We start from the raw sequence: 144,179 nt of genomic DNA, 5'->3' as shown, positions 1-144,179 counted from the left end.
AGGTTCAGGGACAGATATTGACAGATTGAGAAGAAACAGTAGAGGCTAGAAAGAAAAATAAGTGTTTACAGAAAAATGAGTAGAGCTGAATCCTAAGAAAGATGCTACAGGCTTTTAAAAGAGACTAAGAAAGAACCTTGTTCCCAAATGTAAACAAAAACTCGAGCATAGATGTTGCTCTTAGATTAGGATTAGGATTTCCTAGATGATTGATTAATAAACTCTGCAAATATTACTTTACTTCCTGCATAAAACATGAACTGCAAATAGATGTCTTACAACAGCAGGGGTTTTTTTTGTGCCATAAACCCAAACCAAACCAAAGCAGACTCATACTACAATAACCTTCTTCTCCTGGCAGATATGCACATTATGTTTCCAAAGACTCCTTTTTCTGCAGGTAGGATAAAAAGGCTGACCAATTCTGATAAATCTATTCTCAGTGCTTAAGACATGTAAAACATAAGCTTATGGCCAAATAAAAGGTTAAAAAAAGAAAGGGAAAATAAAAGATCATTTTCTCCCCTCTATAAATCAGAGGAACAACAAGAAAACAGAAAGGAAGAAACCTAAGTGGAAGAAGAAATTACGAACCTGATATAAAAAGAGTGCAGAATATGAATGACACACATCAACATTTCTGGAGTTAGTAACTCAGGACACTCTTATGTGGTCTGTATGTCTATGTTATGTATTCTCTCCTGTGATGCTTCATGTATGCAGCTGAGCTAAGAAATGTCATGACTGTAGGATTGCTTTAAGAGTCATGCAGAAAGTGAACTCTCCATTCCTTCCATTGAAACTTGTCACTTTTACTTTTTGGCCAAAAGTTGCCTAAATGACAGCTTATTACTGTCCCAAATGGTCACTGACAGATTAAAGGTGTTACTGAGCTTGCATTTTTTTTTTTTCTACAAACATCTGGGAGTGGAAAACATTTCTAGATAGTTATGAGGCCACATCTTGATGTTTTTGTTCTTTTTCTATAAAGTGTGTTGACTTAATTGACTACTGTGGGTGACATAATCCTGGTAGACCCACACTGAATGCAATTAACCTGAGTATGGCACAAACTGCCTCCTCTTGCTGTTGATTCTAATTCTAAAAACAGAACCACCTTGGCATGATTTTCAAAAGTGACCTCTATGTTTCACTTATCTGTGCATGTTTAGCTGGGGACAAGGAATTAGGCTTATCTTTCATTTTCTGAATATCCTTTTAATTCTGAACATCAAGTCCTTTAAAGTTTCTCTTGTTGGATACTCAGAATTGCCAGGTGTTTTTGTAAACTGTGGCCCTACTCTCAGTAGATATTCTCTAAGTCCAAGTTATCATCACTCCTTCTAGCTTTGTGGTCACAAAATAAAATTGGTATGACCTAGTTCTCACAAATGTGGCACTTGAGATTTACACCATCTGTAGAACTATCTTTGTACAAAAGAATAGCACATCCAAGATGGATATTTCTGTTAGGGAACTTTTGTGACTGGCAATAATTGGGGGAGGGTTATAAGATTTTGCTGTTTTGTTATATTTTTGTTATTTTGTTAATATTTCTTATTTTGTTATCTATTACTTTTCTTATTTTGTTATCTATTACTTCTATTTAAAAAAGACAAAGTCAGAGTGATTACAAGGTAAAATACTGCTTGACTCATCCTCTGCAGTAATATCATTAGGGACTGAAATGCCAGCTTTAACACAGAAATCTTCATTGCCTCCTGACACTGAGCCACACTACACCTGCCAGTCTCCCAATAGTCAGTTTTCTTGTTTCTTTTTTTAAAACTAAGCTGAAGCATCTAATTAAGTTTAAAATAGAATGGCCCTGGGAAGAACTCTTCTGAAAGCTGCAGTAGAGATAGCAGCTCATCTTCACTGGGAGCTAAGGATCACAATACCACGTTCTTTCATGAAATCAAGAGAGTTTTATGTGAGCAAAAGTGAGACTTTTGCAAAGGCAGCCAGCACAAAGAAGCCATACAACTAAAGAAAAGAATGTGGTATACATACTGAGGAGAAATTAACTTTGGGGGAGAATGAGTGACAGGTAAAATGCAAATGGATGTATGAACAGTATTTGTGCAGTCACAGAGTTCCTAGGCTTGGTTTGGCAACAACATGGTTAAAAGGAGAAGAAAAGTGATTTAATAGGGTTCAACACTATTTTCTGAAAGTTTCAGCTTGACTTAGTGACAAAATCTCCACTGTAGTTATCACAGTCAGTGTAAAATTCTAGGCCCATTTTCCAAAGAAGCCTTCTCCATGAGAAAATGTTAGGACCCAGAAGTAGAAGTTAAGATGAGGAACTGGTGGTTGAGCTTGTGCATGAACTACAAAAATCAGTTTCAACTGCATCCAAAAGGCCTGATCCTCAATGCCTGCAGAACTGCCTGAATTTATTAACTTCAGTCAGCAGCTCATTGAGGGTGAGATTGTGATTTTGAGATGCAGGCCAAAGACAATAAATAGTACGTCTGAAAACTATAGTAGAAGAAAGCCCTAGAATGCAAATACCTTTCCTTCAACTCTGTCTTACCTCTAGTGAAAGAAAAGAGAAGTTTATTGTGTTATATATTGTTTTATTTACACTTTCGTGGCTGTATTAGCTAGGTAGAATAAAATCACTTTCACTTCTAATAGGCTAATATTTGATTTTCATAAAACAAAGATGTTATAGGACACAGAGTACTTTTAAAGCATCCTACAAAAAGAATATTTGATCTCAAAATACCTGTCTATTCAAGTGTTGATTTTGTTGAAACTACAACAGGGTTATGCTCCCTGGAATTTTTTTATTTTCTTTATTATTATTTTTTCCATAGCCGGCAACATTGAAAAAATCAACAGGTTCTTAGAAAATCCTTGAGAGTTAAAAACAATGCACTTCTTTTTGCAATAGGCCTAGACAAGAAACACTTTTTTCCCTCTGGAATTTAACCTGGTATAGAGAAAAAGTACTTAGTAGTAAGAAGAGGAAGCATAACCAAATACTAGTTATCCAATTCCTCCCTTTAAGTTTGGATTTTTGTATTAATATAAGATATATGTAGTGTTTGATATTTCTTCATGAAGATAACATTTCTAAGTGTATAGAAAAAATATCTAGCAGTTACAACGTCTGTTGGGTATAGAGGAGCTGTTCATTGGCAAAGTTGTAATCTCATGCTTTGGTTCCTCAGGTAGCTTTATTAAAAACTAAAGTGTCCTCCTTTTCAACTCCATAACTGTATCAATGATCAAGCATTATTCAGAGAATGTAGAGGAAAGATAAGTATGTACTTTGGAGTGAATGTCAAGAAAAAGTCTTATTAAATCTTAGTTTTGCAGGTATCTTATTAAATCATAGTTTTCCAGGATGGTACCAACAATAAACAGCAAGCGGGGTGGGGAAATGGTGTTTGTCACATTTAGAAACTATCAAGATAAAATCTGCTTTGACAACAACAGGCCTACTTATTTTCTTTGCAGAGTTATACTTGTAAAAGACAGAAAAGGTGCAATTTTAAATTATATTTCCAAGATAGACATATTCAAGAATCTTTACAGGAAGGAGATCCCCCAGCACCTGATAGCCTGTTATTTTCTGTAAAATCTCTATTAAAAAGACAGTCATCTTGCCTGTGTAATATAAATATAATCTTGGCAGAAAATAGTGATTTATTTTTGAAGTGTTTTCCTAAAAAAAAAAAAAATTAAGCATGGAATATGGTAATGCTAAGGGGAAAAGCCCCCAGTGCAATAACTACTATGTTCTTAACACCTAATTTAGTGACTGGGGTAAAGGATAGATGCAGCTGTCCAACATTATTTCAGACTCTGTGGCTTTGACATTCATATTTCAAGTATAAAACTAGTAAATTATTACCCACATAGAGAAAATAATTTCATATATGTCTTTCCCAAATACTTTCTCCTTAGAATTCTTTCTCCCTACTGGCTAGAGATTTGCGATTAGTTCTTTCTCCTGTGTTGGCAATTGACAATGGTGACAGCAATGTTTCCAGTGCCAATATCTCTTCCTTTTTCTTCATAAGGGAGGACTGGGAAATGAGCAAAAGAGAGAATAATATATATAACATAACAACAGAACGTTCTGTTTTCCTTACATCTATTCATGACTTACAGCAATATTATAGACTTCTCTTCTTATGATAGAAATATTTTTTAATAATTCTGCTCCCCAGAGAGAAGTATTATAAGTGAGTTTTTTTCCCATATTTGTGCCTAGACATAAAAGTAAATTGTAGGGGTATGTTTAGCAAATGTACTACCAGAACACTATTAATAACAAATGTTGGGTGTTTAGAGGGAAAAAAGGCATGGTAACTACTCCCAGAGGCTGCTATTAAGATTTTCTTTAACAAAGCATCTCACCTGGAGAGCTTTCAAATGAATTCCTAAAACTAGCAATCTCTCCCTAGCAATTTCTCTAGTAGGAAATACAGACATTGTATAACACCAAAAAGCTAAACCTTTTAAAATTCTGTTTGTTATTATTCTCTGTGCCATTCTCCTTTTAGTTTCTACAAGTTTTCTGGAAATTACTTCCTGTGTGGGAGATGTCCCTCACTTCAGTGTGCTATCAATGTTTACACCCCTGGAGCACTGCGCTTCATGATGATCCAGCTCGGATCAGCCAGGTGCTGCCCTAGATAGCAGTCTTTCCCTGTGGGCACACCCTGGTTTGCAATGCAGGCATGCAACCTACTTTAAAAATTCCCACCCACATACACAGAAACACTCATGGATGTAGCCTTTTCCTTGCTGAAAGCAAGACTTTTAGGAAATACCCTCACTGGAGTATTCACATTTCTACTTGATAAGCAAATCAGTAACAGGGGAGCCTGTAATTTGGTTTTGTGTGGCCTAGCTCTCAGATATGCAGCCAGTAATGTTTTTGTTGTGTTTATGTTTGGGTTTTGAGAGGTTTGTTCACTATACAGTAACTATTCTAAGGTTCTATTTATTAAGCAAACCTCTGCCTCATTGGAATATTCCTCTTCATAAACTTTCCAAAAGGCAACGCAGTTTAACCAAAGTAGAAAGTTGTAGTCCCTTATGGATCATTTATAAAGCAGTGGTATGATATGATGGGCTAACCCTGACTGTATGCCAGGTGCTCACCAGAGCCATTCCATCAGTCCCTTCCTCAACCTGGCAGGTGAGAAAAAATCCAAGAGGCTAATAGGATAAGAACAGGGAAAGATCACTCACCAATTAAAGTCATGTGCAAGACAGACTACACTTGGGGATATCAGTTTAATTTATTACAAATCAAATCAGAGTAAGATAAGGAGAAATAAAAAGAAATTTTGAAAAAACCCAAATTTCCCTCCAATCCTCCCTTTCTCCCAGGATCAACTTCACTTCTAATTTCTCTACTTCCCCAGTGGTGCTGGGGTACAGAGAATGGGAGTTGTGGTTATGTTGTCTCTGCTTCTCCTTCCTCCTCAGGGAGAGGACTCACACTCTTCCCCTGCTCCAGTGGGGGGTCTGTCCTACATGAGACAGTCCTCAACAACTTCTCCACTATGAGTCCTTCCCACAGGCTGCAGTTCTTCACAAGGATCATCCACAGGGTCACAAATCCTGCCAGCAAACCTGCTCCAGCATGGGGTCTTCATGGAGCCAGAGCTCCTGCCAGGAGCCTGCTTCAGCACAGGCTTCCCACAGAGTTACAGCCTCCATTAGGCACATCCACCTGTTCCAGTATGAGCTCATACACGGGCTGCAGTTGTATCTCTGCACCATCATAGACTTCCATGAGCTGCAGGAAGACAGCAGGAGCTGCAGGGAAATGTGCTGCATTGCCTGCAGCACCTCCTGACACTGGTATCTGCAGTGATTTCTCTCACGTATTCTCACTCTTCTTTTTAGCTGCAGTTGTGAATTTTCCCCCTTAAATATGTTCTATCCCAGAGGCATTACCACTGTCTCTGATGGGTCCAGCCTCAGTCAGCAGTGGATCTGTCTTGGAACTGGGTTGCATGGGCTCTGTTAGACGCAGGGGAAGCTTCTGGCAGTCTCACAGAAGCCACCCCTGTAGCCTCCCATGTTTCCAAAACTTTGCTATGCAAACCCAATACATATGATTAGGAAAGTGTTTAAAGATCACATACAGAGCAGAACACAGAACCGTCTTCCTGCAGTTTTGTTTAGACAAATGCGCATAAGAAAACAAAGAAACAAACAAAACCAAAAAGAAAAGAAAAGAAAAGAAAAGAAAAGAAAAGAAAAGAAAAGAAAAGAAAACAAAACAAAACAAAACAAAACAAAACAAAACAAAACAAATAAAAAACCCACAAAAAACCAAAACACAACACCCATATGAAAGGCTGAAAGAGACTTTGATCCTGTGAGCAGAGAATGTAGTCAACCAAAATGCAACAGTAATGTGATTCTTGTTCTACATGTTAATAAAAATGCTTTAAAATTTCTTACAGAAATCTGTGTGAATTTTTGAACCTGAAATTAGGTTTCAGGATAAAATTCAGACTTAAGCTCTGCTGACAGTAAGAAAAAGGGCTGAAAAAAGGCAGTAGCTTAAACAGGACATAGGTAGGATTTAGGCATTCAATGCTTCTGACCTCTCTACAAAGCAATGAATTTTCCTCTACATCATTAATCCTATATAATCCAAATCTCTGTAACAATGCCAATTTTATTGTTTTGATCATTTTCTTGGCAGCAATGTTAGAACTGGTTAGCTACAAATTACTCTGACTGAGCCTCCAAACATGACTATGTTTATGAACTATAAATTATGTTCAAAGCCATGTCACTCCTGCCTTCTCAGAACTATACAAAGTTCATTAAACTGTACATAATATGGTGTTAATGCAATTTCCTTTGATGTCAACAGAGAAAAACACTGGGCATATGCTCATTGCACTGGTAGGGATTTTGATGGACTGGGAACACAGACTGACTGCTGTAGTGCTAGAATGTCTGTCCATGAATTCCAGGGCAAATCAGTAAGAAAAATAGCATGTTGTGTGAGTTCTGAGTCAATAAATGTGCATATTTGGTGTAGTTAGGTTTAACTACTAAATTTAATCCTGGAGAAAAATGAAAGACAGTGGGGATCCGGTGGGAAACTTATGCCATCTTAGTCTCATGTGCTCATTACTTCCTTTATGGTCTGTGGAGAAAAAAAATAAAGCTAAACATTTCAGTATAAATTTAATCTAATCAGTTTTGGACATTTTCTTTAGAATGCTATAATGTTTGCCACAGATAAGCATGTTTCTTTCCATTGGAGCAGCTTTCTGCAGATGTGTACACCCAGTATCATAGACCATTACCAGTGATATTCCCAATGCTCCTGTTGGGAAAGGTAGAGGAGCCTTCAGTCACCTGACTTATGCTGTAGATTCTGACTGGTAACTCTCAGCCTGTGAGGAGACAACCTGTGGAGTGGGATGCTCTAAGTTGTTCTGGTAGAGCCAGGAATTGAGCAACTATCCGTGCTGGTGTTGCCACATCCATTGTTACAGTATTTGAGGCTGTGTATACATTGCTGATTTAAATAATAATTTAAGGTCATGGTCAATTGGTAGCTGTGATCATCAACACTGCCTGAAGGCTGTGTTAAGCCACATGGATCTCTTATTTAGAAAACATAGGAGAGGACAAGATACTTATGCTGAAAAGAAATTGTTAAGAAACCAGATTCCATTCATAAAAAATAGGTTATATGGAAGTATTTTTTTCTCAGTCATCTATACGATTTTTTTTTCTCAAATACCTATCTACAAAGAAGAGAAAATACTGTATTCTTTCCCTCCTTTGTTTGCATACTCTTATGGTAGAAAAATATCTATTGCAATATGCAGTTTCTGGACATGTTCTTGTGTGGGGTTCCTGATCTTGTCTAGGAGAAGAAGGTGATTTAGGAATTATGCTAATTGTATTTTATGGTAATTGACTTCATTGATTCAAGACAAGTTGCATGGTTTCCCAAGGGCAAATATGCCTCACCAACCCAGTAGTCTTCTAGAGTGGAGTGAATACCTCAGTGTATAATGGAAGAACTCCATGTCATCTGTCTGTAAGGTCTTTGACAGGGTTTTCTGCAACATCTAAACTGGAGAGAGAGGAATTTTATGGACAGAGAGTTTGGTGGATGAAGAACTTGTTGAAAGGTTGCATCCAGAATGCAGTGGTTAATTGCTCAATGTCCCAATAGACATCAATGATGATTTTGTTCCATGGGGTCTGCACTGAGACTAGAAGTGTTTGATTTCTTCAAGGACATGGACAGTGGGATCAAGTGCACTCCCAGCAAGTTTCCTGATGACACCAACCTGTGGTGTGCAGATAACATACCTGAAGGACAGGCTGCCATCCAGAGGGACCTGGAAAAACTCAAATATTGGGCCCATGTGAAACTCATGAGGTTGAAAACGACCAAGTGCAAGGTGCTGCACCTGGATTGGAGTAATCCCAAGTATCCACACAGGCTGGGGTATGGACAGCAGCTGGACATGACCTGGCACTGTGCCTGCAGCCCAAAGAGGAAAAACAAACATGTTCTGGGCTGCAGACAAAGAAGTGTGGCCAAGAGTGCCAGGGAGGGTTTTCTGCCCCTCTGCTCCTCTCTGGTGAGACCCCACCTGTAGAGCTGCATCCAGCTTTGGGGCCCTCAAAACAGGAAGGAAACAGACCTATTAGAGCAAGTCCAGAGGAGAGCCACCAAGATGATCAGAAGGCTGGAGCAACTCTCCAATGAAGGCAGGCTGAGACAATTGCATTTGTTCAGCCTGGGGAAGAGAAGGCTCTGGGGAGACCTCATTGAGGCCTTTCAGTACTTCCACTGGGCTTATAAGAAAGATGAAGACTTTTTAGTAATGCCTATTTCAGAAGGACAAGAATTTTTTCAAACTAGAAGAGGATAAATTAAGCCTGGCTATGAGGAAGAAATTTTTTACACTGAAGGTGATGACATGCTGGAATAGGTTGTACAGAGAAGTGGTGGATGCCCCTCCCTGGAAATATTCAAGGTCAGTCTGGGTGGGATTCTGAGTAACCTGATCTAGTTGAAGATATCCCTGCTTATTGCAGGGGGTTGGAATAGGTGGCCTTTTAAGGTCCCTATCAACCCAAAATATTTCATGATTATTCAGAAAAAAGTTCCACATACTATTAGCCAGCATTTGATAATTAACAGGGCTGTCAGATGCTTCCTCCATTACACAGAGAAGGCATGCTTGGAGACTGTAGCAGCCTGTAGAGGTCCTTGAGTTCAATCCCCTCCCATTTAAATGCCAAGCTTTTTCTCCCATCCTTAATTTTACATAAACAAGTTTCCACCAAAACTGTTTCTGACTAAGTTAGGTGAAATGCCTGAGCTTTTCAACACACACCCCAGATGTTGAAACCTATTAGAGCTGTGTTCCATTACCACCTTTGTGTTTCACTTATCTAGAAGGCTGCTGAATTTAATTATATTTTTAACATGGTTTTCTTCTTTACATGAACACTCTGTTCTTAGCAATTGGAAAGGATTTCTGTAATCTAAAAATTCTTCAATGATTGTAAAAAAAAAGCTATTTATTTGATGACTTTGTATGTCCTTCTAGCTACCATCTGCCTGTGTATTGTTTTATTTCCAAAACAAATGATAAACAGATGATATTGTTCCTTCTGCAGTGTTTATTTACATAGGTGGGGCTTGCATTTTAAAACTAAATGCTGTAAGCATCCTGTAATGTACACACTGCTTGGTGGTTGCTGCCAAGTCAGACTATGATTCTTCCAAAGAAACTTAAGTTAAAATAAAATAAAACATTTAACAGATGATTTTAAATACCATGTTTCCTGAATGCTTTAATGTTTCACAGCAGGTCTCAGTACTATAAAAGAGTGTAAAAATTTGTTATTTGCACACGCAAATACGCATAATCAGATATTGATGTTAGAAGGACCACAAAGACACTTTTAATGCATACTTATGGTATGGTGTCTGAAATTATATTGATATACAGCTACTTCACATTTAGATTCCAACCTAGCTATGCAAAAATCTATCATCTGTGTGATCAAGTTCCCTACATCTTGGCCTTGGATACATATGGACATGACCTATCTTACTTATCTGACTTCTAGAACTGGTTAATAAAGGGTAAACACAGTGGATAGAACTTTGGGTCTATAACTTCATCTCTGGTAATGAAATTCAAGGAAAGGAAATAGATAGCCAGTAATATTGGGATTTCTTAATTTCTTCTTTCTGTCCCTGAAAATAACACAGCTGTGAAATTGTGTGTACAAATTGATTTTATAAGTCTAGATACCATGTGGACTATGTCATGCAGAGCTGCAGCAAAGTATTTTATAGCATAGAGTTTATCATATTATATAGCAAGCAGTGTACTTATACAAAATGTCTAAAGGTATGTACACTTAGACTGGGAAATTTGTACTGAATTGCTCTGATCATGAGTGTAAACAAATAATGTTTTTGGAGGGAAATTCATATTTGTTGAAGAAAGGAGCAGTGTTAGCACATGAGGAATTTCTGTGCTACTGTAATATCAATGGTGGGACTTTTTTATTATACTGTGCTATACAGTGATACACTGAATTAAAACTACAACACTGAACAACATGATTACAAAATTTGACATATATCAAATACATGTATTATTTTGGGTTTAGGCTCTATTTAAGATAAATATACTTTTTAAATTTTATTTGTTCCCAAATTTTAAATACTGCGTAAATGGAACCCTTGCAAAAATACTCGTACCAATTCCAGTTCTCTTCCAGCTTTTGTAATTCCCTGCCCTTAATTTCAATACTGCCAAACATTTGCAATTTTTTACCTCTGTTGACTTTCAAATAATCACAATGTACCTTTTTGCACATTTCATATAAACACTTATCAGTTTTTTGCCTGCTTATTTACAGTCTGCCCATAATATTGCAAATTGTGGGCTTACAGTCTGTTCACATTTCAAAATGCAATTTCAGCTCCATCATAATATAGTTCAGTCTCAAATTACCAATTCCTTATGTTTCACTATCAACAAATGGTTGAAAAACAATCAGTCCAATTCCATAAACAATATAACATTCTCCACATCTCCTTTACATAGGCATACACACAAACACACACATTGTTTATGACAATAACTTTTGGTTTATTTCCTTCCAGAAGTTAATAAGAAAAAAATTACAAACTTGATAATTGTGATAAAAATGATTCCCATTGTAACAGCACTCCATCTGATATGGACCATCAAGTCTCGAGATGGCATGGCCACCATTTTTAGCATTCAAATTCCTCTAGAGTGATGGGACACTTTGGTACTCAGCTATTTTCTCAAATATACAGTAGTGTAATGCAGCTGTAAAATGTCTGATCTTTAGTATTCCATTCAAAATATTAACATTTTTTATTAAATAATTATGTGATACTTAGTTAAATAATTTCTTCACTCCACTACACATCCACTATCTAACCATGGTTGTGGGACTACTAACCCACGACCATGAAAATCAATAAAGTAGAAACAGTAACCAGCCTTATCTTTTTAATACCAGATCTGTGTATTCACCCTTATCTTGTCACAGAAATGGTAGCGAGGGTTTGAAGCAAGTTGTATTTTTTAATTAATATTATTATTATTTTGTTATTACTTTTTTCCTTTCCTGAAATATTAATGGACAATGTATTCCTTAGTCCTTCATAAAGAGCACTGCTTCATTTTCTGCAGAGAAGGACCTGGGATTCCTGGTGGAATACAAGTCAACCATAACCCAGCAATACACCCTTGTAGCCAAGAAGCCCAGTGATATCCTGCTCTGCATTAGGAAGAGCATTGCCAGCAGATCAAGGGAGGTGATCCTGCCCCTCCACTCAGACCTTTGTGAGGCCTCGTCTGGAGTTCTATGTCCACCTCTGGGATCCCCAGTTCAAGGAAAAAAGAAGGAACTACTGGAAATGGTCCAAAGGGGGACCACAAATAAAACTAGTGGACTCTAGCATGTCTCTAATGAGAAGAGACTAAAAGAGCAGAGCAGGATTAGCCTGAAGAAGAGAGGTCTGAGAGGGAATCTTATCAATGCAAACAAAAATCTTAAGAGAGGATCAAGAGGATGAGGCTTGAGCTCTTTTCAAAGGTTCTCAATGAGTGACAGGACAAGGGGAAACAGGATCAGTTGGAAACACAGGAAGTTCCATTTGATTTCGGGGAAAAAATTTTTACTGAGTGTGACAGAGGACTCAAACATGATTCCCAAAGAGACCGTACTTGTCCAGAGATATTCAAAACCTGCTTGAATGTGGTCCTGTGAAATTTGCTCTAGGGTGAACCTGCTTTAGCAGGAGGATTGGACTAGATGGTCTGTTCCAGAGGTCTCTTCCAATCAGCCTGTGATTCTGTGATTTTGTTATTCTCTGATTCTGTGATTCATGTGAAGCACAACAACATACTGTTAAAAAGTTATTGCCCCTGAGATGGCCTATTTTCAGCAGCAAATTAAGTGAATTTAGCTTAGGGCTTCTATTAAGCCTGTCAATAGTTAAAGCTTAAGCATCAAAATGAAAGACACTTGTGAAATACTGATAATAGTAGAATCAATGGCAATAACCTCATTGACATAAGTGATGTCAGGTTTTCATCCACTATGACATGCAAAATGGCTTTCATTAAAACTACCATAATTGTAAGGCTGTTGATGATGCCAAGTCTTAAATTCTTTATTCAGTTGGGTTGAAACCCGAAGTAATGACCTAATAACACTAAGTACTTAAGAATCTTGAGTAACAATAAAAATAAAAAATATAGTAGCAAATAATATATTGCATTTACAGCTATACTTTCAGATTTTAGCTACAGGCTATTGTAAGAGTAATGAGAGCCACAAGCAGTAGATTAATGTCCCTATTTCTTGTTAGAATGGTGAAGATACAGACAGATGAACAAGTATCCATAGACTGCTTAAATGATCAGTTTTCCAACAAGCAGACATTCCCTAAGCATGTGTCCTCATTCCAGTGTGCAGACCGTGGGAGCAGAACCTGGAGGGCATTCCAAAAGTTAAACAGGCTCCATGGAATGGCTGATATAACTTTACAGAAACCAGCAGGTGATCTATGATTTGGAATAAGTCCAACATTTCTTATTCATGGGACAGTGGAACTCAGGAACATAGCAATTAATAATTTCTACCTGGAAGGATATCTGAACTGCATGAAAACAAAACATTATTTTATTCTGTTTTTGGATCATGCCTCTGAGGTTATCTAGCAGCTGAGCAGTTGTTTCTTTAGTTTTGATTTCATTTCTGCCCTAACAAATGCAGAAAACAGCTCTTTCCTTCTTTCAGATATGAGTGATAACAAATCATACTCAGGAATGAAAAGTCTAGTTATACTTACCTGAAGATTCTGACATTTAAACTTCTTTTTAAGGACCTAGTGCTGCAGCCCACAGTAGCGTGGTCTCCAGCATGCATGTTCCTTCTTATACAGCAGACTGTGTAGATCTGGTCCTGAAGAGTAGTCAGTTCTCAAGTTTTCTTTGGACCTTCACATTCCTCTTTAAAAGCCACCTCTATGGTAATGCATTAAAAAAAAAAACAAAACAAAACACATTCTGATAGTGGCTATAGAAGGCCAATGGGTTGGTCAGGCAGGACTTGACCTGGATGAAGCTGTTCTGGCTGTCCTGAGTCACCTCCCTGTCCTGCATGTGCCTTAGCAAAGCTTCTAGAAAGATCTGTTCCATGGCCTAGCCAGGCACAGAGGTGAAGCTGACGGGTTAGTAGTTCCCAGGATTCTCCTTTCTACCTTTTTTAAAGATAGGTACAATGTTTCCCTTTTTTCCAGTCACATGGGACTTATCTGACTGCCATGACTTTCCAAAATCATGGAGAGTGCCTTGACAAGTACATCAGCCAATCCCCTCAGGACTCTGGGACACATCCCATCTGGTGCTATAGACTTATGTATATCAGCTGATCATGAATCTGATCTTTTCTTTGAGTGGCAGGGACTTTTCTCCCCCCTCCCCATCCTGCTGTCCATCCACTTGAGCTGGGGGAAGAAAGGGGAAGGTCCAGGGACTTTGACAGTGATGATGTTTGTATTCCCAAGTATCTGTTACATATGATGAAGCCCTGCTTTCCTGGAGATCATGGATTCCCTGCCCATGAGGAAGTAGCGAATTAATGCCTTGTTCTTCTTTTTTTTTGTGTGTCGCTTTTACTTAATCTATTAAACTGTTTTTTATTTCAACTAAAGAGATTTCCTGTGTTTGCTCTTCTGATTCTCTCCCCCATGTCCCTAGAGGGGAGTGAGCAAGCAGTGCTGTGGGGCTGAGCAGCTGGCTAGGGTTAAACCACAACAACTATCTACAGATTTTGCACATAGTGTGTCTGTGATAAAATATCCAATTATTCTTGCTCTTTTTTTGATCCTTAAATAATGTGATGTCTTTAAAATTTAAGGTCTATAGAGCAGGGGGGTTTTGTGAAAGGGTGAGTAAGTATAGTACCATTCCTGTGCCAAGTAATACCCTCTACCACAAGAACAGATTCAGCAGAGTCCCTTGTGAAATAAACAAGTATTTGACAAAATTCAGGTTCTTCCCATCTGTCACATACGTGTCTCTCTGATTTAAATAACAGTGTGTGTGTGCATATATGTTTGTGTAAGTGAAAATTTATGCACACACATACACATGTGTGCACATGCAGACAAATTAGCCTCAATAGAACTGATCCTTGTTGCAAAAATAGTGGTGATAGATGATCATAATAATCTCATAGGAAATCAAGATGTTATCACTCCTAAAACTCTTTGGAAAGTCTTTAGTAAAAGATTTAATTCTCATTTCTCAACCAGAACATTGGCCTACATTCAAAAATGTTTATATATATATATATATACGTATATATGTTTATATATACTTCACTTCTGCAAGTGAGACAAGATACATTTCACTGATAGAGATACATTTCATTTCCTTCTCCAATTGACCCAGGGGCCAACAAGGACAGGTGCTACACTGGACCTGAACAAGAAGGGACTAGTGGGGAATGTGAAGTTCAAGGGTAGCCTTAGCTGCAGTGACCATGAACTGGTGGAGATTGAATCCTTAGGATGGGGAGGAGGGCACACTGTAGCCTCCTAACCCTGGATTTCAGGAAAGTAGACTTTGGTCTTTCAGGGATCTGCTTGGCAGAGTACTGTATGATAAAACTATGAAGGGAATAGAAACCCAAGAAAGCTGTGAGAACCTCATGGAGTTTGACAAGGCCAAGTGCAAGGTCCTGCCCCTGGGTCAGGGGAAATCCCAACTGCATATAAAAGTTGGGCAGAGAATGGAGTGAGAGAGAAGTCCTGAGGAGAAGGACTAGGGTGTGTTGGTGAGAGAGGATTTTGACATGAACTGTGAATATGGACTCACAGCCCAGAAAGACAGCCATGTCCTCAGCTGCATCAAAAAGACCATGGCCAGGAGGACAAGAGAGGTGATTCTCCCCCTTTTCTCCTGTTTATTGGGACCCCAATGGGTATTGCATCCAGCTCTGAGATTCCAAACACAAGAAGGACATGGACCTTCTAGAGCAAGTCCAGAGGAAGGCCGAGAAGGAGATCAGAGGCCTGGAGCACCTCACCTATGAAACTGAGAGAGCTGCTATTGTTCAGCCTGGAGAAAAAAAAGCTCTGAGTAGATATTTTAGCAATCTTTTAATTCCTAAAGGGGGCTAGAAGAAAGCTAGAGAAGGACTTTTTAAAAGAGCATGTAGTGAAGTTATGAGTTTTCTATCCCTGGAAGCATCAGAGAGGGCTTTGAGCAACCTGGTCTAGTGCAAGATTCTCCTGCCATGACAAGGGTGTTGGATCTTTAGGGTCATTTCCAACCCAAACTATTCTATGGTTCTATGATATTTCTTGATATAGAACTATCTTTCCATTAGGTTGAAATCCCTTTACTCTTAGCCATCAAGAAACAACAAATATGAGCATTTCTAGTGCAATTAGTAGGATAAGAAGCTCATAATTTAGTTAAATAACAATTTTTAAATTTTTTTTTTTACAAAGTCACCCTGTCATATCCCATCACACATATCTGTCCAGTAGTAGAAAAGCCTTGCAGAGGCTCCTAGTCATGACCTAATGCAAACGTCATTAGAAACAATAAAGTAGAATGCAACATACCAGAAATAATTCCATCCCTAAGGTATAGCTATCATTTAATGTAACATATGGCTAACAGAATTGGAGTAAAATTCTAATTTTCCCTCTGTTCACTTTGTAGAATAACAGAGACTGAAATGACCTATATTTAGAGAACATGCAGAGTCAAAGTCATTGGTGTTGTTTGTCCGCTTGTGTGAATCAAAATAACATCAGAGCTGCAAGTGATATGGGAAAATGGGTGGAGAAAGGAAAACAAATGGTTTTCAATTTTTCAAATCTGCATTTTAAAAAACTAATGCTATTATCAGTATATGATAAATTTCATCTGTCTCAACTACAAAAAATGGTTTTTTAAATAAGAATGACAATAAAATGGGGTAGTTCTCATCTGAAGTGCATTATATAGATAATTCTTTGGTTCTATTGCCCTCCTGCTATTTGAGATTTCACTTCAGGTTTTTCAATTAAAGATGTACATTGATTGCAAGCTAAATTTACTTTAACATTATGCCTTTCATCTGATTTTATGATAAGTATCGATTTTTATTTAACATCTACTGTTTGGTTTCAATAAAACTAATAATGAATGTTGTTGATGCATGTTATTTATATTACACCTGATTTTTATAGCTTGGAGACTTTGTTGAAGACATGTGCTATGTTAATAAAAATTCTGAGTTGCTCATCCAGTTCAGTTGTCAGGTATGGAAATGTTCCTGTTGTTGCCAAAGCAAGTTTAAGATTACAGCTTTACACTGGAGGGTGCAGGTATTTCAGAAAGAATGTGCCTGTTTATCTGCTGTTTGACTTTTTAAAGTGGCATATTAATCCTCTGCATTTTATTTATTTATTATTTTCTTTTTGCTATACCATAAGACTGCAAAGTCATAGGCACCCTATCGGGAAGGTAGATCATATGGATTTGTGCAGATCCCTTCAGGGGTGTTCTCACTTTACAAGCCTCATTTCACTACACCTATATTGTGCCAGTTGTACATACACACATTTTCTAGCAGCTCAATAACTTTCAGCCTGCATTTGTGGCCATCCAGATGCTAGGAGGAAAATCTGAGGTAAGCAACTCCTCCTGTAGGGCTTGATTTTTGATTTTAGACACACACAGATGATCTAGAAAACCTCTGCTCTGTTTTCCCTTCTATGGTATCTCATGACTGGAGCCAAACACTGTAAAGGACCAGGGATCATCCACAGAAGAGAAGGGTCTAATAGGGTTTGCCCCAGGACAAAGAGATAATTTCTTTCAATCATGATGCTCACAAAGAAATGTAAAGAAGAACATCTCAAGAGATCTCTTGGGTTTGGATTTTCTCAAACCCTAGAGATAAGGTGCCATGACTATATGATTTGACCAAGCAGAATTTTTATCTAGTCTATCCTATACAAATCATGTTACAAAAACATTCTCTGAATCTCAGGTTTTTTTGTCCAGAAGGCCCACATAACTTCATGAGATTCTAAATCATGCTTTCAGTACTCTAATGGGAATCACAAACAATTTTACTGAAATGTTCATCCAATTACAAATAACACATACTGTAAAGGCAAGAACTGCTCATAAAACAAGTTTTGCAAAAAAATCTTAAATCTTTTTTATCTCTTGTAACAAATATAAGACATGCTGGTACAGTGTTCACATATACATAAATTATTTGGTAATCATTTGTTTGAACTATGATTATGCACTGTTTATAAATCAGAAGGTACTATTTGCTTGTCCTAATATAAGAATGCAATTTATTAGACCAGATACCAGAGAATGGCAGCATTTGAACATATGAATTTTCAGGTAAAAGGCACTAATGAAAAATTATTGTTAACTTCAAATTTTACAAAAACCTCAATTTTTAAGCAAAAGTCTCAGAAAAAGATGATCCAAAAATAAGAATAAAATCAATTTTGTTGAAAAAAATTTTGTTAAAAATTCACCATAAACTACATCTAAGTATTTGGTTGACTATAAATATTGATAAAATTATCCCATTAATCTATGGCTGATTGTATGAATCTGTAAGCTTTTTAAAACTGTATTGCTAACAAAGTGGATATTTTCTTTAGAAAAAAACAACATTGCAATAAAATTCTACCCGATGATATAATGAATTTCTTTGAAAGATAAAACTGAGCTTGCCATATCAAACTAATATGGAAAAACAAAATATGTACATATATATACTTTATTTTGCCTTCCTTTTTTTTTCTCCTTTAAGATGATTGACCTGATGGTCACTATTTTCATTATTTTATTCATCTTGGAGGACTGTTCTTCATTTTGAAGTCCTTCTCTGTTTAGAATACAGAGTCCTAGAGGTCACTTAGGAAAAAAGAATCTTTGAACATCCACTATTCACAGACACAGAAATATTAGAACTGTCATTTCTAGAAGTACATATTGACAGAACATTGCTATTTTTTAGTCTAATTTTGTTTTGAGAAACTGTTTAATACAGCAGTGTCTATCAAGTGGATATAGAGGACTAAGTATGAAAGATAATTTGAAAGCACTCTATGTCAGTGTTATGTCAATTACCAATTACAGCATTTTGAAAGCATTCTGAATGACATATGCTCACATTTTTTCAACAGATACTGCAAGCAGAGATATGTATCTGCTAAACTGTTTTTACCTGCATTTCCTTTGAATACAAGTTCATGTAATGATATGTCTTTTTGAGTTTACATGTGCCTGTATGTCCCACTGTATATCTTTTCTGAAAAATATTTTTGAGCTCACTGTCAGATTTGAATAAATAAAGGAAAAAACCATATAAATATAATGATCATGAGTTTTACAGCTTTCTATTAAACCACAGAGAGCATATATTTATAAATGCCTCAGTCACTCAATAGAGCAACACTCACGGCTTACAGGTCACAAACCTGAAAAAAAACAACAAACACTTCATTAGTACCATGCCCACAAAGCAATCTTTTTATAGCTTTTGTGGACATTGTTCTATGGGGAATACTGCATTTGCAATACTCTTGTAACTATAGTCTGTTAAATGCTTCATTCTCAGTTTTACAACAAAAGAAGTAAACAAGTGAAGTGTGCATATATGAGAATAACTTATACAGACATGTAGCGGCATGCATGCACATGTCAAGACAAAACTTGAAGCCAAATTTTTTATGAGTTCCGAATTCGATTCCAGGATTTCTCTATTACTTAAGTGTCACAGATAAGTGTGGTGGCTTTATAATTTCTATTTTTACTATCATAACATTTATTTATGGAAAGACATTATTCCAGAAAAAAGATCAAGTTTACCAAATACCGATCTGCATTATTTCCTCCATATTTTTCTTGGCTTTTTTCTTTTTATTTATTTTTTCTGCTTCAAGGTCATGATCTGATTGTATGGTGTTTGTAAGCACACAAACCAAACATGAAACCACATGAAACATAATATCCAATACAATAGTCTTATGTCAGATTAAAAAAAAAAAAAAACCACAAAAAAAAACCCCAAAACATGTTTGAATTAAGAAAATTAATAATTTATGACTCTTCCAATAGACTCTTCATTTGGCCTTGAATGGCAGGTCAACATAATAAAAGGTATGTGATATTACAAGGGAATATAATCTGATTATTTTTCAACACTGACACTATTCTAGAACAAAAAAAAAATGAGTAGAAGTAGTTTAATTTTAAATCAAACCAGGGAAAATGTGAAATCTCCTCTGCAGTAAAGGAAAAATCCAGGAGGGGTATTTATAAGGTTTTGGATGTCCTAATCCTAACCCTATATAAATAGATACAGGGACATGGAGATATATGTATACACGCACATAAATTTAAAAGATCTTGACAGGCCACTAAATGAATGAGTGTTCAATATTATTAGTGAGTTATCATTATTGTAGATGAAATTCTAGAAAATATTCAAAAATAAATGTTCTCAATTGAGGTGTTTGCATTTAAACACTTCTACAAGTGAAATCACTATGTGACATGCCTTAGTGCCTTTTTTTCTGGTCTATTATTTTAATACTTCAGCAGAGATATGAACTGAGAATCTGGCATTATTATTCAGAAATATTGTTTTAGAGCTATTTATCATCATGATCTTAAAAAGTATTTATGACTCAGCTTCTTTTTCAAGGCCTGATATGTTGTGTTAGGTTCAGCTGAAGACCATGGGAGCAATAAAATACCTACGTACAGTTTAGTGTCTGAGTCCTATTATAATAAACCAATACCTGATAAATAAAGTTTGATTCAGTTGCCACAGAAAAGTATCTAATGCTGTTTGAGATACAATGGAGTATTGCATCCTGACTGTCACTCCAGAGTGATATAGTTGGATATCACAGTCCCTTGAAGAAATAATGTTTTGGTACCTAAACAGGGGTTCTACAGCCTGGAACAGAATCTCACCCCTTACAGCTTGCTAGGATTCACTGCATTATTAGATTTTCAGCACAATATCCTCAAAGATATTGTACTGATCTCTATCAGCCACGCCAGCTTTGTCAAGTGCTAACACCATATGACTTATCTTAGACTAGTTATCCTGTGTGCTGGGATTCATTGCACTACTTCAGATAATAAAATTTTAGACATCTGCATGCAAGCTAGTCACATTAGTGCCAGTAAGTAATTTAAGTACAATTCATCTTACCAACAGAAGAAGTGTCTGAACTAAGGCCTGTGTCTTAGAAGTTCTGGCTTTTATCATTTTACTGCATTGATAGGGTGGCCAACCAATCTGTAGACGTATAAGAGCTGTCATATGGATCCCAGCTACAAAAATATTTTATACTTCAGTGATATATATATATATATATGTATGTATATATGCCTCAGTCCTACTTTTTTCATGCCCAAGAGTATGCCTATGTCAATTGTGGGTCTGAATGCTCAATTCAACAGCAATTATGTTTTCACTGAAATTAGAACCCTAGTTTGAAATTCCTATGCCTCAAAGCTTGGACTGCTAAAATGTCTGTTATACATAGAACCTGGAAGACAAGCACAAAGCAAGGAATAATTGGCTATGTCTCGCTCAGTCGACCAGAGGCAGAATTGATGATGTCTGAGACTGCTAAATAAAAAACCAGGGACCCATCTATCTCTGCTCCTCATGCCAGGTGTCACAAAGTGACTTAAGAAGTTATGTTCCTTAAGGACATACCTCTTCAGAACTGACAAGAGAAAACTGGAGAGAAAACTGAAGTCCTTGACACCTCACCATATACACTGCTTTTTGTTATCTCATTTCATGGCAATGTTGTGAATTTCCGTAACATTCTGTTTCTCTCCCTCTAAAGGCCAAGCCATCAGCTAGACAAGTCAGAATATAAACTAGTTGATAACTACTTGGCCTCAAGGAGAGAGGTTGGTCTTTGACTCACTTTTATTAAGCAGTTTAGGCAAAGAGCCATTTCTGTCTGTAATCCATTGCTTTTTAATGTGGACCAGAACATTAGTAAAACAGCGGCTTCTACCAATCTGCTCTATGAATGAAATGTCTCCAGGGAAAAAGACTGAAAACAATCTTCTGCTTTTTTAAGTCACAGAAGGTTATACTTACAAAATGTTCATGTAATTGCACAAAACATGAGAGTCTAATTTTTCTTTCTCTTTCACTTATGACTTTGCCTGACAACTTTGCTAGCTTCTATGGAAATATTCTCAGCAAATTTCACAAGCTAATTTGTGAAGAGAATCAAAAGGCTGAACAGCATTACAAGAAGCAATCTATTATTTTTTTTTTCAGATATTCTGCTTAAATTTTCAGATGCAACACTTACACCCTGATTCTGCAGATGTATTGCAAATTTGCTTTCTCGTAATTATGAACTGTTAACTAGCAATTGTGCTATGTCAGTTCAAAGCCAATTCTTTAATGAGATCTTGCTGATTCTTATTAGGTATTGTTTTCTGTTACCACAGTTGTGGTCACATTTGTGATCCATATTGTCCACATAAATGATTTCTTGGTCATTTAACTTATTCAATTTATAATACAATTAGAAGAGGTATCATCTTAGTACTTGCAAAACAGTGGGCTCAGATTCCTGGAATTTCTCAGACTTCATTTTGCTACACTTGCTTTCTGCTTTTGCTTAAAGCTGTTCTTCCATCTGTTTCTACCAAAACCCATGTATTTTCAGGTATCAAACAACACATATTTTATTAACTGACATTATATGATATGTTTTTAGCTTGGCACATTCCTTAAAACATAAGAAAATGCATTTTGTAGAAAAGGTCTGAGTAGCTCAGTAGCAAAGTAGCAGCCACTCTATTAAGTACAGAAATGATTCAGTAGACAATAAATACAAGCACACATTTCTTTGTTATCTGGGGATTGGAAGAGCTTCCAGTCTGAGCACACAGATAGAGGAAAAAAAAAATGTTAGGTGAAATAAACTATGTGACAACACGAAAAATACAGAGTTTTTTTTCTTTTCCTAATATGGGATGAATATATGGATTTAAAAAAATAAAAGGCAAAAACCAAAACACTCTGGAAGAAAATGGAAAGTAAGGACTATGTGGAAAAGAAGAAAGATAAGATAATGAAGTTGATGGGAAGAGACTGAGGCAAAGATGAAGCAAAAATACCAAGTCACTGCAGTTCTAGGAAGCTGTCTACAGAAAAAAAAAGTGGCCTCACCTTGGCCTTTCATGAAATTTTGGAACTGACTCAGAGGGTACTGTGCCTTAGATTATACTTGCTGATGTGCCAAACTACCAAATAAACAGTTCCAGTCAGTCTGTATTTTCTACAGGTTACAAACATGCAGCAGAGGGACAGTCCAGAGCGGTTTGCTGTAGAAAATTTGGCCAAAAATGAAATCCAGGAGGGAAGTATAAACATAAAGGAAGTGAGAAGCTCTTCAGAAATTATGTCAGAAAAAAAAGAATATTCTTGGTTTTTTTGTACATAGTTTTGGGTGAGAGTTTTACCTCTCAATGTGCTTAATTTCTATTTTTTAAGTAAAACCTCCCTGATGTGCAAACTTCTTCAATCTATGCAGACAGCCTGAGTATGCTTTCCTTCATTGCCCATGTTTTCAAAATTATTTGGGTGTTGAAGTCTGAATTCATTAAGATTTTGTTCTTTCAAAATTCTGTAAATTCAATTCTAGATGGCCATCTCAATGTTCATTGCACAAAGAAACTCACAAATTAATTGGTTTAGTAATAATCACTACTTGGTCCAGGTGGAAACTTTCTTATTTGAGTTTATTTAAAATATAGTGGGAGCAAGTAGGGTCACTTTCCTTTTGCAACATCCAGAATTTATTTAGATAAAGAAAGATACATATGTTTGAAAAATGTCAAGTCCTGAAAGAAAATACTCTTCATACTGGACTGTAGAACAATTCTCATTTTTTTCTTCCATATCTCTTGTCTGTTCCAAGTAGACAAGTTTTTTTCTCAAGTGTTAACTAGAGACAAAATATGTTCACATTTCTCTCTACATATTATATCCATTAGGATTTGCTTTTTGGAGATGTAGCTTAAGTATTTTAAAACAAAATAAGAACTTCAATATGAATAAAACATACAGTTTCTGAAACCCTTATCTATTAGGCTATGAGAGCGGAAGGAGGTAAAACTTTCTCCTCTGTCACAGTCTAGAAGAGAAAGTGTTTTAGCTATCTAATTCCAGAGTAATATTCAAGGCTAGTGAAACTGGTAGAACCCCAAAGAGCTTTATAAATTAAAATGCATTTCCATCAGCACTCCATATTTCTTGCATAAGATGGCTTATGCTTCTTTAAGTTGTATTTTGTATGTCTCATTTTAAAGTATTTTTTGAGAGCCTGAGTTTGCTGTAAAGAAATTAAGAAACAGAAAGATGTTGAAATTTTGGCTCATTGTTCAAATACCAAATTACCAATTTCTAGTTCTTAGGAACTAGCTGCACAGAAGGTATAGTCAAAAGCATTTACCAATGGTATGATTAGTATAAAGGTTTCTTCATACATGCTGTTCAATACTGCATGTGTATACCGCAAATTTGTATTCAGAATCTTTATTTTCCGTTCATCAGTGTAATAATGTATAAGTCTGTGGTGCTTCTGAATAATTGTGGGTGTTTGTTTAATTTTTTCTAGATAAGGTATAACTAATATAAAAATTATTTTCATTTTTGTGGGGGGGAGAAGCATGTTAGTATCTTACTGAGCAATGTGTGAGCAGCGGGAAAATGACAGAATAAATATCAGGAGAGTTCATTTTTGTGTGTTCCAAGGGAAAGAAATTACAAAATTCTCTGTCCCTTGCTACTAAAGAAGTGTGCAAAATAGTGCATCAGAAGGCAGCTTCAGAAACAGCAGGAATTGAGGTACAAATGGAAACAAGAGATGAGAAGAAAGACATGAATGATTGCCCTGTAGACAAACGCGGTAGCAAAGCCAAACAGGAGAGATCAGGACAAAAAAAAAAATCTAAGGAACAAATATGGGATGATAAACATCTAATCTAAGATTCTCATGTGTAATACTAGTGTTGATCTCAGAAGTAAAGAAAACTTTAATATGCTGTTTCATATGATTTGTATTAACTTTACAAGGCTAGTACTCTCTGGCAAAGTTACAAATTAATACTTAAAATACTTTAAAATAGTTTTAATATTTACACTATTCTTATCTATCTAGACACTAGTAGAAGACATGAATTATAAAAGTATTAAAATTTGAGCTACTGACTCAGAGTTTGGGGCTATTGGGAATGGGTGATATTGCAAATTAGCACTTGAATATTCTTTTCTCTGTCACTTTTGTTTTTTCTTGCTTTCTTAAAGATTTGAGTACATAACTGTAGAACATTATCTAAAGTATGCCAGTTGAACAAGTTTTTAAAAAGTATATGCTTCTGTGTGACATACAGCTGTTAGCTTTTGACTCAAATCTGCTACATGACTGCTTCACACTTCATTCTTCTATGATATAAGTGCCATTCTCCTTAGAAAAATGAAGTTTCATGTCTACATTCTGCAAGAAATTTCACTGAGTTGGACTCCTATGCTCACATAAAGCCAAAGATCTGATGAATGCCTTGGTTAAGGAAATAGCTTTGGAGCTGGAAGAGGGAAGTTTAAGTATTCATATGAAAGAGCTTGGTTCTTTGGGAACTCTTCCTCAAGCCACTTGGTCTTGTCAGGGTTATCAAGGTTTTAGGTTAACTGTCAGAGTTATCAACATTTTAGGGGTTTTTAATGTCATATAAACCCTGTATATGACTGAAATGATCATACCTTTTATTCAATGACAGTACTATTTCTACAGATATAAGCATTTTCCATAAGCAGAAAATATCTTCTAGTTGTGAGGCTTCATTACTGAGCATACAGCTCAGACTGCATCTGGTAAAAAAACTACTTGCTTCACAGGATTACTGTGAAGAAATTATCCCCACAAAATATTACTTTGTTGCAAAGACTGAGAAAAACTTATGAGTGTTTAAACTTCACTATATAGCCAGAATAACTCTCAAATATCCTTTCAAGACAAGGCTCTTGGGATATAGCCGGGCTAGGAGCTCATAGCTCCATGAATTCATTGGCAACACCTTCTGAAGCACGGGGGAAGAGGCTATTTCAAAACTAGGATAAACACAACGTTGCCACTAGATCTTCACCAGAACATATTGCTCCTGAGGGAATCAGGCAATCAATATTCAAGCTAACCACTTTCATAAGTAACAATTCTTGAAGATTCTAGGGTTTTGGCAGTGCTCCTGTAATGCCTTGCTTATTACACTGATTACTAGAAAACGCTTCTTTGCTGCCTTGGGTATCAACTGTATACGTGGACTCTGAAGACTCTGAGGGATTTTCACAGTCCAGGTGGACAGTATGCTTCAAGAACCTGAAATGGGTCCTAGGGAGCTGGAAATTTGTAAAGGCTCCACCCTCTCTGTTTGATTATTTGTCTATCCCTTGGGTAAGGACCAGTTAGTAATTAAAAAAAGGACTAAAAGGACTTATCTAGGAATATAAAATCCACTGACATGCCTACCACTGCAATAAAAAGAAGATGAGTACAGAGCACAGGTCAACCTGGGAGGATACTTCCACATATTTTTCCAGTGTTCAAGTCTCTGCAACACAAGAACTCCTTGACCCAAAAGTTGTTTTCATGTTTTCAGTAATCCTCAGTGAATTTCTTCTGTATGAACTTGTTCAGTCTCTCTCAAAATGCATAAAAACATTCACTATCTTGTAACAGGGAATTTTGTACTTAGACAACACATTTTGTAAAGAATCTAGTAATTCCTAATGCAGATCAGGTTGAAAAAATAAGAAAATAGATAAAAAAATATTTATTCACAAAAACACTTCTGATGTTTTGTTACACATCATGGTAGCAAAATAGGCAAGAAAAGGAAGGAAAACCACTGTTAATTTACTATATTTAGATAATAAGGAAGCTCTTGCTTGCAAAATTTCTGAAAAAAATAATAAATATATTTTTTTAATATGTTCATTTCAGAGAAAGCACCATTCTGAGGGAGAAAGTCTCCCATTCAGAGTCCTTCCATTTGTCTGCATTTATTTTTCCCCAAAGCAAGTTTTCTTCTTACATTTCTCTGAGACACCCCACCCATTTACTTAACTGAAATCTGCATCACTTTCAAACTCTCTTAAAAAGGTGACTATTCCTTTTTTAGAAAAGGCATCACCTCCTTGACTTGACTTACCATTTAACCTTAAGTTATAAAACTCCTCCTCTTTGTGACATGACATGCTTACATGTTCAATTATTACTCTAATTCTGGCTCTTATTTCTTATTTGCAAAGGTAAACCCACACATTCTCTTTCTGGTCTTCATCTGACATTAGGCATGAGTGTTTGGGTTGATGGCATCATTTATCAAGCTTGCTGTAGAAAAATTTAAAATGCATTTTGAGTGGACTTTAATACCTAGGCGTACAGACTGTTCACCCTCTCTGTTACAGCATCACACTGAAGGACTTTAAATTCTTCCACTTGGATTAAAATTTTCCCTAGCACCATTAGAAAAGGGTTAAGATCTTAGTTTTTAGGTTCATGGCTAAATCTCCAGCTGCTGTGTAGTAACTTGGTCATAACCTGGTCTGTTATTAAGTCATTCACACTGATAGTGAGAATATCAATGTTTTCTTTTTAGCCTGTGCATTCAAAATAAATTGATCAGAAATGTAAAACAGCATATTCTGGAGCATAGAAGGACCATTTCTTGATTGAGTTAGAAAAAATGCATCTCTGTTACATTATAATTCCATCCCCTGCTTTTCTTCTCTTTTCAATATTACTTATCAAAATCATAAAACAAGAGAAGTGAAAACATGTGGAAATTGCATAAAGGAAGGTCCTGCCAAGGAGAAACATTAAAAAACTTTATTAATATTATCACTTTAAATTAAATACCAGAAGATATTATTCTTGTTCTATTTCTAGAGTCCCATACTGTTGTAATCAGATCTCTAAAGTCCCATACCTCCTTGGTGTATTCTTATGGCTGTGGATCTTCACAGCACAGACTCTTTCTTCTGCATGTTGTTCTGTCTCAATTCAGAGCTCCTGCAAAGCTCTCCCTAACTGGCTAACCCACACTCTTTTATCCCAGTTATCTTCATTGGTCACAGCTGCAGCCCAATTAAGGACATCACAGCTGCAGCCCATCAAGGGAAACCAGGACCTCTGGGGCAAAGCCTCTATACAGATATTCAAATACAATACATGCATTTTGCTAGGACTCAAAGGCCACCTCTACTATAAGATGATTTAGATATTTTTAAGTCTTCCATACCATTAAAGTCTTCCATTCCATTCTCATTACTAAAGAGCTCTATTAAGCCTTGCTCAGGAGAACTGAAACTAAGAATATAAAATGTTCAAAACAGGATCTGGATGTACAGTGATCTGCATGGCAGTAACATCTGTTAGAGTACAGTGACGTGATTTGTTTTCAGTTGGCAACAATACTGACATGTGAAGTGTGTGGTCCTTGCATACAAGTTCATGTGAAAAAATACATCCCCTCCTCCAAAGACTGATTCTGAGGAAACAGTGCACCCACAACCATTCTCATTACTTTTTTCACAATCATAAGGTTGTTCTTTCCACTATACATATCATAGAAGTCTATGAATTTTAACCAGAAAAACAATGAGAATAAAATATGAATAAAAGGTCTCCAGAACTTGAAGACTTGTTTGGAAACTGTGGCACTTCATCTGTATTCAGTGAGAACCCAGCAAAAATTAGCAGAGCTAAAGAAGAACATTTTTCCTTTTGATACTAGATATTGGCCAAGTCTTTAAGAAATTTCTACTGAAATAAAATATCTCTTACACTCATAAGTAATAAAACCTTAAGTAAGGATTTATCTTGAGCAGTCATGGTGCTATATGATCATGAGTATACATACAGATTTCCAGGATATGTTAATGTTATCAGTATCTGAAAATCCCCTAACTGAGGAAATATAAACTAAAATATTATGAAAATGAAAATCATTGTAGCTATTTCAGGTAACACCAACAAGTACACTCAGCAATGCTCTTAGTAAAAATGATTACTTTAAGTGAAAGTTTAAGTGGAAGCAACTACCACTTGAATAATGCATGATTTGGGTAATTGTGTAGAATCAGTCTTTCATTGTTGAAAGTAATTTAAACATGTGGTATAAAATATGTAAAAACCGATTGAAATTACTGGAATGTAGAGCAACCTGATGATTTTCAGACTCAAAATAAATATATAAATCATTAAATATGAAACATTACATTTTTCATATTATAAATATGATATTTTATTGACGCATCAAAGAAAAAGACCAGAAACTATTATATAAAAATAATAAAACCCTTTTTAATGCAAATTACACAAGTAAGTCATATTCCATATAAAACAGATTAATGTGTTGTGCAGAAATGTAAAATCTAAATGCCTGGAAGATTTTTATTCCCCACATATTTTATAACAAGAGACAGAGGAAAACAGATTTCATAATATGTTCTCAATTTTATTTGATACAAATTATTGTTAATTTATTGCACAAATTATTGTACAATAAGCAAAATCTCATCTATTTTTTTGATAAATCCTTTGATATTTCTACACTGAATCTGATCTTCTTTAGTTGAATTTGATCTACACGTGTAGAATCTCTGCATAACAAATCTCTTAAGGATAAGAGATATCCAAAGAGAGAAAATTTGTTCTTTACACAGGGTTATTGATTTCTAATATAACCCCGCTGGTCTTAATTGCCTTTTTATAATTCTCTTCCTAACATTTTCAGGAGAAAATTGCTCACTTTCTTCAGAGTTGTGGGTCTCATCTAATTCAGGATATTTTGTGATTATATTTAGTATACATATGTGTTCCAATATTATATAAATACATTCTACCAATATACTAGAATACTCCCCATCCTTTGCTGGATCCACAGGATTGCATAGTGTCAGGAGAAGAGAAAAATGGCTGAGGTACTAACTGCAATCTTTGTCTCAATCTTTAATTCCAGAACCAGTTGTCCTCAGGATACCCAGCTCCCAAAGCTGGGAGTTAGTGGCCCTACAGTCCAGGAGGAGGAAATGGCTAGTGCTAATCTGCTATTCAAATTAGACAACCATCCAACTATGAGCCTGAATGGGGCGAATCCAAGAGTAATGAAGGAGCTGTCATTTATCAGCAGTCCTGGTTATCTAGAGAAATTGCCCAGAGAGGTTGTTGAGTCTCTGGAAGTGTTCAAAATATGTGTGAATGTGACACTTAGGGATATGGCTTAGGGGTGATTATGGTGGTGTGAGGTTGGCAGTTCGATTAGATGATATTGAAAGTCCCTTCCAACCTTGATTATTCTGGAATTTTGTGAAAAATGAAATATGAATAATTTTTTTTGGTCATGTAGCAGAATACAATATAGGTATATTTAGAGAAATTAGACTATATTTTGAGTAAATGAAGTTTGTTGTGCACGTCTTTCTTTGTTTGGGGTTTTGTTTTTCCCAAAGGGAGTTTTATAATCCTATCTCTCCAAGATGTGAGCTTCACATTTAGATATGAGTTTCTTCTGTCTGTTTGTGTATAATAAACCAAGATTTTCAGCTACTAAAACCTTGCAATTAATTAATTTGGTTGTTTAGGATTTTTGGAATTCAGGCCATCACTTTAAATTTGTAAATGCTAATTTAGGATACTAATTGCAGGCATTTATTTCTAAAAGCAGTTAAAATTTTCTAAAACAAAAAGGTAGGCAACTAGGGATCATGCACTTATGTTAGATATTTTTGTCCACTGTCTATGGAGGAAAGTCAGTCCTTGTTACCTGTTCTTCTAATTAGCTGAATGTCTTTCACTGAGTCTATAGGCAACAAAATGACAATAGTACATTTTGTTCTTTCAGTGTGCTCATCTTCTGTCTAAGAGGTACAGCAGGAGAGAGTTCTTGTCCAAGCACTTGCACATTTTCTAGAGCATTTAAAATTTCTGGAGTATTTGTCTCTGAAGCAGAAATCTCACCGTTTGAACTCTAGGCAGTTTGCTCACACAAACTCAAAGAAATATATCCCAATCTGTACAGATTTGAAATCACCTCCCCATTGGCAAAAGATATCTCGCCTGTCATGCCATGAAATACCTTGCATAGAAAGTTTTTTTACCTTTCAGATGCAGGTGAGCTATATCTGTCAAGACAGCAAGCTAGTCTGCCAGACTAAATCTCTCCAGAAGGTAGTGGGTGGAGCTGTGAGATTCTTATCTATCATCTCAGAGTTAATTTTATTTTTTCTGTTTTTAAGTCCAGCTATAACCTAATGTAAAATGCAGCCGTGCCTAAACCTAAGATCCTTTTGCCCCTGCGACAGATTTCCTGTGGCTAGGTCCTCATTTTATTCTGTATTTCTGGTATGTCTTGCTATATAGTCTCAAGAGGAAAGTTGGCATTAGATTTGTCCAAGGTGTACCTTTATTTGGAAATACTCTCTTCAAATGTGGGTTTAACCTTTTCTATGCCCATCTTGCAATCCCCATAAATCAGTAGTCATTTATGCAAAAAGCTTATTAGTATGCTCCTCTTTCTGGCAGACATTAGCCAGACCAAATGCAAAGTGGATAAAGCACCTCTCACTTCATATTAATTTACTTTATAGTCAATAGAAATCTGCAGGACATGATGCTTATGACATTCTGCAGATGTGCAAAGGGAGCTGATCAGTCTTTCTCTTCCTGACAAATTAAAACTTTAAAGCAGCCTTTTTCTTGTACTACTCATCAGTCATTTCCAGAGAAGAGCCATTTGGTTAACTTGTGAAATGGCTGAGAGGAATTTCTGCATCAAAACAGTCAGGGGAGGTGATTCAGTCAGGAAGTAATGAAGCTCTATGACTAAATATTTCTTTTTTTTTTGTATCTTTACAACTGAAGGAGCAAAGCTAGAATGAAAGGGTAGTCCAGGTAAGATTACAGAAAGGCTGATAAATAAAAATAAAATAAAAAAATTCTCAAACTAGCTCTTAAATTAAGCAGATAGCATTATTCTCTGTCAGTCCTCAGAGATCAGAGACACTGAATTTATTTTGATTACTTCTTGGGTGATCAGGCATATGAACTTTTAGAAAGATGGTAAAATTTCAATGCAGTAGTATCTTAATGGGCAGGAATTTAATACTCTGAATTCCTGACAAATTTTCAATTTCAATTTTTTGTGCTCAGTCCAAGAAATAACTTCACCTTCTTCAAGTGATTGCATGCATTTTCCAGTAAATTTATGGTTATCAGTCAGAAAGAAAAAAAAGAAAAAAAAAGATGCATTAAACCTGCAGAATTTTTCAAGCACAGTCATCAAGTTTCCACTTCTATTATCTGAACTTCTGTGGATTTCCATGTAGGAAGAAGTGATCAAATCATTGATTACTATGTACATCCTACTTAAATTTATGCTTAAAGTTCATTCTTTAAGTATATGGCAGTTTTAAGACAAGCTTACAGTCGAACTTCAAAATGTTGTCGAGCATTAATCATTTGGCGAAAAACAACTGGAACTGCTCGGTTATTTTAGTAATATACATCTTGAATCAAGTATTTTAAGCCATATTAATTTATACCATCTTTTACCTCTGAAAAGGTACACTCCTTTATTGGTAGCTATATTTGGTGCTAGAAATTGAATTTCCAAGAAAAAAGATCGAGCATAAATTCTTGTAGCAGCTGCCCAGGTGCACTTGGATGGACGAAACATATTCCAACTGGCTCTAATGGACCCACTGCAGGACACAGCTGATGTCTTTGGCCAAGACAGTGGCTCCTTGGAGAAAATGTATTTAAGAAAAGGAAAAATGTTGGTGGGACTTTGGCTCTTGATGAAGGCTAGCCTGCCACAGTTCTTTGTGTTTACTTTTTCACACATTGATGCAAAAAAAGAATACATGTCATCCCTTATTTTTCTTTTACACTTAGCTATTAAGTTTTAATTCATATAGACATACTTTCCTTTTATGCTGTTTTCACTCATTTACAAGTTATGAAACTTCTTCAAAATTAATTTTAAATAGAAAACTTACAGTGTTAGATAAATGTAAATTGCAAACATTTACAGTTTTTGAACAGCTCTAAAAGAATCTGATAACCTTACACTTACAGGAAACTGACAGCACAACACTAATTCTAAAACAAAACTGTTTTCCAAGCTCTTTTTTTTTTTTTTTTTGATAACTGTATATAAAGATAAATTTATCTGAATTTAACAGTCTAGGATTACTTTATTACTTTCAAGAGAGTACTAATTGCACAAATTATCCCTGAGCTAAAAGTGTATGCTCACTATACAAAAACAGAATAATTCATACTTTGCTGAACAGCAAGGTCCTCAAAATACATTTGCAACATCACAATATACTGAAAAAATCCTGCCTTACTTTCAATTCCTATTCTAAAACTGCAGTGAAAAAAATGTTTGCCAGAAGGTGAAAAATAAGCTTCTGCTTCCTTTTCAGTTGAAACTTGAAGTATAAAGGCAGGGGTACAAGGGTGATCAGGGAATGGATAACTTTTCATGCAAAGAAGGAGGATAAGCAAGGTAGGTGGCAAGTGAATATGAACTCTTAAGAGGCTTGCTGTATAAACACTTAAAGGAAGGGAACTGACTCAGGGAAAAGCTTTTATTTATAATTATTTTTTTGGCTACAAAAGACAAGGTCACTATGAGATCTATGTGAGGCTCTGGAGTAGTTTTCCACCATAAATAAATTTTAAAACAAAATATAAAAATAGTAATTAACATGCTATCTGAATTGTATATAAAAAGATCTATATTCTAGAAGATGCATGTTAAAAGCAAAGCTTTGACTTGGTAGTTCAAAGATTTCAACTCTGCTTTTGTTTATTGTGCTGTTTTGGTTTTTTTGCATCAGGAGTTTTTCATGTACACTGGCACACATTCAGTTATAGTGAATATGGCACTGTAGTGGGTTAAGCCTGACTGGATGACAGGCACCCACCAAAGCTGCTCCATCACTCCCTTTCTCAGATGGATAGGGGAGAGAAAATATAACAAAGGTTCAGGGGTTGAGATAAGGACTGAGAGGCATTACTCACCAAATACCATCAAAAGCAAAAAAGACACAAATTGGGGAAATAAGCTGAATTTATTACTAACCAAAATCAGAGGAGGATTATAAGAAGTAAAATAAATCTTAAAAATATTTTTCCTTTACTTCTCCCTCCTTCCCAGGTTCTACCTTCTCCCCCTCAGCAGCTCAGGGAGACAGGGAGTGGGATTACAGTCAGTTCATCACATATTGTTTGTTGTCCTGCTGCTCAGGGAGACCTAATGTGGTGTTCCTCCTACTGGAGGCAGTCTTCCAGAAACTCCTTTAATGTGAGTCAATCCCACAGGCAACAATTCTCCATGAACTGCTCCAGTGTGGGTCACTTTTCCATGAGGTGTGGTCCTTCAAGCCCAGCCTGCTTCAGTGAGGGTATCCCTGGGGTCACCAGTCCTACCAATAAACCTGGCTCAATGTGGACTCTTCTCTCCACAGGGCTGCCTTCTCCAGCACAGGCTTCCCATGTGTTCACAGCATACTTTCAGGCATGGGTCTCCTCCACAGTCTGCAGGTGAATCTCTGCATTTCCATGAATGTGTCAGGGAGACTGCCTGCTTCTCCATGGGCTTCTCCATGGGCTACAGAGGAATCTCATCTCTGGCAGCTGGAGCACCTCCTCCTCCTCCTGTGCTGACCTTGGTGTCTGCACGGCTGCTCCAGTCATGCATTCTCAGCCTGCTCTTCTCGACTGTAATTAAAAATTATAACAGCAGAATATTTTTTTTTCCTTCTTAAATATCTGTCTTATCTATCACAGAGATGGTACTGTCATTCCTTATTGGCTTGGTATTGGCCAGCAGCGTGTCCGTCCTTGAGCTGGCTGGCATTGGCTCTGCTGGATGTGGGTGAAAGCATCTGGCAACTTCTCACAGAAAACAAACCTTTTCCCTCTCTGCTACCAATACCCGGCCACACAAGACCAATACAGAAACCAAAGAGAAGGGGTTCTGTGTGTGGCCTTAATTAATTTTTAAAACAGATTATTTCGTTCTTAACAAAGGTTGTTCTCCATTCAGTCTCAGATTAGTATGCAAATTGCATTACACATTTTTTTTTTAACTGAAACCACAATGCCTTAATTTAACTAAATGTCAGGAAAATAGATTTATTTTCCTGGAAGGAAGATGGATAATTAAATCTTTCATGAAAATGATTAAGTCTTATTGAAAAAAAACTAGTGCAAAACATTCAATTGTAATTGATTGAAAGAGTGCTGTACTAAGAGACTATAGATCAAAACATTTGGCATTCACAAGTGAGATGGGCCAAAGAAGAAAAAAATAGTACTTAGACAAGAGGTAGACATCCACATATAGTAAGTCAACTGTACTCTTTTGTGAGTCTTCAAGAGCATGACAGCAAATATCATTAGGAATGACACTGCCAAATCAACATGTCCTTATAATTCCAGTTTTCATCATGCGGGGTTTCTATTACCATTTCCCCTAAAACAGATATAAAAACAGGAGGAAAAAAAACAAAACTAATAAAAAATTATAATTGTCATGATCTCACTCATAACTCCTATTAAAAAGCCTTCTTGCTTCTATGGCATAGTAAGAATATACTGATTCGCTTATTCTCCTTTTATCCCCTTCTTTGCCTTTGCTGTTGGGCAGTGTCAGGCTACTGCTGCTCTGGGAGTTAGCTTACAAAGGCTGCTTTATTGCTCTTCACTGAACACCTTCCCACAGGGACCTTTAGTGTCACCTCGGTAATGCAACTAGCTGCCCCCAGTCCAGTGCCTGGAATACAACATTTATTTTCACCTTTGATTTTATTTCATAGTCTCATGATGTCAGAAGACATTTGCAAAAGCTTGGCTTGAATTCTCATTTTTGTTATGTTGTGTATTCTGACTGACATAATTTAAAGTTTAGGTGGTGGAAAGAAGGAAAAGAGAGGGAGTCTGAAAAAAAAAAGTACAGATATGTTTTCAAAAAATAACTATGATTACTTTTAAGTTTGACATGTATTTAGTTAAACTAATAGTATTCAGACTGGTTCTAAACAAAGCACAAGTTATAGTGCCCAAGGCAAAAAGCATATCAGTTCCCTCATTATTGCACATTGAGATCGAAGCAGAACTAAGTAAGGGTAGCATAGAGGCATCCTTTTGAATTTAATTCTGAGTACAATCTGTATCGCTTTTAAACCACTGAATTTAAACCACACACATGGGAACCTAGCATTGGATTGAAACTGGATAAAACACAGATAGGCATAAATATTCTTAGATAAGTCTTTGGATCAGTTGCAATCAGTTCCTTGATCATGCCAGAAGGCAGATATTGGAATTGTTTTTGATTTGGAGGCTGATATTTATAAAGATCTCCAATTGAATTAAAGATGATAGAGTAGTTCTCTTTATCATGCAAGATATTAATTTGAAACTCGTAAAAGGAAGAAGCTTCACTGCAGAGAGAAGTTAGATCAGTCTTGGTGAATACTTAGTGCAGAGAGTCACAGAATATCCTGAGCTGGAAAGGATCCACAGGGACCATTGAATTCCAGCTCCTGGCTCTGCACAGGACAGCCCACGAGTCACACCATGCACCTGAGAACATTGACTGAGTTAGGAGAGATAAAATCTTTGTTAACTCTTTGTTATAAAAACTTTGTTAAGCTTACAGTGTTGATTTTGGGTTCCCAGCACTGCCCTTTAGGTTTTTTGTTTGCTGTTTGGATTCATCTGGTTTCAAAACAATTTTTTAATGGGACTATATTGCATTGTACAGAATAACCAGAGTCCATACATCTATTATTCACTCTTAGTGGTCCATAAAAGTTAGTGACCATGAAATACATCACTGCAATGCTGGCTTCATCCTGACATTTCTGACATTTAGAATATGTGAGATAGTGCTGCACTTTTGTCTGACAAGGGGTCAGACGTTTTTCTCGCTCAATTTGAAAGCACCTTACTTCAGCAAGACTGTGGCATCTGCACAGTCACTTTCCCTATTCCAGTGTCCTTTGTTTCAGAGGGGTCAGGGTGTTCCTTTCCTTTTTGTGGTGGTTTGACAGGAAATATGTTTTCTGGGATGCTGTGGTTAGGCCAATGGATGCTCAGATTTTAGTATTGGCAGCTACTGTGGCTATTGGGACATTGGGCCCACCTCTGAGAACACGGGGTTAAAGCAGGGCTCTCCCCTGGGAGGCTCTCTTGGGGTCCGGTCAGGGAAAGGTTCAGAGCTCCCCTGCCCGGCTGCGGGCTGGGTGGGGCAGGGGCAGCCATGCGGCCGGGTGAGGTAGGCCCAGGGGCAGCCATGCGGCCAGGTGAGGTAGGCCCAGGGGCAGCCATGGGGCCGGGTGAGGTAGGCCGGGGCCTGGACAGAAGGGAGGGGAAGGCCCCTGCAGGATGGAAGGGTGGAGGAGCACTGAGAGGCATCGGGCAGCCCCCCCCCCACCCCCAGGAGAGACAGAGAGAGAGCCTGTGCCTGTGCTTGTGCCACCTTGAAATTCAATAGTGGCCGGCCCAGAAGGAGAAGGGGGGGTGCGAGAAGGTGCCTGGCTGGGCAGCCGTGGGAGTTCTGGACAGACAGACCCTCAGATTTTTAACCCTTTTCTTGGATGATGGAATCCTTGCGAATGCTAATCCTCCTAGAGCTGAATGAGAAGAGAGATAGAGATGAGATAAGAGGAAATGGGCCACGAGAGAAATAGAGAAGAACTCAGGTGGAAGAGATGATGGAGTAGCTTATGCTGGACTCTTTTTGTGTAGCCATGGACAGAGCCATGTTCCTTGTGATACAGAGACTGCATTCTAGGGGGAGGCAATGCCTCAGGACCAAGAGGGTTCAGTGTTGGTACCCCTCGGCCCCAGGGGGTGGAAAATATGGGGGGGACAGATGTCCCAAAGTTGAGACTGTGCCTTTTTGGAGTGGGACGAAGCATCCTTAAAAGTCGACCCTAGAAGCAGCTCTGGTCTGTGTTCAGTGGTGAGAGCGCTGGAGATGAAAGGACGAGGTCACCATTGGCACAAGAAGGACTCCTTCTCCTCTTGATGAACTGAGGATTGAGTATTCTGAAGGGTGGTGCCGGACCGAGAGTCGATGATTTGGGGGATGTATTGTATTGGGAATTTGGTGGGGAGGAGATGTATTTGTGAAGTTTTCATTTTCCTTGTGTGTTTCTTTTGTTTTTTTCTTTCCCTTGCAGTTTAGTTAATAAATTTTTTTCTAAGTGGGAGCCTGCTTTGCTTATTCCTGGTCACATCTCACAGCAGAAACCAGGGAGAGAGTATTCTCATGGAGGCACTGGCATTGTGCCAGTGTCAAACCATGACATTTTTTGATAATTTTCACTCACTCCATTTTCAGGTATGTGGTACAGAAAGTCATGCAATGTCCTGGTTTACTCTCCATTCACTACAGCTGAAATAAGAATTAAGGGAAATTATATTCTTTCACATATCCAGGTCAAGGTAGCGGCAAGTTAAGAACTTCTTTTTATTAGAGTAATACTCCCAGAGTAAGCTCTTACTGCTGGTATACATGATGATAGAACTAATGCTGATAAATTTTAGCACCTACTGTATGGAGACTGTATGTGATTATAGAAATGTTCAATCTTCATTTCCAGATCACAGAATATTCTGAGTTAGAAGGGACCCAAAAGGATCATCAAGTCCAACTCTTAAGTGAATGGCCCATACAGGGATTGAACCCACAACCTTGGTGTTCTTAGCACCATGCTCTGACAAACTGAGCAAATCTCTTGATTTTTAGCCTCCTCTTACAATTAATGAAGAGGAACAGGCCATTCTAGGTTGCAGTTCACCTTATTAAAAAATAGTTGGCCAAAATAAAAAAGATAAACGATGCTTTAGGATAATCTATTTGTCTGTAACTTATTTTCTATAAAAAATTAAATTACTATCTCAGACGAAAAGTTCCAAGTCCAAATAATTCCAGTATTAGGGCAGGTGAAACTCACTTTCATCCCCTTGATCTTATTTTTCTTCACTGAAGTAAGAATTTTTCTTAATTTGTCAAATGCATAAATGTTGCATATTTTTGATTTAGTGAGAAATAGTTTACATGCCTTTCCATAATGAAATGATGCTTCTGTAGTAATAGGGTTTTGTTAAGCACATGGTTAATGACAGTTTTAATGTTTGACAAAACCACAATCCATATTTTACCTTTTATTTTTTTTTCTGTTGTCATTAATGCAGACACTACAACAATGTAGCCTTAATCTATAAACCAATTTTTAATTCTATTTGTGGTAAAAACAGTTGAATAGTTTAGGGGATGGTCTATTATTCTGTTTTAGTACAGGTAAAAATGCCTATATTTTATATTTAGCCAGATATATTGCTGAGAAGTTATAGCAAAATGTTAAAAAGGAATCTATAGACACATGTTGTTCTGTGTGGTAAAGAACATTCCACTTCAGACTGACATGCAAAGCATCAGAAGGGCACTTCTTTCCTTATACAGGCAAGCTCCTCATAAAGCCAACATTTTATCTGTATTTCGTTAGCTTTTTTTTTTATGAACGACCTGCAGGTGTTTTTATGTACCCAACAAAAGATCTATTTAGCAGGTACAGTAGCTACAAACATTAAGAGGGATTGAGGACAAGATTACTGAAGATGCGCTTCAATGCATCCATTTGCTTCAATGTGTTCTATGCTTAACTGTGTATATGATGTTTTTTCAAATTCAGAAGTCTTAATTAACATTCAATGTTAATTAGATAACATCTAATCAGTTAATTAGTTAACATCTAATGGATCTTTCATGTTACATGGAAACCTCATATACACTTGTAGAATTTTATTTGCAATACCAAATTTTCATGCAAATTTGGTAATTACTGAAATATAATTACTCATTTCCACTCAGCCAAGCCACCTTGTGATTAAAGAAGTCCAAGGCTACGGACTTATTTTATAAGATTTATTAATGAGCTATTTATAGTACCAGGGGTGTTCTTAGGAACAGTTTTCCCAGCCTATGAAGCTGGGTCGGCCTGATATTAATGGAATGTTTGTGATTTACTTGGCAAGCCACCAAATGTGTCTGGGTAACATTATCAAGTTACATATTTATGCAAAATTCCAAGACATCTGAACTCAATTTTTTCTCCCTGATTGCTGTCCAGAACACATCAAACAGATTTACTATACATAGGGAGCACATATTATCTAAGCACTTCATAAAGATCAATACCTGAAACATGCCTATTGAGAGACATCTCTTCCTATCAGGCTCATATAAATCTGCTTATTACAGTGGAGTTTTTTCTAATTAACTCCTGAGAAGAATCAAAACCTTAATGTAGACATTAAAAGGAATGCACTAGTAGTGAATTGTTTGCAATCTGTTTAAGCTCTGGTTATTAACTTCATTGCAAAATCATGGGATATTCTCACTTATGTGAGGGGTACACATGTAAAAAATGTGAAAAAAATAGATTTGCAAAAAAAGGAAAGGATGTAGGCTATGAAGGTAATGTAAAAAAAAAAGACAAAATATTATTTATTTAAAATATAATTCAGTTAAGTTTAAAACAACTTTTATAAATGCAGATAGCATTTGATTCTATGCTTTATCAAATTTGTCTTTGAAAAAGTTTTTAAACACTATATATAATTTACAAGTCTTCATACATTGTGCAGCTAAAAGCACTGGGTAATAAAAAAAATTATTTGATCTTTCTTGTGGCAGGCAGCTTTCCTGCAATAAGTGCAACATGCTTTTTTTTTGAAATATGATCTATCTACTGGACATAGAACTTATGTCTTGTTTCCTCACAATCTGCTGAAATGACTAATTATCCAACTTAAAAATCTACAACTATTGTAATAATTTTGATTTATTTTATTTTCTTCTGCTTCAGCTGCTAATATTGTTTTTCTTTATGCAGTCTCTGTTAATAAAAAAGCATTATTAGATATCATCTTCCTCAAATAATATGTTTAGGTCAGTGTTTCATATAATTTTAAAATAGTATATATATTTTTATCACATTTTTGTTGTTTTCAGCATCAATATTTTAGAAACTTGTCTAGATTATCTTAAAAGCTTACAAGAAGTTAGAGGTCACTGAAGAAACAATAGTGCCAAAAATATTGTACCTAATAGTAGATGTCATTTATCTCTAAAAAACTGAATTTGAGATTTTAAATTATTTTTATAATGAATGAGACTTCACCTCAAAAAAAGTTTAGAATTTTTTTTGATAAATTATTTCCTTTGTGCCTCTTAGCAAAAGAAGTAAGAGATTTGGTTTTCAAATTATTTGATTTGTAAATATTTACACTGTCTTGTTGGATGGCATATTTTTGCATAATTGTTAGGTGCCATATTATCAAAATTAATTCTGTTTCCTAGAAGCACTATTCATCTTTACCAGAGCTTAAGAGGAGATATTTTCAAATGCTTATGTGATGAATATGTGTAAACAAAAGTTTGGAAGACAAAAGGACCCGATTCAGGTGAACACATGTTGGTGTTCAAAGCTATTTAAGATGATGAACTTTCTCTGCTGCTCCAGATGGATATCAGCACTCTGTTGAATTTGTGTCATAGATAACTACCTGCATGTAACCAAAGTGTTGAAATTCTTGATGGGTATAGATTGAAAAGAAAACTCGTAATACCTTTGATGCATATAGCAGCATTTTGTATTTCATGGACTAGAAATCTTAGAAAGCAAGGGAAGGCTCCAAATGTGAATATGACACGATTCTGATATGAAGAAAAACATTGCTTAGATCAGTTATTAATACATTGCATCCTTTCAAATTTTTACATGAAGCACTCACAAAACTGCCGTGAATTACTGTGCCTTGAAATGAGTCAACAGACTAGCAACAATAAAAATACGCAGAAATTAACAATTTTTTGTCATTTGGTCCTTAGTTTGTGTTTCAAGATATTTTACATGAAAATATAAACATTAACAAGAGAAAACTTGCTTACTGTGTTAGTTATTACTATTTTTTCTGTCTCGAATAGTGGCATTGTGCAGGTTTGTCAGATTTTAAAAGACATGTATTAACATTGCCTTCATAAAGAAAATAAGTTGGTTGACTAGTTTGTTTTTGATGTGATTATAGAATGATCCATTGTATAGAAAATTTCAGAAAACTAACTTTTCCTCCTGAGGAAAAATATGTAAGAATTCATTATGTAGTTTATGTCATTATTAGACAGTGAAATACAGTGTACAGTTATGCTATCCAACCTATAGGACAGTGGAAACCCCCCCCAGATTTTCCCATTCCCTAATATGTGGGTGGGAATTAAGACCTTGATCATTTCAAGTGCTTTGGATAAAAGGCTTGATCCCAATCCATCACTGTCTTCTGTGTTATGAAGTGTAAGTCTTTACAGTGATTTAATGCTATGGATGTTGATACTGTTCATTGTATGTACTAAGAATGAAGAAACACCTGTCATTTTGTGACTGCTTTGCATCCACATCTGCATTTGTATGTGTGCATATATATTGACATGGAAGGGCAAGGGAAGTAAGGGGAAGTCTGTGCTGTTATGATGCTCTCTGTGTATGCAAATTCAGAATAAAACTTGAGAATATTATTTCCATGAATGTTGCATCAGTGCTCCAGCTTATCTTTCATTGCTATAGGGAAACCCCATATAGTAATAGGGAAATTCATCTTAAACTGAATATTGTTAATATTGTTCAATGCTGCAATTTAGGAAAAGAAAGATGACAGAAATCAAATTCATGTTAGAATTCCATTGAGACAAAAAGTTGAATATCAGTTTAGAAAACAAAAAAAGATATAAAGCTTCTGTTTTTCTCAGGTTTTTGTAAAAATATAAATGTAATAAATATTTCCATTGAAGGTAACAGTGTAAGAAACTTACGGTTTTATTTCTTTGGCTCATGCTATACAGAAAGGTGAGGAGGGTGCCCAGCCACACTAAGGAATAGATTGCTATGAAGATATGAGCATTAACCAGGTTTGTGGAATCTTGCTTGTGAAGGATACAGACTTTTATTTTAAAACAGAACTTTTAATTTGACAAATACCCCCCCCAAAAAAAACAAATCCATAAATCCTTCAAAACTCAGTTTATTCTTCTTTTCACTTGTCATGAAAAAATATTTAACACAACATCCAAGAAGCCAACTCACCAAAACACAATGGTTTTCAAGTCCAAGGTTGAAAGAGATTGTATTGTAATTCAAACATTCCCAAATTCAACTCCATAGAAGTATTTTGCCACTATATTGATTTTGTTTCCAATTAAAATAACTCACATGTAAGCATGCTAAAGGAGCTTTAAGCAGCCATAGCAAAAAGGCTTTTCACAGTTTTCCAATGGTCTTGGACAAGAACTTCTTGAAAAACAGTTGAGTAAAAGACCCCACAAATAAAAAAAACTATACAGAGAGCAATAGAAATACAATATTTCAGCATGAACATGTATGTACATTAGACTAAATTTTCTGCAATTTCATTGGAATAGAGTTTTATATACATAGAATTTTAAGTTCCACTGAATCATGAGTCCAGAACAGGAAAAAAGATTTAGGTGATGTTGGCTGGCTGTCACTTTTCAAATTTCTATAACTTTTATGAAAGGAAAAAAGACCCAAGATGGAAAACAGTAACTATTAAAAAAAATAATTTTAGTATACCTCACATCCCCAAAAAAATATTTAGAAAAAATATCCCCAAGAGCCATTATGCATGGTAGATGAAGTTCCAAAAATTAAGAGCTTATTGACTACCACAATAACAAGTGTCTTGATTGCTTCACAATAGTATTAATGCTCATTTTTAAAGCACCCACTGATATTTGACCTTGGTTTTCAAATGACCATTTGAGTGTCAAAAGAAACACTTGGAAAAAAGTCAGAAATAATCACCATCATGAGCACATCTTTCCTCAGTGAGAAAAGTGATATAAAATGTGACTAATTAAAAACATTTATCATCTTTCTGTTCTCTCCTTTTTTTGTCCTTAACTACAATACAATCATTTTAGTGATTGATGTCTTTAAATTCATGTGTTTAACTTAGTCATATGACTAAAAATGAGTTAAGTATTTAGTGGATAAGAACACTTCACTGAATGTTAGAATATTATCATGTGATAAATTATATTAATTCTTTTAACTCTTATAACGCTTGTCAAAATTGTATTAAATTTTCTCTTGAAATACCTCTGTCAAGTTCAAATATACTAATCTGTATGGAAAACCCACAAATAGTGTACGTATCACAGTATTTCAAGTTTATATGTATTGAAATTAGTTTTCTTAGTAAATGCTACAGAACAAAAGTTGAAATCTTAACTTTGAGCTAAAACCAAAACAAATGTTTGATTTTGATTGAATCTTTATTCTACAGTCTCCACCTTCACTGAGGAGTTAGAAGTAGAAGTTAGGTTAGTACTTTAGGAAGAATCTATTCAGTATGTAAATAAAACTGAGAAGCAAATTATATGGACTAGATTTTACAAACAGAATACCAGGTTTTTCTGAGTTGAAAGGTCCCCACAAGGACCAACCACTAAGTTTATTTCTTAAGTGACTGGCCCATATGGAGATCAATGCCACCACCTTGGTGGTATTAGCACCATGCTCTAAGCAACTGAGTTAATCTCAGGGTCTTATTCAGCATTATTTGCAGAAGATATGGGAATTGAAATGGGATGCAACAGAAGACAGAAATTAATTCTCAGAAGTGCAACGATTTATTTAAAAGGACACAAGAAATTTCCCAGAGAAATATGTAATTGAAGGATTTGCAGTACACTTTAACAACTCTCTTCACAAAATCTGTGGTCATTGAAATGAACCTATCTAACTGAAGACTTAAACCACAGATTTTATTCCTTTCTAATGGATAGCTCTTACTAAAAAATATTGAAAATTAAAAAAAAAACTTGCTTTCAAAAAGAAAGTAGAAAAGTTCATAAAAAATAATTCAAGAACATGATTACTTACATAAAAATCATATTAAGAAGTTTTTGAGCCAAAAGCTGTCTGACCTTAGAGAACATTCTGAACATTATCATCATATATTTCTCCTAATCTCACATCTGGGCAGATGTGGTGCATAGGACATGGTTCAGTGTTAACCTTGGCAGTGCTACATTCACAGTTGGACTCCACAGTATTAGAGGTCTTTTTCAACCTAAATGACTTGATGATTTCCCCCCAAAAATCTACTTTTGGCCACTGTAATAAACAAGATCTAAACCTATACCTGCTGCTTAACATGGCTTAATTGTAGTGTCTGCAGCAGTGTTAGCAGCAGGGCCAAACCAAGTCCATCTATTACTTCTTTTCCAGGTCATATTAGTCAAGTAGTGCTGGGAGGATGTAATCAAGGTCTTTTTTTGGAAGAGTGTTTTACTGCAGGCTTCAGCTATGACACTAATTCAACCTGAAATCATTCATGCTTTCAAAATAATAATTGAAGAAATATTTGGCATGATTTCAAGTCAAGAGTTTAGTTGTTTTGTTTTTTTTTTTAATTTCATTATGTTCATTGATTTGGAGTGCTCATTCTAATCATATGCTTCTTAGACGTCTATTTCTGAAAATAGACTTTTAAGTTGCATATTTGTATTACATTGTATTTATTGTGTTAGAAAACAACTATATTGAGGCACAGGTTGGGGGTAGCTATGGAATTTGTAGTACTTCACAGTGTAATCAATTCTATACTCTTATGATTCAGAGATATGTAATAAAAATAGCTCTATTACATAGAAATACTTCTTTTAACCTGTATGGATTTGTGACCTGGAACTAATGAGATTTTAACCTTCAAAAAATGGTGAAGCTCTCGATTCTGTGATGCAGCCTACACACTGCAGTGTCCTGTTTTGATGTGCCTTTCCTTTGCAGTATCCAGTGTCAGTATTTCATCCCATAACTGTGATACCCACACAGCTGAAATAATTTTTTTTGTCTTCTAAAGTATAAGAAATATCCTGTGGAAAACTCTGTATTTCATGCATATACTATTGAGTGATCATACTTTTGCCCAAATTAACATAATATACTTGTATATATTATATTAATTATGATTTAACACCGTAATTATAAATATCTAATTTTGATCGTTTGATAGACTAGAAATTTTTTTAATCAAGTGATTAATATCTCCTCAAAAAAGTTATATTACTAGGCTAAAGTCTCAATCTGTTTTGAATTATTATCAAGCCCTCTGGCAGTTTATTTGTTTGTAGAATAAGAGGAGTGCCTAAACACCAAGCCCTGAGTAATAGCAATATCATAGTTGTACTGTGCATCCATGTACTCCCATAAGATTTTCAAGGTATTCCTCTGGGTCTGTTTTTGGATTTGCCTGTTTGTTTGGCTTGGATTAAGTACTCAGAACCTCAGGAATACATTCCCTCCAGTACTTCTGCTTGTTACCTCTGCTCTTCTCTCACAGGCATGAGCAGATTACCACAACTCTGGCTGTAAGATGTTGAGATATAATTGCAGCATGCTGAGAAGGTGGGGGTAAAACTGCTTCTCATTCTGTTCTACTGCTTCTGTCCACAAGTTACCCATGTTCATTTTGCCCATGACTGTGTCCAAGCTGTGTCTCAAGTTGTCTCAAGTTGTCTTTCAGTACCCAGTAATAACATTGATACAATTAAAATGTGAACTCTCCGCATGGCATTTTATTCAAAGTGTAGGGAAGTCATTCTGGAAGGCTTATGAGCCCTGAAAAGGAGGATCTTTATGAGATAAAAATGTATCTATTTCACTTTTCTTTGTAAAGTGGCTTAGTTCTTCCAATTTTATTCATGCCCAGATATTCATTAATTTGAAATAAATGATAATGGAAGTAGTGAAAACATATAATGGTAAAATGTATTATAAACAAGATGTAAATAATATTGAGGGGTTCTAGATTTTTTGTCCAAAATCAAACTAGATATTCTTCAGTAAAAAATGTAGCTCTTCCCCTTAGAGAAGGAATCTGACAAAACTATATCCCTCATAAAATCATTAAAAATATAAAAATTATATACAAAATAGTTCAATTCATACAATAAATCAAATAATAAATAGTGAAATCAAGCATTTTAAAGTTTAAATGAAATATAAGCTTTTTCCAATTAATTTCTACAAACATTGAAAAATACCTGGAATATATACATGCAAAACAAATATTTTGTCTTTATTGTTTAAATCGAGAAAGTGACATTTTATATAATTAAGATTCTCTAAGAGAAAACCTAACTCAAGAAGGAAAAAACAATTAAGCTTCTCTTCTTTTAGTTTGTGTCACATGTTCATGTATACTTAGTGAGTTTTGTGGGGAGGCCGTTGTTATTAAGCAGCCTTTTGAAATTCCAGTTTGTACCTGCCTACTTTTTTCATACCTCCAACACTAGAAGGTAAAATTCGTAGCAATTCTTTTGTCTAGCACCATTTCCAGTTAAAACAAGAGAGCACTTGTAACTGTATATATTAATAATAAAGGGTTAACAGCTGTACCCCTGCCAAAAGTTAGACACCAAACCTGATCTCTTCAGTTTTACTTTAATTCCAGGTGACATCTTTATTTGATTTTTTTTTTTTGGTTGAGGCTTTAGCTTTTGGGTGTTTTGTTTAAAAATATTTTATGGTATTCATTGTATGTATTAATTACATTTTCCATAGAATTGTGGAAATAACATCTCAGGAATTAAAGTAATAAAAATTTTTAAATTTTTAAACTTTCTCACATAGTTTCTAATTTTGTATATCATTTAAAAGATAATATAGCATTTCAGAATAGGTCCATATTTCAGAGTTCAGTACTTTCAGTTCAATATTTTCTTGCAGAAAATTATTTTAAGGATTTTAAGGTGTTCAAAAAACAAAGCTTTGCTTTCACACAACATGTTTTATTGAAGATGATAAGTTCAACTGGGACATGAAAAAATTCATTAAATAGAAATCAAAGTCATTGTCGAACAAACTTCTTTGCACAATCCTCTCTCTTGCTCTCTCCTTTCCTCTTGCTCCCTCCTCTTTGAGATTATTTTGATTATTTTTCAAAGAGAGTAATAAAACTTTAAACTGCTCAGTAAAACCACACAATGGCACTCAAGTGTGCATGCTTATTTATGTCCATATTCTTCATTCACAACATCCAAAAAAAGTCTTAAAAAAAAATTCAAAATGTAATTTACATATAATTTATTTTTTCTTTGGTATTTCATTTTTTTCACAAAATTGAAATATTAATTTTTGGAATAAATGTAACTTGAAATGGAATTTTACCATTGCACAGTCAGCTGTGATGCTAATAAATTATTTTTTATATTTTTTATTGAGTACACAACTTTGACCACATTATACGTCTCAGGGGAAAAAAAAAACCACCTGTTATATTATAATATAATTCATAGCAATTAATTACATTAAACAACTGCATTAATAGTTTGCTAAACTAATTCATAGGGAGTGCAATGAAAAATAGTAAAAGTTTTCTGTGATTACTGACATAACTTGTGGTTATTGACATAAATTTAATTAGTTATTTTAAAATAACACTGTAAAGTCTAACTTTTTTCTACATTAACTTTGTTAATGTTAAAATTACATTTATAATATATCTGTTACTCTCACTCTACCTCTTTACCCAATCATTTTTCCATATATAACTAATGTAAATACTATGTTCACGTGTCACTATTTGTATATATATACTGTCTTTACAAAAATGTGTGTGTGTGTGCATATAAATAAAAAAATATTCAGTATATTGGGCATAGCTCTTGTACAATATAAATAATTATATGATTTTATTTAAAATTAAATTAAAACTTACTTATTCCAAATGATTAAAAAAACCTACTGTGAACTTAAGAGGAATGATTTCATAAGCATTTAATATGCAGTCATATTGTGTAAGTAATTTTGCAAGAAAAAATATTAACAATCTATCTAACATTTTAGAAGGACCAACTCAATGATAATATTGCTATGCACATGTTTAAATCATGAAAAATAAAGATACACAATGGAAATACAGGAAGACCTTTAACACCAAAGTGGTTTGGGTTTAGCTAACATTTACCTCCAAATATAGGAAATAACCTGACTCCCTTCCTGAACAGGTGACATGTTTATCTTACCTCATGCCCTCCTGTTTCTCAGTAGTCTTTGACTTATCATAATGTGACCTTTATAATAGCTTTATAGAGGATCAATCAGGCCAAGACAGAACTGTAATACAAAGAAGTATTCATTATTTTATATTGGCTTAAACTAATAGAGATGACAAGTAAAACACAGGTGATTGATTTCCTGACCTTTGGAGTGTTTTATATTTAAAGTGCATAAGTTCCAGACATACAAGATATTTAATGTTAAAAAATGAATTTTAATGTTTAACTATATTTGTTATATGCTGCCAATGGAACTCAAGTTTCATGACAGCAAGATCTACTGTTTCATCTCTTTGCAAAGAGCCTTCATGAACTTCTCTGGTACTTTTCCAGTTCTTTTGAGCATATATTGGATTTTCAACGAATAAAATCTCTTTTAAGAGCTTTTCATTTTACATGACTATGAACTGAATTGGAATCAAGCCAAAATCAAGTTCAGTAATTTTTCAGAGGCTAATTTTCCAAACACCTACATAAATTACTAATGTGTCTTTGGGACTGAATATAAAATAACAGCATTAAACATTGTGTGGTGACAGGAAAAATTGGTGAAAAATCCATGTTTTCTTGTTTTGACAAAAATTAGAACCCATTTCAGAAAGAAACAAATGATCTAACAATATAAATTCTATAAGGAATTTATTGAATCTTTATGCATTTTTATACTACAGAAAGTAATTTTTGAGTACCCGCTCATAACTTGAGACTTCGTATGTAGTTCTTGAACTCCCTCCTATATTCTCTGAATCTTAGCTTTCATGATCTTCGAAAAATCTGTACTTAGGCTAACATCCAACTACACTGATTCTCCCTAGAGACCAAAACATGGATCTCATTATCAAACAAAATCCAAGTGACTATCCTCATCTGCTCCCTAGTAAAAGAATTAATTTTTGGCTTTTTGTTCTACCACTACTGTGAATCTGAATAGAATCATATTGATACATATATATATATATATTTTAATGCATGCATTTCAAAATTTACCATTTTTTCTCTCTACTAGCTAGTGTCATCTGCAATTTATCTTTTTGATGCTTTCAGTAAGCCAAAAGAGTCTTAATTTTGCTGAAAATACAACAGGCTTTAAAAACAGCTTACGTGGGTCATTTAACCATTATAATTTAAACGATATCTTATCAACTCCCTCCCCCCAAAAACAAAATCAAAACACCAAATAATTTACATGGCCACAGATTAGAATGGACTCTTCTAACCATGGTCCTTCTTTTTTCTGAATTAAAAATTTCTTGTCACTAAGATAACTATAGATGCAGAATGAAATTTTATTTATCTCAAAGTAAAAACCGCTGTCATTTATGCAAAAGGAAGAACAAAATTGTGTCCATCAATATTAGGGAGACTAGACTTAAGTGGATTTCCTCAGCTTGCTTATTATTATTTTGTGCTAGTATTCTAATTTGTAGTAGATATATTGCCATCTCAAGCAATATCTATCAACCATACCACATAATTATACAAATTAAACACACATTTAGTAGTTCTGATGTTTAGTTGGTGACTAATACTTAACTAATGAATGTTAAATCATATGGTAAATACGTCCGTTAAATGCTCTTTCCTGGGACAAATTGGAATATTCACGTCCTACACAGTGGTAAAAGAATACACAAATAGCACATGAAGTCTAAGAGTTTCTGCATTCATCCTATGCCTAGATGTCAAAAAAATAAACCTGCAGGAATGGGGTTGAAATTACCTTGATTGTCTGCTGTCTCCATATTCTGAAACTTTCTTCCCCCTATTCTTTCTTCTTTTTTTTTTCCCCCCAGTTTTTTCTTATTAAAGTGTGCTTTAGGAAAACTAAACAAATAAAATCAATGTGCCTTTCAGAGACTCATACAATCTGTAATGTTAGAAGTGACCACAGTGGGCCACGTGGTCCAACCTCGCTGCTCAAGCAGCATCATCCAGCAGCACATTGCACAGGATTGCATGCAGACAATTCTTGAATACCTCCAGGGATGGAGATTCCACAACTGGACACAGGAATCCATCATCCACAGGAGATGTTGTCTCCTTTCTTGAAATCTGGCAGGATTTGATCAGAATTATTATTGAGATAATTATTTCTTAAGCAGTGGAAAAAATTACAAGGATTTCTGATTTCAATAAGCATTTTCTATTGTCTATTTAAAATTTAGACCTCCTGGAATTTTCTCTCATGTCTGTTAAATTAGTATTGACTATCCTTGTCCTTTTTATGATTCTGTTCTCTTTCAGGATATTGTCTCTATCCTCAGAGCAAGCAAATGTTACATTTTCAGACAAGAATTTGCAACTGATATATTTGTGCATTTCCATGTCCTCTAACAGAATGCTGACTTAATATTCCTTAACATCATTAACGGCATATTATAGTTATCTGTAATTTTCACTTTCTTTTTTTTTTTCAGAATAGGAAAAGATCAGAGCTTGTAACTGTAAGCAACAGAAGTCTTTCAGTTATCAACATTTTTCTTGGCATCTCAGTCTCACTTAAATTAAATTCTTTAGGCAATTCCTACTTGAGTGTAGGTTACAGAACAGGAGTCTTAGATTTAGTATTCTTTACAGAAATATCATGAAAAGCACTTTAAAAATTACTATAATTATATCACATAATACATGATTGGACATGGAAAATCTGTAGTCCCTCTAAGAGTAAGAAATAATAAAAAGTGTCTCAGAGGACTAATACATGAGGAAAACGTTAAAAAATCCCAATGCAGAAGAAGAGAACCAAAAAAAAATTATATCTGCTGTTACAAAACATCAGTCTTTAGAAAGGTACTAAATTTTTTTTCATATTCAAACATTCAATAATACTACTATCTGATTGATAGTTCTCCACATACAATATAGTTTCATAAAAGAAAAAATAAAATAGTCATGCAATAATGATAAACATAGTAAATGATTTCTCCACGACCATTAACAATCAAAACTCAAGATCAACCTGACACTACTGATCATTACCAAATATAAAATTCAAATTGTACTGCTAATAAATCTTTAATTTTATGTGTATGTTTATGTTTATGGATTGGTAGCATGTACTTCGTCTTTGTCCATAAGAAAATATTTTTATCAAAATTACACCAACAAATTAATTTTTATTGCACATTTATTTGTTTAATCTGAAATATTTACAGAATTCCAGTTTCAGGAAATTATATTGTGGTATTTATTCATGTTTTAGTCTTGTTCAACACAAGGTTTTCTGAAAAGTAAGTACTGACTAAGATTGTTTGTTTTGCCATCTTCCCAGAAGAAATCTAGATCATGCTGTCACGGGTTTAAAAGAAAGATTAGTATTTGTGATATGTACATGTATGTCGTGTATTATCTGATATGAAATATATTGAGTATCTTAAACTTCTTTTCATCCAAATATACTTTCATATGAACATATATGTACATATATATGTATATACAGATATATGTGCACATATACATATGTATATATGTATATTTATTTCAATCCATATAAATATATATTTTGCATGTATATACATGAAAGCTGTACTATACTTTCACACCTAGTACCCCTTACCACATAAATCTTTTTTTATACCCTTCTAAAAATCTTGCTTTCTTCTATTGTCAAAAGCTAGTTGACAAAAAACTCATACAAGGTATTTTCTCAAGATTTTTGTAGTCCATATTTTTCAGGTTTAAGAGCCTTGTTTGATTCTCATATTTTCTTTTCTTTGTAGAACTGGGGGTTTTAGTTGCAATTCTACAGATCCTAGGCTTGGACTTCTCTCTATAAGAGGTTTATTATTATTTTTAGTTGAATACATTTTAAGTCACACTAACCATAGTTTTCAAACTTGGAAAGATGCACTCATTATTAATTAAATATATTAACACCAGGTACTTCAGAGAATATTAATTTTGTGGAAAACCTAGATAACAGCTTCAGCCAGTGATTTTTTTTAAAATAATTTTCTTAAAGATATCTTAAGAGAATTATTTATTTACTATAATTGAAGCATTATTTTAGTTTCCTGTAACAAGACACTTAGTTTTAGTTTCTTGTTTACAAGATGCTTTACTTTACATTTAGCTTTCGGTATCAAGACTAAGAACACCCTTCTGAATTTTAGGGTGAATAATTAAGATAGACTTTTCAGAAAAATCTATTACTTATATTTGAAATGCATCCTATCTTGTAACTTTAGAAGTCCACATGCCTGTCGCAGACATCTTTTCATGAAAAATCCTTTCCTTAGGATTTTCCCTCCTGAGAAGCTGAGAGGCCTCAGGAACAAAATGCAAACAATGGTTATCTGCTGCTGTGGAATGCAACAGGTGCATCTGTGATTGGCTCATGTTGGTTTGTTTGTAATTAATGGCCAATCACAGGCAGCTGGCTCGGACTCTCTGTTATCATTCCTTTCTATTCTTAGCTAGCCTTCCGATGAGAACCTTTTCTTTTATTCTTTTAGTATAGTTTTAATGTAATATATATTATAAAATAATAAATCAAGCCTTCTGAAACATGGAGTCAGATCTTCGTCTCTTACCTCATCCAAGAACCCCTGTGAACACCATCACACATGCCCAAATTGTGTCATTTATGACATCCAAACCACGAGAAATAAATACTGGATTTCTTTAAAATCTTTAATCTCTCTTTCCCTAAACCATTAACTACAATAAATAAATAAGTAAAGAAACTATATCTAAGAAATCACAGATAAAGTTAAATAAAAGTTAGTCTCTGTGCTAACCATATTTCAGTTGAAAAACTGTAAGAGGAATTTTTCATTCAAGAAAGAAATAAGGAAATAATAATGCAATAGTGGAACATAAAAATCTATCCAAAAATCATGTAAAAGAGTGACTCTGATCTGATAAAAAGGAAAAAAAAAAAAAAAGAATTTTAGTGGTTGGCTACGCCTGAGCTCATCCTGATAGACTCTGTTACTTTGCTCACAGTCAATGAAGAGAAGTAAACACTTCCAGAGATGCAGAGATGATTTATTTCATCCTAAGATCAGTCAGGTCAACTGTGACCTAAAAGAGTAAGTATTCTTTTTCCCGCTAGTTAGAATAGGCACACACATAAGACTGTCTCATGTCAATGTCTGCAATGTGGATGTTCAATATAACTCATCAAATTTCTATAGTACATTTGCACGCTTTTCCATATATCTAGTCAGATCCTATTTTTAAGAATGTTTAAAAGTAGTAACAAGATGGAAGGATTTCAATGGAGATGAACAGACCTAAATGAACAAATCTTAATGAAGGTAGCAAAGCTGTTTGCCTGTCTCTCGAAAATCTCAAATTAAAAATTGAAAGAAATCACACAAACACATTCACATATGCACTCAGACTTTGTCAAAAGGCAAATATGACAATATGATAGTTAAGCAAATTATTTGTTTAACACTTATACAGTCTCTCAGACTGCATAAAATGGCAGTTTACAGAGTTGAGTCCACTACAATAACATAAGAGTATGTCATATGCTTAGTCGCATAAACTAGTTGACATTTACAATGGACAAAATAATACTGATTTCAACAGATACTCTAAGAACACTTTGTATGCCACATTTTCCAAATAATTGTCTTTGATTAACTTGTTAGGTATCAGTGTTTGGTTTTTTTCCCCTTCTGTTATCAGATATGTTTTTTCTCAGAGTCTGTGTTATCTAAAAATTTTCACCATGATATTTGAGTGTACTAGAATAATAAAGAATCATTGAATAACCACTCAGTGTGAATATCAAAAACTTTGAAACATGATTTATAAAGAAGCAATCTTTTAAAGTTTCAAAGAAAAAAAGGAATATAAAACTATCAGTAGAAAATGAAACTTTAATTCAGAGCCTGACTTGCTTGAGAACTTTGTTCATTATATTAGAAAATATATTAGAAAATATAATGTTTGAGAACTTTATTCATTATATTAGAAAATGTTGTGGAAAAAGAGAAAGCCTAGGTGCAGCTTTGTTCATCTTTAAACCCCACAAAAATATTTTTAGCCTAGTTGTCACACTGAATACCAGGTGGGCTGTTTTCAGTCATGTAAACATATTTTTGTAAGGCTATTAATGACTGTTTAGAAATTCTTGTGGCTTCCAGCTGCTGCTTTTGAAATCTGCAGACTTATTTAATTCATACTTTCTATGTTTGCCAGCCCCATATTATAGGTCTCTGTAAATATCTGTAAATCCAGCTGCATAGGAAACAGTCTATTTTACCCAAAGATTACCATCTACAGTCAGGCACCTGATCTTGGTTGCCCACAGGAAAATAATTTAGCTTTAAAAACTCTTAAGGATCAAAATCTTGTTTACAGGCAAGTAGGAATCACCTTATATACACAATCAATAATTTGTCATTAATATAATTGAAATTTTAGCAGGTTAGCCCAATAATCATTATTAGTTCAGATCTGATTGTTACAGAAAAAGAAGGAACAGTTCTACAGAGGAAAAAGTCATATTAAGCGTGCATGGTTTACAGTTGTGGTGTCTTCAGTGTTAGTTTATATCCCATCCCTTTTCATCCAGAATTATGCATCTCTAGCCCACATACTGTGTCCCCATAGACACAAGGCCTGTACTCTAGTACCACAAACCTCTTTCTCTATGCTATCATTAAGTTCTCATCATAAAATATTGGTGACACTGTTCATAAGTTACTCAAAAGCAAACCAAATTGGCTGGTTAATTAGAAAATTACTATCACAGTTAAACCAAGTGAAACAAAGCTGCAGGCAGGTCAATAAAGGATCAGAGAGAGAAGGTCCAACAAGCCTGAGTCCTGAGGCTTTGTGCAAAACATGTGCCCTGTTACTAGCATTGTCAATGCCATACTTTGAGCCATAAGATATTGAAACTTAGTGCTGTTCATGTACAAATTAACATCATGCCTTCCTCCAGCTCTTGATATTAGATACTCTAGGATGTCTGAAAATGGAGATTTGGAGGCCTGTTGATGACGCATATGACGCAGTCTGCATAAGTTACATGTTCTGGAGGGGCAGCTGGTGGCCAAGGAGAGCTGCTTTAAGGCACAGAGGATGGCATAAAATGCTTATGTTAAACTTGTTGTATATACAATCAATTAAGAAAGAAAGCTTCTTGAGATGGCAATTCATCCCAACCAGAGACAGACTCAACATGAAGAGGTAACCTGTGACAGGGTTCTTATGACTACAAAGGGTAAATACACAGCTACCTTAGACTTAGAAACCTAAATTTCAGACAGCAAAATAAAAATGAAATAAGTAATCATTCATGCTGTAATAGCAGCAAATATTTTGAGTCATCCTTGATTACATGTTTGCTCAATCACTATTACAACACTTAGGATGAGAGACTTCTCTGTTTCTGAATTCACATGTCCATGCTAAACTGGCAAGGCTCACTAATATGCCCCAACACCATGCTAGTAAGTCTATTCATCTGTGATCTGTTGCAGAAATAACTTCTATGCTTGTTGAGTATTGTCTGTATAGGCATATTGTCTCTTTTAAAATCTAAAACCCTTTACTTGTTTACATATTTATTTTAAATATAAGCCAGAAGTGTGAAATTGAGAGTTTAACTGTCACACCTCTTAATTAATTTCCCTTTTTCAAGCTTTGTGAAACAACTGTTTCAGTCCTAGCTCCCTCCCGTTCCTTACTCCAAAGAGCTTCTCTCTTAGAAAATAAAACAAGTTCTTAGACAGTGGGATAGTTAAACCAAAGCACATTATATTGCAGGGAATGACATTCAATGGGTTTTCTTTACAATCACTCCTAAATGGTTGATCAGGGAGTATATATGGAGAGGAACTGATTAAATAATGATAGCTATCCTTCAGCTAGGACAGTTAGCTGAACTGAATTAATCATAAGTTATTCTTTTTGAGTTCAGTAAGCATACTGGTCTAGAGAGCATGCATCAAAGGTCAGCATGCTTTTTGGGTTCTCTGGAGTCCATTTGTTGGCCAATGGCTCTGAGCTGCTTGACTGTAAACTGTATTTTAGCTCTACTGAGGATAAATTCTGGTTACTCTAAACTAGGTATTGAATTGGTTTTTAAATTGTTCTTATGGGGTCATGAATTGTCATCAATAGGGATACACCAGAGCTTAAAAAGAAAGACATCTGAATTTCAAGACACTTTGAGTGCCTTGAAAATTCTGACTGCAACAATTAGTTGCATTTGATATAATGAACTAAGTGACTAGTTGTTTTCTTGAACTACTTTTTGTAACTTTATAACCTGAAGGGATCCTGAAAGACTTAACTAATGGATATTTTATCTAGAAGGTTTTCTTTTCTGACAAACTGGTATTATATTCTGACCTTGGTAACACCTCGAGAAAAATGAATTAAGACTCCCTAATTTATTAAACACCTCATACTTATCCTTTGTTTTATTCACCTGATATGTAAAAGATACGCTCCTATATATGCTCACTCTTTCCTGTCTAGCTCTGGATCACGTACACCTATAAGATGGGAATGAAGATTTTAGCAGTGCCCATTGTGATGGAAAAAGGGACAAGGGTTTTAAAAGAGTGATGATTCACACTAGATATATTAAAATAAAAAATCTTTACTGTGAGAGTGGTGAAACATTGACACAAGCTACTCAGAGAGGTGGTCAATATTCAAGGTCAGCTCAGATGTGGCTCTGAGGAACCTGATCTAGTTGAAGACATCCCTGCTCATTGCAGAGATGTTGGATTGGCTGAACTTCAATGGTCTCTTTCAACCCAAAGCATCCTATGAGTCTATGATTTAAGATTCATGTGATAACATAGGTTTGTCTGCTGTCAAACATTTGAACTGCATTAATTATGCTCTTTGGATTCTTCATTAGCTAAGGCCATTATATAAGTGGTTCATGTCACCATCTACTAGTAGAATATGCAATTTCAATGAGTTTAAGAGTCTTCTCTATGGCTAGCTTTGAAAATTTACATCATATAACTGAGTTAGGATTTTCTACATCCAGATAAGGTTAATAAGCTTGAAATATTTTTTTTTTTTTAGAAAATGAATTCTGAGCTTGAAATCATAAAATATTCACATTTTAGCTGCTATGATGTAGTCCCTCAAATGCAAATGCTAATACTGCTGTAAGCAAGACAGCTGAAGGATATAAAACAAGGTCTGTACAGAAAGATAATATCCTTTATTAGGAAAATGTTATTAGTGAAAAAAAATTGACTTTTTCATATATTTCTTATTCATGTTTAGTGTTTGCGTTTTCAGTATGTTGATCTTGTCTTGGTACAAAGATTGTTTGTTTTGTTTGTTTTCTTTATTTTTCTTGTTTGTTTTCCTAAAGGCATTATCTCTTCTCACACGCCAAGATACATGAAATAAATGAAATGGGAGATTGTGGTAGAGTTACATGTTGTAGCATGAAAATTTGTAGCATGATGATGGTAGAATATACAGTAATGTATCAAGATGAAGGATCCAAAATACTGCTTTTAGATTGCAGAAATCAGCCAGGTTTCATGTCTATCTGTAGTGTTGAACAGGACTGTGTGGGGTCTATCCTGCTCCCTTCTTTCAAGTACAAAGTTATTGGCAAAGTCTTTTACATCAACTAATGATTTTCATTTATGGCCTGACTATTAAGGACATATTGAAAATAACTTTAATGCACTGTCTAGCTACTTCTTTCTTTGTGTAACTAAATGAATTATGAATCAGCCCCAGTGAAACAGACAGCCAAGCTGCCCACTTCAAGGACCATCCATTCATTCGGGGCTCAGATGTAACAGTTATGTCTTTAACATAAAAAAAGATATCCAGATTTTAATATTCTAATTGTTCTTTTGTAAGCTGCCTTTGGAAAGTAAAAAGAACAAGAGGCAACTAGTGAAGTAATCATAGGCTTTAATACTATGAAATGTAACTGTCCCTCATGATAGCCCTAATCTTTCATATATGTGAAGGTTTACTTCCCCTGATATTGCTTGCTATCCAAATATCATATATGTACAATTTCATTTCATGCCAAATTTTTCCTTGATGATTGGATCTTACTGGCTTTTTTAAGTTCGTGGAAGTAGCTTTATTCACTTCAGCAGATCTTCCACAGATTAGATTAAGCACAAGTTTATAAAGGACAAGTTAGTCATCAGGAGTAGTCAAGTCATCAGATTCAACCAGGGGAAATCATACTTGATTTTCTGGACAGACCACTATGATGAAATAACTGGTAGTGGGGGAATAGCAGTGGATATTGTTTACCTGGACTTCAGGAAGGCCTTTGGCATTGTCTCCTATAAGATCCTCACAAAGAAGTATGTTCATTTAAGATCAAAGATACGAAGTCTAGTCAGAGTCTGGTTAGTAGCAGTGAACCCATGGGTCAGTTGTGGGTCAAGTCCTGTTTAATATTTTGATTAATGATCCAGATGATGGGGCAGAGTGTACCCCTCAGCAAGTTTCCTGATGACACAAAACTCTGAGGAATGGCTAATATGCCAAATGGTCATGTTTATGTCTGGAACGGCCTCAACAGACCGGAGAAATTAGCCAGCAGGAAGTTCATGGAGCTCAATAAGGGGAATTGCAAAGTCCTACACCTGGCAAGGAACAACCTCGTGCAATAATATATGCTTAGGACTGTCTAGATGAGAAAGAGCTTGGCAGACTACATCCTGGAGAAAAGTTGGGGAATACCAACTGAAACAGGAACCAGCAATGTGCCCTTACCCCAAAGAATGCAAAAGGAATCCTTGACTGCCATAGGCAAATGATTGCCAGCAGGTTGAGCAAGGTGGTTCTTCTTTAATCAGCATTTGTCAGGACACATGTGGAGCCTGTCTGTAGTTTTAGGATTTTCAGTACGAGACAGATGGATAAGACATGGATATAGTGGAGAGTGTCCAACAAAGAGCATATGGATGGAGGAGGCAAGAACAGGGATAGCTCAGTCTGAAGAAGAGAAGGCTCTGGGGAGATTTTGTTAATATGAGAATATCCAAAGAGAAGTTCTAAAGAAGTAGCCAAGCTTTCTTCCAGTGATACCTGGTGGCAGAACCAGAAGGCACACGGGGAAGGACAGAAGGTCCTGCCTGAACATCAGAAATGTGTTTCCTGTGAAGGTGACACTGGCATAGGGAGCCCAGAGAGATTGTGGAGATATTCATCTCACCTTGGAGATATTCAGAAGCAATTTAGACATGGTCCTGGGCACACAGTTCTAGATAACCTTCCTTGAGCAGGGGAGTTTGGATGAGATGACCTCTAGAGGTCCCTTCAAACCCTAAACATAATTTTATCATGGTAATAATAAATACAAAAATATTGCTACCCACTTGGTGTTAGCATGAGGGAGATTATGTAAATTTACTGTAAAATATTGTTATGAGTAGTACAATTTGGATTTAATGTTTGAGTGCAGACATAAAGGAATGTGTCATTTTATTATTAAAATTTCACCCTTGAAATATATCTGTTCATCTCCTCATCTCAAAATTCTGTCAGATATGTTCATTGAAATGGACAGTAATTAAATTCAGAGTATTGTCAGTCCTTTTTTTATGTGTGGAAAAATTTTTCTCATTTAAAGATCAGGAAAACAAAATACTAAAGTCACTCACATAATTCCAGAAGAAGACCATAATGATATTGCTAGATTTTAACTAATCTTTATTATTTCAGAATTTTGCATATGAAGAAAATAACTGTGCCCTGCTATCAATTCTCATTAGAAGCCTTTCATACGAAATGGATATGATTCCACTTTTGTATAATATTTAAACTAAATTACTATGACCCACAAGCATACACCATCCCTGGTAACTGGATACATTTTCATTAGCTGGACAATTCCAACTTACACCTCAGTAACCTGTTGGGGGAAAAACCAAAATTGGCTAAGCAATTAAAATTCAAAATAGCTCACAGTAGTGCAATACATGAACATAGACCTGATTTAACATAATGGACTAGGCATTGAAAAATTCCTATACCTCATTTTTGGACACAGATTTTAATGAGAACAGAAACTGGCACAATATTAATCAGTATGACATGATTCCTTGAACATAAAGGGAATAGGAGAAGTGAAAAATTAAAATCTCAAGTTCTCATTAGTCTGATGACTAAAAACTGTGGATGTATTGGGTCACTATAATGCAATCCAAGAGGAAAGAACCCTCTCAATTTCTCAAGCACTTTGAATAATAAAGTTAAATACTAAATTGCAGAGAAATACAGAGGTTTTTTTTGTGTTATACAAGTGAGACATATTTCATCTTACCAGTTTTCATTTCCAGCGGCCTGATCTGGAATGGGATCTGTGTCCTTGAGCAATGCATCTGGATGTTCTGAGTAATGCACAGAGCAAGGTAACTTAGCAATATTCCTATGTTAGTAGTAAATACTCTTTTTTACTTGAATCTTCTCCACTAAGTAGAGCAAAAGATGAGGAATGCCAATAAAACATTGTCACTGATAAAAAAAAAGACATATAACACACTTTATTCTTACTGACAGGAAAAATGTCTTTTCTTGTGGTTCTACAAAATAACTTATTCTCAAGAATTTTGCTAGAACACATTAAATTTCTCTGAGTAACATTACATTATGGTAATAAAAATTCATATATAGTTTTATTATTTATAGTAATATTCATTAATTAACATAAATAGTTGTATCAGTAGGATTTTGCCTGTTATCTTTCTGGTTTTACTGCCTTAATAGGAGAAAATAGAATGCAAGTGAACATAATTGTGAGATCCTTATGACTTCTTATGAGCAGTAATTTTTGATTTTCAGGCAGAGATTATATAGCAGTATTTGACATTTGTTTTATTAACCTTAAGATTCATGTTGCATTGCTAAAGTGGTACCAGACCCTCACTAACATTACCCAGTGTTTCTGAGGAGGATTATCTTTTTGTTATTTCAGTTATTTATACTTCTCAGCTGTTCTCAAGATCTTTCAATTCTATGCACTAAGAGATTCTCAAGAACATTTTTGAGTTGCTTAATAGTGTTTGTCATTTCCTAACACAGATGACTTCATGCTGTGTGTGGAGTTTTTGTCTGTTTTCTGCAAATTTAAAGACATGTAAAATCCTATGGAATTTGTTGACAAATATATGTTTTGTAGTCCAAATCTTCTATTAAAATCTTGTATATCCAGTGATATTAGGGAAAGTCTAACATGGTAAGTCTAACATTGTTCCTCAGTTTAGGAGCAATGCTGAATTTTTAAACTTAGAGGGAATGAAACCAAAGCCGAAAGCCTCAGATACACATTAAAGTTTTTGTGTTGTAAATAGTTGCTAAGTATTAGCTGAATGATCACACTAAATTTATTTCCTTGGCATTTCAGCAAAATGGTATTAAACTGAATTCTGCTAGTTAGAATTTGAATTGACTATGATAAGACAAATAATTATTATTATAATAATCAGTTCTTATTGGCTTACTGGAACATTATTTAAAGCATAAGGTGCACTGCCTCTGCACTACTTGTGAGGGTAAATAATCTTTTTTTTAAAGTGTAGTTTCTATCTTTATGGGGTTGACTAACAATGAATCCCACAACTGACAGGTAGAAGCTGAAATCTTCAGTGCTCTCAATAATGATCTTCTAACTGGTATGTAGGAGGACCAAGAAGAAGAAAGGGAAAAGTGAGGAGATGAAATTGTTGAGAACACCCCATATAATACTCCTTATATAATCTTTAATGCTAACATAAATTAACATCAAAATAAACATGTTCCAGAATATCCCGAATTTTTGATTTAGTATTTTGACTTCTAAATTATGACATTAACCATAAGAGATTACCATATATTCTTATACTTTAAAATGTATTTTTTTTGTATTTATATAGCCCATTGTTTTCTAATTAAAAGAACAGTCTGAAAAATTAAAACAACTGCTAACAATGAAAATTTAAAAATTACCCTTAACTTTGCCATTCAACTAAATTGTAATAGAATAAAACTAATAAATTTTAAAAATTGCTTCTGATGACACAGCTTTTTATACAGTTGCTATTGACTACACCAAGTTTCATGAGCACATTTCCAAATTGTGACAGACAGATGAAAAATACAAAAATGAAATAATAAGCTGTTATTAATCTTTGCACATGATAGTTTGAAATATGAACTGTAATATTCTAGAATATGAACTGAACTATGAAAGTATATTTTCACTGAGAGTAAGGAACAGAAATAAATTAAGTATGTGTCCTTGGTCTGTTAACTGTTCTAAAAGGATGGCAATATCTTAGAGATCAATGTATTGAAATGCCATGGCTAGATTTATCAGGTGATTTCTGCTAAAGTTCTGAGATATAATGCTTGCACTGCTTGCACATAACAGAAGTTGCCATTACTGACAACTGAAGAACTCCTAGTCTTCTGCACGCCTCTGTTTCCTTTACACTGTTTTCTTGTAAGAATGATACTAAAAGGTTCAAAGTCCTTATTATTCTTTGAGTGTGAGTAAGAAAGGGGAGAAAAGAAAGCAAGAAAAAAGAAAAGAAAGAAAGGAAGATAAAAGAGAGAAAAAGTTAAATAAGCCAAATAAGAAATAAGCCACTCCTCTCCCTCCCCCCCCCCAGCCCTTGCAGGAAGAAAGGGACAAAAACCAGAGATTGTGGCTTGAAGTATCAATTTACTGAAAGCACAAAGCAAAAATAAGACATCCACAATAAACCCAGCAAAAATACATAAAAAAGAAGGCATTTTCCCTAAAAAAAGTTGTTTACCCCCATGAACAAAAATAAGATGGTAGACACTCCCTGTAGGTGGCAAGGTGGCATCCACGTGGCTTCCCGAGCCAAAGGCAATATGGTGTCTGTACCCACACTCCACCCATGGTGACTTTGGGAACAAAGGCAATATGGCAGGGGGAGTTCCAGTGGCTACCATTTCCTGTCCCCCAGCCTGAAAGCAGTGCAAGACAATGACAAATCTCTGGAGACTAGGTCATCCAAGTAAGGGTCAGGTTGCCTCTCTGTCGAGCAGGTGCCAGTGCTGCCACTTCCAATGCTCCTTCGCACTGTGGGGTCTCCCTGCAGCTCACTGCAATTTTCCTACTGCTCTGCTGTGCTCCCCCTTGGTTCAGCTGGCTCTGCGGCTACCAGCTGGTCCTGGTCACTTCACCTTGCTGGGGAGAGGGGGAAAACAGTCCTGCCAGGGTGCCAACTCCACACTGCCATGGCCCCATGGGCTCAGCCACACCTTGCCACTACCCCTTCAGCACCACGCCCCACAGCCACATCGCCACCTCTTCTCTGCAGCACGTCCCACAAAAGGCATCACAGAGAAGGGGACAGGGAGAAAAAAGGACAGGGCGAAGAGGATGGGTCTGCAGATATTATGCCAACAACCTCCAGCTAGAGAGAACCAAGAAAAAAGTCTGATTTTTGGATATTCCTCCTGGCATTCCTGCCCCAGTAGTGACTTGGTGGCATAGAATAAAAATGGCACTAAACTCCTGCCCACCGCTCCCCCCAAACCAAGACACCAGATATTATTCCATACTAAGTAGCCTATGCTCTTGTTAAGTTTCCAGGCATTTAATAAATGTATGCATACATATATGCATGGATATTCATTGACATAGCTTATATACTTTAAAGAAACAATTGCTGTCTACATAGTAGCTTCAATTCTGAATATTACCTGTGTCTATCACATTGGCCTGTTCCTGAACCAAGGGAGTAAATCAGTTCTCAGTATCTGGGAAGGAATATCAAAAGGACTTTGATGCCCACAATTAAAATACCCAGAGGAAACAGATGGTTGATGGTGGAATACTCAGACTCTCTTTGGAAGGAAACAGAAGCATACAAGTGGAGGTTTGACTCGACTGAATTTGATTCACATAAACAGTGAGAGTTATTTCAGACTTTGCATACAGAAAACAAATTAGAGAGAATCCTTTACAAACCAGTAAAATAAATTATCTAAAAGAAAGAAAAGTACATACTCATGAGAATGGCTCCAAAATGTAAATTTCAAGCAATTCAATGCATTGACAAGTAATGACCATTGAGAATTATTTTTAAGTGGAAAAAAGACTTACCAACTCCTAAAAAAAATGGTAAGCACAGGTAGAGTTGTCCTGGCACTTTGTAAGGATTGAAAAAGACAGAAATAGAAGAAAACAACAGTTGGACAACCTTACTAAGTCAGAAGCTAAAAAAAAAAATTTAAAAGGAGGAACTTTACACAGTAGTAGAAATGACAGAAAGCTTAGATGTAAAATCATAATGATAAAGGCATGAATTACAAATATCAAACAATATAATTGAAAACATAATGGTTCTATAAATATATTGAGGACAACATAGTCAAAATTATAAAATCATTTTCATATGGACACTACATTTTCTTAACCTAAAAATAGTAGTTATGATAGATAATAACATGATTATATTTGCAAAGTATTAAAAAGGAAGACTAATACAGAGTGTGTGCATAAATCAAAAGACACTCAAGGAATTCTCTGGCAGGAAAAATATGATCTAAACAAGCATTAGAAATTTCCTGTAAAAGTTGAGAAAAATTTTCCCAAAAGTATTTAAGAAAAAAAGTAGAAGTGGCATCTAGTGATAAAGCGTGTTGAAGATAGAAGAAGTGACAGAAGAATAAAAACCAAACATAGTACCCATCTATGGAAAGAGTAGGAGAAAGGACTTAGAAGGGTGTGAAGCAAAAAGTCTAACTGATTTCCAAACAAGTAGTACAGGAAATTATTAGCAAGAGATTGTTGTAAACATCTATATAGCATCTGATGTGGATTTTTGAAGGACGGCCCATGTAAAACTTGCTTACCATCTTTTCAAGGGCAACTAGTATAATGGATAAGGGAAGAAGTAAATGTGTTATATGGTTTTTTTAAAGTTTTTTAATAGATATTCTCAAATTACTCTTTTATAAGGAAAATAGTAGATATGTATCAGACAGTATTGTGGAAATATTATTATTTAAGAACTGGTTGGAAACTTAGAATATGACTTAGAAAGATTATTTCTGTTCCTCAATTTCCAGAGTTATTTAGTAGAAGAATAAAGTATTTACCTTTTTTTAATATTTTCTTCTTCTCCTCCTTCTCCTTTTCATAACCTGTAATAGCATAAAACACCTTTTCTTTGAAATAAAAACCTCAACCCCCTTACTCATCCTTACAGTTAAACTGAAAGAAAGCAGCTTTGGTTTAGATGTTAGTAAGGTATTATTTTCTGTGAGAGTGGTGAGTCACTGGATTTCCCAGAGAATCTGTGGATGCTCCACCCCTGGCGGTACTCAAGGAGAGGTTGGATGGGACTCTGAGAAACTGGAATGAGTCAGAGGTGTCCCTGTAAATGGCAAGGGTTTGGGAAATGGGCAGTCTTTAAGGTCCCTTCCAGCCCAAATAATTCTATAATTCCATGAAAGTGAAATTAACTAATTTTGAGGCTTTGGTTCCTTTCAGTTATATAAAATAAGATATCTCTTGTTTTTAAAGGCAAACGAAATGTGCCACTTCATATTCAGTGACAACACATGGATTCAGGAAACCACTATATCTATATTTTTTCCTCTTTCTTATTTAAAGGATAATCTGGGCTTTTTGGTACTAAATTTATGCTTTCCCTATATCTTGGTAACTGTATTACTTGCTGTTTTCAGGGATATAAAACTTTAGTTCATTCATTTTGTGTGTTTTTTTCACTATTTTCCACAGTTATCTGTACTGCAACAGGAATACCTGTCACTAATGTTTTGTTCTTTTATTTATCTTAAATCTAGTTTCTGTCCCTTGGTGTTATTTACTTTTTCTTACTGTTTTGCCTCTTTCTTTTTCCTGACAGAAGTCAAAATGCTCAGCTGCTGAGCTGCAGCAAGTTCCAAGAATCTTTAAAATGTCTGATAGGGTCAAAACAGATGGCTGATTTGACTCTAGCCTTGGCCCATCACTTGTTTTGTTTCTCTGGGTACCTTGAAACATCAGGCTCTCACTAAGATTTTTGTCTTCCTTTAGAAAAGAATTGGAGCAGGAACAGTATTGAGATCTTTTTTCTTCCAAATTTCCTTCATATTAGTAAATGCAGCTACCATAAATAACTAAAAATTATTGTATGGATTACAGCACGTAGTTGATGAGTCTGGGTAAAACTCTAACAGTAATATAGATATTTTATATAGATATATACACAGACACACATATATATGTATATACATATATATACAAACAGGCAAGTATGGAAAAAGAAAAGTTTAATATAGATAACAAAATAAAAAGCCAATGTCTGGATGATTTCCTTATTAAAAAAAAAAAAAAAAACAAGACAGCTGGTGAAATCTGAGGAACCTTTCTGACCTGAGATATCCCAAAATTAGCTGATATGAAGTGCCAACAGGAGAAAAACCAGGCACTGCAGGGCTGCTTAAACACATCTTGAGGCCCAGGGTGGGATAATCAAACCAAGCCTACAGTTCTCACAAAAGCCAGACCCAGAATCCAAACTGCTGAGCATTTTTTAGACATCACAAGCCACTGCTGAACTGTCTCTGATACATGCATGGTCGTTCTGAGGTCCAAAGGACAATTATTTGAGCCAGTTCACTTTGCAATACATTTAGGGTAAATGTAACATCTGAAGTTTTTCTCCTTCCTTCCTTCCTTCCTTCCTTCCTTCCTTCCTTCCTTCCTTCCTTCCTTCCTTCCTTCCTTCCTTCCTTCCTTCCTTCCTTCCTTCCTTCCTTCCTTCCTTCCTTCCTTCCTTCCTTCCTTCCTTCCTTCCTTCCTTCCTTCCTTCCTTCCTTCCTCTTCTTTCCTCTTAAATGTAAATGAGGAATGAAGCAAAGCATACAATGGATTAAAAAGAGAGTGTTTGTGGTTCAGGGTAACCAGTTTACCATGAGGATAAGTAGCAAAAGAGGTGTTTCATGTGAGTTTTTTTTTCTTTAGCCTCCACATTGGAAAATTAAAAAAAGAAAACCAGAAAAACTGCCTATCTGATTACCCATTTAAACAGGATAAGTGAAGAGGGTGACAGTACAGAGTCACCTATTCAACTCTTCTGTTAACAGAAAATCTACTTATCTACTTTGTTGTTATGGTATCTATTTTTGATGGAAGACTAATAATTTTTTGGGGTTTTTTTGGGGGGTTTTTTTGTTTGTTTTTTTTTTTTTGTTCTGTTGTACTCTGGTTGCAATAAGTGGTTTTAATTGGCTTCCTGCTATGGGAGACCTAAACAGACGTTAATGTGGCTTATATATTTTTTCTTCTTTAACTTTAACCTAAATGGGTGTGTATAAGACTCAGCAGGAACTTGCAGTGTTTTTACCAGCAGGAAAAAGCTGCTAATTAAATGACATTTTCAAGTCGAATTAGAAATTAAGGTTTTTAGAAGTACGAAAAAGCAGTTAAAAGTAAATTACAGGTAATATTACTGTGGTCATTCAAGAAGTACATTTCTTAGAATGTTACTGTTCTTGCTCACAGCAGGCTGACAGACTGGATGTAGAGAGAATAATAAAAATTTTGTCTATGTTTATGTTCAGTATATGAGATAGCTAGACTGAATAGAAAGAGAAAATGATGTGCCACTAATCCTCAAGAGAAATGCCAGTTCAGATATAAGCTGTCAGGAAATTGTTCCCTTTACAATAGAGAACTTAGGCTTACTCTTCTAATAATCTACCTGTTCTCTATGTAGTACTTACTCAGGAATTGTGGCTGTTCTATCTATTGCATTTCACAATTCGTAAAACACCGGGCTTTCTTTTTTTTTCTCTCTTGCTCTCCTTCTAGCCATATATATTCATACTTTAATTTCTCTTTCTGCTGCAACCCTAAAAGTCTCCTCTTGTTTAAGATTACAGTTACTGAGCAGGATAAGTAACATGCTGAGTAACCAGAGATTCAAAAAGAAATAACATGGCAAGTATTGCTAGGCATCATTTCCTCTCTTTGCAATGATGCATGCTGGAAGAAACATAGTCTCTCTTTCAAGACCTGTATAATGTTGAAATTAATGTCCTTGGATCCCCAAGGACATTAATTTCAACATTGAAATTCTCTCAATTGCTGAACCTTATAATTGTAAATACCTTTATCTTTACATCTATCTGCCTAACTACTACCTGCCTATGCATGTATGCATGTATGTGTGTCTATCTCTCTATCATCTATCTTTTCATTATACACTAAGACACAAATTGTGTATGATTTTTTCCCTGTATACATGTTACATGTATGATACTCATATGAACATACACATATGTATGTTCACATGCATTTAAATATTTTACTGACAAATAATCATACACGATATACCTTTTTTGCTTGGGACATACTCATTTCCAGATTGGTGCTTTCTACAGAACTTTCCAGGACATTCACTGGAAATAATTTTGTTTTCTTACATTCAGTACTTTGACTTTGTTCAAAGTTAAGATGTTTACAAATATATGTCTTGTTATAGGAAGACATAAGGAGTGTTGGCCCTGACTGTAGTTTCATCTAATAATGAACTATAGCTCTCTCTATCTTGCCATGCTACTGAATGTAGCTGTGTAACAAAGTAATTATTTATTATTATCTCAAATTAACATGTATTTATGATATGCATATATTTTATTACAGCTGGTCTTTTGTCTTATTTAGCTGCTGTGCAGGTATTTAGGTAGTAAACTGGAATTCATTTTTCCCAATATCATGATACATTGGTTTGTATTCTCATACCTTCGCATGGGAAATCTATCTGAATTTATTTCAATAATCTAATACCACACACCAATATATGATTCCTCCCTCCATGAACTTCTCTCATATTTATAAAATAAATTATTTCCCTGTTGTCCATGAAATTTCCCAGTACTGTAAGTCCTGTGTTAGAAAACCAAAGTGTTTCTTTTCAGTAATGGCAATATAGGTTGCAATAGAATTAGAAGTGTTAAGGTAAAATTCTAGCTTAATGACGTCAGATCTTTTATAATGAATGCAAATAAAAGTAGGAATTAAAAACAGAATACTGAGCCAATGACTGTGCAAATAAGAGCTGGTCAGATATCTAAAGACATCACATTAACAAGGTTTTAAACCCACTGTCATGTTAGATATGTCTGCCTCAGAGAAACCAAGCATACTGGTGTGCTGATAAATTCATAGTTTTGTGTGAGCAACTTAAAATCTACATTAAGCTGAATGCTATTTAATAAACCTCTTGAGAAGATTTTTAAATATGCCTAGGCTGTATCCAGGATTAATCAATGGGGATCAACCAGAAGATGTTGTCTATAATTTTAAGTGGTTTATGTTCTGGCAGGACTTGTGGGTGTGTGATTTTTTTTACAGCTTGTTTTTGCCTGCAGATTGCTAGTAACATTACACTACATTACACTTAGACTACTTTTTAGTGATACAGCACTATGTCAAATGCTAAATAGCATTATGTCACAGCAGTTTACATTGTCCTACTAAAGGCTGGTACTATGTGTAACCAGAAGTACTACTTCTACACATTTTCTTCAACTTAAAACTTTTCAATCAGGAAACTCAGTAAAACATGTAATAATAAGAAATACAGCATAATAGTATGTTTCTACTATATGTATATATTTAAAATAATTATTTCCTAAATGCTTTTGACACAGTGTAATCACAAATTTAATCTGACAGGTCTTATACTGCAGCTGTAATAAAGTTACTCATTTTCAGAGCCATTAAATTAACCACCTATCTACTATAATGAGAAAGTCAAAGTGACCTTAAGAGAGACAATAGGGGAAGTATATTGACTTTCCATTTTCTACTTTAGGATGTATTCTATAACATTTTCTCAAGTTGTATAAACAGAGTTTTTACTGACAGAAGCAACATGTAACTGGTGATCTGGACAATGGGAAATATATTGCCCCATGATGTGTATGGCAAAGTATTTCAGAAATCCATATATGCTTGATGGTATTGGACTATACTTCTACATTTAGGGATAGATTTTTCCTGCCTAGAATAAAATATTTAATTTATACTGTAAGGGTGTATGGAATGTGTGAACAGCAGCTCCAATAAGGTTATCTGATAAAGGACATTTTCCATTTAAAGGGAGATAATAAGTAATGGAGCAGGTGATAAATAACACACAAAGACAGACAAATAGTAGACAAGGGCTAATGGAGGCAAAGTGTCCCAAGACTTCCCATCTTCCCATCATTATTTGGAAAGTTGTTAAGTAACCATAGACACCGCTTTGGAGAAGGCCAGCCTGATCATGGAAACTGGTACAAATGGGAGAAAGAGGAGGAAAATGAACAACTGTGATATCACCCAGGTTGTGAAACTATGCAAAATTTATTAAAGAAAGTTTACAGGGAAAAGATTATGGAGAAATGAATAGGAGAAAAGCTGTGTAGAAGGAGCAGGTCAGGTGTTCAACAGGGCTGGTCAGCATGCTTGTGCAGCAGAACCCTGTGCCTGATAATTTCATTCTGTCTTTTTTTCTTATTAAATCTTCTTTTAACAAATTTTCTGAGCAATCTCAGTCCCTATCTCATGTGTGTCAGTGCCAGGTGCTGGGAGGACTGATAAGAGGTGACTGAGTGCCAGACTCTGCAGACAGATACAAGGGATGCCCTTGGCCTGTGGTGTCAACTACTGGAGTCAGTGGGGTCATTAACCTCCAGCCACTGAGGTGGGTGTGATGTGTGTCCCAAAACCATCTCCTGAGGTGGCTATGAGTGAGGAGAGTGGCTTAGCAGTGGCAGCTGTATTGGGATTGTGAGTTACAGCATCTGGCCCAGGTGCCAGCTTTGGGGGCAAGTGTCTATTCCTACCTCAAACTTGCTCTGTGTGGGATTGTGAGTGTGGAATTGCAAACAAATTCCAAGCTGAGACCAGCTGGGGAGTAGGGGCCTTAGGTGTAGGCAGGACCATCAGGAAGTGGAAAGTCTCTGCAGGCATTCAGGAGGACCTACAGACACAGTGTCCAGGGAACAAATGTGTGGGTTCTGTGTGTGGTGAGCACCCAGAGAGACCAGCCCATGAGTCAGGGACCCATGGGATGAGTGAGGGGGGCCAGGACCTCGACAGGGCTGCAGGGTGGGCAGGGGGACCATGCTGGTACTCAGGGGATCTGCCAGTGTGTGTGTGTGCTTGTGAACCCAGGGAGAGTGGGGTGTGTGCTGCACTTGTCACCCTCTGCCTCTGCAGTGCAAAAGGAGGAGGGGACGTGTCCCTGTGTGCCTGTGCCTGCTGTGAGTCCTGAGTGGGGGGGCTGCTGGGGGCTGTGCCTCATCTGTGGCTCTCTGTGTCCTCTGTATGTTTGGGTGAAGCTCACCACTGGTTGACATGATAACAGCAGCCCCTGGTCTGACCAGAGTGTAGAAGTCTCCAGGCAGCAAGAGGGAAGAGGAGTGTGGAGGAGGAGTTCTTGGCCTGAATCTACTGGTGGTGGTAGCCAAAAATCCTTTAGCATTAAGATCTAACTGCTAACTTTTGCACTGAAATCTCCTATGAGAAAAGACAGGATTCCAGAGGTTGCTCCAAACACCTGAATCAATCAAGGTAAGCTGAACCAAAAGGTGAATTAAATATTATGATTACAGCAGTTGCTAACATTACTGGTGATAGAGACTGAGATCTTATTTATGCAAATAGCTGCAATGTAGTAATTGATCAATTAATGAATTAATAGCATAAATTGCATATTAATATTTGAATAGAAATGTTTGTAAACACATAAATTAATCAGATCTTGAGCCTGAGTGTTCTTATAGGCTTTGTTTGCAAATATACCTCTATAGAACTGCATATTCTTCCAATATCTAATATAGAAAAAGTCATTATGTAAAGCAGTAAAACTAGTTACAATACAGAGACAAAAAAATGAGAAACATTTAAAGGTAACTGCAGGGACATATTTTCTTCAAATGAAAGTGGAATATAAATCTGCAAAGATTTTGTCACTAGGTTTTCTGAAAAGACTCAGTGTGGAAAATATGAACATGTTAACTGGTGATAGAAAAGATTTTTCCCTCACAATCAGGCAAAATAAGCAGACTGCGTGGCTGATAACTCAATGCATTCAGTTTGGTCTCATCCAATTGCTTATTTAATTCCTATACATGGCAAGGAGTTTAAAAGCAAATTAACGTTGTGTCATTTCTGTTTCACAAAACTTGAGTCAAGCAAATTGCCCTCCAGGTGTGTCCTGAATAACATATTGGCTGATTCTCTTCCAAAGGAAATTAGTGATCTACACTGCTTGAAAAATGATTTACAATACATTCAAATATTTTTAGACAGATACTGATTTGAACACCAAAATGAGCAGTCACCACTCACAATAGTTATTGCATTTACCCACATGCAAGAAAATTGTAAAATGACTCTATTAATTTTCAGAGTACAAAAGAGAAAAGTGTTCTAAACAAAAACCTAATTTTGTTTATTTTCCTCAACTTTTCACTGCTCTTCATGGTTGAACCTTTGAGGTATGTTTTTACAGTTCTGTGCTTAACAAACTACATGAGAGTAATGGATAATTCTGCTATGTTGTAAAGGATTTGGTATGAGCAAAGGATGTTCTGATATGTTGTAAAGGATTTGGCACTGCCAGCAGGGGTACAACACACACAGCAGAGCAACTTGAGGTAACCAGTTTCTCTTTAGCTGACAGCTAAACAACCCTATACTTTTTACCATGCCACATTTGCAATGAGGTAAACACCAGTGCCTGGATCAGAACCTGTGTATGAGTGATTGAAGCATAATAAATATCATATCATTCCAAGTGGATCATTTATCAAAGAAAAATATATATCTGGGTATGATTAATTGCCATTTCTGCTTGCCAGTATCCCTCCACTGATGATAAAGGGAATTAAAATGCTTTCCTAAGATTCATTGCTTAACTCTCCCTTAAAAGGTGAGAGTTAAGCAATGAAATTTCAACCAATAAAGGAAAAAAAGGGAAAATATTTTAGATTCAGGTAAAATCAATTGTACAGGCACCACAAAACATAACTCTATATCTTTCAGAGTATGTATAGACAGCTTTTCAAATTACAAATCAAAACTGAAAAATTAATTCACTAGTTGTTAAATTTATCTTAAGGTTATTTATATAAGTCCATTCATGGATGTGCTCGTAGCATAAAATCAATTACATAAGATGAAGTTTATCTGCACTTATGTAAAGAGCTGGGTAGGAATTTAGGAAGGTGAAGGATGCAAGTGCTGTGTTGGCAAAGAAATGTGCCCTTTGCAAATGGCATTTTAATAGCATGAGTATGTATCAAGAGGGTTCCTCTTGGGAAGGATACAATTCATGATAACCAGTGCAGGTCCAGCAGGACACTGTCCTTCTTGTACAAACCAAGAATAGTCCTTAGTTCTGCTTCCCATGATAGTGTGAATTCAACACCAGTGTCTGGCAAATGTTTGCACCTCAGAAAGTAAAATGTTATTTTCTTCACAAGCAACATATGTGATTTACCTCTGAAAATAGCTAAGGTAATTTCAGGGTGGGTACATTATTTAAATTTAATTTTTGAGTTTATTTATGCACTCTATAATTAGAAAAAAATATTTTCAGGTAATGAACAATGCTTATCACGTGTTAAATAATTTGAGTTTTGAAAGAGTTTTGAATTTTTATCAATATAGAAGTGCCTGTATCAAGTGCCTACACAGACAGAGGAGAAAGAGCTAAATTATTTTACCCTCCTTAGATTGAACCTAATATAACTCAATTAGCCTACTGTAGTAAAGTAGTCAAATCTATTTGCTATTTTTTTAGACTTGTGGCAATAAATAGTTGACTGGTAGAGAAAGTGATTGGTACTTAGCAAAGTCTCACAAAGAAATAAATACTCTCTCTTGTGGAGATGAGTATCAATATGACAGATTTGCTTTATACAAAAATATTTGATTCCAGTTAACCAAACAGACCAAAAAGCTGTCTGTTTTAGATTGTGGAATGATAGTGTATATTTCAGATGAACACAAAACAAGAGAAAAAGAATATTAACATTGAAATTGTTAACAATAGCTTAGAAAGGAGATGAAAGTCATGATTTATAATCTCTCTTTTAACTCTCTGTAAGACAGATAACATTGCATTTCCTATCAAATTATTGTGTAATAAAAATCTTCTGATCAGTTCAAATGGAATTTTCTATTAAGTACAATCTAAAAAAAAATCTTTTGGTTTGCAATAATCTATAATTGCATATAATCTTTATTAAATTTTTAATCTATTTTTGCATGGGTAGAATGTTTTCTGAAGTTTTCAATACGCAGTATATATATCCTACAACTTCTAGGTGCAATCAGCAAACATATAACCAACATAACAAAAAATAACATTAACACACAGTATGTGTCAAACCAGGAAAAGGTAATAATAGATATAAATGTTGTCTTTTCAATTTGTATGTGTTAATGAATGCTAGAAGCATCTGCTGCCTCCAGCAGCTCTCATTCTTGGGATTTCTCCTGCCCCTGTGTACAGCCCAGAGAGCTCAAGGTCTCCATCCAGGGCCAGTGGATGCAGCTGATACTTTCCTGCTTGTAAGGTCAGCCAGCCGTGAGGCTGAATGTGTGTCTCACACGCACACAGAGGACACAGAGGGCCACAGACAAAGCCACAGGAGAGTCACAGGCAAGGCTCTGCCCTCCCATTCAGACTCACAGCAGACACAGGCACACAGGGACACGTCCCCTCCTCTTCTTGGGCTGCAGAGGCAGAAGGTGCCACGTGCAGCACACACCCCACACTCCTGGGTTCACAAGCACATGTGTATTCATGGATCCCAAACACTGGCACAGCATCACTGCCTGCTTGGCACCTCTGCACACACAAAACACCAGCTGAACAGAAACATACCAGCTCATATCACAGCAGGGAAACATTTTCTGCTGAATTCGCTGTATTATTTCATGTACAGTTTTCATGCATGGACTTACTCTATACTTCTGGATGACAGATATCTGATGAGCAAATGGAGTAATTGAGAGAAGGAGGAAGAGTCCTGTACCTAAAAGCTATATAAGGTCCAGGACCAGGTCAGGATGTGTTCATCAATCTGGCAGAGAGGATGGGTCATGATTTGAGACTATTTGTCCAGGGACAAACCCAGGATCTTTCTTATGTCTTTATTAAAATTAAATATAGCCACTTGATAGAACAATGGCCCCTCTAGGACATCAGGTTCTTGGTGGGAGACAGGATAGAGTAAATTCATTTGCAAACTAAACAACAGCAATTGAGTAACAAGGTATTTCCTGGGGCTCACTGATCACAAGGAAGGAAATAAATGCAGCTAGTCCTTATTATCAGGAAAGTGTTCTGATGATTTTATTCTTTTCTACACACTTGTAAATGCTTTATGACAAGGTCGGATAACAAGTACATGCATATCAGGATGATAAGCATCTTAGAAATGCCTGAAGGTTGTTATTACTACTGTGAGGTGAGAGTGAAAAAATAATCTCTAAGATATCTACCTTTGTCATGGCTATTACTATTTCATTGGTATGTATAAAGCCTTTCTGGAAAATTAATGTATGATTTACTAAGCAACCAGTTTCCATCTCTCTACATTCCATTCAGCATGTAATTAATATTTAAACATTTTTTCCTTCTCTTTATTTTTTGTGTTGTTTCTCAATGACAAATATTTTTACAGCTTGAATAAACATTAGCCAGGATCCTTAAATTAATGTTTGCATATATTTTCTATTTAGTTTACGTACTGAATGTATGACTATATCTGTTTCTACCTTAGGTGCATGCCAAGTACCACATATTACTTTTCCTTCTTTCAGAGACATGATTTATTCATTGATTGTTGAATAACCCAAAATTATCAGTAGTAGCAGATAAGAACTGAAAGATCATTTCATGATTCTGGGATTCCGAAAACAAAATGAATAATTAAAAAAAAATTCTTGCACTCTTAGTAAGTTCTTTATAGAAAGCCATTGAATGTTACAGAAAATATTCATTGCTGTTAATAAGAAAGACAGCAAACTCAAAATGCATTACAGGCAAAACTGTACAAAAGGAAGGAAGTCAGTGTAGTCTACCAAAAATAAAAAAAAGGGAAAAAGTAAGGAATTTTAAAAAAGAGAAAAATGTTAGAGAAAGAAAAACTAAACCAAAATGGAGTCACTTTTTTAAAACCTAGACATATTGCAATTCTTTAAAAATAATCAGTTATGTCATTTTGTATATACAAATTATATTGGAGCTTGTGGTGGGCCAGTTGCTTTGAAATTCACCTTCTTCTGTCCTGCATTTATCTGAACCACCCTTGGGAAACACACTGTTAATGAATAGGCTACAGGAGGGGTCATATTTAGGCATCTCTGAACATAACATTAAAACCGGTTTTTCTTCAGCATCTCTCTGGGAGATTGGGTTCAGATAACCATATTTAACCAACATTAATATAACTCTTTTTTATCAATTTTCTTTTCAAATCTATCAATCTTAAACATTGGAATACTCTGGAAGAAGGGTCCATAATTTAATCATGCATTATTTAAAATATTTTGACTATTCCTATGACTAGATATTCTCTAGTCCCCCTTTTTTTTATGACAAATACTGAAAAATCATCCCTTATTCATAATCTGTACCATTCCAATCATGATTCTATAAGCCCTTCTCACAGATCTCCTTAGTCTTTTAGTCTTTATTCTTCTTTACTTTTTTCAAAAGAGTTCCCAGGCTGCTTAATGTTTCTCCATACATAAACCAAAAATGGGGGGGAAGAGATCAGGATGGATATCATTCATGGTTTAAATGAAGATTGAAACCATAAGTGCCACAAAGGCAGTCAATATGAGAGGAGTGACCTTATTGCAAAGAACCACAGAGAAATCACAACATTTGTGGATTCTGAAATACTGATTTACTTACTCTGAGACTTTTGTAATCCAGCTAAGTACATTTAAGTTGGGATGATCAGAATAAAATGTATTATTAAAGTTTTGGGTTTATAATGCAGTGCAATGAAGTTTCCTACTTGTTCCAGAGCCTTGTTTAATAGTTTTGATATAATTTTTCCTTTTTTTTATGTGAGTACAGAACAGACTTCTGGAGGATGATCCATAGATCATGCTCATCATTTCACATCTATGTGGACTCCAGTATTGCCAATATTCCTGAGGGGATAACAGCTATTTTAAAGTTTGTTGCTCAATAGGAATGAATCTACATTGCACAAAACAAGACATTAGATTGTCAGGCTAAAGGAAATCTAACACAGGACATAACAGTACTGTGACACCATAAAGAGCAGTTGCCCAGTGTTATATGCAGCACATTTGTATACCCTAGCTTGGTCACTGGAGTGATACTTGAGCAGGAATTGAAGTAGGGCTGAGAAACAGACTCAAAACTTTGAAGTTGAAAGTTTTGCTGTGTTTTGAGATTATTTGAAGCCTCTGAACAGCACTATCCCTGATTTAGATGAAGTTAGCAGCTAAATATTCTGTAGTCTTGGCAGTGGAGGTCACTCCCAATTAGACCTTTTTATCTATAATTCCACTGAACTCTTTTTTCACAGAACCAAGAACACCCCTTGCTTTTTAGCTTATGCATTTCTAAATAGATCAAGCTGAGGAGGAAATGGACCACCAACTTTTTGAACAGGCAAAGAAAAAGCATCACCAAGAAGGAAGGAAAAAAAGAAAACATTTCTAAAATTAGCAAAAATTTATTGACTGAATTTTAAAAAATGTACTTGCAATGAAGGGCTTTTAATTTGTTAGAATTTTGCATATTTATTTGGTTTGCATTTTTTCATTAAATAGGAAGTTTCATTAGAGCAGTGATGCCTCCTCTGCTGGCAACTTGCTCTACAAATGCTGTCAAAACAAATTTTTTCTGGCAGTCAGGGCGGATTTAGGAAATATCAAGCTCACTTAAATTTCCCGCAGGTTTTTACAATGAGACAAAGTAGCTCTAAAAGGAGAGTTTTGGTCCTGCCCTTACTTTTGGTTCTATATTTTGAATGGAGAAAAGTGATCCTAGAGGACTAAGGAATTGCTTAGTCAAAAATGTAAACTAAAGGAATATTTTTCAATTCAGGGAAAACTTCCTATGGAGTACTGAGATGCAAGTAATTAAAAATTATTTGGTTTATGTAAAATCTTTACTTATATTTATGCACATTCACAATTATTTACAATTATAGAATAAAGATATGTTTATAATTATATTGAATATAGTATATAATAAATATCTTTATATTATGTAATTATAAATGTGAACATTGCATTTTTTGAAAAAAAGTCAAAATATTCACAAATTTTTCAGCATTTAAATAATGTGCTTTACTCGTGTATTTAAATAAAATACTTCACTAGATCCTATTTATTAATCTGAATATATGTTAAGAAACCTCTATATTCTTGGCCAAAATGTGTTTTAAAAGATACATTTAGAGGGCAATATTAGTTCTGTCACAGTAAGAACTGCAGGATTTTGGTTTTACTGAGTGCACTGTAAAAAGCTCTTGGATTTCCATAGTATATACTGCCAATGATTTTCACCCTGAGGATTTAATAGCCCTGTGTGGCATTTATGGTCTTTTTACATCAATTTCTTGATACATAGGCTTTATTCTGTGCATTGCAGACTCAGTGGTAGAGTTTATTGCAGCCATCATTTTACACGTCCTTGAAATGTTTCAGCTCCTTCTTAAGTACCATAAGAAATGTATATTTCATGTATATATCTAGCTCCTGCCATGGGTTTCCTTAACACAGCCAGATGTAAAAGATGTCCTGCAATAGTATATTCGAGTTGTACAATTAAATTAATTTGTGTCAATGATGATAACAGAAATATGTATAATATAAGAAGTCACTCTTTCTTACTCTTGAGAGTAAATTACCTATTAAATTACTAACTGTTGAGACAATACATTGATGTGAAATGCTGATTACTAATGCATCTCAACAGAAATGTTGACACATTGGTCCATAGTCACAACTTCTGCAAAACCACCTACTTTCCACAAGCAAATTCAAATACAAAAGTTCTCCTGGCTGTTTTGGTGATTATAGTGCATAATTAATATTCAGTGTCTTCTTTAAAATTAAATAGCTCGTATGTTCCAGGGTGTATTTTTTTCTTCTTTTTCCAAGATAACAAAGTCATTAGAGTGGCTATCATTCTTAAAAAATTACCTGTCAAATTTAATTTTAAAACCAAATCATTTAAAATCATGCATTTCTTACATACCTTAAATTTTCTAACATCTATTTTTTAATCTTGGGTGATTTTTAATAAAAAAGTGGCAATATTTTCCTAATGTACATTTTTAGACATGTATGCAAGGTGTTGAATTTCACAATTAAGAGATTTGATCTCGAGGAGTTAAGATATTTAAAATATATCACTTCATAATCTCATGTAATCTCCTGTTCTTTCTGTAGAACAATCTTTCTGGAGCCATGCTGGAAGCGTTTTTCCTAAGATTGGAAGAGTGAAGCACAACAGTATAATTCATTGAATATTGTCCCTCAGAACGCTGTCAGTTTGAGACAGCTCATAGGACATATCCACAATCTGTACAATAGAGACCTGTCCAAACACTTTTCCAGAAATAATGGGTTTATGTCTGTGAACTGCTTTAGCACAAGGAATGAGAACACTATCAATCTGCCATATGGCTGTGTTGCAATGTTGCTACACAAAAATGTTTTCAATTCCTTTTATTCTTTTAAGAACTACCATGTATTAATGTATTTTGAGTGCAGTTGAATGTTATTTATGCTCTTCTCCATCTTCATTCTAGTAAGAAAAAAAACCCATCAAAACAGATTTTCAATGATTAACAATGGTAGAATTTGACTTCCACATTTTCTTCTTGAGTATGAATCTTCATTAATTATCTGGAGAACTGTTGGAGAAAAAAGAGCAATGCATAGAAATACGTGGGTGCTGTGACATGTATCTCAAAGTGTGGCAGAATTTGTTCTCTGGGGACGTGCACCTTCTCCTTAACCAAAAATCTTTTACTGACATGTTGTCTGTATTTCCACAACTATTGCTCAATGTAGCATGTATGCTAAAAGTGTTAAAACTGAGAGTAAAATGAACCCTCTCCTTTCAGGTACTTCGGAAGTCTCTTCTCCAAGAACAACTTCTCAGAAATTCATTACATCCATGCATTATGAGTTTTAGGAAATACTATTACAAATTAATTGCTTAAACATCTTCTTAGTGATTTTCAATTTGTTGATGGATTGTGTCGTGAAGCATGTAATTCCTTGAGCAAATAACTTCAAAAATGTTTTCATTCTCTCTCCCTAGGTATCCACACTATCTGTGTGTGGGCAGTTGAGCCCAACCAACATCTAAGCACCCACCTGGTAACTTGCTCAGACTGCTGCCCCCAGAGAGATGGAAGAGAGGAATGGAAGAGCAAAAGCTAAAAAACACATGGGTCGAGATTAAGGCAGTTAAATAGGTGAAGAAAAGTTCCTCATGCAAACAAGGCAAAATAAGGAATTAATTTGCTACTTCCCTTAGCAGGCAGAAGTTTGCCACTTGCTGCAATGCTTGGCTTCAGTATGCACAGAAGTTCTTGGGAAGACAAACACGGTAATCACAAATATCCCTCCTCTCTCCACCTTTACCTGAGCTTTTATTTCTCAGCACTCCATCATATGCTGGGGCTTATCCCTCTGGCCAGCTGGGGGCTGCTGCCCTGGCTGTGTCACCTAGCAATTTCTTATGTACTCCCAGCCTGCTGTCTTAGTGCTGGGATCAGAGTGAGAAAAACATAAAAACATAAAACCTTGACACAAATTTAAAACACAGCACCATAATAACACCTCAGACAAAGCAAACTACCCACGTTAATGACTCACTCTTCTTGGAGTCCCGTTACACTGCTGACCTAGGTTCCTGCCTGGGAAAATCCTACTTTAAAAAAAAGTATAGCTAACACAAATGTAAATATTTTAAGCTTTTCTTGTTTATTGTCTCTAATGCATTTTATCCATCATGAAGGTATTTGCACAGAAAGAAAATCTGGGCCAGCATATCTGTGCCTGTCTTAACACCAAACTCTGTTTCCTTAGAAAGACTCCTAGCAGATTACTTGTAAATGTATATATTCATACACACACATATACACATAAATGTGAATAAATGTATAATTATATATACACAATATATGTTTATTTTTATATAACAAATGTCGTTTGCTTTTAGTTGGGGTTTTGGGGGATTTCCATTAGGTAAATTATACCAGAAGGAGAACAGAAAGCAACTAATGACCAAAATGGCACACAAAATTTTTCATTATTTTCAATATTTTATACTTTGTAGAGGGAAAAATTTATAAGAATTGAACAATTTTGAAGCACACAGACTATCCCAGCTTAATTGCTTCTCAATATATTTCTTTTCCTCCCTGTTTTTAGAGTTAACTCCAGTGTGGATAAATAAAACTTCTTACTTTTATTAGGTAATATAACTAAGCTTTGCAAAATCATCTGACCTAAAGTATCCATGGTATTACTGCTAGTTGATTTTTCTGCCTCTTGCAATAGTGTGTAGTATCTCTACTTGGGTTAGAATTTGGAATCTACACCTTATTTTGGAAGGAGATGTACAGAGGCTGCCAGGTAAACTATGCAGAATATGATGTAATATACATTAATATTGTAAGTTCAGTTATTATTCAGATACATTAATATTGTAAGTTCAAGGAAACCCAAATTATATTAGAGGTGTATATTTTTCAAGTAGGTTTCAGTGATTAACTGCAACAATTTATAGCTACTGCATAATCTTAAAAATGTTGCAGGTTTTTGTTGAACAATTGGCTTTTTGTTTTTCAGCAGAGGGGCTATAAAGCAGTTGAGATCCAGAATATGTATGTACACAGACTATACATGGCCAGCAGATTTACACAAAGTGATCTGCACTGCAGAATGTACAGTTGATACATATTTACAGCTGAATCTTTATGCTACTAGTCATAAGAATACAGACATGCTGATTACTGTCAAATTTATAAGCTGTAAAGGTTCTGGTTTTGATACAGAATAAATGATGTCTTTCATTAGCAATAGGGCTCTCCTTGTGTTTGATTCAAGCCCTTTGACAGTAAAAGAGATATTGAATTTTTAGGCGTATTTCAACCATAAAAGGGAGACTTGATCTCTCTGAAAACTGGCTATCTTCAGTGCTTACATTTCTTACAGATTTCTTACAGATTTCAAATTTTTTTCTTTTCTTTCTGTGTTGTTTTTATTTTATTCCTTGTTATTTTTTAAAATAAGTTGTTGACTTGAGGAAAGAAATCTGCCATATTTTTCAGAGTCTGGACAATCTAAAATCACAGACTGGTTGTGTGTTATGAGCAAATAAATACAATGTTGTTTGTCTAGTTTGATATGTAAGACAGTTAAGCAAGATTCACAAACCATTTTACATTAATTTTGCATCCACACACATGCACTTATATACATATTACTTTGTAGATTAGGAACATTTTGAGGATCATTATTTCTTTACAGTAAAAGTGCACAAGCTTTCCGTCACATTAGTTTAACATAAAAATACAAGAACACATTTGTGAGAATATGAGCATGAGTCTGTTCTTTCTGTGCTCTCTCTGTCTTCCTCAAAGGCTTTTCTTTGTGAACTATAGGAAGTAACAATTTGGAGTCAATAATATCTTATTTGCAGTTTTAAAGTAAGGCCCATAATACTAAATTCACAAAAATTTATAAACTGAGAGACCTAAATGGATTACAAGCAGCCATGTAGCTGTATTTATAGCAAGTTGAAAATAGCTCCTTCCAATAAATTTGGTTATGTTAAATAAATTATGGATCTACAAATAATGATGAAACTAGTAAAAATTTGCAGTAGTCAACAAGTGACAATTGTGTTTTGAGCTCTGAATTTATAACGAACTTCTTAAAAAGTGCACATGTAATGTATCTTAACTGTCTTTTTTTAGAAAACAAACTTCATTTGATTATTGAAAATAGCACTTTTTGAATGCTGCATTTGTCCATAATTAATATAATTAGACTCAGACAATGAAATAATTTGTGTGGCCTGCAATTGATTCCCTGTTCATTCCACTTACATCTGTAATTTTTTAAACTTTAGCACAGCCATACGAGAGATAATAGCTGTGTGCTCGTTCTAAGGCAGTCTGTCTCAAAGTACAAATCTGAGCTGATTCATTGAAATCATCATATGAATTTCCAAAATTATTCTCTTGGAACATAACATTAGGATATGTAACAGCAAACTAGGCTGCTCACATATTAACTATGCTTATGCTTTAGAGATGAGTGAAGAGGCGGATCCAAAACAGGTTTATATTACCGTTTGAGATTCTTTGATGGCAAATCTTTTGAGCTTCTCTAATCAGATTTTGCCACCATATGGAAAGCATCAGTTTTAACCTGTGGTAATCTGACCTTTTTTCACCAAATCTCTGGAGAATATAAATAGAAATTGAACAAGTGTTATCCAGTTTTACATCCAAAATAGAACAGTCAGACTCATGCTGAAATTTTACTTTTTTGCTAATATGCACTGCATGGCAATTGTTACAGAAAAAAAAAAAACAATGGAGGAAAGTTTACTTTAATTCCAGTTTAAGAAATCTAACAGCTCTTATTTCCCAGAATAGAACACAAAGTGTCTTGGCTGTCAGGAGATTTCTTATGAGGAAAAAGTACTAATCTGCACTGATTCCTTTCCAGGTACAAAATCTGGGCTTACATAGAGGTGTGAGAGTCTCACCCAAATGCCTGACAGTTTTCCTGCTGTTTTCCCATGAGGATATTGGCAATTCACCATGTACTGCCGTGGTCTGATCAGAAGATGCCATAACACTCAGGGTAATAAGGGAAAGACAATCAGTTCTTGGCTGTTCTCACATCTCTCAGCTGAAAGTTTAGGCTCACCCAGATACTAATGAACAGGGAACAAATGTACTGCAGTAAAAGACAGCACTAACAATTTCAGATTTCTTGGTCAGAACCATATTCTATTAAAAGTTCCTTTTTCTTTGTAAAGCTGGTAGGGAATATGCTATTTAAGAATTTGTTCTGAGCCATACAGAAATACTGACTCAGATACTACAGGTATAACGTGAGTTGAATAAAAAGCACTTAAAGGTGAATACTGATTAATTCTCTAAGGAATTGATGATAGAAGAAAAGGAGTAAAGATAATACAGTTCAGAAAATCTAACATGGGCAACTCTGGAAACTAAGAGACAAGGTGCTTCAGAGAGAGGGAGAGAGTGTAATGTACGAAGAAATGTGACGGATCTGGCAGTAATGGAAAAGCTGAGATTATACTCATAATGGAATATATACAATCCTACAGCTAAGATAAGAAGAAAATTATTAAGAAAGCAATACAGGACCAGAAATTCTTCAATGACGTGAAAATAAATAACAGATAAATAAATCAAAAATAGATACAAAGATAGATTTCTAAGAATAAGGAAAAAATGTGAAAAGATCAAAGAAACTGAGGTCCACAAAAGACTTTCCATTAGCAGAGAACAGAAGAACCCCAGGAGAAAGAAATTTAAAGAAAGAAAAAAAGAAGCAAGGATATATAGCAAATTTTGGATTAGGTAAAGATCAAGACAAATGCTACCTTCTTTGCTTTAAAAAAACACAAATAAAAATACAAACCCTATCTTTTTTTAACTATATATCTTTATATATATAACTACATCTATAAAGAAATAAAATTTACAAATTTTTATAAAGAAAAAAAAGAAAGAACATGCTATCTTTTATAAAGTAGAGCAGTAAAATTGATTTGTGCATCTTAACTATTAAATTAATCTTTTTACATAAGGAATTAATTTTTAGAAATATCTAGACTCCTGGAAAATAATGTTTTGGAGTTCTGGTATCCAGAGTTCTAATGGGAATAAGCTTAACATTGAAAAATAACGTTGAATAAAAATAAGAAAAAAGGAAGGAAAAAAAAAAAAGAACCCAGAGCATTACAGTTATGTTAGTCTAACTCAAATTTCTGGCAGGATTCTGTAAAAAAATCATTAAGAAATCAATTTATAAGTACCTCAAAGATAATAAGGTGATAAAAAAGGACAGCGTGAGTTTGTCTAGAACTGATCATGTCAAACTAATCTAATTTCTTTCCCTGACAGTCTAACAGGCCAAGTGAATAAAGAAACAGGAGGTTAGGTACAGCTTGACTTTATGATTTTTTTCTGACACTGCAATGCATGACATTCTTATAAGCAAGCTAAGAAAATGCAGTTAAGCTATAATCACCCACTTAAAATTTACTCTGGAGAAGTAGTTATTAAAGGCTTACCTATCCTAGGAAGATGTTTCAAGTGTCATTCCTCATGGATCTACCTATGCCTGCCTTGTTGTCATTAATAGTTGTAATGGATGAAATATGTAAAGGGATTCACAGAATCACAGAATCAATTAAGCTGAAAAAGACTTCTGAGATTACCAAATTCACCCAATGACCCAACACCAACCTGTCAACTAGACCATGGCACAGAGTGTCACACCAATTTTTCCTTAAACACCTCCATCACCTCCCTGGGCAGCCTGCTCCAGTATCTAATCATGCCTTTTGTGAAGAAATTCTTTCTAATATCCAACCTAAACCTCTCCTGATTCACTTTAAAACATCTTCTTGCCCTGGAGGGGCAACATCACTTGTTGCCTAGGAGAAGAGACTGACTCCCACCTGGCTACAACCTCCTTTCAGGCAGTTTTAGGGAGCCATAAGGCCATTCCCGACCCTCATTTTCTTCCCAGCTTCCTCAGCTGCTCCTCATTGGATTTCTGCGCCAGACTCTTCACCAGCTCCATTGCCCTTCTCTGGGCATGTTCCAGCACTTTGGTGTCCTTCCTGAAGTGATTACATTATAGTAGAAGAGATGGCTGGCATTTTCAAGGACAGATCAAGACTATAATATGATTTGAAAAATTCCTACAAAATTCAACAAATTTAAATTCAGAGAATTTCAAGTTTCATTTTACTTTTCAATATGCACAAAACTCATTGTTTCAGTGTCTACTATGAGTGAGTTGACATTCAGATAATATCAATCAGGGAATACAGAGAAATTCAGTGGTTACATCAAAATTAAGTGCTAATGAGGGCTAGTTGACTAGATATATTTTTTATTTTTAAAGGTAAACATGGATCCTGGCCTTATCATAGATTTGAAACCAATTGTGAGTCAGTTATGTGAAACAGAAAGAACCCTTGTTTTGGAACACATTAAGATAGTATTTAATGTTAAGACATTATGATGGTAACAATTCTTGCTCTTTGTCGCACAAGGGTAGCACTGGCCAGAATCCTTCCTCTTCTTAAGACCCACAGACAGTAGTCCTCAAAATAGCATCCATAGAGGAGACCTTTGATCTCCTGTTAATTTGTTGTCTTGAGATTTTTTTTTTATAATATGTATCCTAATAAATTTAAGAATATCAGTTCTAGTAAGATATTTGTAAAAATTTTGTCTAGACAATAATATTGGTGTATTTCTGTAAGCTAGAAAACCTTTCTCCCAGTTAGGGTAACTAATCTGAGATTCCACAAACTCACAGTAGTCAGTGAGACAATGTGGTTTGTGTATATTGAAAAATAAAGCTGCATACAGGACACATTCTGATTCAGAAAGAAATCCAGCTTATGAGGACAGAGAAAATGAAATCTAACTTCTACCATTCCTTGGTGGTGTTATTAATATTCTCACTTACAACTTAAATTGCAGATTTAAGTTGCAGATGAAATAGGAGAGTAAGAACATTATTTTAGAGAATTAAGAATCTGTACTTCACAGACATACTTATTTCACTCCAGCTGTTTAAAGGACTGGCTAAGCCTTTACATGACATACTTTGCTAAAATAACTATATGCACTGTACTTGGTAATAGTGCATTTGCCATGTTGCACTCATATTCCCATAAAGAATTTTATAGATTTCCGAGCAATTCTACAGCATTTTAAACATTAGTCCATCTTGGGAATTGAAAAGCCACTCAACTTCTAGAGCTCAGCTGACAAGACAAATCCGAGGCATGCAGTTATTTGAATGGCTTATTAAACTTAAATCATAACCAATTAGTAAGGATTGTGCTGTTCCCCTCCCTCATTGGTAAATACTCATTTATTTTCTTATCTCATTTACTTTCTTGTGTATCATTATTAATAAGCTTTCTCTCCTGCATAAAGCAACATGCTTGCAAAACCAGATGAAAGGAAACAATGAAGATCTTGCAGATTACACATGCTGACATTTAAGGTACTGTAAAATTTCATTCTCTGGGGCTCTGGCCTTGCATTGTGTTGTTCAAAGCACTTTCTGCTATGAAAAAGTAAAAAAACTACGCTTTTTTCAGTAAGTACTGGAAGGAAGATGGAGGATGGAGAAAAATCCTACAGAGACCACAATCATGCCTACTTTCTGGAAAGCTTAAAGTTTTGTCCTCTCACACAGCTAGAAAAAGTAAAGGGCATGCATGCTGAGAATTGAAAGAGCAAATGGTATCTGACAGGGAGAAAAAACAGGGGAAAAAAATTGCAGCTTGTTTAAATTGGTAGTCTGTGTTCCACACTGCAGAAAAAAAGAGTCGCTCTATTTCTTCTTTGAAGACATCTGCTGCTGCATGTTGAGAATAATCATTGCAGCGGTATGAGGAGAGAGGTGGTATAGGTGAGAGCTATCCTTTAAGGAAGACATGCATTAATTCTGATATTCCTTCTTAGCATGTCCTGAATCTGGAGCAAAAACACAGACTCTGACATTATTTATTTGTCTTGAAGACTGGCTCCCAAAAACTACTTCAGACGTGGGGTTTCTCCAAGGCTTGACACACGTGTATGAACAAGTGTCTGAGGCATCAAGGTTGTTGGAAATGGTACTGGATGCCTATTCATATGCCTATGCTTTAGTAACTGAATCAGGGAAAAGTTTTTGTGGGATTTGCCTTCCTTGTACCAACAAGGGAAAAGGTTTCCTGGATGAGGCAATGCAATCAAGCGTGTAGTGTTGTAACCATAGTGGTCCTGTGCAGGCCCAGGAGTTGGACTCTGTCTTTGTGGGTCCCTTCCAGCTCAGCGTGTGATATGATTAATTTCATATCATTGTCTGAACTTTTGTGACAAATTAGCCTCTTGTATAAAAGCTAATTAGAAAAGTTTTGCCAAGAAGGCTGTCTTTTGAAAACATGGATTATTGAGTATAGAATAGAGTATTACAGGATTTGCAAGTTTGTCTATTATCTTCATTAAGAAAATACTCTGCTTTGACAGGAAGGTATTCCATTAAAATTCCATTCATGTATAATTATTTTAAAAACAGATCCCCTTCAGTTTAAAATTTTTTTTCTTCTGTGCTTCTGATTTTCAATATAAATTGCTTCATTTTCTGGCACCACTTACAGCACAATATTAATTCTTCCTGAATGTTATAAATACTGTGAACCACAGGGAAATGATGATAAATGTTAGCTTACTGTTTAGCTTAACTAATGCAGAATAAACTTCCGTCAGCGTCTCACTATGGGTAATAGCTAATGAGATTTCTATCTTATGTTGCAGCTTAATTGCATAGAGTTGTTCTCTTTGAAAGCTTGCTATCTAATGCAGTTACATGGGAAAAAAAAAGAAAATAAAAAAGATTAAATGTCTAAGCAGCCTGCAAGTTATCTGCAAAGGTTATAATTATAACATTGCAAAAAATTTTAAAAGCAAAAAGAACCCAAGAAGAATAAAAAAAACCTAATATTCTACTATATTTTCCGTAGAAATCACTGTTTTGATTTAAAGGTATCTTATCCATTCAATAATATTGGGGTAATATTTTGAGTGTACAATAATATTCCAACCACCAGGTCTGGTGAATTGCACATTTTTGATTTGAATTTAGAAGCCTGTTATCAATTTTATGTACTGAATTTAACATTATTGCCACTTTAATTTCATTTGCTCAGGTTCCAATTCTGCCCTCACATAGTATGTACAAGGTACACTTAAAGATGAAGAGAATTAAAAGTTCACTGCTCATATGAGACATGTGGATAATTTAAAAAAAAGAGATGGATGTTAGGTGTATTAGGAGGTTTTTAGCTCTCTTCAGCTAATCCTAAACAGAAATCTTTACTTTGTGTATGCTGAAACAAAGTCAAACACTTCTTATGTATGTGAAAAAATCTGAGACTATTTTTTCTGCAGAAGAGGAAACACTCCAGTAATCTAACTGAAGTTATCTGCAATATTAAGAGCCTATTTCTGACTATCAGAATTCATTTGTACATGGGAGGTAAGTGTTCACTATTCTGCACTAAGGGATCAAAGATGTCGGGAAAATAAGCCTTCCTTCCTATTACAAATGTGGGACTGAAAACTTCTTGTTCCGGAGTATTTTTCTATAAGGAAAAATGGAAGAAAATTGATATTGTCTCGTTTCTTAAAAGTGTATAGCTTTTTACAGTATAGCCTCAAAACAATCTTGAAGAACAGGTTGTCTGCATCACTTCATTCTTGCAGTGCCCTTCTCTCCCTCTGTACTTCTTAAAGAACCCCTAGTGTGTGATCTAGCTGGGAAGAGGGAGTAAAGGGGAGTAGCTATTGTCACGTGAAGCAAAGTTTAAAAACTCCTTCAACAACAGCCTCAGAACAACAGCCTGAGAAATCTGAGAAAATGTCTGATATTTTTCATGGCACATCAGCAAGGACATGTCATTACAGTTTTTGTGGATGTGTGCACAGGAGGGGCTGGCTGAAACGCAGCCAGCTTGATCAGGGAGTAAGGGTATCAAACTGGCAGAAGACCCTATCCTGTGTAAACTCTGCACATGCCATGACTGACGCAGCTTCCCAGACAGAGCTGTGATGGGAACACGCTGCCACCCAGGTACTGGGCTGCAGGATGTGCCCTCCTCCTATGCCAGTATCAGAAAGCATTAGTGAGCAGCCCCTGGGAGCTGGACCCAGGGAGAACTGCTCCACATAGTGACAAAGCAGAGGTGAGTAGGTGAGGGTTACCAGGGAGAGACACTAAGGGAATTGCTCCCTAACTTCCCTGAGTCAGGAAGACAGGACATGGTCTATGGAGGATTCTCTATCCTCTCTCCACCTAGCAGAATGTGTTGACTTAAGGGATAGAGGGAAACGGTTATGAGATACCACCAGGTGCAGCAGGCACATCTCTGTGACAACCCCACCTTACTACAAATTGAGAAGGCTCTGCAAGTGTAACTGAGCAGTGACAAGGATGAATGTTCATCTAGGTTGGAAGTATCGCTGAATCTAAGTTTGAAGGCCTATGACCTTCATCAAAACTACTTGCATTCAGGGAGTAAAAAAAAAAAAAAAAGCTATTATCATAAGACACACTCTTCTGAGGGGAAAAGGAGATCCAACTTACTGACCAAATCTACTTCTTTGGGAATTCTGCTGTCTCCATGGGGTTCAGGTTAAAGAGATGATGAGGATAAGGAGGAAACTTCCCACCCTGGTATGTCCCTCCAACTGTTATCCATTATTCATCTTTCCTGTAGGCAGAAATTAAGTTTCAAAAAGAAGTCTGACATCAATCAAGACCTCAGGGCCTTGGGACTACAGAGTATAGGATCAGGAGCACAAGCACTGATCTTCTGAAATCTTTCAGTCACTGGGAATGATGAGGGAAGAAACAGATTTCTCACCTGGTGTCACTTGTAGAATTCGGGAGGTTTTGGTCATAGATTTTGTACAAGGGGAGGTTTAAATTCAATATTTGAAAAATTTTATTTGTTTAAAGAGCTATTAAGTGCTGAAGTCCTGTTGTAGTGCGTTTTTATACTTTGTAATACTTTGAAGTAGTTTTGTTTTGTATTCCCATATTTTTCCCAAATGGTTTATCCCAGACTGTACCCCCCTCCCTTTACCTGTGTTATTTCTCTCCCGGGATGACATCATCCCCAAACCCCCACCCTGGCTCTCTGTCAATCACTCAGATCCCATCCCCTCCATCCAGAAGTTTCGGTCCAGGTTGTCGAGTGATTGTCCAGAGGCCAGGGGTCAGCCCCCCAAGCCTTGCCCCATACGCTGTCCTATATGTCTATCCCCCAGCACCCATCCCTTAGGGTCACTCATTGGTTGGTAAAATGTTATCTACTTTTGGTTTCCACCTCCGTTTAAATGTAACCTTGGCACATCTCCTGGGGCTCTCGGCAGGAGGCCCCTGAGGTGCAGGAGCTCCTTTGGGATCCTAATAAAACCTTGGATTGACCCCTGCTAAGAGTCGGCCCTTTCTCTTCTACCGATCTCTCTGGTGTCTCTTGTGCTGCAAAGGCGCCAGCCCAGGTGCCCTCAGTACCCTCGGGGCACACACAGAGAGTGTCTCCCTGCCAGCCCAGGTGCCCTCAGCACCCTCGGGGCACACACAGAGAGTGTCTCCCTGCTGTCAGCCCAGGTGCCCTCAGCACCCTCGGGGCACACACAGAGAATGTCTCCCTGCCAGCCCAGGTGCCCTCAGCACCCTCGGGGCACACACAGACAGTGTCTCCCTGCCAGCCCAGGTGCCCTCAGCACCCTCGGGGCACACACAGACAGTGTCTCCCCCCAGCCCAGGTGCCCTCAGCACCCTCGGGGCACACACAGACAGTGTCTCCCTGTCAGCCCAGGTGCCCTCAGCACCCTCGGGGCACACACAGACAGTGTCTCCCTGCCAGCCCAGGTGCCCTCAGCACCCTCGGGGCACACACAGACAGTGTCTCCCTGCCAGCCCAGGTGCCCTCAGCACCCTCGGGGCACACACAGACAGTGTCTCCCCCCAGCCCAGGTGCCCTCAGCACCCTCGGGGCACACACAGACAGTGTCTCCCCGCTGTCAGCCCAGGTGCCCTCAGTACCCTCGGGGCACACACAGAGAGTGTCTCCCTGCCAGCCCAGGTGCCCTCAGCACCCTCGGGGCACACACAGACAGTGTCTCCCCCCAGCCCAGGTGCCCTCAGCACCCTCGGGGCACACACAGACAGTGTCTCCCCCCAGCCCAGGTGCCCTCAGCACCCTCGGGGCACACACAGACAGTGTCTCCCTGCCAGCCCAGGTGCCCTCAGTACCCTCGGGGCACACACAGACAGTGTCTCCCCTCCAGCCCAGGTGCCCTCAGCACCCTCGGGGCACACACAGACAGTGTCTCCCCGCTGTCGGCCATGTCGGGGCTGCCCCCCCGGTGTCTGCCGACTCGGGACTGGCCCAGGGCTCCTGAGAGGCTCGCAGAGAGACAAAGTCCCATCTCTGGAGTTTTTAAAAAATGTAGCACTTGGGGACAGAGTTTAGTGGCAGACTTTTTAGTTAGGTTAGTAGCTGGATTCAATAATCTTAAAGGTTTTTCCAACCTATATGATTCTATGCTTCCATGATTCTGTTTGTGTGATTCTGCATGTGTATGCCAAGTCAGTTAAAACTTCTGAATCTATTCTGAAAATATTGTTAAAATTTTCTTTTTAGAAATAAATTAATAGCTAACATAATTTTTCATTAAATTTGGTTTAAAAAATGGAGTTTAATATGCCCATTTATTTATCTCAGTCTCACTAGGTTCTTTGGTATCAAAAAAATAGTTTCTGTAAAACTGTGAAATCTTTGATAATCATAACCTCAGTTTTTGAAATTATCCATCTCAATTCCTGTCTGAAATTATTACCCTGCTCACAGGAAAAATTCTCCTCTACCTTATCCCTGTCACACAAGGTTAGGGTGCCTCTGTCTCACCAAGGGCCCATTAACATACAATATTAGGCTCTGTAGGAGGTGGATATGACTTTTGTTTACAGGATTCTGGACATGGAGAGAATTTTTCTCACATTTATCTCTTGAAACAATAAAGCTTTCCCGTTTCAAAGTCCTGGTCAGTGAGCTCTTGCTGTCCAGTTGAAATCTGCTGAGGTATCCATGGCTGATATATCAAACACAGTGGTTTTTTTCAAGATCTGAAAAAATTGTGCATGTGCTCAGAAGTCTTATGGCCTTGCAACCTTCAGAGAACATTTAGAAAAGATGTAAAACAAAGTTAAACCTCTTGATAATGACACTTAGAAACAACAGGTCCCATCAGAAAGTGGGGTGGGGCTTTGAAAAAATGTGTAAAAAATCTTATTATTCTGTGATAGAAGAATGAAGAAGTTTGATAGGATGTGCTCCTCTGAAAAAAATGCCCTCTTTACATGAACTAATAAGAGCTCCTGTGCTTTCTTTAAGACACTAAGGCACTAACATTTAAGATAAACTGTTCTTCCCAGGGAACCTAGAGATTTCACAGGTTGATTTCCACTAGAATGTTAAAAGTTCTTATATTTTTTCCATAAATATTATGAAGCCGATATAGCAAGAGAAATACACAATTCTAAGTGAATAAACACCACTAAAGCTACTGTGCATGACTTGCATCTTCAGCAACAGACCAGTAGATGATTCATTATTATTTTATAGCAATATCTCAAATAAACTATTGCACATTTTTACTAGTAACATTTTTAAATATAGCCCCAAATATTTTTTTCAAAATACATCTTTTGCAATTAAGTAATATAACAAAATATGAAAAGGAAATTATTTTGTAATATAAGGAGAAAAATTGCATATAAATAATCAATGTTTTAATTTTTTTTCTGAAAGAGAAAAAATGAGTTCAAAACATAATTTGAACTAATAACTAATTGAATAAATAATTCAGGAAAAAGCTTTTTAATTACAACTTCTATACCAGATACCATCAATAGTATCATATGAATTGTAAATTACTGAATAGAAGATTTTCTTTTATAATTTTCATGTGATAAAGAGTCCTTCTTTTTAGTCTTACTGATGATTCATTATTCAATGGGTGTCCTAATTTATTGACTTTTTCCCCACTGGGGATTAAAGTTTCAGAAAGGACCTACCATTTCAAATAACGTGTTTTACCTTTTACACTATATTTTACAATTTTTTCTGTACTTTTTTTTTTTTTTAATTTGGTGTTATAAATAAAAGTTTAAATAGATGGGTTTTGGGAAAATAAAAAATAGGCAATTACTTCAGCTGCATTCTTCTCTCACCTGTGATGTAAGGGGGAAGAAATCTCACATGCTAAATTCACAGTTAAATGCTGAGCATACGCTAGTAGAAATTGAATTGACCAATTTGGCCCTACAACTCTACTTATAAGCGATTAATGCTCTTACTACCTTCTATCCTTGAACTTTGCAATGAAAGAAAAAATGCCCCAAAACTATGAAAGAAAGCAAGGACAAAGATGAACAGCATGAAGAAAAAGTGTCGAGTTTTTGTTTGTTTATTTGTTTGTTTTTATAGAGAAAATAAAGATATTTGAAATCTTTATCTTTTGTACTTCACTCACAATCATAACTTTCTATTTGAATTACTTCAGTTTCCAGAAAATCTTCCGTGCTAGGCAAAAATGCTGTCATATTAGTATTAAGTTGATACATACACTCTCAGAAAGATACTAGCACATACAGAGGAGCTAATCTTAAACCACAGATTGTTGCTGATTTCTCTCTTTTAGAGATACTTTTATTGGTGGGTAATTTTCATGATGTAATGGTTTTTTGCATAGCTGGAAGCCATCAGAAATATCCAAACTCTGAGTCACACATCTAGCAGGCAATATTTTCTGGTTTTCAGTTGTAGCAACAGAGTTTCATCATGGAGATATCATTGGTGTTTGAATGGCCTTTTCATCTATATTACAGAAAACATTTGGGAAGGTGTAAAATAGAGGGATGAACAAAACTTAATTTTGTTTTTACATGTTTACTAAATGGCTAAACAAGGAAGAATGCTCTACCCTCTTTATTAGAGCAATTCCAGAGTCTGGGGTACTATGCAGTGAAGATCATCAGGTTTCCATGGTCACCTTAAACCCCCTCTCCTTTTGCCAGTCCTGAAAATAAGATACTGGAGGGGAAAGGCCAAGGGGCTGTAGGGTATGCAGTAAGGTACATCTTGTAGCTTTAAGCCATAAGGGTCCTCAAAAATCACTGAGGAAGAAAAACCCATGAGTGGTTAATTGTGAAAACCTGATAAGAAAATCATCATGAGCAGGAAGCACAGAATCACCAAGGGCAAGATGTGCTTGCAAACTTAAAATAAAGCCCTTGACTTTGTCTCTCCTGAGGTCCTCTGTCGAAAAGCTGATGTATGGGCTAAGTGGGCAGACAGTGAACTGGGCTGAAAACTGGTTGAATGGCCAGGCCCAGAGGGTGGTACTCAGTGGCACAGAGGCTGGCTGGAGATCAGTAACCTGCAGGGCAGTGCATGGGACATTACTGGGTCCAGTCCTGCTCAGCATGCTCATTAACGAGCCAGATGATGGTGCAGAGTGCACTTCCAGCAAGTCGGCTGATGACATAAAAATGGGAGAACTCTGCAGGGTTGTGCTGCCACCCAGAGCAGCATCAAAAGGAGGGAGAAATTGGCTGATGGAAAGCTGATGAAGGTCACCAAGAGGAAATAAAAAGTCTTGTATGTGGGAAGGAAGAGTTACATACACCAGTGTATAGTGGGAATTCTCCTACTGGAAAATTGTTTGGCAGAGGACCTGTAGGGTCTAGTATACTTAAAGGCGATCAGGAGCAAAAATGTGCTGTTGCTGTAAAGCCTGAAAATGGTGTCCTGGGCTGCATTAGGCAATGTGCTGCCAGCCTGTCACTCATTATTATCTGTTTTCAAAATTTTTTCAGAGAAAATAAACAAAGCGGGGAAAACAAACAAAAAACCCCACTCCTTTGTTTCTAATTGCAATGCAAAAATTTATTGTCAATCTAAACAAAATTCACATATGTGAGAATGTCATTCATGTGAATTCCTTCAAATTGCCTCCTATGTTTTAGCAGCATGTTGTCTGTGTGAAATAATGGAAGCTGTTTGGGCTATCAGCATCAGAGCAGCGTTTGAAAGTAATAAGCAGTGAGAAAATTTGTGGCATCATTTTGATATCTCTGGCATGAACTAGATAGAAATGATTTCAGTACTACTATAGCTGTAATAATAAGCTACAAGTCAAACTCTAACTGAAACTGAAACTGGTTTCCTTGATTTGGGACACAGAAAGGATCAATTACAAAAACAGCTTCATTAAAAATCCAGGTCATCTACAATCTCCAATAGTTTTGCAACTCCAGAAATAAAGAGATCTGTGAAGACTATTTTATATAATAATATCAGCAGTGGACAGCCACGTCTGGAATGTATTAGAAATATAAAACTAATACACTAATATAACATTAAAATTTGATACCAAACTGTGACTCTCTCTGTCATAGGCAATTCAGTGAGAAAGAGAGGGAGAAAGGTGTTGCAGATTACAATGATAATTTCCCAAGCACTAAAGATCGCCCATTTTAAACCAAAAGTTGCATTCTAGCTTTTATAAAATGCATTCATGTGAAACCGTAAAGAACGTAATGTAAGAAAAAAAGGATGTCAGGAAAGTAAAGCCCACAAAAGAACTTACAAATCCAAAGAAATTACATTCACTGAATCACCCCTAACATGATAATTCTTTTTATTTGGAAATAAAATCCAAACATTGTGAAATACAACATAAGCATGAGAATTTATTAGATCATTATGACACGTTTGCAAAGACAAGCAATCTCATAACATAGCAGTTCAATTACATTAGAGAAATTTTTAATTTGAACTAAGACCAGTACTACAGGAAGAAGATGAATGTGCTACTGACCTAAGTAAATCAAATATTCTTAATCCAAGGGAAAAATGAGGTCTGTGTATCACCAGTGAAAAACAGAATGGCAGGGGAGGAGGAGAAAGAACTGACAGTTATGAGGTTCATTTCACTATGAATTACACATATGAGAAAATATATGTGTATGACATAATGTGTCAATATTAGATTATTTTGTCATTAAAATACTTCTTTTTATGAAATGAAAATTTCTTGTTCTCTGTGCCTAATCAAGAGTAAATTCTTCACAAAAATCAGGTAACTTCACATCTGAAAACCTCTCTGAATAGATCCTCTAAAACCTGAGAAATAACAAAATTTAGAAAATTTGTGAAGAAGGCTAAAGGTCTCCCATTTCATTGCCGCAGTTCCACTATGTAAAGTTAGAATGAGAATATTACTCTTGAAATCACTGTATATCAATCTACTAGAGTTCATATAGTCACTGGCCATTGTAGGAAAATTGTCAGAATTGACGTTTTTGACAGACTTGTCAGCTTGTAAATACACATCCCCACCCCCAAAATTAACTTAGTTTGCTAATATTTTCTTCTTGTTTCAAAGGGGAGGTGTTCAGGAGGTGATGGATGATACCAAGTTTGTTTATTTTTTATGCTTCATGCATCACCAGGGTTATGCTAGCTGCCCTTAGTAAAACAGAGGACGTATTTGTGCTCATTCAACAGCCCCTTTGGGAAACACCATTTCTCAAACTGCCATTTGGGCTGTGTTCAGTACACAAAGTGTTTTATGAAAAAAATGCAACACATTTTTGATGTCATATAGGTTACCAATTTCTGCACAGATGACATTTTGATCTGAGGAAAAAAACTGTGGAAGAGCATTGCCAAAAAACATTTGAATGAAGAAAACAAATAAAAAAAACACAAAGCAAAAGGAAGAAAACATCTTAGGAAGATGAATTATCAGAATAAGCAGATATAAAACAGTAAACAGCAGCTGCTGAAAAAAATATGATTCAAAAAACAGGAAAGAAATATAAGAATGCTTTGGATTCTGAACTATGAAAAAGAAAGCTCTGTCCCATACATTTGTTCCAGAAAGAAAAACAAAATAGGAATACTAAGGTATCGGAGGCAATCATAGGTTTTGAAAGAAATCAGGAAACAAAATATATTTAAAGGCCTCGAACAGTGGTGTCCTATGAAGTTTTTTCCCAAAACTTCTTTCATCACTGATATATACAAGAAATTAAATAATACAGTCAAAATTAGTGGCGTTTCTGTAAAAGGCTGAAAATTACAATCTTTCACTCAACACATCTAGCATAAGCAAGTTCCATAATAAATTGAACATGCTTAATTACTTCAGATGCTGGACTGACATTACATTTAATAATTTAATTTGATTTAATAATTCAATGTAATTAAGTTCAATACAAAAGAGTGTTTATTGTTAATTTATTATAACTAGCTTTACCAAGAACTAACATGTCGGGAATCATGTTCTGCACTAAGTTTTCTTATGAGCTTTTGGCAACTAACCAACCAAGCTAGGTAAGTACAAATTATGCACGAGTGTTCAGCTGGACTGTAGACAGTCAATGACACAGACCTTTATTTGTCTCTTTGACACTGAGAGATTGGTGAACGAGAAGACATCTGAGCAAACTGCATTGCTTGCCTTTACCACAGAGTAGTTTTTATTAATTTCATTGCTCTGGAAAACAGCTGACATTCAATCTGGCTGAGAGAACGAAGATATTTCTGAACTGACTTCAACAATCCTTCTTTTTGACAGCTAGCTTGCAATGAATGAAACTGAGTAATCAGCCACTCATGTTTGAAATAGGAACACTACACCTGAAACACATCTTGAACTTGCATTTCAGACATTTTTGGAGCTATGAGTGTGTTAAGATTTTCCATAATTTTAGAGACACTTCTCAAGACTTGATTGAATACTGAACTTTGTACTATCAATTACATTGAGTAAGATATATTTATAACATTTTCTTACTGATAATGAATGCTGTTCAAGTATTTTAATTTATATTTTCTTGAGAACATCTCTTCCTCTGGACTCTGTGCGCATCAACTTTATCATCCTTGTGATCAATTACATCAGGAGTTCAGGTTTTATAATTTTGGGTGACTTTGTGAATAGAATTTTTTTGTACTTTTTATATTGCTGAAGAACCAACTACTGCCATTACTAATTATTTTGATAATTTCTGTAGATCATGGATCTAAGCCAGAGACTATAACTACTGTGGGTTTTGGTATTTGGGGTTTTTTTGGGTTTTTTTTTTGTTAAACAAGCTAATTTTAAAAGGAATTTCATTACCTTAGAGTGAGTTTTCTGTGCAGTGCAAAATATAATGGTCTGCAGCCTAAAAATGTTTCAAAACTGCTTGTCTTTCCTGTGTCAATCCTTATATGTGATAAAGCAAGAAAGGAGAAATGAAACTTTATGTTTCTAGAATATATAGTACTGCTAGAACTGTGTGGTGTTTTCCTTATTATTTTGAATTGTTTACTTAATATTGTAAGGTTTCACTCTGTTTCAAAAGACTGTAAAAAAGCATACCCCAAGAGGGAGAAAAATAACAGATTTTATTCTTATTGTTGCACTTACTAGCTATATCTGACATAAACCAATATGCTTCAGTCATCATCATAAAATTAGTGAGAGTTGTTTAAATTCTGCGATTGCCAATAAAAGAACATTACCACCATAAGGTGATACATTATAGGAACTAGTGATATCTTCTTGAATGCTCTTGTCAGGGCCCAGCTCAAAGGCATAAAATCATTTACTGTGGCAAAGTCAATATCATGATTTTTATTAGATACTCTCCTACAATTTAATTATTTTTGTTAAAATTAATGGATTTCTAAATTTACTTTGTTTTGTTCCCATTTTCTTCTCATATCTCAAATGTGAAAAAATGCAAAAAATAGGTAGTAGTCATTTCTAGTTAAGAGCACTGTGGCAAAGCATCTGCCTGTTTTTATTTATTTTGCTGCAAGTTTACTGCATGGATTCTGTAAATGTTAGTGAGAAAATGACAAGAAAAAACATACCTGGTTGTTTGCCTGACAGAATCTCTTTGGATCATGTGAAATCCCAGAAGAGAGAAGAAATATTCTCTCCCCTGACATCATATGAGACTACTCATCCAGGAGGTGGTTGTAGACTTGAGGGAAGGAGAGCAATGAAGGTGGGGAGACGAGGGTGGGGGGGAAGGGATTGGGAATAGGAAACTTGATGGAAAAATAAAAGACCTGATCAGAAGAAGTGTAGACATCTGTGATACAGACCTAATAATAATAAGGACTCATTTTACAGAAAAAAAGGAAAAAAGACAGTCATAATGTCTTAAGGTAGACATCAAAATAGTTTTATGAGTCACTCTTTTAATATCTGTTTCTTTCCATTGACTGAATACAGAGTTCAGGGTGACTAACTGAGATATATACAAGACTTTACAGATATATACGGGTAGTTTGTATGACTAAGAGTCTAAGAGATATCTAAGAATAGAAGAAAAAACGCATGATCAAATCTAATGTGACAAAATTATTTTCTCCAAGACCAAGAGGTGTTAGTGTAGAGTATGTTGGTTGAAGCACCCACAATTTTGTTTCAGGGTAAAAGACTGCAGAAAAGTTTTCACATGTAAATATTCCATAAGATAAACTGATTATCAACCTCTTTCTTTTCTTAATCTGTCTCAACCAACAGATTTTTTTGTAAAAATATTGTAATAAAACAAAGCAATAAATATAGAAGATGCTCTAGGAAATTTACAGGCTCAGTTTCACATTGCTCAATATCATAGACTTGCAACATAAGATTTTCTTTATCTAACTAATCTAACTAATATGTGTTTTTATATTTTCATTGTTATATATTCTTCTTTATTATTCTTTTCCTTTTTCCCTGAGAAGACAGAAAGATTATTATGTTACTTTGAGTTTTGTGGCCTCTGAAGAACACCTGGTTTCAGGTAACAGAAGAAACCTTGATAGCTTTCAGATATGCATCTAACCTTTTCCAATTCGTAAATCCACATCACGTATATGCTTTGTCTGTGTACTTTGTTCTGGCATGAAAGCCTGAAAGAGCAATGCTAATAAAGCATTCCTTCCCTAGTTTCAAAATAATGATAAATAATGACACCCTAACGAACATGGTACTAAAGTATCCAATGTTTCAATAATGACCTTTCTGATAAACTAGAGAGTAGGATTTTATTGCAGATGACATGAAACGTGGATAGACAGTTAAGATGTTGAAAGACAGGACTGAATTTCAAATTATTGCAATAAATTGGAGAAAACTGGGATAAAAGTATATAGGGACATCTACATTTTTATAAGCTTAGACAGGATAATTATCTATTCACATGCTAGGCTTTTGATTAGGTAGCTAGCAGAAAGAGGCAAACATTCTAGGGCATCTCTTAGGAAGTATGAACAGTGTTTTAACACGTAAAACATTGGAGCAAAACTTCCAACATTTTATGAGAGATGTAAAGAAAATGCAAACCCCTAAGAAGCACAGGAAGGATATAGAAAATATGAGGCACAAAAAAAGGTGGAAAGGACTGTCATCATCTTCCCTAGAAAATCAAGAAAGGACATGCTGAACCATGTTCATATCCATAGAAAGCTAATATGGAGAGGAAGGGAATAATCTGTTTCTCAAGTTTAGGATTTAAGAAAAGAAGACAGAAACTGGAATTGCTGGAAGAAAGAGTCTGGTTAGGCACAAACATTTTAATGTAGTGATACTCCTTCACATGCAGCTGGAACAGTTTGAGGTTATAGAAACAGGCTTGATTAATTGTGTGTGTTTTACATGTACATGTGCTGTACAGTTAATAACTAGAGTTTCCACTGAGTAGATAAATTATTCTAGTGGCCAAAGCTTTGTCATCAATAACCATTTTCTCCTGGAAGATATTTTAATTTGTTTGTTTGTTTTCTGCTTATTGGGGGATGTATTTTCAATGCTGTCAATACTAATTCAAAATGATTGGCAATTTTTATTCTTTCAGTTCCGTATGCCAAAATTTAGATAACTTAAGGGAGTCTTAGTTTTTCATTGTGATGTATATTTCCTAATATTTTGACAGTATTCAGACTTGCAAATTTAGCACCTCAGTGTGCAACAAGTAACAAAGTTCTCCAAAACTGCTGAGGGCAGACAATCCCAAAATACAATTCTTCAGCCAACTTATTTTCATGTTCATATTCTAAATTGAGTCAGTATGTTCCTGTGGAAGTTGTGGAGTTTTCCTCAATGGGAGTCTTTAAAAACAGGTTGAAGAAACATCCATCAACTGTGATGAATTGTCTGGTGTTTGAAATACAGGTTCATTCTTTTGGTTTGCTCTAATTAGTCAATTTATTATAAAGTTGTCTAATACAGGAGGGAAAGATGAAACAGAAGAACCTATATACAATATATTAAGTGTATAGAAAATCTTTTTTTTTGTATAATATGTTGCAGAGAGAATAGCAATGATTATGGGATTCTCTTTTGCGATAAAAGTCCCAGAAAAAAGTGTAAAGTGGTCATGCTCAGAGAAAGGCTTGAATGATCATCAATTTCATGAGTAGGTGAGGGAAAGAACCAATTTGATTGATGAAAGAATGAATAAGAAACTCAGACAGTTGTGCCAAATTTTTCCTTAGAATCTAGGTCAACAAATTTGTTGAGAAATACAAAACAGAAATAATAATGGAGAAACATCTTTACCAGATCCTAAGTATTAAATGTCATTTGATAGCTTGGGGATATGAGACTTCAAGCAAAAGAGCTGATCAGAGACTGTCATGCTGGACGAAAAGGTGAATGTCTTAAATGCAGTAATAGATGATGTAGAGACTATATTCAACATGTTCCTAATTTATACTCCTATATTTTTTCAATGTTATTTTGAAAGAAATATTGTCAAATTTTTCTCACAATTATTCCCATACATGTTTCTTATTCCCTTTTTATCTGTGCTGATTTTTCTGTTAAACTTTTTCTTAACTTTCATCTGCTTCCTGTATTTTTTTCTCTAATACGCAGAATATTTAATTTTATGGATTTGGTGTTCAACTTCTTCAGATATTAGTTTTGCTGTTATTTTTTTTCCCTAACTTTTGTCTAAATATTCTTCTAAAATCCATTTCTCCGTTCTCCTCATCCTTTTTTTAATCCTTTATTTCTCAGACTCAGTTGATCAGTAGTAAGTTTTTAATATTCTTACTTACACAATACACTCCAAAGAGCTCTTTGTCCTTTTTATTTTCCAGTCATCACTCTGTTTCATTCTTGTTACTCAAATGCTTTTCCTCAGATCATTACCTTGTCTATTGACACTTTATTTGTTGCTTGTATTTCAGGATTTTTTTACTGCTCCCTTATCTGCTTTTCCTTGAATATTTGAGGTATTTTCCAAAGTTGTTACAGCAGGTTAGGACCTCAGAACTTTATGTCTATATATGCTTAAATAGAAAAAACAGGACACTTTAAACTAAAATATTTAGTTCCCACAGGTAACCATATTTTGCGTATTCTCCAACATCTCTGCTTTCTTCTTTCTCTACTACACAAACTGATGCATTGGTTTGATTGAGATTATACATTCTTTGGTAGAGGGATAATAAAAGATCATAATCTGTCTCATGTTCACTCACAGATGCTATTTTTGCTCCAGCCCAGATAGCTATGACAGTAGGACAGAAACTAATTCAAGTGGAGGCTTGAGCACCTGCTAGTTAGTCTAGTGCAGCTGCTTAGAACTGTGTCTCTCAAAAACTTTAATTATAAAAAATACTAAAAAAACAAGTGACTCAGAAAATCACTGGAGCTTACTTAGTATGTCTGACTCAGAAAATTCTTGGCACAGAAAATGTGAAATCCAACCTGTGTTTTAATTTTAGACTATAATTTGGGTTTAGAACAGAAAACCCATCTCAAAAATCACCCACAGAGTGAATACTACTGTGAATCCTCCAGAACTACTCACAGCCAACAAAGGAAGAAATAAAGCTGGAGTATTTTTTTTAGATTACTGAACTTTAATTTTTCACACCTCCTTCACATACAGCTGGAGTGGCTTGAAGAGTTCGTAATAGACTTGATTAATTGCTTGGCTTTTTGATGAAGGAATTCATACTGTATAATTAGAGATTTCGCTGAAGTGGGTACATTATTTCAAATCTTACATAGACGGGGGAGGTTTTCACTTCAAAGATTTCTCACCAAGAAATATTTTTCATTGGGTAGACATTTTCTAATTCAATAATATAATGTTTTACAGTTCACAATAGCAAATCACATTTCATACTTTGGTTTTATGCTTCCAAATTTGATACATATTACACAGTCCTGATTTCCTGATCTTCTAGGACTCTATCTGTAAAGATTTACAGAGCACCAAACCTTACACACTAAAATTACGCAGGTGAAAATAATAAATGTCTTCCTCAATGTCAGAAGGGAAAAAGCTAGATTTGATATTTTCACAGAGCAATTGTTCGAGGTTTGAAGATACTTCTGGAGATCATCTGCTCTAACTCCTCGGCCAAAGCAGAGCTGAATGCTCAGGACAATGTCTAAACAGGTTTTGTACATTTCCAAGGTGTGAATTTGTTCAGCCTCTCTGGACACCCTATGCCAGTGATCAGTCACCCTCACAATGCTTCCCAACATCCAGAAGGAGCTTTCTGTGTCTCAGTCTGTGCTCAGTGCCTCTGGGCCTGTCACTGGACACCACCGTAAAGGGCCTGGCTCTATCTTTGCACACTACCTGAGGGTATTCATGTGGATGAAATCCTTGCTGAACCTTCTCTCCTCCAGCTTAAACCAGTCCCAGTACTGTCTGCCTTCCTATATATGTCAGCTGTTCCAAACCTTCAACCATCCTTGTGGCACTTCTTTGAGCTGCATCCAGGATGTCCATGTCTGTCTTGTATTGAGGAACCCAGGACAGGACACAGCCCTCCAGATGTAATTCCCATCTTCTTTGCATTCTGTCACAAAATATGCATTTCTTAGTATTTCTCGCTGAATACCTTTGATCAGTTACGATGAATCCCAAGGTCAAAATATGCCACAAGAAACATTTCTTCATTAAAAGGGTTGTCAAGCATTAAAACAGGCTGCCCAAGGCAGTGGTGGACTCACCATTGCTGAAGGTATTTAGAAGACATGTAAATGTGGTACTTCAGGATACAGTTTGGAGGTAGACTTGGCAGTGGTAGGTTTACGGTTGACCTCAGTGATCACAGAGGTCTTTTCACCATAAACAATTCTGATTTTTGCATGGTCAATGACATCTTGGTGTTAAAAGACAGCTCTCCTCAAGTTCATCTTCTCCGAAGTATACAAAGGAATGAATACTTTTTTAATTCAGGCCAATATAATATCACATTAATTGATTCTATGAAGAAATAAAACTCTTGCAAATGAATAGCAAGGAAAATAGAAGTGATTTTTGGCAGACTGACAACTCCTTCAAGAGTTATCCTTTAAAGATAGGGAAAATTACACACATTTATTTCATTTTGCATATCTTGATGCAACTCTTCATAATGTTTAATTTAGCTTTTATTTTGATATAATCTTATTTATTAAGCAGGGACTTTGTTTGACTGACAGGGTTTCCATAGAGACTGCAGGGCAGGAAGGCGTATTTCTGAAATGCTACACATCTAACACAAATGATAGGATTTCTTGGAATGGATAGCACAGTTAGTGCAAAGCCACATGGAGTGGGTTGGAGAGCATTATTCTTACCAGAAAACCTATGGAGATAAACCACTTTTCTCTAATTGCCATGTATTCTTTACTAGCCAGCAAGATGGAGGCAATTGAATACAGAAAAAAGAAAAAAAAAAAAAAAAGCTGGACTCTTGGATCTTTGCACTCCAAGTAAATTTTTGCTGTACTTGCCTTAAGCATTTGATAGGCCAAATAATACCATGGTATTATTTACTTGATACCTTATTTTTCCAATCAGGAAGTTAGAATTCATTTCTGCTATGTGCTGAGCATTCTTGCAAGGTTGAGAACAAGTTTCAACAAGTTTCTATTGATATTTGGGATGACCTGCAGGCCACTGAACTCAGTTAAAAACAGTATTGGTTTTGTTTCAAGGGGCATGTTCAGAGGTGGTAGCTGCGAGCCTTATTGGATTGTTGTAAACACCCAGCTCTGCAAAAATTATTCAAGCAAAAGCAAAATGGGTGGTTGCTGACATAATTATCTGAGTCCACTCAAAAAGTTTCATTCTTGTCTTTTCAGGGATGTTCAGTTTGTTTCTGCTGTTATTGGTGGTTTTTTATTCCCAGAAAACCTAGTGTAAAGAAAAAACAATGTGAGCCAAGTTGCAGGCAAGGCAAAGCAAGGAGCCTTGTACTTTTTTCCTTATGGTATCTTTTCCTATAATTTCTACAGTATAAAGATCTTAAGACTGGTATTAAAATATTAGTTGTATTACTTATCCACATATCAAGCATAAGAAGATAATATTTACTTGTTTGAAATCATTGCTTGGAACACAGGTGGTTTCTATTCATAAACATTTTCAAGTGGTTTCTATTCATAAACATTTAACCTTTATCTCCTTTAAAGGGATAAATCCTAGTTTCTGCATATAGCACAAGGAAGTTATCTGTACATAGAGAAATATAATCAGGAGATACATCCTAAAATCTAGACTTGCAATGGAAATAGTCTATCAAAGACCATTCCATAGAAGAGCTATGAAACTAAACAAACTGGTCTAAAAATCTCCTGGTAATGTCCTTGTTTCTTCACCAAAACTATTGTCTGGTCCAGCTACTGTTGCTATTCTTTCCTGAATTACAGTACACCATAGAAAAAAACACAGCATACTCTGAATAATATAATTTTAATAGTTTCACTTTTCTCTCAGAAGTTCCAGATGTTAAGTAACCTTTCTAGTTATACCTAATGTCTTTTGATAATGGAGGAATGAGTTGAGAGCAGCCCCGAGAAGGACTTGAGATTGTTGGGGAACAAGAATCTCCATAAGAGCTGACAATATGCACTCAAAGACTAGAGAGACAAAAATGCCCTGGGCTGTATCCAGAGTAAGACCATCAGGTAATGGGAGATGATTGTCCCCCTCTGCTCTCATGAAATCCCACCTGGATTACCCTGTTCAGCTCTGCATCCCCCCAAGACAAGAAGGATGTGAACCTGCTGTAGTGAGTCCAGGAGAGGGCCACAAATGTGATTAAAGACTTGCGTCTGTGAAAGACAAAACACTTCTACTTACTGTAACCTTCTTCTGTTTTTAATCCAATCTCTTGTAGCATAAAGGCCTCCAGGAGATAATGGAAATGGATTATAAATTTTGTAGGAAATTCTCAGTTTTGCAAGACAAGGGTAGATTTTACTTTCCCTCTGATTTATTCTATGATAAAAATTTTTAAAGGTAGTTTTATTTCATTGAAATATATGTTTATAGCTGCATGAAAGCAACAGATTTTTGTGTTTTCTGAGATTTCTAAGGACAAGTCACATTCGTGCCCTTTTCACTTACCCACACATTTGAACACATGCAGTCCTGGATTTCTTTCCACTTATGTTTTCTTGCATGCACTGGATTGGACTGAGTACTATGAGATGGGATGTGCCAGTGCAATGCCAGGAAAAATCATTCTTTCATGTCTTTCTCCAAAGAGACATTGTTCCTTGTAATGAAAGGGAAAATGGGAACTGAAGACTAATAAGGTTTTATGAAAATAATTTTTAAAGCTTCTAGTATAGGTAAACTTAATAAACCTAATAAAATACTGTACTTTTGCTTGCTGTGCTTTTATCTAATCTTATGAGATATTTTTATGACTTTGATAGGCGTAAGGTACTGTACTTAGTGATTAGAGGTGTTCCACAATGATATTTGGAGTACACTATAATCAGCAAAATGATCCTTCTGGTTTGCAGCCTTCCTTTGAAGGCCTGTCACAGCACATGGACATTTGTCTATTCCATCTTAATACCATTTTCCTCTGGCTTTCATCTCTTCTCTAAACCACAAAACATAATAGTAAATGGCTTAACCAAATGGACGTAAATGTTGCTACCATTATTTCCCCTTTGAGGGCCAAACTATTGCAGCTCGGCTGCTGAATGAAGCACAGCGAGGTAACAACGTGCGCGGTTGCGCACAGAATAGGCAACTGTGAAAAGGATGTGGGAAAAACATGATGACAAGTATCAGGATAATAAGGGGAACAGAATATGAAAGGTTGGCTGGTAATCTGTTCTGATCAGAGCAGTACCATGTTTTCACTGTCAGCAGCAAAACTTGAACTGAATAGACTTCAAAGGAAATGAAACCCCACTAAGGACATAAAGAATTATCCAAAGGTTACAGTGTTATTTGTTTTTCAACATAGAGGAAGTCTATGTTGAGCAACCTTTATTTTTTTTAATAATTAAAACAAAATGCAGCCCAAGAGAAGAAAGATTTACATTACAGAGCAAGAAAACAAACCCATGCTCATACTGAATTGTTGCACTAATACACTGTAAACTGTGAATTCACCTTTAAATTATGAGTACACTAGTAATTCCCTTTGAAACTAATCTAATGCTTGTGAAGTAAAAGAGCTATTGTTTGATGCTTTGTTTAACAAGAACATTAATTAAAACTAGTTCAATACCAATATTTTGGACAGCTATATGTACTTGTACTACTATACAATGATGGATACAGTACAAGCAACAAAAGCACTGTTTTATACTGTGGGTTTTTTTGTGAGGTAACTTTTTTCTTGTGGAAAAGAACAGGAGAATGTTCTTGATTTTACTTGGTTTTGCTTTCTTATGGGAAGGGTCACATTTTTGTTTCATTAGTACTGTATTGCTTATTAAAGCTCTTTGAAAAAAGGTAGCTATGAATGCTTTGAGGAAATAATATTTATTTATTTTTATTATTAATATTAATATACTAGTAATAATATACAGCATTGTAGAACATCAAAGAACAAACAAAATATTATTTTCAGCTGCAACTGCAAAGGAAATGTACTTTATTTTGAGATTTCTTTCATGACCATGCTTAAGTCATAGGCCTTTCATAGAGCTGTCTTTGACATTTCAGAAAGAGGAAGCAAAATTGGAAAGGGCAGGCAAGGTCTACCAATGCCAGACTTCAAATACGTACAGAAATTGCTGTTGTGTGTACAAACTTTAAACTGTTTTCTAATTCCAATTGAATTCAGCAAATTCAATTTGGTTAAGCTGGATTTCTCTGATCCTACTCCAAAATTGAATTCACAGAGCTGGAGGAAGAAATTATTGTGTTGGTCTACTTCTTTTGTCCAACAACTCAGACTGTGTCCAGGGTACACTACAAGATGCTTTGCAGAGATATGAGAAAATATAAGCCAATTTTTGCCTTTGATTCAGCTGTGAACTTCTTTTTAAGTTTGGGGTTTCTCAACCTGCTCAAAAATTGTCTCACTAATATGGCAAAAGGCATTTTGAATTACCATTTCTTTATGATAGGAGTTCTTCAGATATTATAAGAGGTGAAATACTAATTTATCCAGAGAGGAAGCACATAGGAGATATTCTTTAGCTTGAAGACTCAAATCCTCACCTAAAAAGGGTAGAAAAAAAAAGTTTTGACTACCTCTGCCAATTGTATCTGCTCATTCACAGAAATGAGAAAAACTATTGACATAAAAAATAGAACTGTCTTGATTTCTCAATATTCACTTTTTTGTTCTATACATGATTTTGAAGAGAAATGTAATCTTAAAACAGAATGAAGACTTTATCCAAATTTATCTGAGGGCTTTGTGTACAAAATAAGAGCAACATCTTATTTTTTCAAAAATTAATATTCTATTTCTATTCTATTCTCCCATAAATACCTCTGAATAGCCAATATGGGCAATATTCCACGTGGAGAGTTTATTATTTACTTATACAGAAATAGAATGATTTTTTTTTCTTTCCAAAATTCTTTCATAATTAATTTCAGCTATTTAACTGAAAGATCACTTACTCTTTCAACCTCAACAACCTTCAAGAGATATTAACGAAAATCAGTAGTCCCAACCTGTATTGAGTGGTGATCATATTCAAGACCATGATTTTTCTATGTCTAATAATAAGATAGTCAGTCCCACACAGTCCTTCAATTGCAATAAGTTATTCCTGTAAAAATAGTTAACTTACTTGAAATTCATGTAATTCTGGATTTAAAATAAAGATTTGGAATTCATTACTCATTCTGCTCTTTAAATTCATAATTAAATTTCACATAAGCTCATATTTTTATTGCACTTGCTATCAGATTTACAACATAATGAAGTCCTTTTATGAAATCAGCATCTTATATTTCCACTCTAGCTCAAACATCTGGGATACCCAGATACAGTGATAGCTGATGTCCATCTTCAATACATCTATTTCAAATATGTAAAACCCTCTGAATATTTAAAAATGATGGCAGCTTTTGTGAATCAAATCAGTTATTATATTAGCCTTGTTGTTTGTGTGTATTCTTAAATATCTGTTTATAAGGTATGAAATATTCTTAAGTCAAAACAAATTCAGATAACTAATCAGACAAGACATAGACTTAAGTATATATCTCTATGTTAATCCTTCCTTTCTCTGATTTTTAATTGTCATATCTATAGTTTTAGATGGCACACTGAATGGTATATTAATTATTATATTGTACCAGAATATTGTGGGTTTTTTGTTTTAAACTTCCATACATCCTTTTTAAATTTTTGGGGTCCAAAGTGACCAATATATATTTAGTTAAATACAGTATATGTTTTGTTAAATACATTTTAGAGCTAGATTTGGAACTTGAAATAGAATTTCACAATGAAAATCCAACTTTTGGGCATTTCTTATTTGTGTTCTCTCATAGGATTTCCATAAAAATTTCTAAAAGTTCTGTTACTGATGGTGAAATTTACAATAGCAAAAGACAATAGCATATAGGTTGAGTAGTAGCAAGTAGGAAAAAAAAAAAGCTTGTTACAAATGTGGTCATTCAAGAGCAATATTTTCTCTAAAATATTAGTATGCTGGTCATTGTTTTCCTCAGTGTATCTCTCAGGATGGAGCTGTGAACAGCTGAAGCAGATAAACTATGGAGCTAACTGTGAACTTTTGCTTATAAATTTATGTCTTTTAAAGATAGAACAGGTATCCTTGAGAATACCTACCTGGTCTGTCTGTGCTAGTTACAGCTGAAGTGCCTGATAAGATTTTGCTCTTTCTCATGACACTTATTCCTGCATCCACTGAATGGATATACTGACTTTGTTAACATACAGATTCAGTTCCTCAGATCCATAGAAATCTAAGAGTGTCCCCAGCCATGCCATTTTGCAAAAAGTAATCCAGCTTCTGACCCCCAGTTTCATTTCACCTTTGAATCCCCAAACTGTTTCTTTCAGTCAACTGTGACTTCTCATACCACATCACTCATATCAACGTTCCTACCATGCATTTCCTTCCAAGTGCAAATTTTACTTGATCTATCCTCTGCTCTCTGCATTAAAACCAGTTTTATTTGCATGCTCTCCGTGTTTAAGAAGTCTCATGTGTGGCATGCAGTCTTCTAGACTGCATCTACAAAGGCTCAGAGATGATTATGGTAGCAAATATTCTAGACTCAATTAGAATTAATCTATTAAAAACATTCTTCTTGGTTACAGATGCAATAACGTGTATATGTGTACTATTTGAAGAAGTGCAAACTACTTACTGCTCATAATAGCTATATTTATTATTGTAGTTCTGAGTCTAAATATAAGATATACTACTACTAAAATGAACAGAAAATGACATAAGTAGGAGAACTGAGCTTTTAACATCCACTGCAATAGCCAGGAAGAAAAATGATTATAGACCAGAAAAAATTCTGTGATTTGTAACAAGCAGCTATTCAACACAGATGACTGCTGCTGAAGTCGCTGTGAGTGTTTTGTATTCTGAAAGACTTCAATATGATCCCTTTGAATATGCCTTTATTTCTTAACATTTCTTTTGGTTACATTACTGCACTACTGGCTTTAAGTGCCTTTATAGTATTCAATGTATTCAACTTGTAAGCAGTAAGACCAGGAAATAAACAACAAGGTGCCCCATCTAGAAATTCACCACATTCATACCATACACTACATACACCATTTAAAAGATTATTTATTGCTATCATTTGTTATGATGTAAAGTAAAGTAAAGTAAGTAAACCTCTCATAAAAGTAATTAGAATTCCATAGAGCCTGACAAAGCTGATCTATGTCTGTCCACCTCAGGGACCAAAACCTAACACTAAAGGGATCACCACAGAGACAAGAAGAGGAAAAAAAATAATTACATTCTCCATTTTGGTTCAGGAGATTGTTCAGTAGAAAACAGTCACTATTTGTAGCTACAGAGATGTACAAAAGGATATATATACTTAAATGCAATCAGGTAAAAAAAATCTCTTTTTCTGGGCAATTACAATGTTCAAAAATGAAATAAGATACCCTGTGAAACTTGTGGAAGGGATTCCCATGATGAGATTTGTCAGAAGCCACATGCCAAGATACTCTAATAGGATATTATAATATTATATATATTATATTATATGTTATATTATATATTATATTATAATTATAATTATAATCTCTAATAGTATATTAGATGTTTAAGTTGTCTAGTAGTATCAGCAGCTATTGTGCCACTGCCTGTACTTATCTCTGTATTCAAAGTTTTATCTTAGTCATTGTATTTAGATGGGTGAATTTTAGTGATATTAATAACTGATGTTCATTTCCTTTTATGAAATGTGTGCAAAAGTTTATCTTTACAGAATATTGTGATCATAAATTAATTACTGTCTGTTAGAAGATGTGATACTGTTTAAGTGCCACTAAAAACTAAAAAATGTGTTTAATACAATTCTCATTACTCAAGTTTACAACAAGTATTTCTGTGTTGCCTGTCCTGAATTCCTACTCCTCAGAATGGAATGTGTATTTTATAAAAAATTTCATATTTTTCTTAAAAATCTTCTGTTAAAAATTACTGTCATCAGACATTATGCCATCACTTTCTATTTCATCTCATGGCAGCCTGCAGCATTGCAATTGATGCAAAAATTGAAATACCCCGTCCTCCCTGCTGCCACTTCTGGTTTGGTTTGGTTTGGTTTTCATGGTTTGGTTTTCTTTCATGAATGAAATCAATGAGGATTACACTGAGATTAAACAAATGGTGAGTACCTTTTTTTCCAGGGCACACTAGCCTCAGAACCTGCAGTCAAAGAAAAAAACCAGGAATTGTTTTTCTCCAAATCACAGTCTGATATTCCTGTACTCTGGTAATGCAAGAAAAGAAAGTTCTTCCCTATCAGTAATCCTACACAAAAGGACATATGCAATGAGTTGCTTTGGAGTCTACCTAGATAATTGTCTTTCCTCTTCTCGTTGTCAGCTTATTTGGTCCAAAAACTTGTGTTTCAGTTTGTGGTTTTCTCACCTTCTCACACTATGTTCAGTTATTGAACAGCTTTTAAAGATATGAGGTATCTAGAAAGGGGTAGCTGATTAACCTATGCCCTTCAACCTTTAAACAGAAATATTAAAAAAATTACTTTAGATAATGGAAAAAAATTCTATGAATTGCCAAAGCAAGGGGTAATAATAGTGATAAAAAGCTACTTCTATTGGTACATCAGTCTTTCAATGCATGAAAGTCACCATGTACATGTTATTTGAGTTGTAGTCAATCCATACATAGTAGAGCAATGATAGCAGTGCAAGCTGCTGTCAATTTACAGTCTCAACATCCATCACATAAAGTTATTATATATGCATCTATTATTTGGAGTATTAGAAATAAAGTCATTGCAATAGAAATTTGTCATAAGATCGATGTTTGAAAATTATTTTCTTGGTTTCACCTCAGTGTTTACAGTGTTTGGCAGCAGGAGACCACTGTCTTGACAGTCTTCTATAGTGGTGGCAATATCTCTTAATTTGAGATAAAGCACAGTACACGTCCTTTAGATTTTTTATTATTTATAGATTTTTGCATTAAAGTTACTATGAGAAGGTTCAATGAAACACAAGGTACAATGAAATACTATTTGTTTCAGTCCTTCAATGAAATACTATTTTTTTCAGTCCTTCTTTATTGCAAACCTGACTGGTCACATATTTGCATTAAACTGTTTCATGCTCTGTCTTATCTCTACTGCCCTAGAAATGTAATAGCACACAAACAGTAGAGCATTTATTAATTAAATATATACCAAGTCTGTTGCTTGTCTTCAGCTGATACAATGAATGGGTGTAGGAGTTACTGACATGAGAAATTATTTTTTTTTATTTAGGCAAGTATCAATATAACTTCTTTGCCTACTGAATTGTTCTCATTGATGACTGATATAAATTAAAGAAAACTTTATATGTGTGAATATTTGTCAAGGTCAAAGCTTTTATATAAAACACTTAGGTTGTTTGCTGGATTTTTTTCCCCTCCATTCTGTTTTATTCAATTGTGTAAAACAATTACATACACTCATGGAAACAAAGAACACAATGATAAATGAAATGGCATTTGATTTTTTTTCTTACAATGTCAGTTTTTAAGTGTCAACATTAACATCAATTTCTGTTGACTACTGATAAAACAAGTGACAAGAAACTGTTGAATTTCAGCTCCAGGTGGGAAAAGCTCCAGTGACTGGTACATGCTTGGTTTGTCTCCGTCCTGGAAAAGACATGATAGAAAATTCAGTAATATGGCACAACTTGGTGTTGTCAGCAAACTTGATGAGGCTCCATTCAATCCCATTGTCCACGTCACCAACAAAGATGTCAAATAGCTCTGGGCCCAATACAGACTGGGAAAGAGTCTCCCCGTGACTCTGAATAAGCAATAATTCTAGGTATTCTTTCTTTTTGTCAACTTTTTCTATATATTTTGAAAATATATAGAATAAAATTGTAGTGAAGAAAACATTTCACAGAATCACAGAATCACTAGGTTAGAAGAGACTTTCAAGATCATTGAGTCCAACCTATGCCCTAACACCTCAACTAAACCATGGCATTTAAGTGTCCTTAGATTCTCATCTTAAAATTGTTGTAGGTATTTCCTTTCATAGCTTATAATTAAGTTTTAGACTAGTAACTCATTCTTTAATATGAATTTTGAACCCCAGAAATGGAGTAGAGGAACCACTAAGAGTTAAGCAATTTTATTATAATTTCTGTTTTTAAATCCATTCACTGTGACCAAATTTAATACAAGCAAAAGCAAAAAAACCTCCACAACACATAAATAAATTGCTACAAATATCTAGACTAACCAAAAGCTGAGATGAATCATTACTATTCATTGGAACCATTGTTACTATGTTGATTGTTACTATGCTAACTGAAGGATAATTCATATATTCATATATATTGGGTAAAATTATGTGATCACTGGAAGTTGAATTTTGCTGGAAATTGCAAAACTGAATTTTGCTGGGAAACAGATAACTCTGTTTTCCTTAAATTTGGATATCAATTAGTCTTATTTCATTGAACCTTGAGTAGATTTGTACCTGCCACAAATTACCCAGACAAGGCAACAGCCAAAATGTTTCAAAAGTGTTAGTGAAGTAAAGGTTACCAAACATTATTTCAAAAGGTCTAATTTTTCATCTTCTTCATAGAACACTCACTGAATGGAGAGGATTTTCCTTATGGAGGTTTCATTATTTTTTTTGTGATAGCAGTGCTACAAGCTTAAGGTAAATTTCTTTCCCCATTCATGAAAGTTTGTTCAGTTACATCTGATGAAATTGCTAATGTCAGCAACATAGATGGAAAATAACAGGACTGCAAGCCAAGCAACACATTATGACTGGTAGCTGTAACATTTACTGTACCAAAATTGTTTCTATATAGACCCAAAAGAGCATTTCTGTGCTATTTATAAATTCTGGAAAAATAGTACAAGCCTTGTTAATTCAAATCAATAAGATATTTTCAGTCTGATATGTACTTCAAGTATGTGTCTGCCACTAACATTGAACAGAAAATTAGTTGGGGTGGGTTTTGTTCAACTGAAAGATAGGGCTCAACCAATCCACAATAATGCAAAAGGCTTTTTGAAATGGACTACAAGTGAGAACTGGGAAATTTGAGCTAGTTCTTAATAGCTCACATCTCAGAAACTAAATGTGGTTTTTTCAAGAGTTCAGTTATAATGAGGATCTCACATGAGTAGCTTTTGAAAATCAGTCTGCTTTTTATGATACTATTATTAGAGCTGCAACTATTTTTTTGTTATAACTTTCAGACACAGTGACATGGAATCACAGAGATTCCTTTCTGCAATCCTCTGTTTTGTTTTGGTTTGGTTTTTTTTTCCCCTTTCTTTACCTAGTTAAGTAGCATGGTAAAGGTAAAAAAAAAAGGGAAAAAAAAAAAAAGAAAAAAAAGGAGGAATCTTATACGGTATCTTAAAGGCAATAATCTGTTTTAAAGTTTTACCAAAACTTTCCCTGACACTACTGGGTATCAGTATGCATACTGCCAAAATAAAATATTAATGAAACTGATGGTCATGAATACACTGTGTAATATAACACAGTGTAGGAAATCCCCTAACCAGCTCTCAGCCAGCCTAAACCTCTATCTGAAGTGACACACTGTCATAGGGAGATGCTAGCTCAGATCCTGAAACAACATTGAAGTGTCAGCCTTACACAACACCATAAGAAATCATCTCAAAGATAGGAGGAATTGGCTTGCTGCAGCTCTGCTAAAATGACTATACTCATTATAGGTCTACAGCTAACTCTTTCTGTGATATACTGGGAAAGCTCTGCGCCACTTGCAGCACAGACAGCCATAAGATATTCCAGAAGACCAGCACACATCAGTAAAAATTATGTAATTCCAAAAAACTTGGACTCCTATTTCAGAATCCAGCACAATTGCATAACAGTATGGTAAAATAATTAATATCACATGGTGGCAATACATAAAGGTGCTGAAAAACAATTACCTCGTAACCTGAAGTTTTTGGTCTCTTGATAATGCTTAAGCTTAGAAGAAATAAACTAATCACATAATTGCTCTCACATTATACAGTTGTTCCCACATAAAGTAGTTGGCACTCAACTAACTAATCAGGTGTGATTACAACTGCAGTATTTGTGAATACTTAAAAAAGAAATCTTCCTATAAATCTGGAAATGAAATGCAGCATGACTGTAGCAAAGAAAATAGCATGGAATAAACTTTTATGGCAAGTAAGAAGTCTGAAAATGAATGTTTGGATTCCAGGATAGGGTGGTGTAAACAATGGATTAATTTAAAATTCACTGCTCAGAAGAAATTAAAGGAAAATGGACAGGCAAACAGAAATAGATATATATCAAGGTTTGGACCATAAAGAAACAGAAACAAATGCAAAAATAGGTACTTTAAACATGTTTTCCTACTCAATATGAAAGTCTGTTTAATTTTTTGACTCCTTTTTCTCAGCATTGGATAGTTTTTCCTCAAGTGTAAGTGAACTTGAGAATGAAAAATATTTAAAAAAACCCTGATAGTTTTGTAAGGTAAAAAACAAATGGAGATTCTTCACCATCTGTTAGAGAATTTTGGAAATAAAGTTTATCAACATGTTTTGAATCCTGAACTTGGCTATTGCTAATATTTTAGCTAAAATTATTAATTGACTTCCAATCAGATGTAGAGATAGTTTCCATTGCTCTGTGTAGTATAATATTTCTAATAACAATATAAAGATCAAAACACTACTAATAGTTCTAATACTGTAGGTATTAGATTGTTAATATACTATTGCAATAGTATATTAACAACCCAATCTCTATCTCTTTGGCCATTTCATGCCTTTATTCACAGAACTTGTAGGCCACCCGCAGAAAAAAATATGTTTAAGCAAAGTGCCCAGGTGTGAAAATTTACACCTGACTACTTTCCCTGCAGTCTCTCTCACAGCCCCCATCTTCAAACACTATTTGACCTTGAGGTGTGTAAGTTAAACAAGACTTATTTCAAAGTAACCATATTTCTAAACAGGTACTGTTTGCCAGAAGAATGTATTTTAACATTCATGGTTTTTAAATATGTGTCCTACATTTATTTTATTTAAACATTTGCTTAAACTGTAGCAAAATGGGCCCCTTGTTACAGAGGTAACTTAAAAACACCACTACATTTAGTTACCTGCATAGTTCTTATTAATATCTATCCAATGGACCTGTGCTAAGGTCCATTCAGCACCAAAATATTATGGTCTTGCTAATATGTACCTAGGCATATACAAACATTCAAAACATCAAGAAAATTCAGGCAAAAAATAACAAAAGAAAATAAGAAATGCAGAAATAAAAATCTAAATTGTTATGACTATTAAAAACTTATTTTTGGTGAAAAAGAAAAAGGTACACAGTGTAGTTAATATGTCAGTCCAAAGGAGTATAACAAAGTCAGAGTGAATATGGTATCTAATTTTAACATTAAGAATTTGCCTTTTATATAGATAGCTAGTCATAGTTATAAAAAATAAATTATGTTTCTCCAAAAATATTAATAATAATTGTATCTTTTTATATTATTATGACTATTTTAATGATATTTGTATTTTCCTGTCTAATTCTCACAAAAGCAAACTGCTTTAAATTTATTTTGCGATGAATGTGTTTAATTTTTTTTTTACGGTATTATATAGGAAACAATAGAAACCCATGAAAAGTTAGGAAGGTTAGAACATAAGAAAGACAATATGATGCATTATTCTGTTGTTTTGGGGTTTTTTTAAAAGGAATTTTACAGAGTTCCACAAAGAACAAAGACTACAGTCTTAGGCAGAAAAATTCAGTAAGTTTTACTAAAAGGTATAGAGATCCACTAGTTTACAGAGCTGAAAATCAGTACAATATTATTTAAAAATAAATCATGGTAATATGAATCTCAATATTTAGATTATCTTCAACTTTATATAAATCTACACAACGTATAGCATAATCAATGCTAATTGCAACAACAGCCATAAGTTTTTACTCCCAATGCCTCATAAAATATTTTATCACTACTGTATGACATAGTAAGCCTAAGTCTTGGATAGGAAAAAGATTTATTGTACTTTTTGGTAAATAATAGTGAATGGTTTTCACACTTGTGTCTGATCTATAACAGGAAAGTTTATTGTCTTTTAGTTTTTTATTTACTTCACTTGTTTGCTCACATGTTCACTCTGGGATTGCCATCCTCTGGAAAACTCTAACTCCCACATACATAGAGACAAAGTTTGCCAAAGCAAGTTCATTCAAGTTCATTTTTCAAATTAATTCAAACATCTTATGTTTCTGAAGCTGCCTTAGAATACCACAGGAAAAAATTTATAGAGTGAGCAACTTTCTGAAGAGAGAAGGAGGCAATTTGTTAACTAGTGAATAGGAACAGCACACCTTCCAGAAGCTGTACTTTCCCAAAACCTGTACACATTTCTTTTTCTAAGGAAAAGTACTTCCTTAGACACTTTTCCACCATGTGCTAGATTGGAGGAATACAGGAAAGCGCCCACCTTTATTCCATAAGTTTAAGCACTGGATTTTAAAATTTATTGTCTGAAAATTCAGTGCATTACATATCTTGTACAAAAACACAGATCCAATCATGAGATCTGGAACCAGGTAATTAATTTAATTTTCAGCAACTGTAATCTTGTCTGATATTATTTAAGACCTCGTTCTTTGCTCATGATTCTCAGTCCTATCTGAGATACTTCACAGACCCTTGGTAAGGCCCACAGCTTCAAACCCCCTTGGAATAAAAAGAGCCTGAAATAAAGTTTGCAGTTCTGGGTGGGTATTCCAGTGAGAAGGCTATTATGTAAAAACAGGTCTCTCTCTCCAGCCATAAAAGTGCTTGACAGTTTTTGTATCTGAATATAAAGCACAATTGAAAAGTAGGTCTTGTGTGTTTATTTAAAGATTGATTCTACTCAGGCTGAATTTCCAAGACTCATCTCCAGCTTAGTTAGATGGATCTTAGCCCAGCTCTTGCTAGGTGTCACTGTTTTCCAGACTGGAAATGTGTGTTTCACCTTGTAAATACAATTTAATTTATTTCCATCTAAATGCATGACTTCCCTTTCTGCTATATTGAACCAGATATTGTTTGATTATGTTCAGCTTGTCAAGTGATCCAGATAAATTTGTACAGTAATATATCCTCTTTATTATTTACTACTCTCTCAATTTTCAAACCATTTACAAATTTCATCAGTAATGATTTTATGATTTCTTTTTGGTCATTGATAAAAGTACTTCACAGCATGAAGCCAAGAGCAGAACTGAATGAGATCTTACAGAAAATAGAAGCGCCAGTATTTTTAATTTTGGGGCTTTTTCCAAAATAGTTATGTAAAAGATGTGTTTCCCTTGCATGATGTATTATTAAAAATAAATAATTATCTATGCCTCTATAAAATTATTTAAATTATTAATTTGCAACAAAAAAATTAATGAAAATATTTCTTTTTTAAATGATTGTCTTGTATTTTTAGTTCTTCACATAGTGCATTAATTAAGCTTTCCATAGCTTGTCTTTATTTTAAAGTAGAAACCTTATGTGCATGGGAAAGAGAAAAAAAGCAAAATTTTGAAGTATGATTTTTACTTCCTTAAGAACTGAGTACCTAAATTTTGAATATATCTTATCTTTAAACAAAGGGATTTTAATTGATAGAGATGTTTTGAAGAGTATTTCACAGTTCACTTCTATTACATATACTGTCAAATTGAAAAAGACAATTAAAATTTAAAAATCTCAAGTGCCTCTTTTTCAACAGCAAAATAAATTTAAAAAATTATGTATTCTATATAAAAACCAGAAGGCAAATGCAAACTTGCCACTACTTTAGTGAACCAGATTTCATTTAGAAAAACAAATACTCTTCCAGAATTGTGAGATCATGAATAAGTAGCTGTGAAAAAGAATTAAATGTTAAAAATATTTCCTCAGAATCATATTAATTGAATGATAATTTATGTCATAAACATATCACTTGTTTGTTTTTAATCATTTCAATGAATAGATCTTAAAAGTTAAGATGCCAGATTCAGGTGACTGAAGTATGGCCTTAGACATAGCTGGATAGAGAATGAGACAGAAAATAAGTCACATGAATTTTGTCAGAGAACTAATTAAATATTTTAATTTGATTCAAGTGTATATTCAAGTACATTCAAGTACATATAAAGCTATGAATAAGTGATGACAATCCTGAGAATTTCATCACGTGCAAACCTTAGCAAAAATAAAACAGTAGAATTTTACCACCAGATGGATAATTAGGGAAATAAATAGATCTCTATACTTTACTTCTGTACTACCTATGGTAGCTGGCAGGAATTAGTTTGACTTCCTACCCAGTTATACTGCCATATTTCAGTCACCTGAATACTTATACACCTACAAAAGATGAAGGCTCCTTTAATTTCTTTTTTAGTCTCCAAATCCACAGATTTATAAAATTAGAAATATAAGTTCCTCCAGTAAATTTATGCTAACATTTCCAATTACGTTGTTACATGAATAAGCTTTCAACTTGGAGAGCAGTCTGTATCACAACTCAGTCATCTAATTAGAGCATGGAAACCCTTAACAAAATTTAAGGCATGTTTGATAACACCTGTTTAAAAGCTGCCTTCCTAGTCATCTGAAGTTGCTTTTGAGGTTTCTTTTGTACCAGACTGCCAGAGATCTAAGGCAAAGTGCCTTAAATAAAGTGAGCCCAACACATTTCTAAACTAATTCATTCAGGACAGCCTTTCAATATTCTTAAATTTAATCAGATAACAGTTCTTTGTACAGAAATGGCTGTGCTTTAAAATCTACAACGTTCTTTTCACTTGCAGTCTCACAATTGCTCTGCAAATGCCAATTCAACACTAATGCTCATGGTATTTAGCTGGGCATTGCTAGGATGTCAGCAGCTCCCTTGGTCTTGTTTGAACATTTGAACTATTTGATAGGTAATTAAGGTTTCTCTCAATAGTCTGTAGCTTTAGTTAAACCATAAAATCTGTGTCAACAGAATTTTTTTCTCCCCCAGCTAAGCCTCCTCTCACTTTCTCTCTCTATCGATGTAGTCAGTGATCTCACCTCTGTAAAGTGCCTCCCTGAGTGCCTAACCAAATAGACACATTTTTTCATCTAAAATTTTTCTCAGTGAGAAGAAAGGCACTTCTAGCTGCACCACATGCGCGACCACTATAAATTTCCATGTGCGGTAAACCAAACACAGTCAGACTTCCTGTGCGTAAATCAAACTAATCTGGAGGCAAATTGGGGAATCCTGCCTGCCCAGGATGTTTTACAGTGAACTGTAGTCTGGTTTCATTCTCTAACTTCATTAGGAATTTTTCAGTGGCATCTCATGTACGCATGCAGTAAGTCTCACACTGTGTACCCTGTGTGAAATTTAAGAGTGCAGCAACTTGGTATACTAGTTATAATCCCTGAAAATCATGGATTATGATGAAAACTTTGAGAGATCAAACTATAATTGCACAAACACATCGCTAGCATGAGAAAAATTAATGTTTTTCCAGTACCAAAATATGCTATTGCACTTGTAAATTTGTATTCTCTGTACTGGGAAGTAATATAATAAATTATAAAACAATTTATTACATGTTGCAAATGTTAGAGATTATGATCATAATATGATGTTTTATGCTAACAAAGGTGAATTTATATGAAGCCAATGAGAGCAATAAAACTTCAAAATTATTATCTTTGATGATTTTTATAATTAATTAATTAGAGCAGAAAGGACTTATAATTAATTAGATTAGGAAGGGTTAACCTTTCCTGAAAATTAATGACACTAGAAAAATCACAGAAAACCCAAAGAAATAAAACCCCCATCATTTTAATTTCTCTTACAACAATTTCATATATATGAAAACCATTAACTTCCCATTTTATTTAAGAAAATAAGTGGTATGAGACCAGTAAGATTGTACACATGCCTTTTGCTGAAGACTTAGGTAATCTAATATATTGTCAAGGCTCTGAATTGGCATCTCCATTAAGAATAATTTTCCTTCTTAAAGTCAGACATGAAAGCATGTGGTGTAGTTATCCAAATTTTTTTCTTCTTAATGATTTAATCCATTAAATTGCAAAATTATTATTTTGATTCAGTTTGTAACTATTTTGCCCTGTAGCAAAACTTTGTTTTCTCCAGAATTATTTGCTGAGACAATTTCCTAAAAGAGAAACAGATTTGTACAAGAGTTAAGGATGTATATTTGTAAAATTTCCTCTGTGTTTTCCCAGAGAGGTTTACCTCCTCCAAGTTAAAGCAGTTGCTATTTTTAAAACCTGACATTCCCATTGCTGAATTTATTTTTTCTTTCTTATTGAGTATATGGAACATTTATAGTGATTCTCAAGTCTGAAGATGTCTTCTTCAAACACATTTGTATTTAAGCAAATAAGGTAAGTCCACAAGAGAGAGGTAAATAGGTCTGGTTATCCTCCCAACATAAAGATTATAATTACAATGGCACATGTGGATGAAAAAAGAATGAGGCCATATTTTTGTCTGCTTTAAAAGTTTTGTGTCATGGCTACTGTTATGTGCTTATCTATTGTTTTTTCCCCAAATATTGTCATGAAAAATAAAGAAAAAGTGATCTTTTGACTGCAACTGCTCGCCTATCCCTTCTGCCTTTTTATTTTTTGTTTGTTTTTGCTTTAAAGCGAAAACATCTTGAAAGTGAAAACATCATGACTGAGGGACTGAAGGTTTATTAGCTCTCACACCACCATGCGTCTGAAATACTAAAATAATATACAAGCTTAGACTTTCAGCAGAGAGGATGGCAATCTGCTGGTGAGAAAGGTTTAAAGATCTGAGAACAAGGGAAGATCCTGGCTCCTGAAGAAGAAATGTTTTGCTGCAGACCAGCACTGTCTAGGGCCTTTCTGGGTTAGGTGCTCCTCACCAAGTGCCCTTGCAAAGTTTTCTGCTCTGTGTCACCACAGAGGTTTCTTCATGGATGAATTAACTTCGTGCCATAGGAGACACCCTGGCAAATTTCAGGGTCTTTCAACCTGCATTTGTGCTGCCAGACATCCACTCCCAGGCTCTCCAAGCCTTGCCATGATCAAAAGATTTCACAGACAAAGCTGTTTACTTCTCCTCCAAAGAGCCCCTAACCAACTCAAAGTGAAGCAGCTATTTCAAGACAAACAAGAAGTTTTGCTCCTTCCTGGCTAACTTCCAATCTTTTAACAACATATATTGGACTTAGAAACCAAACTGGAAACAGACGTATTAAATATTTCTACCATCTGTCACAAAGCAATTGCAAGTGATTTGCATATCTTGCTTGCCATAACAGTAATGATTCCCTTCAGTTTTAGTATTTAAAAAGAAAAAAAAATATAGATATTCATTGGACTGTCACCTTTTCTGTTCTGACTTTTTACAGACTCAGAAGTAAATATTTGCATACAATTGTACACTGCTAGGAAAAAAATATTACCTATGCATTAACACAGCATGTTTCAGATATCTGAGTTATCAAACTTAAATATTTTTTAGTTCAGTGGATAGGATTTTATGAATTATCACTGCCACAGATGAAAGAGAAAGAAAGAAAAGAGAGTTCAAAGTATGTCTTCAGTGCAAACCAACATAATTAATAGGACATGACTAGTTTTCAGAGTAACTGTGTTAAGTCAGGGCCCTGTTGAAAATCTTAAATTTACAAATAGGAAGTGAAGCTTGTAAGACTGCTTCTCCCAGAGAGAGGAAAACAAACAAGAAAAACATGAATTGATATCCTGATTTCTGCACTAGGGAATTCATACAGATAGGTTAGTTTTCCCATCAACTACCAGAGCACGTTAAATAAGTGATTCACAGTCAGCAAGGTATTCTTTCTGTCACTACCTAAATAACTTCTGGATAGTTCACTGTATCTTCAGCTACAATCTTGCTTTGGCATGCATTGAATCATATTAATACCTGAATGAAATTTATTCTTTGAATCAATACTACATTTTCCACAGCTTATAGGGATATTATGAAATGTTTGGTATAATATGCACATATGATCGTTCCAATTTTTAACTTTTTACATCTTATTTAGCAAATAAAAACATTATAATTTTTAAAAGTGTAAAATATCTATCAACAGAACCACATTTCTAAACTAAAACTTACCTCAAGCACTTCAAATTATAAACAATGCTGCCCACTTCTTGACATACAAACTCCAATGTTTTAGTAACTTGCTTAAATCATTAACCTTTCTCTCATGAACAAATATGTAACAATATTGTAACTCACAAAATTGAATTATTCCTTTGTTAGGTGAATAAATATTCTCTGCTTTCAGAAGTGCCAAAAACTTTTAAAAAGTTTCTACCTTTGCTTCTATACACAACTAAGAGGAGTATCCATCCTTATTCGCCAAGATAATTCATCCAGAAATCTTCCAGTAACAGGGGTAAATATATGGAGTGATACTTTGACAAATAGAAAAAAAATCACCATTTTGAAAAGAAGAACTGAAAATAAAAAAACAAATGGCATCTTCCATTAAATACTATATCTTAAAGATACATTGTGAGCTTTTTCTTTTGGCTTCTCTGAGACATTCTTAAATTATTCCTTCCTTTCTTAGCATCTGTTGTTAAATATTGAAAGGTGTATGAAAATGGAAGAAAAAAAGAAGGTGTTTAAAAATGGAAGAAAAAAAGATCACTGTCTTTTGTAACAGTGCAGAGTTGTCATTGAATTGATAGACATGTAACAACAAAAACAGCTTCTGTTTTCTAGGAAATTTATCTATGCAATAAAAAATATACTGTCTACAGTAGCCATGCTTTGTATGGACAGGACACACAGAGGTGATGACATTTTCAAGTTATAACCTCTATTTTTTGGGTAAATGATCATATTTTAAAGTACCTTTTTCAATGCCATGAGAGAAGGAAATATACAGAGGAATTACTTCAGTTATTTATTGCCTAAAATTTTAATGTGAATTCTTTAAGAATACTTAATTTTATCTTTTCCTGTAAAGCACATGTACTAAGCAGCCTGTTAGAAAAACTTTCAGAGTTTTTGTTGATTTTGCTTATTGAACATTTACTGATTCCAAAGATTTAAAGTTAGAAAAATATTTCTGGGGTCTTTCTTTGCCTGTGGGTGCAGTAGCACCCCTTTCTCCTCACAGAGAGCTGAGTCAGAGGTGATGTGGAATTTATTTTATAATCCCCAAGAACCTATTCCTAGGTGTTTCAACATGTGTGTGCTCTTAAACTCTTAAAGAATTCCAGAATGTTCTCTCTCCTCATCTCTATTCCATTCCCTCTGTAGGTTCAGTTTGAATTCAACTACATATGAACTACAATGAAATAATAGAATCACAAAATCATAGAATGTCCTGGGTTGGAAGGAACTTTAAAGATCATCTTGTTCCAGCTCCCCTGCCATCAGCAGGAACATCTGTCACTAGATCAGGTTCCTCAGAGCCCTGCCCAACCTGGTTTTGAGGTTCGGAGAAATCCACAACTTCTCTGGCCAATCTGTTCCAGGATTCTTCATTCACAATGAAGAATTTCTTCCTAATATCTAATTTAAATCCATAGTCTTTCAGTTTGAAGCCATTCCTCCTTGTTCTATCACTCTATGCCCTACTAATAAGCCCCTCTCCAGCTCTCTGCTGGCTCCCTTTAAATACTGGATAGCTGCTATAAGGTCTTCCCAGTGTCTTCTCTCAGTGTCTTCCCTTCTCTAGACTGCACAACCCCAATCTTCTCAACCATGTGTGACAGCCCTAATTTTTGTATTCTTTTGGTTCATGCACAGAATTTCTGTAGAAATTAAATGTAACTTCCGTCCCTTCATCCACTTTGTTACGACCTTATCTACCTTAAGCATTAATGTCATGAGTTTTATTCCTGGTATTGTGATACACCTGACATTTCCACCAAAAAGCAAAAGTTCATTGAGCTGGGGTGAGGACAGTCACATAGGAAAACTCTTGTCCAGAATCCAGCTGGGACAGGGTTGATTTTTGCAGTAGACAGGGCATTGTAGGACCCAGAGGATATTTTACAGCACCTCATATCATGCTGCGAGGAGAGGCAAGGCTCGCTTCTTGACCGGGCCAGCAGGAGGTCAGAATTGTCAGGTATTGTTGAGGGTTTCTGTGGGGTGAGTAAAAACATTTCTTTTCTCCTACAATCTGTCATTACCATTGTTGTGTTTATTTTCTTATCTCATTGTAGTTTCGGGTAAATTGTTCTTATCTCAACTCAGTATCTTTACCTTTTGTGCTTCCCATTCTTCTCTCCATCCTGCGGCAGGGGAAGGGGAGGAGCAGGGGGAAGTGAGCAAGAAGTATTTGGGTCTGAGTGTTTCAGTGAAAATACCAAATTGGAGAATACCATTCCTAAATCACAGCTGTGAAATCTAACTTCTGCTGAAGTTATTGAGGATTAAATATTAATTTGAGCAATCAATACAGGACTAGGAATATTCAATACTGAAATTCTACAAACATTTTCTGTATACTTTCTTTTGCCTCTCCTGGCTAAGGATTTACCTATTTCTAATTTCCATCAATTCTTTCTGAAAATAAGTGACGTGTTATAAATTTACATAACTTCTCAATTTAATGTTTCATGACAAGTTTATTAGTTTTAAAATAGATTTGAGGTACTTGAATAGCTGCCAGTTTGAGGAACTTGAATTAATATGTTAAAATATTGAGCAGAAAAGTTCTAATGTTCAATACATATTTTGGTTTAATTAATATAGAATATTTTTCTGCTATCAGACAATGGCTATAGTGCAGTAGTCGTGAAATCAATATATAAAGATTTAATTGATTCAATATTTCCCTATTATCTCCCTGTAAAAGGAAAATGAGAAGCTCCTAATAAATGTTTTGACTTTTTAAACTAAATTTTTCAAAGCAAAGTTATCCAGGGACAATAATAATTTTGATAAAACTTTGAATGATCTTTAATTTCTAGGGAAGCTGCTTTCAGTTATTAGATTTTAGATTGCGTAGTGTATCTTTTATATAATGCCTGCACATCACTTATTTTATTTATCATGAATTCAAAGGGAAAGAAGAAAAACTGAAGCCACAACTGGAAAATTTATGAAAATTTCTGTGGTTTAGAAATAACTGTGAAAGTGTCTGGTTTCCAACCAAGGGATCTGGACAATGCAGCATTTCCCAGGAAGAGCACCCAAAGTAATTAATGGACTCAATATGAGCTATAAAACTCTGCTAGGATAGTTAACCAGCAGCATTCAAAACTCCTGAGATTATTTCAGAGGCATGAGAGTTTATAAAGAATATTATCTTAATTTTTTTTGGTTTGGTTTTTGTCTATTTTTTAATCTTTTTCTTTCTTCTTCAGAAGAGGACATGGAAGAATTGGAAATGAAGGAGTGAAGTTGAACATGGGAAAAAGGAAAGATGGAAGAAGAGGGTTTTAGCTTTTATCTTTGTTTCTCACAATCCAAATCTATTTTAATTGACAATAAATTAAATTATCTTTTCACCAGTTTGAGTTTGTTTTGTCTCCCTATTTTTATCTTAGTCCATGAGCTTTCTCATCTTATTTTCTCTTTTTGTCCTGTAGAGGAGTGGGAGTGAGAGAGCATCTGGGTAGGCATCTGGCAGCTAAGGTCAGCCTACCACAGCAATGAAACAATAGATTGTTCTTAGAAAAATTTCCTCTGATGTTTTTTTAAAAATCATTAAAATGGAAATTGGCAAGTCTACCAGAAGTGATTGTTTGTGAGGAGAAAAGAACGAAAATTAAAAGAGAAGATGGTGGGAATATTTGAGTTTCTGTTTCTAACAGTCTAGGTAAAAACTGAGAGACAATTGATGCTAAAATGTAAATTTTTCTTCTTGATGATTTTCATCCCTTTAGTACTCATTATCTCTCTGACTTTTCTACAAAAGAGCTATTTCTGTAATGCTGCCTGAATGTAATAAAACATTAGAGTAGAATTATTTGTTCTGCTTGACAACTTTATTGCACTTTGCCATGAATTGACTCACAGTATCAGCAGAGTACCTCAAAGACAACATAGAAAAAATATCTCTCTGCTTTTCTTTTTTTTTTTTTTAAGATATAATTCTTAGTGAAACCAGTGGGCAGAGGAAGACCTCCAGACTCAGTCTGGGAGGAGTAATGCCCTAAGTAGGTGGTGAGCATTGCCTTGCAGTGTTACAGAGACAATGGGAAGAGCCGGGGTGGTGGTGCTTGAGAGGCTCCAATCTCAAGATGTGAACACTTTGGTTCTCCCAGATCAGTTCATTGTGGCATGAAAAAGCAGGCTGGGCTTTAATAATGCTATAATTGAAAAGGAGATTTTCCATTAGATTGTGGAATTCTGCTATGGTGCTTAGAGCTGCCTGGTTTGTATGAATGAGACAAGACAGAAGGTTTACCAAGGCATCTGGTGAGGAGATCAATATGGTTATTTCCTTAGTAGTCATCACCATAAGATGCCCACCACATCTGAGCACCAAAGAAAAACTGCTGTCATTGTAGAAACACAGAGAGGGCAGGCTTGGCTGCCTTCCTTTCATGGGGAAGTTTGATACTTTCAGGTACAAAGACATTTTGGAAAGATAGAGAAGTGTCAACAAGAAAGTGATTGAGGGATTTGAAGGAATTATGAGAGACATGAAGCAGGAATCCTATAAGAAAAAAATGTTAAACTTAATTTTGTGTTACCTTGGCACATATACATATTTCTGTGATTAATACTAAGATTATTACATAAATATGGTGGGCTGCATGCATAGAAGTACAATTAGACATTTTAGTGAAAAAAAAAATTATTATAGAATATTTAATTCTTCCTGCCTATACTAAATCACACTTATATACAATATGCAGGTCAAATAAACTCATTAGTACACAGCATTCTCCATGCTGCAATCTAAATTCCTGCAGGTAGCAGTGACACAGAAATTCTGGGATCACAAAAGTGCAATGTAATGCATGCTACCATCTGGGCTACACTGGGATATGAGTAGTTTTGTAGAATATTTAACAGTCAAATGGTAATTGCAAGTATAAGGCAAAGATGCTAGTTAACCTAAATTACTACTATAGAGGCTTTAGTTTTTTCACCAAAAAATTGTCAGTTGAAAGAGGATTTGTGAATAGGACAGTGTGCTGAATGAGGCTGAAGAAGACGGAAAAGGATAATATCCTCACAATATGCTATGCTGTCATAAAAATTATATTAGTAATGTGCCTGACATATTGATGTTTTACAGCTGAATGCCATTTTTAACTAGAGTGGCTAAACAGATGCCCCGTGAAATCTATCTATCTTTTTTTCCTTTTGAAGATTCCTGTGCTTCTTTTTTTTTTTTCAAACCCTATAATTCTTACTAGCAGTATTGAAATGCTTTACTTCAGAGGGTAAAGCTTTTAAAGTGTTTCCTTTTGTATATTTAGAACAGTTGAAGTCCCCAAAGCAAAAGAAATTAAGAATAAAATTTCACAATAGTCAATAATCTTATAAAAAGTCCAGCATTGCAATACAAAGGAAGGTATTTAAATGTTAATTCTGCAGTAATTCACAATAATATTTTAGACAAATTTAGAATTTTTTATCATACAAAGAATTACTTTGTAATATTTTCTGCAAGAAAGATTTTTGTTTTTTTTTTTTTTTCTTTTATTTCACTACACCTATTCCAGGTACCTATTCCTCTTTTAAAAACCTTATTTCAATCTATGAAAATATTACCTTAGCATGAGCTAAATTATCATTCCAGTTAATCCTTATTCTGTTTTCCATCAGAAATCTTGCATATTCTTGGATGAAGAAGTATATCCAGACAGGAATACTTATGCAGGTGCTGCTGTGCTGTACATCTGTGAGGCACTATCCTGAGCAGCACAGGACTGGTATTCCACCGCAGGAAGCTGTAGTTAGCCCTGCCTTTACTCTTTCATCACTCTGCCCTAACTTTTGTAATTACTGTGACATACAGATATACTCTTTGTGTGGCTTTTTTGTTGGTTTATTTGTTTGTTTAATTTGTGTTATTTTTGGTTTGTGCGTTTTTTGGGTTTTTTGGTCAGTTTTGTTTAGGTTTTATGCGTTTCTTTACATTAAATCTTCTGAATCAGAAGGTTAATACTTAGGCTTCCATACACTTTCTCTAGACTGGCTTCTGCTTTTTGAGACCTGTATGTGATTTTTTTTTCCTTACAACTTTAAGACATTGCTCTGAAAAAAGGAGAGCAAGATCTCAATGTGAGGCTCTTCTGGTTTTTTTCTTGTTAAGATATGATAAAGATGATTAGAGTCATAGGTTCTTTTAAGCAATCCCAAATGATGCATTTATGAGTAACATAAGTACTTGCTAGAAAAAATTACATTGATTTTGCTCCAAAGCTCCAGGTTTCACTGACACACACTAATCACTTCCCTGCAAAAATAACTAGATAACACTTTCTATCGAAACAATTGCTAAGACTTTTGTGTTGCAAAGTACACAGTGCAATTAAATGTCATGCAGAACCCATGCACAAGATAGCTTCATATTCCAGACTTGAACAAAAATAAGTTAATAGAAAAGTACTCAATATGAGGAATAACATCACCTTATTCTGTTTTTTGGGAAAGAAGCAGCCCAAATTTCTGCATGTGTGGCAGCAATTTGTTCTCATGATAAACCAGTCCTATTTCTGAAAGAGAATTCCAATGCTAGTAGCTGTTTAGTACAGGAAAACATTATTTTTAAAACATCTACTATCATATTAGGATTTTGGCTGTAAGTGTTTCTATTTGTTGATTTCTTTTTTGCAGCTTTTTTCCCCCTTTCTCACACTCTCTCTGTACATTTAGCCATAAATGTTTCTCTGCTATCTATGTTCTGGTTTTTCCTTTGTAATTTGCAGTTCTTCCTTCTTTTCTGCCTCTTCTCAGCTCTTTTCTTCAGCTATGTCCTATGATAGCTAACAAACATTAAATTGGGTTTTTTTAAGTTAGCATTACTGTTAATGATATAAATCTATTAATTTTCATTTGCTTTAGTTTGACTGTTATCATTTCCACAAGAAGGCCATAGCACAATTAAGGAACAGCATGTTTCCCTTTCTTCTAGTTTATCCTTGTTCTTCCAAGTTACAATAGCTGCTAAATCCTAATGAAGTGCCAGTCCAGTGAAAGGCATTGCAGGATCATTAATCTGAACACCATACACTTGACTTGGTTTTTCAGTTGTCAGGCTGCTCATGAATATTTGGGATATCCTCAAATATTTTTTTTCAGATTTGGACTATGTGGGGGGTTTTATTCTACCACAATTTTATATGCAAAAGGTGTGTTTCATAACATTCCAGTGGAACTTAGGCAGAAATTGAGCATAAATGGGGCATAAGTTATTCATGAATAGAAATTTTAAGATTGTTGACAGACGTAGATCTGTTCTCTTTAGAGTTGTTGTTATTCATATGGATGCATTTCAGTCTAAAGGCATTTATATATTACTTTACCTCTCAAATTCTTTTCATGAGAATGATATAGCTGATTTTTTTGTGTTGAGATTCAGAATATAAGGAAATAATCTTGAATTACAAATTTATTTCTAGATCTGTTAATTATTATATTCAGAATGCAGAGGGAGAAGGGAGGAAGGGAGGGTGGGATGAAGGAGGGGAGGGAGGAAGGATGGAAGAAGAAAGGGAGGGAAGGAGGGAGGGAGGGAGAGAGGAAGGAAGGAAGGAAGGAAGGAAGGAAGGAAGGAAGGAAGGAAGGAAGGAAGGAAGGAAGGAAGGAAGGAAGGAAGGAAGGAAGGAAGGAAGGAAGGAAGGAAGGAAGGAAGGAAGGAAGGAAGGAAGGAAGGAAGGAAGGAAGGAAGGAAGGAAGGAAGGAAGGAAGGAAGGAAGGAAGGAAGGAAGGAAGGAAGGAAGGAAGGAAGGAAGGAAGGAAGGAAGGAAGGAAGGAAGGAAGATATCATCTTCAGTTTTCAGTAAGCAAGAGTTTCTGTAAAAGAAGCATGAAAAAAGACAAACTAGAAACAGAAGTGGATGTACAAAAATTGTAGATTCCATCAGTAACTGCATGGCGAGTTTCATATCCAATTCAGACCAAAGCAGGATCCTTTTATTTGACAACTGTCACAAGTCAAACCTGCAGACTCAGTGCGACCTGGGGGTCTGATTTGTACTTTTATGTACATTTTAGTATCACTTATTAGTATCACTTATTGTCTATACAAGGACATACATATTCATGAAGCTGTTTACTACCTTCCCAAAATCCAGATCCAGTGGGAGATTTGATAGAACAGTAGCAGGTTTTCTAGGGTCATACATAGGGGAAAGGAAAGGAATGAATGATTTTTTAAAAAAAATAATTTTCTGTTCAAATAAACTGATCTTTTAAAAGAAAAATAACTATCTTCCTGAATACTGTATTTATTCATTATGGTCATAGGTAAGTATTATTGATCTTTAACTAAATTTGTAGGAAGAATAGTTTAAAATACATTTATAATGAGTTGGGACAACAGAGTTTCTTGCACTTTTGATAACTAAATGTCTGTTGCAAATGTAATAACTTAGAATCTTCATATGAACTGTCATAGTTTATGGTTTGGTATATTATTCTATATGAGTGTTTTAATTAGGAAGAATAAAAACCACTATATTTGGTGTATGACAGTAAACAACAGTATTCTTAAATTATGAAGGATGCATACAGCACTTTGCCATAAATCATGTAGTAATCTTTAGAAGGTGAGAAGAGGAACCAGATCAAAAAGAAATAGGATGACTACCAGTTTTTAAATAAAAGGAAGTACCCCATTAACTGTATAGTCAAAGAGTGTAGTGAAGAACAACATAAAAGAACAAACCTATGAAATCTTTTTACACGGAACCTAGATTTGTCCGAAACTCAACTCTTTGGGGAATTCTGTGATTCTTATATGCCCAGATCAGTTTATTTATAATCTGTTAGTACAGGATTTTGAGTTTATCATTAATTCCATTTCTTTGGATCAGAATATATCAAATTTCAACAGGGAAAACAAATGCCCTGAATGAACACATCTACGTTTAGGTATCTAAATAAAAGCTTACTTAAGGATCCCTGCCGTTTTATTGGTCCACCTTACCTAAGAACAAGACATACCTTACCTACTTCCTTTCACTAATGCAACAAAATTTAAAATAATGGTGCTCTACTTATTTGCAACGAGTGTACTTTCTTAAGTGGAGTAAATCTTCATTGTAATTGAATTTCACTATGCAAATTAGAACCAAAATTACGTAACTGAGACCAAGATTTAAACATTTCCTTCTCACAGTGTAGATGAGTTTGGATTAGCATTTAAGACTTCATAGAAAACAATAAAAGCAGTAATACTCAGATTAATATTGAAACCTAAGATATTTGTGAAGAAGTTGAGACCTATTTTTCTGGTTCTTGTTTAACTTGATACCTCTTGTTTAATTCAGAACATGAAATACCTTCAGCACAATTCAGAGAAAACATTTGCACAAGATGCTGATATTCAAAGTAAAAAACCAGTACAGCAGGGAGGATGAACTGGCAAAACTAGCTTCCTACATGAACCATGAGAAAATGCATGGTTACCTTTAAAATGAATAGACTTTCATGCTTTGAGGTATGTAGCTGAAATGAGAAAAAATTTCTGCATGGAGAGATTTTTCCATTACCAGTTTCCTTGTATTTTCTTCTAAAACATCCTTGGTCAGATAGACGAGCAACGTGTCATGCTGAGTGTTAGATCAACTATTACTCTGATATGATGTGATTCCATGTGGATGTGAATAAATACATCTTACAGACTTTTCCCTTTTGCAACCTGAATTAAAAAAAAAAATAGTGAATTCTTTTCCATAAGATACACAAACTCCAAGTACTGTTATGAATGCAGATAAGCATATAGAAAATAATAAACATATAAGAGTTTTGCTAAATAAATGTCTCAAGGAAAACTACTAATGTGTTTGCTACTCTAGTAATTGTTAAGACCTTGCAAAAAGCAAGCTTCAGGACAAAAACCATCTAAACCAATGTACTTACACTTCTTAAAGTTTTAGGAAAAATGCTTTCCAAAATTTGAAAGTGCTGTCAGAGAATTTAGAAAGTGAGGCCATGACACGAACTATTAAATCCTTTGAAATCTGCTGTCTTGGGACACATCTGTGTGACCACAAAGTGGAAAAATGCTGAATAATGAGAATTGGTGCTGACTAAGTAGTGAACAACTGGGCATGATATGAAAAGCTAATGTCTTTACAAACACTTTGATGGGTGAGGGTATGGGTGTTAATGTCTTTGAAATGGGTCTTAATATCTCTACCAAGCTCAAGCCCAAGTTTGGAACAGAACCCTGACAGTTTCACTCCTGAATTACTTTAGGGTAATAGAAAATGGATCAACACAAAGTCTGTTGCTGAACCCAGATAGCCTGAACTTCTGAACTTGAACATGGCACGTGCAAGGGGAGACTATGTGGTAGGCTGTCCAGGAAGGTTGTACTCTCTAGTACCTCAACCAACGGGGAAAGGAATAAGGCAATGTGCGGCTGGGAGTTTAGGATAAAAGGATGCTGTGTCCTCATAAATCTGAAGAGAAAAACCCCACACTGGTATGGCCCAGAGGACTCTCTTGCTTTATTTGAATAAAGTTGCAGGACTCCTCTGTCTTTATGGACACTGGCTTTTCATAGTGTGATTTTCAGCAGAGGCATGTGTGCTAACATGATCTGCTATGACACTGTGAGAAGAGACTGTGGGTCCTGCAGGCTGTCTTCATTAAAGCCTTTATCTTTGTAGTGATTTTACATAGCATCCAGAAGTTAATTTCTTTTTCCTTAGTAAATACATTTTAAATTAGCCACATAGCATATGCCCATGTGCACAGTTCACCTTTGGGCTTAAGGCAAATAACATGTAAGTTTTGAGACCAAGCTGGTTTTGAGATAAGAAGAGGAAGCAGAGGTAGAAAAGAGCCTGAGCAACTTTTCTTACACAGACTTTGTGCATCTAAGCACAAGTTTCTGAACAGCAGGCAGGTATTAGAAGGGAAAATTCAGTGCTTTATCTATCATAGAAGATTAGGCTGGATGAGCATAACCTCAAACTAAAATGAGAATCTATCTGTTTGCTAGACCAGTGAATATTATCCTTCTAGCAAGACTTTAGTATCTGAACTGGGTACCAAGCCTTAAGGCAATGTGTTTAAATGTTATAAAGGATTCAGAGAGAAAAACAAAATAAAACAATGGAAAAAATAAATTAAAAATTACTTACACTAAAACTACTAAAACTAATCTGTTGTTTTCTGAACTGGTAAGACCTGAGGAAACTGTACACAGCTCCTGGGATAAAGAGAATATCTTGTTCACACAGCAATGAACTTTCTGGACAATATATCAATGTTGACAGTGTTTCACCACTACATGTGTGGACCTTTATCTAAAGCACGGTTAGCTGAAAGTTATAAGTAGGAAGGCTTTAGGACACTTCAATTACACAGGTGTTTTGCCAGAGGTAAGGAATGGATCACATTCTCCTAGAAAAGGAGTAATGAGGCATAAAAATAAACAATGTCCTGATGAGCTCATCCTAAATAATCCATGTGGCTGGCTGTAGAGGCTGAGATGGATGCTGCTCTGCTGCTTCCCTGGAGGAGGTTGTCAGTGGGTGGTGTGGGTGAGGAGGTGATGTCAGTCATGCCCCACATGTGATGGTGAGAACAGATGAGCTGAGATGGTGGAGACTGGGGCATTCCATCCACAGGCATGAAGCCAACAACTAGATCCCAGCTGCCAGAAAATTAAGAGAGTAAAAAAATATAAGCTTAAAATTGTCCTTTGAGAGGCAATGTCTTTACAGGCAAAGGAAAATTTTTTTACTCATCAAAATGGTTGTTGAGATTTAGAGCAGCATTACAGAAACTTCCCTACCTGAACATTCACGAGACTCTATGGCAATCACACTCCCACCACCAGAGACTTTACTGGGACCAAAGACCCTTTGTGGCAGGAGGCTCCAATGGCTCCACTTGGCTCCTCAGACACCCATTCCACAGTCAGGCCAGGTTTCCTCACTGGTTCAGCCCTGGGTTTCCCACAGTAGAATCTCAGACGTCTCAGATAGGAAAGATGTGTGCTAACATCTATACAAACAATTCAATGGGTGAGGGTATGGTTGTTAACATCTTTGAAATGGGTCTTAATGTCCCTACCAAATTCAAGACACAGGTTTGTTACAGAATCCAGACAGTCTGACTGCTGAAACAGACAAATAGCATGATCCAGAGTTTCTGAACTTTGGGGTTAAATGGCAGGTTCAGGGGGAGAATATGTGGTAGGTGGTTTGGGAAGGCTGTACCTTCCTAGTACCTCAGCCAATGGGGAAAGGAAGGGGCAATGTGAGACTATGAGTTTAGGATAAAGGAGCTGCACCCTCTGAAACCCTGAGAGAAAAACCCCACAGTGGTATGCCCCAGAAGACTCTCTCACTTCATTTAAATAGAGCTGCAGGAGTCCTCTGTCTCCTTTATGGACACTGGCTTTTCATAGCATGATTTTCTGTACATTGCATTCCATAAAGCCATTTGTTCATGGCACAGTAACCCAGGAACAGCCTGAGCCAGTGCCCCAAGGAGGACCCCACCATGAAACCCCTGTGTTTTTTACCCTCAGAGTTCATCTGTGGTCAAGTCTCTCTCTTCTGTCATCAGTCCTAGAGGCATTTAAAAGACCTGTAAACATTGTGCTTAGAGACATGGCTTAGTGGTGAACTTGGCAGTGTTAGTTTAATGGCTAGACTTGATCATATTAAGGGTCTTTCCTAACTTAAATTGTACTATGATTCTATGGCATGTCCAACACCTAGGTCCAGAATAGAAATTCACCTTTAAACCAGATTGCTACTTTATAAAGAATGTTTTATACAAATAAGATGCTTTTAAAGTAAGGGCACTTAATGCTTTTTCAGTTGAATCAGGTTGCACACTGACAATGGCTAATACATTAGGCAAGCTTAGCAGGAGAGTTTTCTCTACTTTTGAGTTTCACATTAAAACCAGTAAGTGTTGAAGAGTGATCAATCAATATTTCCACTTTTATCTGGTGATTATGTAGATGCCTTGTTATTACAATCGACAAAATTGCATCTGAAAATTTTCATTGATAGAAGTAGGTGGTTAACATTAGCACAACTAAATAATGCAAGAGAAAATATGACTAAAAAACAAGGAAACCAATCCCTTCTGATGTGACTTACTTTCTCCTTTTTTTTTAATTCTAAGACATTCATCAATATAATTTTGGAATAAACAGCTGATTTTCTCTTTGTTTTTCGTGCTTTAGGTGCTCACAACTTGATAATTATCATGGTTGTTGTAAATATTATTATTATTATTATTATTATTATTATTATTATTATTATTATTATTACAATTTTTCTGCAAAACCATTTTGATTTTGCAATTTCAAAACTGTTTGTAGGCAATGTCATTCTGCTTCTGACAACTTATGGCTTCATGCTTTGCCTTGTGACATGTCTAACAGTAAAAATATACTCATTCTTGTTTCATTCACAGGATCAGCAATCTGGTACAGTCTCCAGGGGAAGGAGTTCAGCTACTCAGCTAGTCAAGTACTGCCATCAGCATGAAGTGTAATTGTAGAAAAGATGTTCTGTGGCTACCACCTTTAAGCCATCTTCTTAAAAGAGTGACAATTTTGTTCTGTTTTGCAGCTCATTTTATATAGTGTACATCTACAGGGAAACTTCCTTCTTTATCATCTTCACCTAATCCCTCTCTCTGTCAAATGCTGTCACAAAACTTACCTTTTTGTTATGAGTAAGAGTGAATCACTTCTTTGAAACTGAATTTCAGTTCTCAAATTCACAGCCTGGCTGAGGAGATTTAGCTGTCACACCTGCATTATACATTCAGCCTCACAGCAGCTGAAATAAACAGCCTTGTAACCATTACTCCATTTTCATGTTAGGTTTGCTACTCAGCTCTGTGCAAAAAAGTCTACAGGACATTTTGTGCATTCACTCCAAACCTTTCCAGCAAATCAATGCACCATAAAACATCTGAAGTAGTCCAAAGCTTACTCTACTAGTCATTAACTTAATCAACTGCTGATCAGACAAGACACAGATAGTATATAACACCAAATCTGTTCACTTACATTGTCGATATTCGGCCTTATTTTTGTATCTTAATAGGACACTAGTCTAATTACCAGTAGATTTATTTGTATTGGTTAGTAAATGAAGCTGTTTTCCCCTTAACAAGAGAGTCAGTGGAATCAGAACTGGCATTTCCATTATTTCATTTTCTAATTCCAAAAGCAACTGATGAAACCTTAATGAGGTGGATGCTTTCAAGCTGTCATTAATCTTTGCCTGAAGTTCTTTAATAGGATTATTAGTCTCAGAAAACAACAACCCAATAGAACAACCGAAACCCCCCAAACCAAACAAACAAACACCCACCCCATGAAGTAAACAGTCGATTGTCAATCTGTGGGCTTTCTTCATGAATGATCTGAGGCATTCCTACTCTTTTGTAAACAAAATTGGATGGGCCTGGTGGAAATATCCCTTTAACAGAATAAATAAACATATCCAAAGTGAGTGGATATCACTTGGGAAGAAAAATCTGCGTGTGCCTATGTTTGATGTAGAGGTAGTAAAGAGAATGCTAATTAGAAATCCCACTGCTAAAGTGACATTTCTATCATTTACTTCTGCAGTACTGTATCACTTCAGCAATATATGAAATGACAATAAAAACCTCCAAGATGTAAAATCTTGGCTGTTTTGTAGAACTTGATGGAAGTCTGGTGTCAGGCTGGGTGAGCCAGAGATATAGATGAAGAATGCAATGCATTTTAAGTTTACATGCAAGCATATTCCCGTACAGCATTTCCTATGTTATGATGAATACTTCTAAATAATTTGCATAATATATATTCTTTTGCTTTTGGGGTTTTCAAAAATACACAGTAGACGCTAGTTTTAAACTTGCCGTAATGAGCTTGCTATAGGGTTGAATTTTTTTGTTTATTTATTATATTTATTTATTGTTTCACTGAAAAAAATGTCATCAAATGCTGATTGCTTCCATCTATTGACTTTCTACAAGATCACTTATAGAAATGAACTTTTTTTTGAACAGGAGCTAAATTTTAAAGCCAGATAGTGCAAATTAAATCTGTAAATATGAAAGTATAAAAGAAGCTGCTATCCTTTAAAAAACTATTTAAAAAACCTGAAAAGATAATTTGTATTTTTAAATGCCCATATCCATTAAAAAAAGTTTCATAATGGAGGTTTCTGTTGAAGATTATATTCATTTGCTTACTTCTATTTCTGAAAGGTGCACATTTTTCTGCATCAACTTTAAAAATTAATACAGTCATACATAAGAAAAAAATCAATGCTACATGTCAGCATACATATATTATGCCTGAGCTTACTGTGGAATGAAAGATATCCTATATAGGTTTCTGCACTATTTGAAATCTGAAATCTTTCAAATACTTTGTAATCCAGACTACATGACTATATGAAATATTTATGCTGTGTTGAATTTTTTTGGTTTTTTTTGCTGGCTAGTGTGTATGACAGTCTATTTAGAATCTGGGCTGCATTGATTTTTTTCTCTATTTAAGTTGTGATTGCGTGTGGAAAACTTGCCATGTTTTCTAGTCAACATTGAGTAGACATTATGTTCTTTATAAAGTTAACAAGCTGCATGAATTTTTTGTTTGATCCACATAATAGTAAACCTGGATTTTGAATGTCAGTAACTGCAAATGGTCATTTTTAAAAGGCTAGACTTCAGCTAGAAATAAGATTATAGTTTGCAATAATTTTTCATTTTCTTTTGGGGGTCATCTGGAGGAAAGTAACAACATTTTTCTATTGAAATCAGCTGTTTATTCCTAGCAGCCTTATTTTTAACATAACCTGAAAAACATATGATTAATTGTTTTCAATTTCCTTCAAAATTTTCTTTTTTCCTTTTTTTGTTACTTTCCTCCACTTTCCTAAAAGGGTTTAAATTTCAGTTCATGATCTTTCAACTGTTGCCTGAGATCCTTCAGGGTCTGCTAACCCGAACAAATAAAACCAAACACCAAACCAAGGTCCCAGGGGAAAAAATAAAAACCCCTTCTTTTTCTCATCCCTACATGTATTATTACTCACCATCATGAAAAGTTAATTGATGAAAATGCTACATAACTAAGGAAAATCAAAGACTAAATCAACAATATTAACTTTTGTGCAATCACATCTGATCACTTGACCCTCTAGAGGCAAAAGATGCACCATAGGTATGAGCTCTGCAGATGTTTCAGTAGAGCCAGATGATGAATATCATCAGGAGCCAGGTCCTGTGTAACAAGCAGCATTACAATACCACACCATCACAGCATTTAGACAAAGGCTTTGGTTTCTTCACCTCAGATGGCACAAATATTTGAATTTTGACAGTATGGAACTAACTTCTTCCAACCTGAACAGAACTGTATTTGTCTAGTAATGTTGTCACTGCTGTGACAACTAGCCTCTACTTCTAGTGCACAAAATGTGGTGACATTTTGTTGCATATGCAATAAGTGCCACTGACTGTCCAATGACTGCTGATCAAAGAAATTAAGAATGCTTAAATGGTAAGCCAGAAGATAGTTCTTTAAAAATTAATCTTTTAGATTTCCAAGTCAAAGATGTTTGATTTCAAATCCTCAAATATACAAATGTATTTTTCAGCATTACTGACATACAAAATTTGAGCTAGCTGGAGGACATTAATTTATTTAGAAGTGGCACTGGATTATTTACAAAAATCCCTGTTTGGCAAGCATGTTTTTGGATGGCTTTGGAGTTCTGCTAGCTTGTAGACTAAGGAAAGGGAGAAAAATGAGAAACCCGAGGGATCAAGCTATAAAGTCTACAATACTGAGAAATTTGGGGGAAAAAATCATAAGCTACAACAATCCCAAGGTTTCTAAACTGCAGGGCTCCAACATGAATATCTACTGGATCTATTCAGCAGAGCAAACCAACATGGCCTTGGAGCTTGCCTTATCAGCTCAGCAGAATGGGATGCACTAGAGAGAGGGTGGCAGCTGCTGCAGCATGCCTTACCTCCATATGTCCTGAGCAGAAGGTCTTTCTTAAAAGACATGACAAAACACCAGAATCTCATGAGGCATAGAATGCTGACAAAGCTATATATAGGCAAAATAATGAAAAATTGAGAAAGCAGGAAAATCCCCAAACTTTTCTGAAGTTTCAGAAAGGTTTGTTTTCACTCAAAAATCAAAACTGTTTCTTACACTACCTCTGAATATGACTATGAAACTGCTCTTGGGAGCTAACCTATTCCTCCCCTCTTGTAAAGGTCCTCTTTTTGTGTTTAATAAACTGAAATGTGGTCTTCCCTTCACTGGTTTTTAATAAATTCCTCATCTTTACATGAATATGTTCTGTGTCTGGCCTGCTGACCTAACTCTCACCTTCTGACATATCAAGTAGATTTAGCAATATGACTGAAGAATATTTTAAAACTGAAATAATGGTCAGGCCACTGTCTGATCCAAATCCCGCAGGGTACCATGCAATTCTTAGTTCCTCTTGGGTGAGCAAAACCTTGCATCTTTCACTGTGAACAGCTCATTTAACACATTAGAAGATATCATCTTGCCTTGTAAAGATCAGGTAAAAAAAATCCCAAGAAAAAAATTGAAGCATTATTATAGCTCAAGGGTGTCCTACCTGTACATGAGAGACCACTGGGCTATTAATCTTGATCAGAAAAAGAGATGGTTCCAGGAAAAGACGCTGAGAACAACTTTATCTTCTCCCTCTAACGATACAAAAACAAGACAGGTATGATCTTACAGCTCAGCCCATAGCTCAGGAGCGGGGAATGTTGTTCCTGGCTATGTCACAGGCTTCCCCTGGGATCTTTTGCAGTCATTTCTGTCCAGACTAGTTAGATGCTTAAATCTTCACCCATGAAGGAACATCTGTGAATCTGTGCTGTAGGCTCTGAGGGCATCAGTTTCTTAATGCAAAATGTGAAATTACAATCTACTCTCTCCCACATCATAGTTTTCATCAGTATTAAAAGACATTCTGATGTCTCAGATGATCCATGTAAATGTGCATGTTGGGTTTTTGTGTGGAGAGCTACTAAGTCTGTGGGAGAGGTGGGAGAATCTGAAAAGTTATGGTTAATGGCTTAAAAATTGTTAAAAAAGGACTTTGACCATTATACAAAGTTATACAGTCAAAACTGTATAAAGCTGCTGCTGCCACCAAAGCTCACTTCCCACTAAATTTATACTATATGCTTCCTGAAAGGAGCTGGACTGTGATAAAGGTGGTAAAGGTGGTAAAGGTGATAAATCTCAAATTTCTAGTTATCTTTGGCCTAAGGAGAAGAATATACCCACAAGGAAAGCCAAACCTAGCCTCTGTTCTGAAAATCAGC

The sequence above is a fragment of the Agelaius phoeniceus genome, chromosome 2 (assembly GCF_051311805.1).
Source record: "Agelaius phoeniceus isolate bAgePho1 chromosome 2, bAgePho1.hap1, whole genome shotgun sequence".
Lineage (NCBI taxonomy): Eukaryota > Metazoa > Chordata > Aves > Passeriformes > Icteridae > Agelaius > Agelaius phoeniceus.
This window is presented reverse-complemented; position numbering follows the sequence as displayed.